The sequence below is a fragment of the Acomys russatus genome, chromosome 29 (genome assembly GCF_903995435.1).
Source record: "Acomys russatus chromosome 29, mAcoRus1.1, whole genome shotgun sequence".
Classification (NCBI taxonomy): Eukaryota; Metazoa; Chordata; class Mammalia; order Rodentia; family Muridae; genus Acomys; species Acomys russatus.
Genome location: NC_067165.1, coordinates 33413115 through 33537845, shown reverse-complemented (window position 1 = coordinate 33537845; position 124731 = coordinate 33413115). Strand labels below are relative to the sequence as shown.

Genomic DNA, 124731 nt, shown 5'->3' with positions numbered 1-124731 from the left:
GAGTGCAGTGAGTTCGAGGCCAGCCTGGTCTACAAAGTGAGTCTAGGACAGCCAAAGCTACACAGAGAGACCCTGTCTCAAAAACAAAACAAAAACAAAAAGCCCCAACAACAACAAACAAACAAAAACAATACCAAACCAAACCAAACCCCCCCCCCAAAACAGGTGGCTGGGCCTGGACAACCAGATCTGGACACTTGTTCCCTTGGGATTCTCTCTTGCTATCTCTTGACACTCAGTGACCCAAAATGGGTGCTGGTACATGTCAGCGGCCTGGTCTAAGCCCCAGAGGATTATGAAACAGATGAACCCCCAAACTGAGGGTTACAAATGAATATAAGGTTGGGCCCTGGGCTAGGCCATTTGCATATGCCGTCTTACCTAACCCTCAGTCTCATTTGGCTCTTGTCCTTATTTTTTTTTATGCACGAGGCATCTTAGGTGCAGAGAAGTTAGTCATCTTCCCAGGGCCCATCTCTTTAAATGCCACCAAGAACCAAACCCAGACAATCTGGGCCAGAATCCATGCCAAGTTTGGTGGCACGAGCAGCCGTCAGCCTGTTTGAGGGGGAGGGGACTCTTGTTTTCTTTTCAGAGTGGCCCACTTACACTACGAGTGTCTAGAGGACAGATCTGATGTCACTTCAACATGGCCGTCAACAAACTGACAGCAAGTGTGATTATAGAGGTCCCTGCCACTGTGCCTCTAGGCACTTTTTACAGAGTTCTTCGAGGCACCGGGTAGACATAGAGTGGGAAGGTGGCTGACAGGCTGCTGGCAGGCCCTCAGTGGCAGCCAGTGACAGAGGCATAAGATCTGCAGAGCTGGGTGTCAAAACGACCCAGGTGAGTGGGGAGAGGCTGGTGAAGCGTGTGTGTGTATGTGTGTGTGTGTGTGTGTGTGTGTGTGTGTGTGTGTGTGTGTGTGTAGGCAGGTGTATGCCACGAGTCCATGTGGAGGCTAGAAAAGTTTTGAGAGTTGATTCTCTCCATTATGTGGGTAAAAGATATTGAAAGATCATCAGGTGTGATGGGCAGGGCCCTTACCTGCCATCTTGCTTCTCTCTTCGCCATCATATCAGTAACTTTTTTTTTTTTTTAAAACATAGGTGCTGGGGGCTGGAGAGATGGCTCAGAGGTTAAGAGCACTGCCTAGTCTTCCAGAGCTTCTGAGCTCAAAATCCCAGCAACGACATGGTGGTTCATCTATAGTGAGATCTGGTGCCCTCTTCTGGTGTGCAGGTGTACATGCAGGCAGAACACTGAATACATAATAAATAAGTAAAATTAAAAAACATTAACAAAACAAAACATAGGTTCTGGGGATCCATTTCAGATCCTCATATTTGCATGGGACAAAAAAAAAATTTTTTTTTTCTTCGAGACAGAGTTTCTCTGTGTAGTTCTGGCTGTCCTGGACTCACGTCATAGACCAGGCTGGCCGCCTTGAACTCAGAGATCCACCTGCCTCTGCTGCTCAAGTGCTGGGATTAAAGGTGTGTGCCACCATGCCCAGTAGGACAAAATTTTTTTTTGTGACCAGGTCTTAGCCTAGGCAGGCTATGACCATGAACTTCTGGTTTTCCTGCCTTCGCCTCCTGAGTGCTGAGATTACAACTGTGTGTTACCATGCTCGATTTATATAGTGCTGGACATGAAATCTGAGGCTTCATGCATGCTACGCAAGCACCCTACCAACTGAGGAACATTCTAGTCCCAGTCTTTAGAAAATATTGTTCTGGAGTTGCTACGAATTTATGGTCCTCCTGCCTCAGGCTCAATAGTGCTGGGATTACAGGTATGTGCTATCACACTCTGCAGCAAATAGAATTTGAGAACTCTCATGAGCTTCATCTACTTGAAGTATGCATGTAAATGCATGTGTATGTATGTATGTATGTATGCATATATGTATGTATGAGGTAGAGATTTCAGAGTTTTGTCTCCATCAAACTCAAACAGAACCACCAAGAGAACCCAGGAGCATAATTGCAGCTCCTCACTCCTTTGCACAAGCAGTGAGGGATTTAGCATCTTTACAGATTAACAATTTAGGCAATGTGGCTGGCTTCCCAGTCTTGTGTGGGACCAGCTAGCAACTGCTGCTCCCCCCTGCTCTGGGCCTCTAGAGAGGTCTGTACTGCCTGGGTTCAAATCCTGGCAAGGTCAGGTCCTAACTATGATCTTGAGAGATCACAAGGACCCTGAGGTTCAGTTTTCCTTCGGGTAGTGTGGGAAGTATTGTTCACTTGTCAAGTCTACGCTCAGGGTGAGGATGGGGGCGCCTGCCATGCGTCAGCACACGTGGCAAGCTGGGAACAGTGTCTGGCATTAGGCCATACTCCAGGAAATATCAGCATCTGTGATCATGGCGAATGAGTGACTGGCCCACACTGCAGGTAGTGGATGGATGGTTTGTCTATTTCTTTCTTTCTTTCTTTTTCTTTCTCTTTTTTTTTTTTTGGGACAGGGTTTCTCTGTGTAGCCTTGGCTGTCCTGGAGTCACTTTGTAGACCAGGCTGGCCTCGAACTCACAGCAATCCACCTGCCTCTGCCTTGCAAGTGCTGGGATTAAAGGTGTACACCACCATGCCTGGCTGGTTTGTCCATTTCTTCATTCATTTTTGGACAGGTTTTTATTAAAAACCTAGACCAAGCTCATGGGTTAGCAGTGAACAAAACGCAAGACTTGCCTATGCAGAGGTGACCCTCACAGCATCTTCTGGGAGAGTGGCTTCTGGCAGGACTCAGAACCTCCCCAGACCTTGGCTTGTCCCTCTATGTAGTGGGCAGCTGTCTTGGTCCTCTGCTGTGTCTCTATGCATGGAGGTTGGAGTAGGCGTTTGACTTCCTAAGATCGTTGTTCCATTATCCCAAGAGAGGCAGCTCAACATGGCCAGGAGCAACCAAGAAATGGTTGAAAATTCTTAAAAGTCACTTTGCACCTGTGATGGAGAGGAAGGCTCTTCTCTTCATTCCAGGACACCAAGGAACTTCCTGAAATTCCAGGTATTAACAGGATAACCACAAGGAGGCACCCCCCCCCCCAGGAACAGTCTCAAACATAACCCTTTTTTTCCCCCCAAGACAAGATTTTTCTTGCACTGGCTGTGGACCAAGTTGATCTCAAAGTGAGAGATCTGCCTGTCTCTGGCTCCCCAGTGCTGGAATTAAAGGTGTGTGTTGGGACTGGAGAGACTGGCTCAGTGGTTAAGAGCACTACCTGCTCTTCTAAAAGTCCTGAGTTCAATTCCCAGCAACCACATGGTGGCTCATAACCATCTGTAATGCGATATGGCGCCCTCTTTTGGCTTTCAGAAGTACATGCAAGCAGAGCACTGTATACATAATTATAAATAAATAAATCTTAAAAAAAAAAAAATAAAGGTGTGTGTCACCACTGTCGGGCTTCTAAAAACAAGTTTTTAAAGATTATAGCACAGTGCAGATCATAATATAACAAACATGCAGGAAGAATTGGTCGCCTAGAGTGAGCAAGGGCTAAAATGATTGTCTTCGGGCTTGGAGAGGTGGCTGAGTAGTTAGTTAAGAGCACTGGCTGCTCTTGCAGAGGGCTCAGGTTCAGCTCCCAGCACCCATTTGGTGGCTCAAAACTATCTGTTCCAGGAGATCTGACACCCTCTTCTGGCCTTCCCAGGCACTACATTATGTGGTGCACATACATTCCTGTGGGCAAGACACCCATACAAATAAATAAATAAACAATAAATAAGTAAATAAAATGATGACGTTTTCTTTGTAAGATGTGAAGAACAGTCAGGCGTGGTGGTGCACACCTTTAATCCCAGCACTTGGGAGGCAGAGGCAGGCAGATCGATGTGAGTTCGGGGCCAGCCTGCTCTACAAAGTGAGTTCAGGACAGCCAAGGCTACACAGAAAATCTCTGTCTCAAAAAAAAAAAAACAAAACAAAAAAGCAAAAAACAAAACAAAACAAAACAAAAAAACAACAAAACAAAAAACAAACAAAACAAAAACCCCAAAACACCAAAAGCCCAAAACAAAACAAAAGATGTGAAGAACATAACTCCATTACAAAAAAAGAAAACTGCTGGGCAGTGGTGGCACACACCTTTAATCCCAGCACTTGGGAGGCAGAAGGAGGCTGATCTCTGTGAGTTCGAGGCCAGCCTGGTCTACAAAGGGAGTCCAGGACAGCCAAGGCTACACAGAGGGACCCTGTCTTGAAAAATCAAAACCAAACCAAACCAAAAACAACAACAACAACCAAAACCAAAAACAAACAAACAAAACAAAACAAAAAAGAAAACTAAAGCAAGGGATGTATTTCATCTCCCTCCTCATGCAGCTGAACTTTCCCAGGCCCCTCCTCTGTGCTCAGTCTGCCATCCCATTCATGTCATTGGTACCTGATATCACATCACGGAGAACTGGAGAAGCCTTTTGCAACCAGGCATGGCCGTGATACCTGTTAACCCAGCCCCAGAAAGCTGAACAGAAAGATGGAGGATTTGAGGCTAGCCGGGGCTACATAATGAGATGCTGCCTCAAAAAACAAGCAAGTGAACACACAAAACACATACACACAAACAGGGCCCATGCCGAGGAGATAGCTGAGCGCCGAAGGCACGTGCGGCCAAACCTGACGACTTGTGTTTGAGCTCCAGCCCTGGGTCTCATACTATAGGAAAGAACTTCTGGAAGTTGTTCTCTGTCCTCTTACACACACACACACACACACACACACACACACACCAAGCATAATACAATTCCAAAGCCAAACAAACCCTTTGCTAGGAGGTTGGAGAGATGGCTCAGTGGTTAAGAACACTGTCCACTCTTGCAGAGAACCTATGTTTGGTTCCCAGCCCATACATGGCAGCTCACAACCATTTGTAACTCTACTCCCAGGGGATCGGATGCCCTCTTCTGGCTGCCACAGACACCAGACATACATGCAGGCAAACAATCATAGGCAGGGAAAAAAGAAAAAGAAAACCAGAGAGTAGAAAAAGGAATCTCTGCCAGCTTTATATATCAAGTAGCAGATCCATGAATATAAACCCAGATGACTGAGCTCTGAATGTATCTATTGCTGCTCATGTTAGGCACCCCTGGGCTATGGGAGGCACGTCAGGTCAGAACCCCAGTCAGGGACACAGAAGCCAACAGCTACCATTGACACGGAATTCTGCTAACTGTGGCCAAGGAGAAAAAGGGGTTGAAGGATCAAGACTGGTCTCTGACGTTCTGTTCCACAGGCCATGCAGTGGGGCATGGGGACAGGCCTCGCCGATGCCACCCACCTGTGGGCTCTGGACTCCATAGCGACTAAGGGGTGAGTGGGTACTGTCGCTCTGAGGGATTGAGCGCTCTGAGGGAAGGAGGCATCTTGACTGCCCGAGGTGGCCTCCTTCTGCCTTGGGCACCTGGCAGATCTCAGGCCCACTTCCCGCTTGGTTGCTTGGTGCTGGTGACCTCTGCAGAGGCTCTTTAACCTCTCCGGAGCCTCAGCTTAACACCTTCTTTTTGACATTGTAGTTGGGGGAGGAGTCTGGGTAGAGATATTTCAGGACAAACAAAGGCCACGAACACAGTGGGCCCTTCTAAGTGGGAGGTGTTTCTATTTCAGAAAAGACACCCATCTGGTTCTTTTCACATTGCTGTACATCTTTCTTTTTTCCCCTATAGAAACGACTACTTTATGTTTCCTTTGCCCATTTTTTTTTTTTTTGGCCTGTTTCCTTTTGCCAGACTGGAAGTTCATCATGGGACATAGTGTCCAGACTGGCCAGAGTGGTACCTGATACTTATTAGGTGCCAAGAAAATGTGGTTATCATTAGGAGGAGCTATGCCTAGCCCCTCTACTTGCAGTGACTACCCTTCCAATGGCTTGGAGATTTCAAAATCCCTCGCACTAAGATTTGGAGCGCCAAAAGATTAGGGAGGGGCTTTCACGAATAGCACTCAGTGCTGTTGGAGAACCGGATGGGATGACTCGAAGGTGAATGGCAGAAATTATTTACCCATTGTATAGATCCAGCAACTGAGGCTCAGAGGGATATCTTGCCCCTTGCTCTCTATTTCCTAACTGACTCCTTGAAAGCGTGGTGAGTCTCACAGTGAGTGGCCTGACACCATTGGGGAGAAGTCTCTGGCTACAGACAGGTCACGTCCCCCTTCCTTGAGTTCTTCCTGCGCCATCACCACGTGTGGGCTGGGGAGCGGCAGGCGGAGGTGTGGAGGCTGCGGGAGCCGGGGAGCACTGAGAGAGCATCCTTTTCCAGGCCTAGGGTACGGCGACCCGGCTGGTCGACTAGAGGGGCTTGGCTCTGCCCGCCCACCGCGGGGCGGGGCGCACGCTCGGAGGTTAGGGGACCGCGCGTGGCTGAAGCGTTGCGGGCTCCTGCGCGCTGTCTCCCCGGTTTGGGAGCCTTTTGCCGGCCGCGCCGCCAGCCGCCGCTTGTAGTCTCCAGCCCCGCGGCGCTTGCCGCAGTCGCCGGCTGCGGATCACCCGCGAGAGCCCAGGTAAGGAGCGCGGGCGGGAGGTGGCCAGACAAGTCAGCGCGGCCGGGAGGGCGGAGCGCTGTGCTGCGCTCTTCTGCCAACCCGCTCTCCCTGGCTAGGTCTGGCCCGGTCCAGTCTGCAGCCTCTGGTACCCTGAATCCCGCGGTGCCTCAGGGCGAAAGGCGACCTGCTTCAGTCCCCAGGCTACGCTGCTGCTCTTGGGCCACCCCATTGCGACCCCTCCCCCGTGCGCGACAGCTTGTGATCTAGCGTACTCACACGCCCACCCTCCCCAGAAAGCTTGCTCCAGCTGGAGGGCGAGAGTTCGCCTCCAGCTCGCATCTCCCTAGCTGTGCCTCTGGCCAGGAACCCCACCCCCATCTTATGCCATCCCAGGTAGCTCTCTTCCACTCCAGGGCTCTCACCCAGCCCCAACCTAACTTTCACTGACTTGGCGCATCAGGTACCCCTCCCCAAACTTCTTACCGGAATGCTCCAGGTGCCCCCGCCGCAAGAGACACCCCTATAATCCCTCCCCGACCTCTTCTAATCACTGCTTGGTAATGTAAAGATCCGGTTTTGTTACCTACCCCTCTGAGGTGCTGTTTTTACCCAGCTGCCTTCCTCTTTGGTTTTACCCTGTCCCCGCGGTCACCCTACCCCGTCTTGGCCCTCAATCCTAGTCCCCATGGTTCCAGAGCCCGGCCCTATCAACAGTAGCACTCCAGCCTGGGGCCCTGGGCCACCGTCTGCCACAGGGGGCAGTGGCTGGGTGGCCGCTGCTGCTCTGTGCGTGGTCATAGTGCTGACCGCAGTCGCCAATTCTCTGCTGATCGTGCTCATCTGCACGCAGCCCGCGCTGCGTAACACGTCTAACTTCTTCCTGGTGTCGCTCTTCACGTCGGACCTGATGGTGGGGCTGGTGGTGATGCCCCCAGCTATGCTGAACGCGCTGTATGGGCGCTGGGTGCTAGCGCGTGGCCTCTGCCTGCTTTGGACCGCCTTCGACGTGATGTGCTGCAGCGCCTCCATTCTCAACCTCTGCCTCATTAGCCTGGACCGCTACCTGCTCATCCTCTCACCGCTCAGATACAAGCTGCGCATGACAGCCCCGCGTGCCCTGGCGCTCATCCTGGGTGCCTGGAGCCTCGCAGCGCTTGCCTCCTTTCTGCCCCTCTTGCTGGGCTGGCACAAACTGGGCAACGCTCGGACACCTGCCCCTGGCCAGTGCCGCCTATTGGCCAGCCTGCCTTATGTCCTCGTGGCGTCTGGCGTCACCTTTTTCCTGCCTTCGGGTGCCATCTGCTTCACCTACTGCAGGATCCTGCTAGCAGCCCGCAAGCAGGCGGTGCAAGTGGCCTCGCTCACCACGGGCATGGCTGGCCAGGCCTTGGAAACTTTGCAGGTACCTGGGGTCCATTTGGGAGACCTGGCTTTTGGGATGGTGGGAGTGGGTGGGTGGGGGGTAAACAGCTATTGAGAAACCACAGGGTGACTGCCTCATACACAGTAAGCGTTTACTGCTGATCCTACAAGGCCTTGTGGCTCTGCCTTCAAATGAATTTCAAACTCACTGTGGTGGGATAGTTGCTATATATGGAGACGGAGGAGGAAGCTGGCATGTTTCTCCATGACAGGCTCCATCCTGTATCACATGTGGAAAACTTAGAAAGCATCCTCTCTCCCTCATATTCACACTCTTTTCTCAGGGCCTATTGGCCCTGCCTGTCCAATAAGCACAATCGAGTCTAAGCCGCTGCCACCTCTCACCAGGGAGCCTTTGACAGACTTCCACCGCCTCCCACTGTAGTCCGCTTTCCCAACTCTCTCTCTCTCTCTCTCTCTCTTCCTTTCTGCCTTCACCAGCCTCAGAGCACCGCCCCCCTCCCCCCATGGTCCTCAAAGTTGTTAGTTCTGTGCCAATATTTCGGGCTTTTCTTGGAGGAAGGGTCAGCTGACTTCAGACTCACTATGTAGCTGAGGGTGATTTTGAACTTGTGATCTTCCAGCCTCTGCCTTCCAAGTGTGCTGGGACTATCTATAGGTGTATGTGCCACCATGCTTTTTGCTCTTCTCTCTGCCTTAATGCTTCTCTCTGGAGCTGCTCTTGCTAAACTCCTTTTCAGCTTACCTCTTCCCAGGCGGACTCTGACACAACCCTAAGTTTAGTTGTTGACTTACTGTGGTGGCACCCTGACTTGGGGCGGTGGGGGCACTGTGGGAGGCTAGGTCAGTTTTGACCACCCAGGACACATAGCTCAGTAATTACCTGTGAATGGAGCAGGACCTTTAGCTTGAGCAAGGACGGCTGCTCTTGCTATCCAGGCCACACCAGACTCCAGGCTAAAGTCTACCCTCAGGGGTGAGGTGCAGACCAACCAGGCTTTGCTCCTGAGACTTAGCTCTCTACGTTGAAGTTCTGGGGCTCTGCATGGGCATCTTGTTGTAGCCTCAGATGAAGAAGGTTCTTGGGGTCACAGGGAGCAAGGGACCAGGCTAGAAAAGTAGCAGCCTCCAGGCAGTGCCCCGGAACAGCTGGGCCACAGTGCCATGAGGGAGGCCGGGGCTTCCGAGGTCCTGTCACCCAGGGCAGTAGTATCTGGGGTGGGCAGGAGTTCTGGCTGCAGCCCTCTCTGTACCTGCAGCTAGCAGGTAGCAGCTGTCTGTGGGCCTTCCACACTCTTTCCTGAGAGCTTTGGTCTTTTTCTGTTCTGTTTCTGTTTTGTTTGTTTGTTTGTTTGTTTTGGGGGTGGTGGTGGTGGGTAAATGCATACTTCATTCATTTTTGTTTATTTGTTTGTTTTTTGAGACAGGGTCTCTCTGTGTATCTTTGACTGTCCTGGACTCACTTTGTAGACCAGGCTGGCCTCAAACTCACAGCAACCCGCCTGCCTCTGTCTCCCAAGTGCTGGGATTAAAGGGGTGCGCCACCATGCCTGGCACATACTTGATTCTTGCTTGGTGATTGCTTTCCTGATTCCACTGACTTTCCTATTTGTTGACTTGAGGCTAAGAGGTGACAGCCCCTGGTTCTTGCCTGTGTGAATTTCCTGGCTTCAAAGGCTTCAGGCTGCTCCTGAGGAATCCTGAGAGCAAATGAGCTACAGTCAGTGTTTGTGATGCAAACAGATGATCTATGATGTCTCCACACACAAGGGACTTGCTTCACACTCAGCAAAGTTGTCAGGTGGCTCAGTGGTTAAGAGAGCTTGCTGCAAAATCATTAAGACTGGGGTTTGGGTTCCAGTGCCCACATAACAAGCTTGGCATCCCACACACATGCAGAACTCCAAGGCATTTGGTGCTGTTTCTTGGATTCTGTGCATGTGAGAGTGAGCATGCAAGCACACATACGCACACACACACACACACACACACACACACACTATCTATCTATCTATCTATCTATCTATCTATCTATCTATCTAAATCTAAGAGACAGGCCAGAAGGCTCAGCAGAAAAAGGCATATGCTACCAAGCCTGAGGACCCAAGTTTTATTCCTGAGACCCACACCGTGTAAGGAAAGAATCCATGTCCATCATTGTCCTCTGACCTCTAATTGTGTGTTATGGCTTGCACATGGGGCTGCATGGCTGCTCTTGGGCCTCCCCACCCCACCCCTTCCATGTGAGATGGCTTGCATGCACACACACACACACACACACACACACACACACACACACACACACACGAAAGCAGTATTAAATACAAATGGAAGCTCCTGTGTCCTTGAAGCTACTGACTGACTGAGACAGTCTCTTCAGTGGTCTACCGCTGAGCTCCACCCGTGCTCTCTGAGAATTTGTAAAGAGAGTCACCTGGGGGTGGGGGTCTATCTGCCTTCCTGTCTCTCCCACCCGGTCTCCCATCTCGGGTCTCTCAGTTCGTCTCTACCTGGCATTTTCTTTGCATCCTCTCATTTATCTTTTTTACGTCCATGTTTATGTTCAGAAAGAAAACGTCCCATCTCTCCCAGAAATGAAAAAACCAGTATCCCTTGCCATGGGTAGTCACAGGACACACAAGTGCCAGGATGTCAGAGGGGTCCCAGCAGAGTCACTTAGGTGCTTTAGTCTGTCTGTTCTGCCCGGAACCTGAGGCTGTCTTGTTATGAGTTGGGGGAGGGGGCATTAAGAACAAAGAACTTGTTCTCTCTTGCTGGAAGGCAGTTGCGGTGGCTCATGCCCTGTGTTAGTATTTTTACATTTATTATTATTAGTATTATTATTTGGTGGATGGGTTTCAAGACAGGGTTTCTCTATGTCCTGGCTGTCCTAGAACTCCCTCTGTAGACCAGGTTAGTCTCAGACTCACAGAGGTCTGCCTGCCTCTGCCTCCCAAGTGCTGAAGTCAAAGGCATGTGCCACCACCGCCCAGCTTTAATTTATTATTATTGTTGTTGTTGTTTGTGTGTGAGAGAGATCGTGCATACGTGTGTGCCATGATAGATGTGAGGAGGACAAAAGATAACTTTCAGGAGTCCATCCTTTTCTACCACGTGGGAGTCAGGGTCAGGCTCTGTGCAGGTGCCTTTTGTTTGTTTGTTTGTTTGGTTTGGTTTTTGGCTTTTCAAGACAGGGTTTCTCTGTAGTTTTGGCTGTCCTGGACTCACTTTGTAGACCAGGCTGGCCTTGAACTCACAGCGATCTGCCTGCCTCTGCCTCCCAAGAGCTGGGATTAAAAGCATGTGCCACCACTGCCTGGCTCTGTGAGATTTTGCAATGTTCACCTGTAGCTGAAAAGTCCTGACTGCCCATCATCAAGGATGCTCTGTATGAGAGATCAAGGATGTTAGAAGTTGGTCCATGGAGCTCCCTGGTCCCAGCATGCCCCCCGCCCCCAGATGTGAGGTGAGCCAGCTGGTAACCATTTGGCACCTGGTGACTTCAGGACCTGTTTAGGAGCCTCCCACAGCCACACTATTGTCTTGAGCACACTCTGTCAGGCACCAAGCTTGGTCTCCAAAACTCTTGCTGAGCATTCGCTTGGTCCTGCTTGACAGTAGGGAAACTGAGCTCACTCAGTGAGAGCCAATGTGGCTAAGTGACACTTGCTCAAAATGCCATGATCAGTGACATTATACTGTGTCCCTCTATTGACTGCTTCCTGGGTCCTCCCTGAGCCTTGATCTGCCAGTGCAGTCTGCACTGTGGGGCTCTGACCTGGCTCCCCCTATTGTCCTTTCCTGTGTTCTCTCTGTAGTGGCTTTATTTTTGTCTCAGGCCTGGAAATACTACCTAGGTGCTGCCAGGCCACACCCTGCCCAAGTACAGACAGAACTCCACACTTCCCACACTCCAGACTTGGCCCCTAGGGTCTTCTCCGTGTCAGTGAATGGTGACCTCTTTTTTTCTGGTCTTGTGTGCCAGGAGCTCTGGAAGCAGCCTGGATGTCTCTTTGTCCCTCACATTGTATACCCAGTCCTCTCATCTCCACATGTGACACATGTCCAGGCTTGGGGCACCTCAAATTTCTCCACTGGTGCCCTAGAGTTGAGTCCCTTTAATTGATGCCTGGGTCACCATAGCAACCATCTAACAGACAGGTCCTGTCATGTTGCTATGCACTGAAGGCCTTACAGCTCTTGTCCCAAGACTCTGTGGTTCTTATCTAGTTTTTCTTCCTCTTTCAGCCACACTGCTCTCCTTCCTACTCCGTGGGCATCAAGCACTTTCCTGTCCCAGGACCTCTGGTCTGGCTGTTCTCACTTTCCTTCCCACATGGTCCTCCCTCAGCCTCTGTCACGTCTTCTGGTTTCTGTTCTCCTGCTTCTGCGTGAGAACTGCTACCCTCCCTAGGTCCTCTCCGGGCTTGCTGCTCTCTCTCAGCAGCATCTGCAAACATCTTGCCGGTCGATGGATGATGGATGGCTTCTCCTGAGCGGGAAGGGAGCTTTAGGAGGGCAGGAGCCTGGCACGTTAGCTGCTGTATTTTCAGCATCCAGAACCTTGCCAGCCTAGCACAACCACCCGGCCTGTGTCTGTGGTGGGAAGCAAATGGACAGAGAGGAGCCGAGGGCCTGGGGTTCCCATGGCTGCCTTGTCTCACATGCTGTGGGCTCACTCATGTATGGAATGAGTTCTTAAGCTTCTCATACCGTGAATTCGATTAGCCCAGTCAGTGGCACGTGTCATGGTACCTACTGTGTGCAGAAGTCTTTGATCTTAAGCACCAGCAGTTGGCGGGGGGGGGCGAGGAGGGGAAGAGGGCGGAGCTTAGATGAGGGGCCACCTCTCAAAGCCATGTTCTAAGTGTAGCTAAAGGCCTGGGTGGAGAAGTCACATTGGACCCTGCAGCTGAGGGCTGGAGGATGTCCCTTCTGTCCCCCAAGGCCGTTCATCCTATTCGGAGATAGGATAATCCACCTGATCCCAAGCCAGAGGCCCATCTCATTCATCACTGTCCTCCCACTAAACACCTCCTGGAAAGCCTGCTCGTTCTCTCTACACCCCCACCCCCATTTTTTGGGAAGGGGGAGGTTGAGGCAGAGTCTTTCTATGTAGTTCTGGCTAGCCTGGAACTCACAAAGATCTGCCTGACTCCACTTCTCAAGTGCTGCAATCATAAGCGTGTGTCAGGTGTCCAGTCTCATTCTCTTTTTAAAAACAGTATTACTTTATTTTTAAGTGTGTGTGTGTGTTGAAATGTGAGTGCAGGAGTCTTTAGGGGCCGGTGGGGTCCAATCCCCTGGATCTGAAGTTACAAGCAGTTGGGAGCCACCAGATATAGGTGCTGGGAACTGAACTGGAATCCTCTCTGCAAAAGCAGTGCACCAGCTTTTAACTGCCGCATCAGCCAGCCAGCCCCAAGCCTGTTCTCTTGGCTGCTGAAGCAGCAAGCCCTCCCGTACCCTGCTTTCAAAGCCGCTTGGCTCAGAGCGCGCCTTCTGAGTGTCTGGAGACTGCCTGCCTTTGGGGGCAGAGGTAGGTAGATCTCTGTGAGTTTAAGGCCAGCCTGATTAAGGTCGCGAGTTCCAGGTTGTTCAGAGCTATATAAAGTGAGATTCTGTCTCAGATGAACAGATAAACAGAGAAGGGAGTCTGCAGCCTGGAGACGAAGATGGTCTCAGAGCTCAGACCCACAGGACCGGTGTGCATGAATACCGGCTGCATGGGTCCTTCCCCTTAGGGTCAGCCTCTCCTCTCTCTTCTTCTCCCTCACCAGTGTAGCTTCCCTGCAGATGGAAGGGAGGCAGGGACAGGCCTCCACTCCTGGCATGGGCAACACGGGGGCTGGCCAGCGCATGCTCTCTCTGTGGATCCACATATGCCTCTGTGTGAAAAATGGGCTTTAAAAAAACACCCAAAACCCAAAACACTGTTGGTGCAGTGGTTCCCACTAGGCCTTCAGGCATTCCCAGGGGCTGGGAGAGAGGAGTTGTGCTTAGAACTGGGCTATCAGGAAGAGTGATGGGGGAAAAGGTATCCCAGTGAGATGAGCCAAGGCAGGAAGCTGGGGGGAGGGAAGAGAGATAGGAGAGAGAGAGAGAGAGAGAGAGAGAGAGAGAGAGAGAGAGAGAGAGAGAGAGAGAGAGAGAGAGATGTGGTAGTGTGTGCCTGTTATTTCAGCATGGGAGAAAGGCCAAGGCAGGAGGGTTGTTGTGAGTGTGAGATCGGCCTGATTGGTTTAGTGTGTTCCAGGACAGCCTGGGCTACTGAGTGAGGCCCTGTCTCAACACTCCCCCCTCCCCACCTTAAAACAGAGGGAGGGTGAATAGAGAGGAAGGGAGGGAGGGAGGGAGAGAGAGAGAGAGAGACAGACAGACAGACAGAGAGACAGAGACAGAGGGAGAGAGAGAGAGACACAGAGAGAGAACTGGACTGAGGGGTATTCATCCTTGGGAGATTGCTGAGAGAGAACACTGTTGGGCAGTATCAGGCTGCAGTGGGACTTCACAGCCTCACAGAGAGGGTCAGGAAGGTAAGCCAGGAGTTCCTCCTCCGCCTCATCTGCTTCTCTCATCCCCAGATCCTAACATTCTCCTCCCCCTCCCCTTCCCCCTTGCTGCTCCTCTATCCATCATCTCTCCTCTGCCTCCCCAGAGTTCCCCCTCCTCTGCCTCCTCCCTGCCTTGCTCCCACCTCTGCCCTTCCCTCCCGACTGCACATCCCTCTAAGTGACAAGTCTTCCCTTCACCCCCATCTCTCTTCCTCCTCCTCCTCAGAGGTGACAGTCACAGAAATACTTGCTGGGGGAGGTGGCTGCACAGTGGCTGTGCTGAGCCGGGGACTTGCAGTTGAAATTCAGTGTCTCCTCTTTCAAGTCCTGCCTGCTCCTGTCACAGATGAATGACCTTGGAGAAATCCGTTTGCCTCCCCATATCTCGAGGCTAAACACGACCATCCATGAGGCAGGGAGGTAATATACAGGCTTTGGCATATAGTAAGTGCTCAACAGCTTCCCTTCCTCTCCTGTTGGTGATAGACCAGATGGTTCTGGGGACCTCCGTCTTCCAGCTTTTCAAGGGACAAGATTGCCATGAGGGTCACCAACAGCATCACTATTATTAATTAGGTGGCACGCTTACAGTGCAAATGATAACAGCTAGCCTACAAGCATTTGTGTTTGAGAGCTGCTCCAACAGGTTGTATTACCTTATTTAACCCTTAGCACATGCCTATGAGATGGCTGCTATTAATAGTGTCCTTTTGTTTGGTTTTTCTGAGACAGAGTTTCTCTGTGTAGCCCAGGCTGTCCTGGAACTCATTCTGTAGACAAGGCTGGCCTCAGACTCAGAGATCCGCCTGCCTCTGCCTCCTGAGTGCTGGGATTACAGGTGTGCGCCACCACCACCTGGCTTCAAGAGTGTCTTTTTACAGAAGAAACAGGAGAGGCACAGTGTAAAAAGGAACTTTTATTCGCCTACTTCAGTTGTTGTCTGGGAGGCTTACTGCCTCTGTCTGCTAACCTTGGCCTGGTCCTGGAAGCCTTGAGCCTCCGTCCAACCTAACCTAGGCCTAGAATGTTTTCAGCTTCTGAGACTTACTGTTTAATAAGCTCACTCTTTCTTGTTGCTTCTGAGCTTTGTGCCGGCTGGTTCAACTCAGCTGTTCTGGCTCAAATCCCTCTCCCAGCTGACTTATTCAGTCTGGCTTCTTTCTCAGCCCCTGAATTGCTCTTCTTGACCTTGAACTAACGCCAGCAATCTGCTCTAATCTTCTGGCTCATTCAGTCTTCACCTGAGTTCTATCTCAGCAACCTGTGTCTCTATTACTGTCCCGGTAAAACTGCCTCCTCCTCTTCCTCCTCCTAGTCCTTGTCCTCCTCGTCCTCCTCCTCCTCCTTCTTCTTCTTCTTTTCTCTCTCTCTCTCTCTCTCTCTCTCTCTCTCTCTCTCTCTCTCTCTCTCTCTCTCTGTGCACAGCCCCTTAAATAGCTTCCCTTCCCTTCCCACCCCCACCCACCCCATTGGGTGTGTCCTATTCTGTCAAATCTTTCTCTCTTTTCTGGCTACTCTGTTAAATAAATATCACTTTCACTTCCTTCTACAAACTAGCTTTACCTTCATTGTTTGGGATTGAAGGCATGTACCCACACACCTGGACCCAAGCTTTTCTTTACCTGATATTTGCTCTACACCAGGCTGGCCCTGAGCTCAGATCTGCTTGCCTCTGTCTCCTGGATGGAAGGCGTGTTTGTATTCCAGCCAGATCACACAGACCTAGAAGGTCTTTGGATGTGATCTCTTGCCAGAGCAGCCATGTTCTGAATTTAAATTACTCTACAGAGCAGTAGTTTGGCTAATGTTGCTTAGCTGTGAGAAGAGAGTCAGGTGTGAAACCCTGTGGTCTGGCTCAAGTCCATCTTGTTAGCCTCATCTGTGACTAGTTGACTATTGAGTTGTTTTAATGTTTATTTATTTTAATTGAAAATTTAGATTTACTTATTTATTTTCTATATTTAAGTATTTTATGTGCTCTAGTGTCTTGCTCACCTTGCATCATGTGTGTTGAAACACCCACAGAGGTCAGAAGAGGGCATAGGACCTCCTGGGACAATCATGGATGATTGTGACCTGCCATGTGCGTGCTGGGAATTGAACCCAGGTTTTAAGCACTAAGCCATCTCTCTAGCCCCTTATTTTAATTTTAAATGTGCACCTACTGATGTGTTCAATGCCTATGGAGGCCAGAAAAAGCCATAGGATTCCCTGGAGTTGGAGTTACAGATGGCTGTGAGCTACCATGTGGGTGCTGGGAACCAAACCTGAGTCCTCTGCAAGGGCAGCCAGTGCTTTTAATATTTATTTATTTATTTATTTATACAATATTCCGCCCATATGTACACCTGCATGACCAAAGAGGGAACAAGATCTCATTATAGATGGTTGTGAGCCATCATGTGGTTGCTGAGATCTGAACTCAGGACCTTTGGAAGAATAGCCAGTGCTCTTAACCTCAGAACCATCCCTCTATCCCCCAGCCAGTGATTTTAACTGCTGAGTCATCTCTCTATACACCCTTCCCCCCATTTGTTAGTAATTTAAGTAACAAGGGAACATATAAGTTCACTTCCTTTTCATTTTTCATGGTGTTGGGTGGTGGAGCCCAGGACCTTGTGCTTGCTTTGAAAGCACTCTACACAGCCCAAGAACTATGAGCAGGACAAAGGAAAAGATCCCTTGAACCTGGAACCCAGGGCAGGCATTGCTCCAACTGAGGTACATCCCCAGCCCCTAGCCAGGTACATTGACATTTTAATTACACTTATTCATTCATTGTGTGTGTGTGTGTGTGTGTGTGTGTGTGTGTGTGTGTGTGTGTGTATACCATAGGATGTCTGTGGAGGCCAGAGGACAACTTGTGGGAGTCAATTCTGTCTTTTTGTTGTTGTTGTTGTCTTTTTAGTTTTTTTCAAGACAGGGTCTCACTCATACAGCTCTGGCTGTCCTAGAGTTCCATTAAGTAGAGCAGGCTGGCCTTGTACTCACACAGGTCTTCCAGTCTCTGCCTCCCAAGCACTGGGATTAAAGGTGTGTGCCACTATTCCCAGTTCAGTTGTCTTTTCCACTAGGAACCAAACTCATGTCGTGGGACTTTGTGGGTAGGTCCCTTTACTGTTGGAGCCATCTCTCTGGTACCATTTCATTAAAAAAAAAAAAAAATCTATGCTATATTCTGCAGTGGGAGTGTGCATGGTTTATTTGGCCACTCTTCCGTTGGCTGTGATGCTAATTTTTAAAAAAAGATTTATTTATGTATTATTTATACAATTCTCTCCCTGTAAGTGAGCCAGAAGGCCAGAAGAGGGCACCAGATCTTATTATAGATGGTTATGAGCTACCATGTGGTTGCTGGGAATTGAACTCAGGACCTTTGGAAGAGCACAATGCTCTTAACCTCTGAGCCATCTCTCCAGCCCATGACAATCATTCTTGTGGAGTTGTTTGGGAGGGCACTGCCAGGCCACTCTCTGTCTGTGGCATGTGCCATAGGTATATAAAAGGGACATAGGGACAACAGAATGAGGCTTTAGCATGGGTGGGCATGGCTACTGGGAAGAGAGAATCAGAGATGTTGGCATCAGCACTGTGCATGCACGTAGAGTCAGCACGCTCTCAGTGGCTCTGGGAGCTGAGGAGCTTTTCTCTTTCTCAAGTTCATAGAGCTAGAGGCTGGATGTGATGTGATTTGCAGCAGACTGCCCATCTTAAAGATCCAGCACTTTCTTCTGCCACTCTTTCAAGTCTGAGGGGGAGAAGATCGGGTCCTCTTCAAGGTTGCTTTTTTGTGGATTTGCCCCCAATAGTAATATCATCGTATCTCACCTGAAAAACCTGTTACAATGTGCTTTGCCCTTCAACTCCCATTCCAGAGCGAGCCCCTGGGTCCTGCTGGAGAGCAGCTCAGAGCTGAGGTTCCAGCACTGTAGACAGCACCCCTCTCCTCCCCCTGCCCCCCCCCCCCCAGCTTAGCCAGCCCAGCTGGCAGGGAGCGAGGCAGAGGAGGGCTCCTGTGTGTCCTGTATGTGAGAGCACATTAGTCTGGCTTTGAAGCTCCCCGGCTCTAAAAGACCAGGCCTTTGTCTCCTCCAGCCCCTCTCCATCTGTGGAAGACTGCCTGGGAGTCTGGTTCCCTTTCTGTCTCTCCCTGATCTTTGCAACTCCCCACACCCATCTCACCTCTGGCTGCCCCCAGAACCCAGCTGGGCATGTTGAAACTTACCTGTCATGCCAGCACTAGTGAAACTGAGGCAGAGATATATCTAGTTTGAGGCTAGCCTGCATTACATACCCCGGGCTACATGTCTCAAAATAAATTAAAAGAAAAAGAACAAAGCTGGGCAAATTCTTGGATCCAAACCATAAGTTATGTTAATAAAGGCAAGAAGATGGCTGGGAATGTGGTTTGGTTAGCCGAGTGCTTGCCGAGCATGTGTGAAGGTCAGGGTTCAATCCCCAGTACCATGTAAACCACATGTGTTGGGACATGCTTGTAATCCCAACATTCCAGAGGTAGATATTGGAAAGTAAGGAGTTCAAGTTCACCTCCATGGCTCGAACACAGGTTGTCAGGCTTGGTGGCAGTCACCTTTACTTTGAAGGCCACATGCTTTCTTCTTTTGTATGTGTTAAAATACACTTTTACAAGTATCCTTTTCTGGGGAGAGGTTTCTTATATTTTCAAAGGGATCACAGAGCTCGAGGCACTGAGGGCTCATTCCGTGCCTCATAATGATCTGGAACAGTTGGTTGTAGGTGGCAGTGCCCAGCTCAGACCTCTCCGTGTGCTTGTCCCTTTCTTGGTGGTTTCTGGGTGAGTGGCACCTTCCTCCTCCCCAGCTCCCCACCGCCGTCCATGAAGAGAACAGGAGTGAGGTGTGTGGATTTGAGAGGAATTGTGGAGTGCCAAGGGCACCTGCCAGCATTTCCACTCGTCTACCTGACATTTCGCCACAGCTGTTTGCTTCATGCACATTCTGAAAAGAAACACTTCTGCTTTGTGGAACTTGATGATAAAAACATGATTCCAGCATGGGCAGAGGACCTGTGGGATGTACACCTCAGCTGCCCTTCAGCTGTGGGTGTTCTTCCTCAAGTGCAACTGGGTCTTGAATTGTTGAGCCTTCGAAAGTGATGGGGCTTTTTGTGCTGGGTGCTTGTCCTGTGTGGAATGTAATCTACCTGTTGTCTGTCTATCTATCTATCTGTCTATCTATCTATCTATCTATCTATCTCCTTATCATTTTTCTCTTTTAATTTTTTTTTTGAGACAGGCTTTCTCTGTCTTTGGCTGTTCTGGAACTCACGCGGTAGACCAGGCTGGCCTTGAACTCACAGCGATCCATCTGCCTCTGCCTCCCAAGTGCTGGGATTAAAAGCGTGCGCCACCACCGCCTGGCTTCCGTCTATCTATTTTTGAGACTTAGTCTCCTATAGCCCAGACTGATCTCAAGTCATTTTGTAGCTGGGGGTAGCCTTGAACTTCTGAGCTTGCTTGGATTCTAGGCATGTACCCCTATACCTAGTTTGCAAGGTAGCGGAAATGGGACCCAGGGCTTGCTCCATGCACGCTAGGCAAGCTCTCTACCAATTAAACTACATTCTGATGCCTCTGTGCCTTGCAGGAAGGTCACTGGGAGCTGTCTACCTCTGTATCTGAACTGCTTCAAACTTGTGACATGCTGTATAGACAAGGTGCGGTGTGAGACCAGGATCAGGGCTCAGTAGGGGTCCACACTGGAGGATCAGCTTAAGACTGTGGTTACCCCAGGATCTGTGGGCAGTGCCAGAGTTCAGTCTGGGGGCTGTGCTTTCTCAGCACTCATGTCAGCCTTGGTCTGTGGAACTGGAGTTAGGTCTAGTGCTTCAGTTGGAGAGCAGTCAAGGATCAGGGTTCAGTTAACTGCTGGTATACTAGGACTCAGTCTAGTATTAGGGTTGAGCCTCAGCCTGTGACTAATATCAGCCAACTTGTGAGGCCTTCCTTTCTACAGGTGCCCAGGACCCCACGCCCAGGGATGGAGTCCGCTGACAGTAGGCGCTTGGCCACCAAACATAGCAGGAAGGCCTTGAAGGCCAGTCTGACCCTGGGCATCCTGCTAGGCATGTTCTTTGTGACCTGGCTGCCCTTCTTCGTGGCCAACATAGCTCAGGTAAAAAAAAAAAAAAAAAAAAAAAGACAGTGAGGGTGGAATGAGTCTAGGCCTGGCTGGAGAAGAAGACACCATGCCTCACTGTGCAAAGGGTAGGAGGGAGGAGGATGACTCATCTGTGGTACCTGTGCCTGCTGGGCGGGGTAGTCTGGGTCCCTGCCCAGGACAAGGTGTGATGAACCCTATCCCCGCAGGCCGTGTGTGACTGCATCTCCCCAGGCCTCTTCGATGTCCTCACGTGGCTGGGGTACTGTAATAGCACCATGAACCCTATTATCTACCCTCTCTTCATGCGGGACTTCAAAAGGGGCCCTGGGCAGGTTCCTGCCATGCATCCACTGCCCCCCGGAGCACCGGGCCAGCCCTGCCTCCGCCTCCATGTGGACCTCTCACAGTGGTGCAAGACCGGGCCTCAGCCTACAGCAGGTGCTGCCTCTGCCTATGCCGCCGAACTCAGATTCGGACTCTGCTTCAGGGGCCACGTCGGGCCTGCAGCTCACGGCCCAGCTTCTGCTGCCTGGAGAAGCAACCCGGGACCCCCCACCACCCACCAGGGCCACCGCTGTGGTCAACTTCTTCGTCACGGACTCCGTGGAGCCTGAGATACGGCAGCATCCACTCAGTTCACCCAGGAACTGACCAGGTCAAGAGCTGGCCAGAGGAGAGCTACACCCCATAGGCCTCAGCTCATTCTCCCTAAGACTGGGAGGTGGTAGGTCTTTCGGGAGCCTGCTGAGCCCCATGAGGTATCCTCCGCTAGCTCCCATCTGTTGCTGCAGGTCCCATGGTGATCAGAAACATCTCCAGTGCTCCAGTGCTGCAGTATCCCTCATGGTTTTGGGCAGCATGGCTAGGGGGCTGGAGCTGGGCCGTTTGGTTCAGGTCAGTAGGGAAGTAATCTGTCGTCAGCCCCTTTTCTCATGATGAGTAGGAAGAATGTATCCATCTAGATGCCCCAGTTCCTGTCTGGCCTAATGCCCTGCTATCCAATGTGCCATCTGTGGGCTACTGGGGTTCTCGTAGGCCCTGGGGTGCTTACTCGAAGTGCCCACGCCTCCGCAGATGTGCTCAGTCAGAATTGTATGTTTGTGAGCTTTCCTCCAAATGTTAGACCTTCAGCCCTGCGAGCCTCCTAGGGTGGAGTTTGCAACACTAAAGCACCTTAGGCTGGAAGCCAGGCAGCCAGAAAGATGGCCTTTTCTTCAGCTGTAGACTGCACTTCTGGGGCACAGGTCTCAAGGGGGAGTAGTGATGCCACCCTGTAAGACAGTGTGTGCCCAGCACCTGTGAGGGCCCAGTAGGTGGTAAGTTCTGTGGCCTTAACCCTTGGTCAGCCAGGTCCTGGCTCTGGTAGAAGGCTAGCAAGTGTCCCTCCCTTCTTACCCCCCTCCTTCCCTCCCTTCCTCTCCTCTCTCTCTTCTGTCCCTTTTGTTTCTTACTTGTTCTAGGGTCTTACGTAACCTGTGCTTCCCATGAGTTCACTGTGTGGCCAAGGATGACTCTGAACTTCTAATCCTCTCGCCTCTACCTCCCAAGTACTGGGATCACCAGGTGTGTGCCACACGCCAGGTTCATGTGATGCTGGGGTGGAACTCAGGGTTTCATGTATCCTAGGAAACCACTCTATCAACAATGTCACCATGCGCCCCCCCCCCCCCCCCCCAATTTTCTGTTAGGACAGCCTTGCACCTACTAGGCAGGTGCTCTCCACTGAGTCACACCTCAGCCCCATTGTTCCTTTCCAGCCTAGATTCCTATACCCTAACTTGGGCTCCCGGCATCCTCATTTTGCTGGGTGGGGACCCTAACACTCAGGGACTCTTTCCAGTCCCATCCTGTTGTTCTGCCTCTAGAGGCCCAGGGGCTGTTGGCAGATCTTGTGCAGCCCCAAGGGTGGGTTTCCTCCGTCTCGGATTCTCTGACAGGAAGCAGCTGATGGAGGCAGAACAGTCCCTACCTCCTTTGGTTCCTCCCTAGGGTCATTGAAAGAAAGGACAGCTGCTTGGGTGGGAAGAGCATAGCCGAATTGGGATGTCCTTGGCTTGGGGGTGAAGCCACAGACAAGCAGGAGGGCTCTGGCACAGGGCTTGCATCTGTGGGAAAGGGCAGGGGACTCTTGGCTCCATCCTTCTCTGGACTGAGTTTCTCTTCGCCATGAGGTCCCAGTGTTCCATCAACCCAGGCTCCCAGGCTCTTCCAGTGTGGCCAGGAGCTCTCCTAGGTGCTGATCATACTCAACTGAGCCCTGGCTGCAGGCAGGGCTTTGGTGCTTCCAGGGTTTTCTCCTTCACCTCTAGGCCTGCCCAAGGGACTCAATAAACACAAGCTGAAGGAAGTGGCCATGTGTGGTCTGTATCCTATTAATTCCTGGGTGCTTGGAAGACAGCTGTGTGTAGGTCTCCGCCCAAGTGGCCTGGACTCTGACCTGACTCTGTGCCTAGCATGCTCTGTGGTCCCTAACAAATCACTGTCATGTTTCCACGTGCACAGAGCAGTTTATACTAAAGGCATCATCATGAGTCGGGTAGGTGTTTATAAAGTGAATAAGTGACCCACACTTGAGGGGCATCCAGTTTCTGAACTACGACACCCACAGTCTTATACAGGTCTTATTTCCCCACATGCACAATGGGGGCTGGTCACCTATGTCCCTGCCACCTAGAGGAGGTGGGAGGCACAAAGCGGGGATTCTTAAGGATGCAGATGCTAGGCCTTAGAGATGCACTGGACAAAGGTGACTGGACCTTCCAAGAGTAGAGGGAGGAACCTGCCTCATTGCACATGGAAATGGCCCCACTGTGGAGCCTGGGGCCGGTGGGGAGCCCTGGAGAGTAGATGTGAGGTGCAAGTAGAACTTTGGTTCCACTGAGGTTGGAGAAAATGGAGCACAGGGCCCCTCCAGTCTCACAGTGACGTCTGGGCCTCTGGGTGGGACCTGAAGGGAGGGTCTGGTCTGGAGCTGGATTATGCTGCTGGCCTCACAAGTCATATTGCCAGTGCTTGCTCAGGGAGCCGGTATTTTTCTCCCTCAATTCTCCATTCTAGCCCCTTCGTGTTTAAGAAGGCACTTGTGGAAATACCCTCACCTCCAGAACTCTCTGGGAGCCCAAAGATGTTAGAGAAAGTTGCACAGGGAAGAAGTCTGGAGTGGTAGTCCAAGGCTCCTGCTGGGGTCAGTCCAGTTCTGCACAGGATTCCTGGGTCCCATGGGTGCAGTCAGGGCAGCCCAGTGGGTTGGGACCCACACCATGGCTGCAGATCAGGGGTCCCTCTGCCAGAGTGGCAGGGGTAGGGAGTGAGGCCTCTGTGGATTGGTCCAGCTCCGTTGGCACCTGGGCTTGGCTGGCAATGGAAGGTATGGCGGTACTGAGACTGTCTCCTGGGGCAGGTCCCTGAGTTTGCTCATCCTGGTGGATGGTTTCCTCTATGGAGACTGTGGCTATCTGGGGAGGTTCTTCTTGGGGCAGGCTGCCAGGAGCCAGTGGGAGTCCCTTCTCACCCCAGCCCTCCTTGGTATGGATGCCCACAGCCTTCAGGATGACGTCCATTTGCTTAGCATAGTCCAAGTGGCCGTTGACCTGCAAGGAGACTGTGAGTGAGGACCATGGTGGGTAGATGTGCAGGGCCCACCCTTTCCCTGGGATCCAAGCTAAGTTCTGCCCTCAGCCAGTCACTCAGCACCCCAGGACCCCAATTATCAATGGTTCTCAAGTCCAGAGTGTACTGGAGTGGGGTGGGCGGGTAGGCTATAGGATCTGAGCAAGAGAAAGTGGAAGAAAGCTTTTCCAAATGTGTGGGTCCTCTGGGGCATGAAGGCCCACCCTAATGGTTGGTAGGCAGGGGTGGGGTTCAGTGTTTGCTTTTCAGTAGCCATGGGACATTTGGTGGCCTTTCTGTCCCCAACATTAGGAGTAACTCCCCCAGAGTGTGGCTGGGAGGGTTTCCCCAGGAAAAATCCCAAGTTGGAAATAAAGATTTATTTATATAAGGTCTGATTCTTCACAGATCACTGACCCCCACCCCCCGTCCATCCCCCTCAGCCCCTTCCTAGGAACTCCCCACTTTCCCCCCTTCTCCCCTTCTGTGCTGAGAACTTAACTCCTAAAATGACAGTGTTGAGAGGAGGGGCCTTGGGTAGATGGTCAGAACCCAGGGCTCTGCCTCAAGCTTGGGCAGAGGTGTCTCCCCGAGGGCAGATTTCTTACAAGTCTAGCTTGCCATTTCACCCTGATACAATGCAGGCAGAAGCTGCCACCAGATGCCAGTGCTGGCCTTGGATGTCAGGGGTCACTGTGACAAGCCAAATAACTTCATAATCTAGTCCCAGGCATAGGCTTATGCCAGTCCAGATGGGCCAAGATGGGGAGGAAGCGGTGGCGTTTCCCGTTTCCTGGTGTGTCTTGGGTTCTTTGTAAGACAATGAGTGTGTGTGTATGTGTGTGTGTGTAGGTCGAAGGTCAGGTGTCTTCCCCAATCACTCTCCATCATATTTTTTGAGATAGGGTCTCTAACTGACCTTGGAGCATATCTATTTGCTAGACTGGCTGGCCAGCAAGTTCCAGGGATCCCCCCCAAGCACTGCCATACTTGACTGATTTTTACCTGGGTTCTGGGGCCCTGAACTCAGATCTGCATGGAAAGCACTTTGCTGGCTGAGTCATGGCACCTCGTTTCACCCCCATGAAATTCATAGATTTTTTTTTTCTTTTTTAGTTTTTCAAGACAGGGTTTCTCTGTGTCCTAGACTCGTTTTGTAGACCAGGTTGGCCTCGAACTCACAGTGATCTGCCTGCCGCTGCCTCCCAAGTGCTGGGATTAAAGGTGTGCACCACCACGGCCAGCTGAAATGCATAGACTTTCAACGGGACTTGAGAGGACACCGAAGTCACAACATACCGTGCCTGCCACTTAAGTAGGTGCTGCCTAAATATGTGTTCTCTTACTTTACTTTTCCTCGAAGGGGAGATGAAGATAGGGAGTTAGCTGAGTGGATCCATTTGGGAGCTGCCATCACATCTGAATTCCAGCTAATGGGACCTTCAGGACTCACAGGGACAAACACTAACCCATTATCCATGGACAAATAAAAGTTGCTTCCCTGAGCCTTCTGGATCCTGGGGAGGGACTGGTGCCAGGGCTGTGTGAGAACAGGTGGGTAGGAAAGGCACGCCAGTGTGTCATTGCTGCAGCTGACCCACAGCTCTAGCCTCCTCTGTCACAGGTTGGTCCAGGTCTCAGCCATGCATAGTCCCTCAGCTGCTGTTCTACTGAGACCCAGAGGGAGTCGTTGTTGCTAACACTCCATGTTTAGAGTCAGCAAAGGGGAGGCCTCACAGGGGCAAGGTGGGTGCGATGCAGATGATGTTGACTGAAGTTTTCAGCACGTGACCATCTCCCCAGCGGTCCCACTGAGCTTCACCCACTGTTCTATCAGGCATCACTAATGCAGAACAGACATTTTCCCGGAAGTGATGCTGGGTGGAGGCTGCAGCCTTGGGACGCACCGGGGCAGCTCCCAGTACATCTTGTCAATCAACAAATGCTACTAGACTTCTGGCTCAGAGAGTATGAACTCCAGTCACCAGGTCCATGTGGGTAGGAACGGGCCCCAGCATTTCCCCTTTCCTGCCTTGCAAGAGGCCTGGCCTGGCTGCCCTGCCATAGTTCTCTGTCCTGAGGACTCCTGCCATGCCGTTAGGGCCCCGGGTTTCCTGCGGTCACATGCTTCTATGAGATGAAATGGACCATAACCCCTGCATTATGTAGGCTGGCAAGAGCAGGAGACTATGTGGATACAGGCGTGCTGGCAGGACTGCAAATTGCTGACGAGGCTCCGGAGGTTTAGGACCGCAGGTGGCACAAATGTGTGGCTGTGGGCCCAGGCTCTGAGGTAGCTTTTCTGGGTTTCTGGCTTAGGTTTTTTGACCATTCACTGCCCAGCTGGAGGTGTTGGGAGACTGTGGACCCTTTAGGAGGGAGGGTCCAGTTGGTGGAAGTTGGTCTCTAAAAGGGGGCTTTGCATGTGACACCCAGCCCCTGGCTCCTCCCTCCCCCTTTGCTTCTAACCCACCCCCTCTGTGAAGAGCTTCCTGCTGGGCCTTCCCTGCCCTGGCAGACTAAAACCAGCCTAAACCGTGAGTGCAAAGAAATCATTGCTTAAATTATTTCTGCCAAGGAGCATGGTCACAGTGACCCAGAAAGCGACTAATAAGCTTGTGCTTGTCACTCCAGCCTCAGTTTCCACATCTGAACAATGGATCAGTAAGTCTTCCTGGGACCTTTTGTAAGGGTCAGCTGGCACATGGTGGCTCTTGTCACTGCTGGCGCTATTACTGACTGCGTACTCTGTGGCAGACCCTTTGTTAAGTCCTAGAAACCAGGTGTGTCCTCTGGAAGAGGGAGGGGCTTGTTCTGAACCAAAACATACTGGGCATCTTCACTGGACAGTGAGTTCCGGGGTGGTAAAATCCTCCACCTGCTGCAGCCTTGAGTGGGAGAGGCTGGAGGGCAAAGAGACATCCTAGCCAGGGTCCTTTTATCCACTCCAGAGACAGTCCCTGCCTGCCACAGGAGGAGGGGCCAGACAGGTCTGTAGTCACTTATGCAAGGTGGAGCTACCCAGCAAATCCTACTGAGGGAGATCTGCCAGCCCCTCCTCCAGCGAGCTGCCAAGGAAAGCCTGGGACACCAAGGCAATGCTAATTACCTCTAATTAGTCAGAGGAGGAAAGTGCTTCTTTACCGAGGCCCCTAATGTGATAAAGAGCTATTATTAGGCAGAAGCTAGAAGGCTGAGCCAAAGCCAAGGTGTTCTGGGAGCAGGTAGTCTCCCAGGTGGAGAAATGAGGGTAGTGGGGTAGCTGAAAAGAAGGGGCTAGTGTCAGGGAGCACTCATGAGCCCTGAGCCCTGGGCCCTGCATATTGAATAAACATCTCATATGATGGGCTCAGTCCTGGATTTTGCTCTTGCTTGGCTGGGCACCAGGGTCTACTGCTTTGAGTCTAGCCCATGGCCCACACCTGAGCCTTTGCTTGCTTTGGTTATATCTGGAGGCGGGGGAGGGGGGGCCGCGGGACAGCTCTGACTGGTCATCTGGAGTGATGGTGTTGGGGGTAAGGGGTAGGAGGATAATTTGAGGATCCTAGGGGTTTGGATCCAGCCCTGTGAAAAATTTCTAAGCTTTGATTTCCTTGTCTGTAAATGGGGCACAACAATTCCTGCCTGGCAGCAGCTTGAGGATTACAGAGGGAAAAGCTAGGACAGAGGCAGCAGGAGGCAGGTACTATCTCCAGGGGCTGGGCTGACCTGGTGTTGCTCCTACACACAGGCCAGTGGGGAGCCCTTCGAGCGACAGCCCAATACTCACCACTGAGGACAGGTCCACGTTCTCCATTCTCCGGTCCTGCAGCAGCACAGGCTGGAGGCCTGCGACTCGGAGCTGCACAGATGACGTCCGGTATATGAAGCTCAGCAACCAGTCTCCCCTGGTGGCAAAAAGAGGTGCCATCAGCCTGAGCCTCAGGGGGTTGGGCCTCTGAGCCCTGGCCAACTGACCAACTGGGCACAGTTACTACACAGCCTGGGCTGGCCTCAAACTCTCAGTCCCTTCCACTTGAGCCTCCAAATGCTGAGCTGGCATGTGGGCACCAGAGGGGGCTGCTAGATGCTCTGAGAGGCTACAACCTCCAGCTGGTGCCTCCTCTTTCTCCTCCCGAGAAGAATCTCTTTAAACGGGAATCCCACCATTTGCTCTTTTCCTGTAGGCTCATCCATCACAGGCCATCTACTAGCTTGTCCCTCTGCCGTCAGCATCACGCAGAGTCTCTGGTTCACCTGTCCCTCAGGTTCTGACCTCTGACCCCTGTAGGGTGTTTGCGCAGCATGCACAAACACTGCTTTTGATCCCTAGCGCTGCACAAACCATACTTGGCAGTGTATCTCTGTACATCACAACACTTGGGAGGTAGAGGCAGGAGGACCTTTGGCCATATGGAGAGTTCAAAGCCAGCTTGAGCTATATGAGTGCCTGCCCCGCAAAAAGATAAAAGTCACTATGTCATCCCTGTAGCTCCTTTTATTTTGAGTGTCATCTTCTTCAGGTCACTTGGTCACCATCCTATGTTTTTTTGCTGCAGGTCCCTTTTCAGAATTCATGAGGTTTGGAATTTTTTTTTTTGTTGTTTTTTGTTTTTTTGGAGACAGGGTTTCTCTGTTAGTCTTGGCTGTCCTGGACTTGCTTTGTAGACCAGGCTGGACTCGAACTCACAGTGATCTGCCTGTCTCTGCCTCCCGAGTGCTGGGATTAAAGGCGTGTGCCACCATGCCCGCCGAGGTTTGGGATTTTTACAGCTTGGGTTTTAATTCAGAACGGAGACTCCGAGGGCCTCTCCTTAGACTCTCAACAGGGCTGCTCCCTGACTCCCTCCCCCACCCTCAGGCCCCACTGCTTGCCAGAAGCCCTGTTGCCCAGGCGCTCTCTGCGTTGCCAGCTTCTTCTTCCTTCTTCTCGCCCCTGCTCAGAAATCATGCTCCAAAAATGGAGCCCAGATACCTCCACCGCCAGTGGCACACACACACACACACACACACACACACACACACACACACACAAGCCATACCCACAAAGGGCACCCATTTGAACCCTTTTTGTTTTTTGGTCTCAGGTGTCACCCGTATGCTTTTCCTCCATCTCTGATCTGCAGAATCCACCAGCAGGTGACCTTGGGCCTGACACAGGATGAGCCTTACAAGCCTGTCCCCTGCCAACAGCCATCCTGCAGGGTGGGGTACCTCCCAGATCTGAACCCCTGGCCCTGCCCATACTGCTGACATGCCCGTCACCAGCTTCTGGTACCTTCTAGCATAGAGACTTCTCGTTTCCAGAAAAGATGAGAAGGGCACACTAGGAGCTTAGGACACGTGGTTACCTCCCCCATGACATGAGGTTCAGACAGACCTGCAGTAGCCATTGACGATTCTCCCAGACACCACCTTCCTGAAAGGCTCCCAGTTCTTGGGGTCTCCGTCTACTGGGGCACCCAGAAGGACCACATCCTCGATGATCCCTTGGCAATCTGGTGAGAGAGCCCAGAAGAGTCTGTCAGTGTTCTGGGACACAGTGGGTCCTGTTGGGAGAGTTACAGTACTGTGGGTAAGGGTGTGGGATGAGTTGAGATGGGGAAAGGAAGGGAGTGGTGCACACACACACACACACACACACACACACACACACAGTCATACACACACAAGGCAATGGGGGCTGACATTTACAGGGGGTTCCATTCCCTGAGTCAGACCCTTACATGCCTCGTCTGTTCCTGCCAAGTGTTACTGTCACAGTTAAGGTAAACGTCACATAGTCACAATAGACTACAAGTGACACAACCTGAGTAGGAGACACCACCCAGAAGCTCACACCCACGGAGGACATGGAGGACCTGTCCCCCTTCAGAGAGACCACTGGGCTCTGCACCAACGCACATCAGTAGGGAGGCACTGGAGCCTTCCCTGAGCAGGTTCCCGGGAGCTGAGCGGCCTGCAGAGATGGAGGCGATGGGTTCTGGAGCATAGGGGCATCATCCTCTCTGACATAATGATTCAGAATATTTCAGGCCTGGTCCACCAGAAGTGCTTGGGTGTCCTGTAGGCAGCCTTGCTTGGAGCTCAGACACACTGGAAACTGGCAGTCTGCAGAGGGACACCCTGGTCCCTCTCTGAGAACTCTCTGGCAAAATGGAGGTGCATTCCCTCCTCACTCTGCTGCTTGGTCCCTTCCTGTTTTTTTTTTTTTTTTTTTCCTTTCTTTCTTTTTTCTTTTTTTTTTGTGCTTTTTGTTTTCCAAGACAGTGTTTCTCTTGTGTAGCCTTGGCTGGCCTGGAACTCACCCTGTAGACCAGGCTGGCCTTGAATTCAGAGATCCCCCTACTTCTGCCTCCAGAGGGATATAATTAAAGCATGTGCCACCACCACCATTGCCTGGCCATTCCTGTTTTCCTTCTGTCACACAAAGCTTACTAATCTGTCCCCTCCAAAACACCAGGGTTGGATGAGCCTATCACAGCTGCGTGGCTGGGCCTAGAACTACTGGACATACCCTCAAGAATGACGAGTGAATGAATAGGAGAGGCGGCATCTGGGCTTTGACACTGGGTTCAAAAACCCCAATGTACACGCTTCCGGGTTCTGTGACTTGAGTCAAGTCACTTAACTTCTCTGAGACTAAAGGAGGAAGATGATGGTGACATGCTGGGCTGTGGGGCTTTCTGAGGTCAAGACACAGTGTAGAGGAAATCCCTTGTGTAGTGTATAGATGCAATAACCTGTCGATTAAAAAACCTACGGCCTATGGCTGAGGCAGGAAATAGGTAGGACTTCCAGGAGGCAGAAGGGATTCTGGGAGAGAGACAGGTGTGAGAGATTCAGCGCCAAGATGAGGAAAATGGATGCCTGGTGGCTGGGCTCAGTAAATCAGTCATGTGGCAGCACGTAGATTAGTGTAATGGGTTACTGTAAGTTATGAGCTAGTCAGAGAAGAGCCTGGCTATTTGACCTATGTGTTTATATACACATATCATGGGTCATTTATTCTGGGCGCTAAGGGACGGGAGGAAAAAACCACCGACAACATAATGGCGACGGACTATGGCACAGGGATACGCACTCCGTGTGAGCACACAGTGGGAGTTCCTGATTGCCTACCCCGTCCCCACTCCCCACCTGTGATTCTGCGACCTCACTCCTGTGCACCTCATAAGCTGCACACTCATCTTGGTCCTGGAAAGTGTGTTAGGAGAGCAGCTTCCCCTAGCTCCGCCACCCTCTTGCCCAGTGACACAGGGCAGGTGGCGTCCTCTCTCTGGACCCTTCTAAGCAAGATGTTTCTGTTTGCCCTTCCCACTTTCTTTTTTTTTTTTTCTTCAAAGATTTATTTATTATTTATACAGCGTTCTGTCTGCATGGTCACCTGCAGGCCAGAAGTGGACACCAGATCTCATTGTAGGTGGTTGTGAGTCACCATGTGGTTGCTGGGAATTGAACTCAGGACCTCTGGAAGAACAGACAGTGCTCTTAACCACTGAGCCATCTCTCCAGCCCGCCCTTCCCACTTTCTTTCTTTCTTTTTTTTTAAATTTTATGTGCATTGGTGTTTTGCCTGCACGTATGCCTGGGTGAGGTTGTCAGCTCTTGGAGTTACAGACAGTTGTGAGCTGTTGTGTGGATGCTGAGAATTGAACCCGGGTCTTTTGGAAGGGCAGTCAGTGCTCTTAAGTGCTGAGCCATCTCTCCAGCCCCTGCCCTTCCCACTTTGATTCCAGAGCTTGAGTGAAGGGTTCCAGGCTTCTCAGAGTTTGGGAACCCCCGCAGGACTAAGTTCTCTGAGAATTTTCAAGCTCTGATGTAAGACTGAGAGGCTGGCAAGATGGCTCTGTGGTTAGAGCACTGGCTGCTCTTCCAGAGGACCCGGGTTTCATTCTCAACACCCACACCATGGCTCACAACTGTCTGTAACTCCAAGTCCAGGGGGTCCAATGCCCTCTTCTGGCATCTCTGGATACCAAGAACGCAGGTGGTACACAGACATACGTGTAGGCAAAACACTCATATACATTAAAAAACAAAACAAAACAAAACAAAAAAGGGCTCAGAGAGGAGATGTCACCAGACCCAGGTGTCACAGCCAGAGAATCCAGACCACAGTACCCCGATAACTGTGGGGTCCCCAGGACTATTCTCAATTCTGTTGCTGTAACCAAGAAGGCCAAAACTGTGTGGACCTCTGGTCACCATTGGGCCAAGACTTCTGGGCCACACCATTACTTTGCTCTAGGGAACTCCATCTCTATGACCTTTCTGCCATGGGACAGCGGGTGGAGTGCCACACCTCCTTGTGGCCAGCAGGGGCAATAGCAGGGTTTCTGTGCCACTGTAGACGCAGGGAGAGCGGGAAGAAAAGCCTAAAGAGGCAACTGCTTTCACCTTGGATGGAGACAAGCCATTGTTCTTCCTATGGTTGTGCAGAGTGAGCGGACACCGGGTTGGGTTGGACACTCATTTCGCCATTGCCGAAGCCCACCTGGAAGCTGCCTCACTAAACCCACCTTTCCCACTCTCAGACAAGCTGCATTCTAAAGATTTGCTCACTGCGTGGGATTTGCAAAAGGTTTGCCCTCTGCATCATGTGCAAGGCCCAGAGTTCCTGTTCCTATGTTGAAAAAAATAACCTCATGAGGTTGCAGCTTCAGTGTCCAGTCAGCCTCCCAGGATGTGGAGTTAGCACAGAATGCACCCGCTGTTCAAGACCCACGAGAGATGCCAGAGGGCTGATGAGATGGCTCAGTGGGTAAAGGTGCCTGAGCTGATCCCAGGAAGCCACATGGTAGAAGGAGAGACCAACTCAAGTTGTCTTCTCTCTTCCACATGGGAACTGGGGCATGCATGTATGCATGCACACACACACACACAAACGCATACACACCTACACACATATATATATACATATATGCATACACACATATATAATACATATATATACACAACACGAACATACACACGATATACACACAACAACAACAACAACAACACACACACACACACACACAAAATGTAAAGTTATAAAGATGCCAGAGAGCTGAACATTTAATAGCCTTGCTGTTCTTTTGCTATGGGGACAGTGTCTATCCAAAGTCCTTTTCTGGTTCTGGCTTTCCTTCCAGTGAAAGTTTGAGACATTAGGTGCAGACCCACAGGGCTGAGGACGCTGTTCAACAGTAGCGCACTTGTCTAGCATGTGCCTTTCATCCCCCTGCCCCGCACCCCCAGAAGCTTATAAATATTCAAATCTTATGTAAAAGGGGTGAGATTATCTTCAAGTTCAGAAGTCACAGACACAGGCAGCTTCTGTGCTTGGATTTCTCATTTTTTGAAACAGCTCCTTATATTTTATTTGTATTCTGCTTCTACCATGGGGGTGGGCAGTCCTCCATCACGCTATAACGTTGGCAGTAAGCAGGCACCGTGCCTATGGTTGAAAAGGAAAGCTTGTCAGCCAAGCCTCTGTCCTTTGCTCTCAGGACTTTGTCAGTCCATGCGCGGTCAGGCACCCTTCCTTCCTCGGTTCTCTTTGTATTTGCCAGTTCTGTTACTCCATAGGCCAGGAGTGATCCATTTGAAATGGAACTCAAGGCTGGGATGGGGCTCAATTTACACACACACACACACACACACACACACACACACACACACACACACACGAGCTGCGTGTGGTGGCAGATGGCTGTAAGCATCTGAGAGGCAGAGGCAAAAGGATCAAAAGTTCAAGGTTGTCATGGTTTGAATGAGAATGGCCCTCAGAGGCTCCTGTACTTGAATGTTTCGTTCCCCACCGGTGGAACTGTTTAGGAAGGATTAGGAGGCGTGGTCTTGTTGGAGGAGGTGTGTCACTGGGTGGACTTTCAGACTCCTTCTCTTTCTCCGCCTTCTGCTTAACATCAAGATGTTAAGATCCTTTTCCAGCACCATGCCTGCCTGTTGCCTGTTGCCATGTTCCCACAAACATTGTTCATGGACCAACCCTCTGAAACTACAGGGAAGACCCGGATTGAATGCTTTCTTTACTAAGTTGTCTTGAGGGCTGGAGAGATGGCTCACCGGTTGAGAGCACTGGCTGCTCTTCCAGAGGTCCTGAGTTCAATTCCCAGCACCCACATGGTGGCTTACAACTATTTATAAACTGGGATCTGATGCCCTCTTCTGGCCTGCAGGTGTACATGCAGATAGAGCACACATCTACATAAAATAAATAAATAAATCTTTAAAAAAGATAAGTTGTCTGGGTCATGGTGTCTCCTCACAGCAGTGAAACAGTAACTAAGACTAAGGCCATCTTTAGCTATTCTGCTAGTTCTAGGTCAGTTTGCAATATATAAACCCTTTCTCAAAAGTCAAACCAAAGCCCCAAGAAGCAATTGGAGAATGCTAGCTGCAGACGGAGCTTGTGAGAGTACTTAACTGTTGTTCTCAAATCTTCTCTTGAAAAGCCGGGCGTGGTGGCGCACGCCTTTAATCCCAGCGCTCGGGAGGCAGAGGCAGGTGGATCGCTGTGCGTTCGAGGCCAGCCTGGTCTACAAAAGTGAGTCCAGGATGGCCAAGGCGACACAAAGAAACTCTGTCTCAAAAAACCAAAAAAAGAAAATCTTCTCTTGAAAGATAGTTTATTTTTACTTATGTGTTTTGCATATGAATATGCACATGAGTGCACAGGTGCCCCTAGAGGCCAGAAGAAGGCTCCCTGGATCCTGTGGAGTTATAGGAAGTGGTGAGTTGCCTCATGTGGGTGCTCTGTGAGCACAGCAAGTGCTCTAAAACACAGAGCCAACTCGCCAGCACCAGTTAAAAAATTTTGAGTGCGAGTTAAGCAGACATTCTGCTACAGCCGCCCTCCATCCCTGGCTTTAAAATTTTAATTGTGGGAAAATACACATAGCACAATATAACATTGCCTATGTTGGATTTTTGTTTGTTTCGAGGCAGGATGGCACATATCCTAGGTTAGCTCACGACTAAGCTGAGGATGGTTTTGAACTTGCGATCTTCCTGCTTTTACTTTCCCACTGCTGGGATTACAGGTGTGGGCCACCACTCTGGACTTAGGAGGAATTGGGGATGGAACTCAGGGCTTCATGCCCACTAGGCAAGCACTCTATCGACTGAGCCACAGCTCTAATCCCTTATTACTTTCCAGTGTTCAAGTCAGAGGGCTGGAGAGATGGCTCAGCGGTTCTCAGTGCTTTTGTTGTTCTTGCAGAGGACCCTGGTTCAGTTCCCGGCACCCATGCTGGGCAGTTCATGACCACCTAAACCTCCCACACTAGTAGACCTGACAGCCTCTTCTGTCATGCACAGGTGACTGCACTCACACCCCTACATATAATGAAAAGTAAAATAAAAAGAAGTTTTAAAAAATGAAGCGTTCGGCTGGGTGTGGTGGCACATGTCTTTAATCCCAGCACTTGGGAGGCAGAGGCAGGCGGATTGTTGTGAGTTTGAGGCCAGCCTGGTCTACAAAGCAAGTCCAGGACAGCCAAGGCTACACAGAGATACCTTCTCTCGAAAAACAAACAAACAAACAAACCAAACAAATAAAAGTGTTTACTCAGTAGCTTCAAGAACATTCATGTCGCTGTGCAGAGTTCTTTCTTTCCTTTTGTCAGCATTTTGATACCAGTTTACACCTGTCAGCTGCCTTGCTGGCTCACCCTGGACTCCTGGGGTCGCATTTTCACTACTTGGCACTCCTAGAAATGGCTTCAGTTTTTAAAAAACTTATCCAGGATCCAGAAGGGACAGCCTCTTTTCAGTAACAGTTTTGAAAACTATGTATGTACACACTCTAAAACTAGGCATTTAAAGAGCATGTCACGGGGCCCAGCTTCACCCACAGAAGCCAGCATAGCCGGCCTGAGGAGTTCTGCTAGTCTCCCTTCCCCACCAGCAGCCCTTGTTAAAGGGAAGCCAGAGTGCATAGAGCATTTGATGTCTCCTCAAATGGCCAGAGAGGCGCAAGCACACACCCACACGCCCGTCACACTGTCAGTAATAAGACTCCCTCAGCTGAACCTGCAAAGCGGATGGATCTTCTGGCTCCCAGCAGGGGTCCATGTGTGCAGAGAGTGATAAGATGGGAATGGGGCAGGAGGAGGCAGCAACTGCAGGCTGCAGATCTGCAAGAAAAAGGCCTTGAAGGAAGTGATGTAATCTAAGACATACCAAGCCCGCTGAAAAGACATTCACACATACACTCCGTGGGGGGCGGGGGAACTGAAGAGAGATGAGTTGGGAGAAGGAGGTCTCTTCCCTCCCCCCGATGGGAAATTACCTAGGAACCTGTTTGGCCTTCTAATCAGGATTTAGGATGAATTCCTCAAGCGGATAAGTAAGCCTTCATTTCTGCTTTCTGATAACCACACAGAGGGAGATGGCTATTACTGTACCCCAGGAACCTCAGAATTAATCTGTTCCACCTGGCCTCTCCTGGCTGCCTCCCAGGCAGGCTAAAGCTAGGTTTAAGGTGGTTCAAGCCACTGGTGGGTACAGTTTCATGGCTGGGAAATAAATCACATCAAATGTGATTGTGTGTTATCCTGGAGATGAAAGGGCCATCTGGCTGGGCCACTGGCTGCTGTGTATCTCTGCTGGCGTCCGGTGACAGCCGAGCTAATTTTCAGCCAGCTAGTGACTCTAGAGTTGGGGTGTTTAAATAAATCTTTGAAAATACTTTATCACAGGGCTGGAGAGATGGCTCAGAGGTTAAGAGCACTTGCTGCTCTTCCAAAGGTCCTGAGTTCAATTCCCAGCAACCACATGGTGGCTCATAGCCATCTATAATGAGATCTGATGCCCTCTTCTGGTGTGCAGGCACACATGCAGGCAGAACATTGTACGTGTAATATGTAATAAATAAATAAAATACTTTATCACACACATATATATGTGTATGCACGTGCAATATATACATATGTATATGTACATACAAACACATACACACACATATATAAGTCAGGTGTATGTACACAGGAGTGCAGTGCAGTACCCAATGGATTGCCAGGAAAAGGTGTTCAGTCATTTGGAGCCAGAGTTACAGACAGTTACGAGGCTAGACGTGGACACTGGGAATCAAATTTAGGTCCTCTCTCCAGGCCTCTCCCCTGCTTCTGAGAAATGCTCTTACTATGTAGCCCCCTGTTGACTTGGAACTCATTATTGACAGACACGCCTAGAATTCATTGAGACCCACCTGCCTCTGCCTCCAGAATGCTGGGAATAAAGGTGTGCGCCACCACACCTGGTTCCCTTTTCTTCCTTTAAAAGAACCGTGTGTGTAGTATATGCACATAGCACAGGCACATGCGGTGGAGGCTGGAGGTTGACGCTGGGTGTCTTCCTCAATTACGGAGATAGGATCGATCACTGCAGCTGGTGCTTACTAACTGGCTAGCTGCGCTGGTCAGCAAGCTTTGAGGTGCCACCTGTCTTCCGCTTGTCCCCAAGTCACAGATGTACGCAGCCATGCATTTGCAGCTTCAGGTACTTTACTCACTGAACCATCTCATCACCTCTGCTATATCCCTTTTAAGGCTTTTCCCCCCCGCTGTGAGACAGAGTCTCAAAATACATAGTCCAGGCTGGTCTTGAAATTGTAATTCTCCTGCCTCAGCGTCCTGAGTACTGGGACGTCAAGTGTGTGCCACCATACCTAGCTCTTTTTTTTTTTAAACCATCATCACCTCTTATTTGGAAAAGTTGGCTTTGGCTTTGTTTGTTTGTTGTTTGTTTTTCAAGACAGGGTTTCTCTGTGTAGCCTTGGATGTTCTGGACTTGCTTTGTGGACCTGGCTGGCCTTGAACTCACAGAGATCTGCCTGTCTCTACCTCCCAAACGCTGGGATTAAAGGCCTGTGCCACTGAGCCTGGCTAGGATTTGGCTTTTTCTACATTTCATCTCCCTCTTGCCTTTCTCACTCCCCTGGTTGATCTAATGCAATTTTGAATTAAATGTGTTTTGGCAACTATGATGCCTTCCAAAATTGAGTTATTAAAAACAGATCACAGGTACCCATAAAGATGGCTACATCCAGTTTGGTGGTTGTGAGAGATATCCTGGCAGCCTAAAAACTCCAAGACTGACACCTGATGACCTGAGGATACATCTGAACCACATGCCAAACAGAAGTGGATGAACAGATAGGGCTAAGAAAGAGAGGCCCACGACCTACTACACAGTTCCTATTTGTTATTTCTCACCATTGGGGGTGGAACCCAGGCCCTTGCACTCCTCCACAGAGGCATTTCCCTAGTCTTTGGATTTTTAATACACTCGGTGGTGGTTTGAGGAAGAATGGCCCCAATTGGCTCATATATTTGAATATTTGATGCCCAGTTGGTGGAACTGTTTGGGAAGGGTTAGGGACTGTGGCCTTGCTGGACGAGGTGTATCACTGGAGGTAGGCTTTGATGTTTCAAAAGCCCACACCATTTCTAGCTAGCCCTCTCTGTCTCACGCTTGTGAATTGAGATGTGGGCTCTCAGCTACTGCTAGAGTGCCATGCCCGCTTGCCTGCAGCCATGCTACCCACCATGATGGTCTTAAACTCGCACCCTTTGGAACTGTCAGCCTCGAATTAAACTCTTTGTTTCATAAATTGCCTTGCTTGTGATGTCTCATCATCATAGCAATAAAAACTAAGACAGAAGTTGGTACCAGGGAGTGGGCTATTGCTGGGACAGGTCTAACCATGATGCTCATTGGAGGAAGACAAGATTTGGGGACTTTGGACAAGGAAGGTGGTTGTTTGCTATAAGCCAGGCTTAACCTGCCATCCTAGGAGGAGCTTGGAAGACAACAGTGCTGAGAGAAAATGTGGACTATGGAGGCCTAGCTCAAGAGAATTCAGAGGGGAACAATATTAGCAACTGGGCTGGAACCATCCTTGAGCTATTGTGGCGAAGAGCGTGACTTTTTGCCCTCGTCTTAAGAATCTGCCTGAGTCTAAACTGAAGAGGTTTTAGACTAATGTCGCTGGCTGGTGGTCATATTCTGACACACAGGACCTTGGATTTCCCATCAGAAAGGTTATTTATCTATCTATCGACAAGGTCTCACATAGCCAGGGTGGCCCGCCCCAGGCTTACTATGTAGCCCAGGCTGGCCTCCACCTCTCAGGTGCTGGGATTCCAGGCAGGCACCATGATGCCCCTTAACTGAGTGTGCATAGTCTGGAAATATGATTTCTTGTAAACTGAGCACTGCCATCTAGCTGGGAAGAGATGGGCTGTTTATGTGCACGTGCATATAAAGCAGGTGGAAGTCACTGCTCTGCGGCAAATCGTCCCTGCCCGGTGGCTCTCGGGAGCAGTGTTTCTTCTCAAAAGTTTACTAACCAGGCATAGGTGCTCCCTGAAGGCAAGGACTCACTTCTGGAAAATTCTCAGGCATTAAACTCCCTCTCTCCTTCCCACTCTTCTTTCAGATTTTGTATTAGGTGACCAAAGAACTTCCTCTTTCCTTTTTTTCCACTTCCTTACTGCCCCCCCATGATGCACTGTGGGTAATTTCTACAAATCGGTCTTGCAGAGATTTCTCTTTTTCTCTAACCTGCTATTGAAGCATCCAGCACAATTCTCATACTGCTTCCTTCTTTCCAGACATTTCATTTCATTTATTTTCAAACCTCTCATCAGTTTATTTATTTATTTATTTATTTTTGGTTTTTGTGAGGCAGAGTTTCTCTATGTAGCTCTGGCTGTCCTGAAACTCACTCTGTAGACCACGCTAGCTTTGAACTCAGAGATCCACCTGCCTCTGCCTCCCAAGTGCTGGGATTAAAAGTGTGTGCCACCACTGCCAGCCTCATTATTTTTTATTTTTCTAGTGTCTTGTTAATCTTTCTCTTTTCTTCTGCCTTTTTTCTTGTCAGACAGAATCTCTATATGAAACCCAGGCTGGCCTGGAACTCACGGCCCTGCTTCAGCCTCCTGGGTGCTGGGATGAAGGGGCTGCACTACCTCCCCTCTGGCCTTTTAAAAATTATTTTATATTTTTTATTATTTATTATTTTTTTTTTTAGGCAGAGTCTCACTATGTAGACCTGGAAGTCGATTTGTAGATCAGGCAGGCTGGCTTCAAACTCTGGCTCCCAAGCACTGGCATTAAAGGTGTGTGCCACACACCTCTGGTCCTTTTTTTTTTTTTTAACTTATCTTCAGTCTTTAAACCTACGCCTTTACTAACTGTAATGTGCTGTTTTTTAAAAAAATATGTTTTACTAATTTATTCATATTACACCTCAATTGTTATCCCATTCCTTATATCCTCCCATTCCTCCCTCCCTCCCATTTCCCCCTTACTCCCTTCCCCTATGACTGTGACTGAGGGGGACCTATTCCCCCTGAATATGCTCATAGGGTATCAAGTCTCTTCTTGGTAGCCTGCTATCCTTCCTCTGAGTATGTGCTGGTTTTTTAAGGATGAGGCCTGGGTCTGATGCTTGTTTTCCTTCTCCTCAGCCTCCTGAGTGCTGGGTTACAGGCCTGTGCCCTCACACCCTCTCAATAAGTTTTCTGCTCCTTTCTTGTTTCTTTACTTCTTGGGAGCTCAGCTCAGCACTTCAAGGAGTGTCTGCTGCAACTTAATTAGCATTTATGGGTTATTTGTAATGGGAGAATTTACACTGCTAATTAGTGGGGAAGCTAATTAGTCTACACAATTGCCACTCTAGAAAAATGCTAATATAGACCTATTTCTGGCTGCTCCTTCCGCTTTCTGGTTCACTCTCTCTCACTTTTGCTCTCTTGTTAAGTCAGGAGCTTATCTGTAGCCCAGGCTGGCCTGGAACTCCCTGTGTAGCTCAGGCTGACCTTGAATTTGTGGTAACTCTCCTCCCTGAGTGCAGGCGTGAGCTACTGCATCCAGTATTTATTTACATATGCATTTATTTATTTTGGTTTATTTCATTTTGGCATGGATGAGGCTTGAACCCAGGGCCTCACACATGCTGTGTGGGTTCGCTGCAACACATGCAGCTTCTTCCCCTTGTAGATATTTTCACTTATTTATTTTTACATTTTTTGAGACAGGATCTCACCATGCAGCCATGGCTGTCCTGGATTACACTATGTAGACTAGTGTACACTATGTAGACTGGCCTCAAATTCATAGAGATCTAGCTGCCTCTGACATTAAAGGCGTGCACCATCATGCCTACCTGTCTTCCCCCTTTTAAAGAAGATGGGGTCTCACTTTGTTGTCCAGGTTGGCCTTGAACTCCCAAATATTCCTCTTGCCTCAGCCTCCTGCCAGAATAGCTGGGACTGCACAGGCCAAAGCTTTGCCGCACTCTTTGCTCCATTTCCGGAATGGCTCCCGCGGATGCCGCAGAGAGCTATGCTGCTGCCTTGGCTGAACAGTGCTGTGTCTGTGGGGCTCTGGATGCTAGTGGAGATACTGAGACCCACCCAGCCGTGTGTGTGTGTGTGTGTGTGTGTGTGTGTGTGTGTGTGTGTGTGTGTATCCCTGAAACACACATGTGTCCGTGGACCTCCCAAGCCTTGGTCCGCATTGAGGAAGGGTCTCCAGTGACTGGTGGCATCCCTTAAGCCCAGAGAAAACACTCCTGTGCCCTCATCCCACAAGCCAAAAAATAAGCCCTTTCCTCCTGCTTTCCTTTGGGATTTGGTCACAATGACAAGAAAAGAGACGAACACCACATCCCATCATAGTCTCTTCTAGAACAGGTCAGGAGAGCCCTGAATTTGCAGGCTGTCAGGAAACAGCTGTCAAACAGGTAAATATCAACCCCCTCCCTGCTTTGAAGATTTGGTGTCTAATAAACGTCTATCAGAAAAATGACAGCGCGGATAACACTGGTGCCCATTTCTCAGGAACCCCGACCAGTGGCTGAGTTCAGGACAGGCTCTCAATGCAAGGCAGGCTCTCCAGATAGTGCTTTTCAATCTGTGGGTCTCAACCCCTGGAGTCACTAACCTTTTTTTTTTAAGGGCTCACATCTCAGATATCCTGCATATTAGATAGTGACACTACAATTCACAACGGTAGCAAAGTTACAGTTATGGCGTAGAAACAAAATAATTTTTATGGTTGGGAGGGAGTCACCACAACACGAGGAGCCGTGTGAAAGGGTTGCAGTGTTAGGAAGGTTGAGAACCACTGCTCTAGAAGCTGGCTTTAGAGACCGGGCCACAGGGAGTGGTTCCCTTCCGCCCCCCCCCCCCGAACACTGTGAAGTGTGCCCCCCCCAAAGCCGCACCAAGGTGGAGCTGTGCTGACCACAGCACCGAGGGAGTCTTAAAGTAGCAAAGTAGGGCAGGGCCTTAGAACCCTACAGGAAAGGTACACTCTACAAATCGGTGCACACTGGGGATGTGGCCCCTCCTAGGAGCCCTCATGGGACACTACGAAGAACCCTGATGTGGGTGTCAGCAAGGGCTGGACCTGCTGGGCCTGCTGGACCAATACCCTTGAGTTTTCTGAGATTATTCTCCAGAAAACAGGGATAATCGTCGGGGGGGGGGGCGGCGGGTGGTGTTGAGTGGGGAGGGAGAAAGAGAGGAAAAGGGAGGCAGAGTGGGAGGGAGCTGGTAAGGGGAGGGAGTGGGGAGAAGGGAGAAGTCACTGTTCGAGGTGCTGCCTGGTAGGGAGGAAGACTGCTGCATGGATGGCTGTCCCCTGTGGTTCTGTGCTCTGGGCACACCAGCCTCTTCCCCTCCTTGGCACACTGGAAAGGGGTTCCGCAGAGACCAAGGAGGACTGACTAATTCTACCCTGTGCTCTCTCTCTGAGTCTGTTGTTTGTACAGGACAGGCCCACGAAGGTGCATCAGCTAACAGCCACCGGGTTACAAAATGCAAAACTAAGCAGACGGAAGACTCCGGACTTGTGGCCTAATTAAGTCTTCAGGTCCCCAGGTGCTCACCAAAGTTGCAGCAGTAATTATCCGAAGAAGTCCCTGCTGTAGTTCCCCAGTGCAGCTCTCGGTTCAAGCTGATAAAGATCTTTCCGGCCTGACTCTGTGCCCACAGCTCCCGGTTTGAAGCCTCCAGCCTGACCTTTCTAATGAGCAAAAGGCAGAGATGCTAAAGCTATGCTGCCTAATTAAATCCAAACAGAGCACCTAGGCCCTTTAAGGAAACAGCAAGTGTTAGGTTGAATTGGAAAGCCTTGTCCTCAGTGGAGCTGGCATCTCCGCCGTCCCCACACATGGCCTCGTCAGTCCTTTTTTTTTTTTTTTGCTTTGACTAAGAGGAAGCTAATAGCTAAATTCATAGCTCAATTACTGCACAGGCTAATAACAGAGAAACACATGGTGTCTGCTCCTCCTCCCGCTTGCTCCCCCCCTTCCATCTTGACACAAGCTGGAGTCAACTGGAAAGAAGAACTTCAATTGAGAAAACAGGATCGGCCTGTGAGCAGGTCTCAGGGGCGTCTTGTTGACTGATGATGTGGTAGGGCTCATCCTACTGTGGGTGGTGAGAGGCAGGTGGATCTCTGTGAGTTCAAGGCCTGTCTGCTCTACAGCGCAAGTTCCAGGGCAGCCAGAGATACACAGAGAAACTCTGTCTTGAAAAACCAAACCAAACCAAACCAAACCAAACCAAACCAAACCAAACCAATAAAAACAAAACAAAACAAAACAAAAAACCCAAACCAATCAACGAAACACAAAGTAGGTCGAGGAAGGCACCGGGAGCAAGGCAGTGGGCAGTGTTCCTCCAGGCTGTATCAGTTCCTGACCCCAGGTTCCTGCCTTGAGTTCCTGTCTTGCCTTCCCTCAGTGAGGGACTGTAGGTGAAACAAACTTTTTTCTCCCCAAATTGGTTTTGGTCATGATGCTTATCACAGTGAGGGAAGCGCTAACTGAGACACAGAGTGATAGTGACAGTGACAAATGCTCCTGCTTGGCTACTTCTTCCTGACCAGCCACATTTAGAGATGCTCTTCCACTTAACTTTATGGCTAGTCACATGAAGAAAGCATTGCTGGGCCCATTGTCTCAGGAGACTAAGGCTTGTGTATCAAATGTGGAATTTGCTTATTCAGCTGGGAATAGCACAGCTGGGTTTGGATGCAGGCTTAGCATGGGTACGTCTGATAGATCTAGGCTCAGCTCTTGCATGAAAATTTCCTGATGGCTTCATATCTCCTATACCTCCCCACCCTTCTCTTTATGGTACTGGGTTTTGAACCCAGGGCCTTTTGCTTGCTAGGCAGACGCTTTGCCGTCACGTCACATGCCATTTCTGCTACCCACATCAATGTATTTTGTGGTCTTCACTGCATCAGAGGCACGATGGGGATAGTGATGCTCCCTGCTGTACTCAGTGAGAGAAAACAGGTAAAGCCCTTCGGATATGGCCTGTCACATAGTCCACAGCCAGTAAGTGGCCAAGTGGCAACTGTTAAAACACAGAATAACTTTGGCAGATATTCCTTTTACCAAGTTGGAGGTTGAGGTGACTTGCCCAAGGTCACCCAGACAGGAACCAGCAGAGTGTGGACTTGAACTCAGATCTCTAGGCTCTCCATCCAGTGCTCCTTTGCTCCTGTTACTCTCCCCTGTTGTCCTGCACCTTGAAGACACTTTGAAGAGTGACAAAAGGAGTCTGCAGATGGGGAAGGGACAGCTGGTCGGACAGAAGTGAGGGACCCCAGGGTCCAGCAGAAACAGGCTTTGTAATTGCTTAGCAAATATGCCCTGAGGCGCGCTGGCTCAGCCTTGACTTCATGGACAGGGGCCACCAGGCAGAGACAATATGTAGTGCCCTTAATTAATTTTCTTCAAGTCCCTCTGGAATGAGGAGAAGAATAAATGCATAAATAAGCTGAAGCAGGAATTGATTTCTTGGTTCACAGGGCTTTTTCCTGGCTAAGCCAGCGAGTATGAGTCAGTCTGAACTGAACTCCCTTTCCAACTGGCCAATTTAAAAATTTTTTTCAAAGCAAATACACAGGGGGAAAAAAAAAAAGGAACAGTCCATTATGATCAAGGGCCTAGGGTCTTAGTGAGTGCTCCAATGGAGGCTCTTCTTAGCAGCCAGGACCATCACCCTTACCCCTGTCACCAGCTGGCACCATTCCCAAAGTGAGTTGATGCCCTTGGCTGGGAGATAGAACTATTGTCTCGGGGGGGGGGGGGCGGTTATCTCCAGCAATTCCCACTCTGCTCATTTCCTGCTCGTTTGGCAGGTGTGCTTCCTGTCTGGGTTTTGGGAAGGTAGGTGGGGTGGGGCAGGTGGACTGCTGGGCAGTCTAGGGTGGAATGTCTTGGTGTAACAGGGTCGCTGGGAGGCTTGGACAATAGCCCAATTAGATGACCCAGGTGTCCTGTGTACTGGGATGTCTTTTGACCTTGGCCCTCTCCTCCGAAGGCCTTAGGTGTATCCTTCCGTAGGAAGGACTCACAGCGTGCTTCATGGCTGTTTTTCATATAGCTCATTCCTAAGCCAGTTGCTAACATGCCAAGCTCTGAGGCAGAAGCTGGAAATACAGAGGAGGCCAGACAAATAGGGCCTATTGTGGAGGCAGGAATTTGGTCCTGGAAGCTGGCTTTGGTGACTATGGCTATAATAAGGTGATGTGAAAGGCAGGAAGAGCACCCGTTTTCAAAGTGTCTGCTGTGTGCCAGCAGCCAGGTTGATGAGCACTCCCCCACTGCTAACCATGCCCCCCTCCCCACACTCAAGATCCCAACCTATGCCTCTGGGAGGGCTGTTTATTTCACCTGACTAAGCCCCTTGAGAGTGAGGCTGTCGCAGCCATCTCTCCACAGCTTGGTATAGAATTTGGCACACAATAGGCACTTCCTGGACGACAGCACTGTGATCTGACCTGGGATGTGGCTGGGGCTGAAGGCACACCGCCAGAAGAGGCTGCAATAAAACCCTACAGTGAACTAAATAGGAGCTCCAGAGTTGGAGAAAGACCCAGGGGGTCCGCCTTCTCCATCTTTGTGACTCTTAATGTGTATATGTATGCTTGTGTATGGAGGTCAGAGGTTAACTTCAGGGTTGCTCCTCAGACTGTCCACCTCACTTTTTTTTTATTTTTAACTAGACTGATTGGCCAGTGGAGCCTACAAATGTGCCTCCACTCGGCTTAGCCTCCACAGCCCTGGGATTACACATCTCCATGGCCATTTTTTTTTTTCAAGACAGGGTTTCTCTGGGTAGCCTTGACTGTCCTGGACTCACTTGTAGACCAGGCTGTCCTCGAACTCACAAAGATCCACCTGCCTCTGCCTCTGCCTCTGCCTCCCAAATGCTGGGAGTAAAGGTATGTGCCACCACGCCCGGCTCGCAAAATGCTTCTTATGTAGGTTCGGGGGAATCAAACTCAGGTCCCCCAGGCTTGCACAGCAGGCACGCCACTCACTGAGCCATGTCTCCAGCCCCTGCCTCACCATCTCTAAATCCCAGTTTGCATGTAGAAAACAGACAGAGTTACCTGTCTCATAGGCTGGGTGAGAACATGTATTAAAGTCTAATTGGAGGAAGGAGCAGAGGGTTGGACTGTCCCAGGGGGACTATAGCAGCCATTCCTGTTATAAACCCAGTGCCTCTTAGTCCCCTCTGTATCCAATCACTGTCACCATCCCCTTTGATTTCTTGCATATGGGCACAGTCTAGAGCCAAGGGTTATCAAAGCAACCCTCGTTTTGCCTGGGATCTGCTGGCCCCACTCCCAGTCTCTCGGCACCCAAGGCTGGGCACTGGCTCTCGCTCTGCTCCTTGGCTGGTGATACCCTGTGTGCTGCAGGAGAGCTGGTGGCTGGGCTTCTGAGACCCTGGGACCCACCCACTGAGGCTCCTCCCATACCCCTCCTGCAAGGACCTTAGGGATTGCTTCTCTTAGGCTTCCTATAGAGGTTTCCTACACTTTTCAAACTGGAAGGACTGTTCTATGAGGGAGAGCTTTTTTCAAATTTATTTTTCAAATTTATTTTTTATTTTTCCTTTTGTAGACAAGGAAACTGAGGCTCAGGCCTGTGTCCGAATGAGAATAGCCCTCAGGTTCATATATCTGAATGCTTGGTCACCAGGGGGTGGAACTGCTTGAGAAGGATTAGAAGCATTATGGGGCGAGGCCTTGTTGGGGGAAGTGTGTCACTAGAGGGTGGACTTTGAGGTTTCAAAAGCCCATGTCAGCCCTAGTGTCTGCCTTTCCCTCTGTCTCTCTGTCTGTCTCTCTCTCTGCCTGCTGCCTGCAGATCAGGTTGCGACGCTCTCAGCTACTGTTCCAGCGCCATGCCTGCCTGCCTGCTTCCCACCATGGTGGTCACAGACTCACCCTCTGGCACTGTAAGCAAGCCCCCCAAATTGCATGCTTCCTTTTAGAAGAGTTGTCTTGGCCATGGTCTCCTTAGAGGTACAGAAGAGTAACTAAGGCGGAACCCATCTTGTCTTGGCCAGCTTGTTATCTGAGAATTCATGACAGAGGCCAGGATCCCACCAAGGTCTCTTGGCTGCTGGTTTCCAGTGTGGGTTCAGGAAACAGAGCCTGCCTGTAGGGTTGTGTTGTGGAACCCTGAGGCCTCACAGTAGATGGAGGACTCAGGCAGTTCAGATGGCCCTGGCTTCCGGCCTTTCCAACACCCGGTAGGAGGCCACCCACCTGCCCCTCCTGGGTGTTAAGGATATCTGTGGTCCTTGCTTTTGCCAATGAAATGTGGCACGTGGTACTTTTAGACAAAAGCGCTTTACGGGCCGGAGCATAGCTCACATTCTGTGACCTTACAGAGGAGGCACGCACTCAGTGAGAGCCTGAGTGATTACAGCTAGTAGCATGCTGGTCAATCTACAGTGGACAGGCAGCAGAAAACTCTCAGTCGTGCTATAGCATTAAGAGTGGGAGAGGCTGGGCTGGAGAGATGGCTCAGTGGTTAAGAGCACTGGTTATTCTTCCAGAGGACCCAGGTTCAATTCTCAGCTCCCACATGGGGTTCACAACTGTTTCTGACTCCAGTTTGGGGGTGGGGGGGTCTTCTACTTTCTCCTTTGGCCTCCCTGGGCACCAGGCACACATGTGGCGCTCAGGCAAACATGCAGGCCAAATACTCATCATATAAAATAAATACAATAAAAAGAGTAGGGGGTGTTGGGGCTGGGAAGACAGCTCAGTGTGAATGTGCTTGCCCAGCAAGTGTAAGGATTGGGGGTTCAGATCAGAACCCATGAAAAGTCCAGGTGGGCCTGGCTGCCCCTTCATGATCCCAGCTTCAGAAGGCAGAGGCAAAGGATGCCCGGAGCAAGCTGGCTCGTGGTGCCTGGCATATCCAAAAGCTCTGGGATTGAGGTGTGGCTGTACCTCAGTGGATAAGGAAAAAGAGTGTTTTGAGTACAATCCTACACATCAACCTGGGGCTTTCACATGAACATGCACACATGCATGTGTACCCCACATACATGAAAACATGAATGCATGTACATACCACACATGAAAAATATAAAAAGTTTTAAAAAAGAGAGTTGGGAATGTTTGTTAGTACCCTGTAACCTGGTCTATGCTGACTGATACACTGTGATGGCTTGGTAGACCTCACGTTCAAATCAGTCCTAGAGTGTACAGTTATGGATTTATCCCAGGTACAGGGGACACAGAAGTCAGTGAGAGAGATCCCTATGCTCAAGTGACTTGCAAGTGACACATAGCTGAAAGGAAGATTACCACGCTGAGCTTGAGGGAAGGGCAAGTCAGGCTGTTGAGGGACCCCTGTGAACTGTGAGTAGCAACACCTGAGGTCTATGGCATTTTCCTCACAAAGAACATGAAACACAAGCACAGTCTGCCTCTCCCCTCCTGCCCCAGCACCTTGAGGAGAAGGACATAAGGATGAGCCTGTGTTGGGAGGGTGGAGGGGAGCCTGGCAGAGGCTTAACAGGCTCTGGGGGACTCTGGATGTACAACAACAGCATTTCCAGCTCTGGGGGGCTGGGGGGGGGATTCTCAACCAAGGTGAAGGTGAAAGAAGGTGTTTGTTCTTACCTTCCACTATTGAGTTGGAATGAGCTCAGGTCTTGGTGACAGACACCCCCCTCCCCGCCCCTGCTGAGCTATCCTGCTGGCCCTGTGACCAGGTGTCTCTGAGGTGCACTCCTAGGCTACAGTTTACTCACGGGCCTGTAGGACAGTGTGCAAATAAGTAAGTGGTGGGGAGGGCTTCTGGGGAGAGTAAAGAGTAGCCTGGAATTGCAGTCTAGCGTTGGGGTGGATGTCACAAGGCCTCTGCTGGGCTGCCTTCTCCACCTACCCGCCTGTGATCCAGGCTCCTCAGTCAGCTCTGCGCTTCATTGACTTCCATCTGTGGGAAGGGCAAAGCTAATCGGTGCTCTCTCACAGAGCCACTGTGTGGAGAGCTCTCTACCTCCAGTGCAGGAAAATACAGTTACTGTAAATGTGATTGCTGCTACTGATGGAGAAACTGTTGGAGAAGAACCGCTCAGACGGAGCAAGGCCTGCGCTGGGGGGAGTTGTTGGGAGCAGACATGGGAGGGCACCTCGAGGAAGCACAGGTTGGCTGGGAACAGCTGAGAGTGGCTGCAGCTCCACAGAGCGGGCAGCAGGTGGTAGAGAAGATGCTGGAAGGGAGGTCACCTGTGGGCCTCGGGTGTCTCTGAGAAGTGGGATGGGGAGCTGCTGTGTGTGCACAGGTGTGGGAGTGAGCATGCAACTCACTTGTGGGATGGATTCAACCGCTCATTTGTTCCGTGATTCAGAGACTTCAGGGTTCCCCAGCATCCAACCAGTCGGGGCGGTGCCAGACCCACCCACATTCCAGCATGTCAGCATCCCCCACCATCCCACATCAGGCTTCTTCTGTAGGCTGCAGAAACCCCAAGCACCACCCCTTTCAGGTACACTCTGGAACCCCACCGTTGCCTATGCTGAGATCTATCCCAGAAACCCTCTCCGAAAGCCCCCACAGCACGATGCCTGCCATCGGCTGGGGTGTGTGGCCTCTCTAGACAGCACTGCAGTTCCGAGGAAGGGCACTGGCTCTGCCTTAAGATCCTGTGGATGACCCTCTCACTGATTCTCATCTATGAAGGAGAGACAGAGAGAGAGAGAGAGACAGAGAGAGACAGAGAGAGAGAGACAGAGAGACAGAGAGAGAGAGACACACACACACACACACACACACACACACAGAGAGTAGAGGAGTAGAAGAGAGAGGAGATGAGAGATAGGAGGAGAGAGAGAGAGAGAGACAGAGAGAGAGAGAGAGAAAGAGTGAGAGAGAGAGAGTGCACACGCACAAGCCACCACTCCCCTGGGGTGGCTGCTGTGTGTGGGGCTGAAATGACAAAACACGAGCTCAGAGGCGCTGTTGCCAGTGCACACCCACTCACAGGCAGGCGATCTTGTTTGCTACCCTGGCCCCAAGTCAAGCTCCCACCTGTGCTGTACACCCCAACATGCCAGGAAGTGGGGTGACATGGCATGGACCAGACTTTGCTCATCTGGAGTTCACGTCCATTGTGAGGCTGGGAAGTGAACACTTCAAAGCTCAAGGTCTCCCTCCCTCCCTATACAGGGCACTTCCCCCAATCCTGTGCCCTGTACAATCTCATGTTAGAGCTTACGGATAGAAATAAGTCTTTGCTGCACACATGGGTTGGAGCCAGCTACTTCCATACTTGGGATCTCCTCATTTTAATCCCTTATTACCCTGAGGGTGAGTATACAAAGTCCTATAATTAGGTGATGACCCTGAGGCACGGAGAGATTTGGTAAGTGGCCACCAGTCCCATGCCCATCTGTAACAGGAGTGTGTTTAGCATTCTGACCAGCAGGCCAGGAAAGGTGAGGAAGACTCAAAGAGACAGTTGCTCTGGGTGCCACTACCACCAAAGGCTGTGTGCAGGCGAGGCAGCGGCTGGGCAGTCTTATTCCCAGCGAGCAAGTTAAACGGTGATTGGATTCCAGGTACCCAGCAAGAGAACTAAAGCCTGGCTTGCATTAGACCAGTGGTTCTCAACCTGTGGGTTGTGACCCCTTTGGAGGTTTGAAGTCAGACATCCTGCCTATCAGATATTTACATTACTGTTTATAACAGTAGCAAAATTACAGTTGTGAAGTAGCAACGAAATGATTTTTTTTTTTTTTTGGTTGGTTCGGGGGGGGGGCGGTCACCACGACACGAGGAACGGGGCTAAAGGGTCACAGCCTCAGGAAGATTGAGAACCGCTGCACTAGATGGACCTGAAGGTAAGGTGTAATTTGTACCATCTGGAGGCAGAGGCTGCCTTTCCTCTCGCCTCCGTGAAGAACCGCGTCTATTGGCAAGCACGTGTCACCGTATGTAAAGAGCAGGTGCATGGTTTGTGCACCGGATGGGGACGTGACAACGGTACAAAGGATGGCAGAGTTCCAAAGGCCTCTCAAGGAGCAGCCTCAGAGAGCAGCCCAGAGCCTGGGTGGCCGATGGCAAGCGGTCGGGCTTTGCAGTGGAGAGGTGGTTTTTATAGCACTCTCTAACAACAGACAGCATGCTGGGGTCTACAATATAAGAGGAGGTTGTCTTATGTGTGTCTGCCTGTTTCCTTGGTGTTGGGAGTTCCCAGAGCAGGGCACATCCCAGATGGCCACTGTCCCCACAACCTTCCAAGGACAAGCACACACAGAAAGAACCTAAATCTAGCCAGTTCCTGGCAAGCAAGGCCCACTGACTTGACATCCAGAACAGAGCCCACGACAAATCAATCGAGCCACAGCCAGCCTAAGAATATTGTGTTGCATCCCTTTGCATCTAGGAGAGTTTTGTTATGCAGCGTTCACTGCAGCCATAGCTAACTGATACATCCCTCTGCCCTCTTTAGAACGTGTATGTTTTCACCACTTGTTAGGTCTCCCCTGTCTTCTCCTGAGATAGGCAATGCATTGATCATTTGCATAAAGTAGCAATATAGGATGCAGCATCTCAGAGTTGTTGGGACTCAAAGCTGTCATGGAAGGAGGCAGGGTTGGCAAAGAGCTGAGGAAAGGATGACATAGTGTCTCTTTGGGGGTTTACCCAGCAGTCCAGAACATCCCAGGTGGGTTACCAGAGACAGGTAGATTGACTTGCTGTCTGTCTGTCTGTCTGTGGTAACCAAGAGGGGAAAGAGATGTCCAATGTCTTCCATCTTTAATTTTCATCCCTACTTCCTTGCTGGCTCTTGCCTGACCTCTGACCTCAGCCTTGATTTTTCCAGAGTTGGCTTCCAGGCCCTTTTGCATAGTGGCTGCAGATAAACAAGAGCTATGTGACCACAGCGCCTTCCCGTTGCTTGCACTGACTAGATACAAGCAGGGGAAGAAAGGTTGCTGCAAAGTAAAGGAGACCGGGGAGCGGGGTGGGAGGAGGGGCCCAAGTGTGGACCTTCTGTGGCCAATGCCATGGGTAGTGATGTCCATGTTGTCTGCAACCTGGAAAAGAGCCTCTACTGTCTGTCTGATGGGAGAGAGAGAGAGAGAGAGAGAGAGAGAGAGAGAGAGAGAGAGAGAGAGAGAGAGAGAGAGCGAGAGAGAGGCCATAGACAAAGGATAAGGCTGGACGGACCATACTCCTGAGCTCAGGGACTTTTCCAGGGCCCTCTAGTAATGCCAGAGCTGAAGTGAATCCTGGCCTTTTCAGGTCCAGCTGCTGTCAGGCATCCCATCTTTCCTTGCTGCTATGGCTGGTTGGGGGAACAATTGTGTCTTGTGCTTGGGCTGACTAGGGGAGGGGCGGCTTTGGGTGAGCAGAATCTGGTGAGTAGGGGCTTCCTATGACATTTCACTGATTGGTGTGAAAGTTGGCCAAACACTGGATGGATACCTCAGCTGCTCCTCAGAACATGGGCAGGGCCCTCAGTTCTGTAATTGGGGAGAATGAGGCTCAGGGTGGTGCTTAGTGAGGCCCCAAGAACTGTGGTTGCTACTGCAGCTACTCCTCGCCTATCTGCTGCCCTGCTGTGTGTGCAGGAATTCTTGTTCAGATCTTTCTCTTGTCCTCAGTGTCTTACATCTCTATGTGTCACCAGGAGGTGGGGGATCAGGGAAGCCTGTGTGCCAGCAAGAATGCTCTGCAGCTCACTCCCCAGATAAGCTTCCTCCCTCAGAGCTTCTGCTGATGGAGTTGAACAGAGCTAGCATCATGTCCTGCAGCTCCCTCCCCCACCCCCACCCCCTTGCCAGTGGCAGGGCCTCTCAGCCTTTCTACTGCTTTAATACAGAGGGAATGATACAGGGCCTTACACGCCCCAAGGGTATCTATGGTAGGTTGAATATGGCCTCTTAGAAGATCTGCTCAGCTAGAATTTGTGAGTAAGGACTTTCTGGGAAAAGGGTCTATACAGCTGTAATTAAAGATCTTGCAATTGTCCTGGGTCAGAATGGGCCCTAAAGCCAATGACTCCATCCTTGGACGAAAAGGAACAATGGATGTACTATGGAAGCTGGACAGAGAGATGAAGTGTTTATGGTCCACGGATCATCAAGGGATGCCAAGAATCACCAAAAGATGGCCAAGTGCAGCTAAGGGCCACAGAAGACCTCCAAGGACTGCCAAGGATCATTAAGAGGCAGGCAGGATCCAACCAAGGACCAACAAGGGATGCCAATGACTTCAGTGAACTGCTTATCAATAGCCAAGGGTCACTAAGGACAGTCAAGGACTGCCAAGGGATGTTAAGCCTCTAGAGAGGAGATAAGGGAGGCTCCTTCTCCCAGGGCTTCATGGTGAGTGTGGTCCTGCAGACATGGTCTCACAGTCTGTGACTTTGCACTTCTCACTCTGTCACTCCTACCCCCACTGTGATTCACAGCATCAGAGCACAAGGACCACTGTCATCACGGTGGGACAGTCTGCCATTCATATCCTCTAATATATGTACAGAACTAGTCCTCTTTCCATTTAGAACGGTTCATTTGAACTGTTATTTAAGGACTGGGAATGTACTTTGCAAAAACTTGTGGACCTAGGCCCAGAACCAGTGTGCTGGGGACCAACTTGAGAAGGGCTTTGTGTGTGTGTGTGTGTGTGTGTGTGTGTGTGTGTGTGTGTGTGTGTGTGTGTGTGTGTATGACTTACCTTGTTCCTGAGCCATCTCCTGCAGACAGAAGTAGATGACTCTGGCTCCAAGGCTGAAGCCAACCAAGGTGACAGGTCTCCGGCCCTGTGGAGAGACAGGACATAGGTGTCTGGGGGAGGTAACTGTAGTGGGCAGCCTGGAGAAAAGGTGAGGCATTATGAGACAATGCTCAAGAAAAAGGAAATTAGCTGGGTGGTGGTGGTGCACCCTTTTAATACCAGCACTTGAGAGGCAGAGGCAGGCGGATCTCTGTGAGTTTGAGGCCAGCCTGGTCTACAAAGTGAGTCCAGGACAGAGCCAGGGCTACACAGAGAAACCCTGTCTTGAAAAGCAAAAAAAAAAAAAAAAAAAAAAGAAAGAAAAAAAAGAAAAAGGAAATTGTGTGGGGAATAGCTCCACACAGGAAGTGAAGGAGCAGGCAGTCAAAGTTGCTGATTATCCTTGTGTTCTTTCCCTCTTTGTCCTGAGCCTTCGGGCACACACAGAGAGGAAGCTTCTGGAAGTCCTTTGTAGCTAAGGGTGTTCCTGGGGTGGGAGTCCTGGGCAGGTGACTGGAGACCAGGGACAGCCACGACTTCCAGGAATATGCCTTTCATTTCTCTGCTGCAACCTCTGTGAGCACAGACCGCGCACCCAATATTGGGAGAGTCCTCCAGACACAGAGAGAAGCCAGGGTAGCACACCTGAAGGCTACACACCTGAAGGAGGCCAGGCTCCCAGAAGACAGTGTGGTGGTTTGAATGAGAATGGCCCCCATAGGCTCGTATATTCAAATGCTTGGTCCCCAGTTGGTGCAGCTGTTTTGGAAGGATCAGGAGGCGTGGCCTTGTTGGAGGAGGTGTGTCCCTGGGGGATGGGCTTTGGTTTCAGAAGCCCATACATGGCATTCCCAGTTAGCTCTCTCTGCTTCATGCTTTTGTGGATTGAGATGTTGAGCCCTTAGTTACGGCTCCAGTGCCATGCCTGCCTGCCTAGCCCACTGAATCTGTGAGCTTCAAATTAAGCACTTTCTCTTATGTTTTCCTGGTCATGGTATCTTGTCACAGCAGTAGAAAAGAAACTAAGACAGAGTAATGGCTTATGCCTGTGACCCCGGCACACAGGGAGCTGAGCCTGGATAACTGTTAGGAGTTTGGGGCCAGTGTGCTCCTGGTGCAGCCTGGGCTACAGAGTGAGACAGTGTCTCAACCAATACAAAACAAATAACTAAACAGGATGCAGGAGTGAGAAGGACTCAGCAATCAGAGGGGTGCAGGAGTCCTGAGGGTGGAAGGGAGGCGAAGCAGGGAGGAAGAAGTCTGAGGATGCTCCAGACACCGCTGCCTTTGAAGATGGAGGAAAGGCGACTAGCAGAGGAGGACAGAGGCCTCTGGGAACCGGAGAAGGCTAGGAAATGGATGCTTCCTTGCAGTCTCCACAAGGAAGGCAGCCTATGCGGGCATGTCTGTCTTCTGCTTTCCATACTGGGAGGACAGTGCATGTGTGCATGCGTGCATGTGTGCGTGTATGTGTGTGTGCACGAGTGCATGTGCGTGTGTGTGCGTGTGTGTGTGTGTGTGTGTGTGTGTGTGTGTGTGTGTGTGTGTGATGACGACGCTAATCACCATATCTTCTTTGGTCGATGACACCTAGACTGACAATGCCACTTCCATCTTTGCCTTCCCACCAGACGTGCCAAAGGGCTACTCTGGTTTTCCTTTGCATTTTGGGAGGGAAAGATAGAGGGGTTGGCTGGAGTTAGTAGTTTCCCAGGCAACATGGCCACGGTGGCAGGAGCTGCTGGGTCTCTTGGCATCTACACTCCCCTTTGTCCACAGTAATTGAATTTCAGTGGGCTGCATGTCTTTGCAGAATAAAGGTTGACTTTCCTGGGCAGTGAGGTGTGATTGTGCAACTAGTTTCTGGCCAAGGAGAAGGCAACCAAGCTGTGTGGCATCAGCTTGTGCTCCTCAGGTCTTCCTTTCTTGGCCTCCTGGAGCTCAAAGACTGTCATCTTGGAGCAAGAAGTCAAGGCTACACTCAGGAAATAATGGTGTAGCCTTGACTTCCTGCTCAAGGCAAGAAGCCTCTCTCCCATAGCACACACTATCAGAGTGCCTGACAGCGGCACTAGGCTTCTCCACCGAAAATAAACTTCCACCTTGAGAGTGTATATATGTGTGTGTGTGCATTTTTGTGTGTATGTTTGTGTATGTGTGTACATGTGTGTGTAGGTGTTTGTGCAAGTGTGTATGTGTTCATATATATGTGCAAATGTATGTTTGTATATGTGTGCCTGTATATGTGTGTATACATGTACACACATGTACATCTGTGTACACGGTGTATGCATCAGTATACAAACATCCCCAGTATCCCCTCCCCCCACCTCCCTCACTCTTGGGTACCTGCTGCCGTGAGAGGAGGATGTGTGCCAGGTGCTTGCCGACCTCTGCGGACCGATGGAGACACACTCCCCAGGGATTGTCAATGACATTAGCGACACTGAGGAGGGAGGCCGGCCAGGTTAGGGCAGCCACGATACCTGAGGAGACAGGAGCCCAGAGGTGAATTAGGGGAGCCTTGCCAGGGTAGGGTGGCTGATGGATGCTGTAGTAAATACAGGCGGAGCCTGTATAGCCAGGGATCTGGAAAATTTCCTAGTGACTGACTCTAGTTGGCAAAGGGGGAGACTTGAAACAAACATTTCTGATACATAAACTGTATCTCTTGCCCAAGAACACGTCATTGTGAGAGTCCAAAGACGGCCCCATCCATTCACTCATCCAGCAGACTCACTACCCTGCCTAACTCGGGTGACCTGTTTAGGCCAAAGAGACAGTAGCTGTGGGGCTTGAGCTGGCCTTGGGCGTGAGACCACCTCTGCTGTATTTCTCCCACTGGTTCGAGCCAGCTTGGTGTCTTCAAGAGGAGAGACACACAGGACAGAGACAAACTCTTCAAGTTGCCTCAGGTAGGCTGGTCTGAGTCAGGGGACAGTTGACTGATCCACAGAGCCATGGACAGGCCCAGTTAAGACAAACCAGCTCCAGCCTTGCCTTTTCTGGGCTAGTGGACTAATGTGTTATTACGCCACGAGTCTGGGGGTGACTTGACATGCAGCAGTCGCCAGTGGATTCATTATATGGTTCGCTTTTGCCTTATGTCTTTGCACAAAAGTCACAAACTTTTCACAGAGGAAACTGAGGCAGGAGAATGGCAAGTTTAAGGTTGGCCCTAGGCTACTGAGTGAGTTCAAGGTCAGCCCGGGCAACTTAGTAAAACCCTGCCTTGAGATAAAAAGTAAACACAAACTTGGGGGAGGGGAAGATTATGATCAAAATATATTTACATTTAAAAATTGTTTTAAATAATAGTAATAAAAACATTCTACTTTAAGATTGAGATTACTACAGCCATATGTCTTGTCTCTAAATACACAATAAAAGTGATTTTTTTTCTTTTTTCCATCCAAAATAAAAACGGAAAAAAAAAAAAAAAAAAAAAAAAAAAAAAAAAAAAAAGCAAATGCAGTGCTGGAGATGAGCTAACCTGTGGAATTCTTGCTTGGCAGGCACAAGGCCCTATATTTGATCTGCATCCTTTGTCTCTAGCATAGAGCGGGGCTCCCTTGGGCCACAGACATGCAAGGATTTGGTGCCACTGTGTCATAGCATGGCTGGTCAGGGACGGGGTGCTTACCAGAGAGCACAGTGTACTTGAGAGCCTCCTGAGCCACCATATTAGCCAGGCCACTGAGGATGGTCTCCAGTGCGTTGCCCAGCTCCATCAGGTACTTGGCTTCCCAGGCCAGGCAGTACTGCTCCTGGCTGCGGGCTAAGGCCGTCCACGGGGCGCTGAACGTGCCTGAAGAGAGCACAGACAGGTGTTGGTGTAGGCAGTATCCTCTATTGGCTGTGGCAGAGGATGCCCCGGATACTGAGTCCGACAGACAGTGCCGGGGTGCTTGCTCTTGAGGGTTCACCGGGCCATCAGTCAGCTGCAGTCAGCATGGCAGATTGAGCACCCTGCTGCCCTGTAAATCTGTTCAGAGATCGCTTCCGGTTCCCACCTTCTGCCCTCTTTAAGAGCTAGGTGACTTTGGGAACATCACCAGCTGACCTTGAACCTCTCACTTTGCTCATCTAGGAAGCTATCAGGTAAGTGTTTGGATTACTCCAAGGTGAAAAATTCCTTTCCCTCGCCAGGAGGCATTTCAGCATCAATCTGCCAACACACAGGGGGACTGGCAGGGAGGCGCAGTGTTGGCATCACCTAGATTCCAGAAACACCAACTGGGAAATAATCTGGAAGTTGGAGGTCTGGGATAGCAAGAGGCAGAACCATCCCATTGTTCTCAGCCTCCATATCCTCCTCACCTAGGACATAGAAATGGGAAACGGCCCTGAATGAGGATGAGGAGGCAGCATTGCCACAGAGACCAAGGCACACCTGTTCCATCCTCCCTTCCCTATGGTCCTCTGTCTGCAGAGCCCAGTATGGTACCTGATCTGGTCCTACCTGTTTCTGCCTGTGGCAGGACATATACCCGGTACAGGAGCTTAAATAGCCCCTCTCTTGAACCAGCTCCTTACTTTTTACCCCTGGCCCTGGGGGTTCCAGCCCCATGTATCTTCCATGGCCCTTCCAACAGATCAAATACACCTGTCTTCCCATGGCCTCCAAGTCTTGTCCCTCAGTGTCTCTGTTATTTTGTGCATTCTACAAGGACACAGAAAATGCCTGTGTTGCCTACCACTGACTGTGGAGGGCTTGGCTTGCTGTGGGGCATGGTAAGGCTGATACTTAAAATACAGTTGGGTGACTGAATGATGGTGGGTTATGGATGATAGGTGGATGAGGATAGGAAGTCGATAAAGATTACTGGTTGGCTGGCTGGCTGGCTACATGGATGGTTAATAGATGGATGGATGGATGGATGGGTGGATGTTGGATGGATGGTTGGATGGATGGGTGGATGGATGGGTGGATGGATAGTTGGATGGTTGGTTGGATGGATGATGGAAAGGTGAAAGGATTGGTGGGTATATGAGAGAATCAATGATGATTGGATGGATGGAAGGAAGGAAAGATGGATGGATGGATGATTGATATATGGATGGATAGTTGATGGATGGTTGGATGGATAGATGGATGGATGGATGGATGGGTGGATTATTGTCTGGATAATGAATAGCTGGATACCCAGGTAGATGGATAGAAGATGGTCTTCTCTCCTCTCTTGGTCTATTCCTCCTCTGTGAAATGAGCCTCCCATACCCACACCCTAGAAACACATAGGAACAACTAGATCAGGCTCTAACTAACAGTGGCAGAACTGGTTCTCATCTGAGTCCCTCTCCACCCTGGTCCTCACGGTATCTGCCGGATCCGAGCCAGCCAGTGATGGCAATGGTGATGTGTAGCTGTCTGCCTTCTGTCAGAGGCAGGAACATGAACTCCTCAATGGCCCCGACTCGCTTCTTCATCTTGTATCCTAAGGACATAGAAACAAGCAACTACGTTTCCTTTTTTTATTTTTTATTTTATTTTGTTTTTGTTTTTGTTTTGTTTTTGGTTTTTCGAGACAGGGTCTCTCCGTGTAGCCTTGGCCATCCTGGACTCACTTTGTAGACCAGGCTGGCCTCGAACTCACAGCGATCCGCCTGCCTCTGCCTCCCAAGTGCTGGGATTAAAGGCGTGCGCCACCACGCCCGGCTACGTTTCCTTTTTTTAAAAAAAAATATATTTTATTAATTTATTCATATTACACCTCAATTGTTATCCCATCCCTTGTATCCTCCCACTCCTTCCTCCCTCCCGCTTTCCCCCTACTCCCCTCTCCTATGTCTGTGACTGAGGGGGACTTCCTTCCTCTGTATATGTTCATAGGGTATCAAGTCTCTTCTTGGTACCCTGCTATCCTTCCTCTGAGTGCCACCAGGTCTCCCTATGCAGGGAATGTGGTCAAATATGGAGCACCAGACAGGGTTTCTCTGTGTAGCCTTGGCTGTCCCTAGACCCACTTTGTAGACCAGGCTGGCTTCAAACTCACAGTGATCCGCCTGCCTCTGCCTCCCGAGTGCTGGGATTAAAGGCGTGCATCACCACGCCCGGCTGCAACTGTGTTTACTTATTCCTTCATTGAGCACTGTCAATGTGCTCTGCTCCTGGACAAATGCATGTCATCTGTGAACTCCTTAAGACAGATAACACTCTTGTCCCTGATTAGAGGACAGGAAGACACTGCCCAAGGCCACCAGAGCCACAGACAAGGGTCAGAACTCAGGCTCCAAATCATTCCCTTGTCCTGTATCCATTGGTGTCTCTCTTCTTGTATTTCCTTAATACAGGTGATGCTGACTGTGATTATTGGCAGCATTCCACATGCTTGTGTGTGACTGGGAGCCACCAGCACAGATGAGGCTGGAGAGCGAGGCAAGGACTCAAGGAAATTTCATGCCTCCAAGGGATGTTGCCTGGGGACTTCCTGGGTAATGGTGGCAGACTTGCCTGGGCTCTTTCTCAGCAAGTAGGCATCCAGGGATTGCACATGGAAAAGCTAGTTTGCCAAAGTCTGTCCTGACCCTGGCTGTGCTGACTAAAAGTCCAGAAAGTTCTGAGGTCTGCTCCAAGTCTGGCTTTGCTGGCACTCAGAAGCGACCAAGCCACATTTCCTCATCCCTCCCCACACCCACCCCCAGAAGCCATCTGGGGTATCCTTTCGGCTGAGTCATGATGGATAAAGATCCTTTCCTACTCCCCGTTCTTTTTTAACCTTACCTGTCAGGCCAGCTCCAGCTGCACCGAACAGTGAGGTCATAACAGCTATGCCAGCCACCGAGCCCAGTGCAGCTGCCCCAGCACTGCCGATGATTGTTGCAGCTCCCGCAGCCACAAGGGGGGCAGCTAGCCCCCCAGTCACGCCTGCAGGGTAAGAGCTCAGTCAGGACATGGCTTAATGGGTCCCCTTTTCCAGGAGCTATCCACTGTCTTCTATTTTTTTTTGGAGACAGGGTCTCTCTTTGCTTTGTAGACCAGGCTGGCCTCGAACTCACAGTGATCTGCCTGCCTCTGCCTCCCGAGTGCTGGGATTAAAGGCATGTGCCACCACTGCCCACCTCCACTGCCTTCTATGTAGCTCCCAGCAATGCCCTTAAGTTAGTTTTTATATTTTACTTTTAGAGACTGTCTCAAGTAGCTGAGGGTGGCCTCAGACTCCAGTAGGCAGCAACGGATGACCTTGAACTTCTGACCCTTCTGCCTCAGTCTCCTGAGGGCAGGGATTATAGGCGTGCAGCACCGTGCAGGGGCAGCTTCTATCAATGCTAATGAATGTCTTTACTACTGGCCTGGGTGCCTGTCACATGCTGGGGCCATCTCCCCACTGATACACAGACCGTAGGGGCCTCACCAATCACTGTCCCGCCTCCAACTGTGGCCAGGCCTATCAGGAGATAGCGCTTCCACTTCCTCCGTTTTTCTTTTTTCTTCCGGGATGCCTCTGCCGTCCTGGAGAGAAGAGGCTGGTCTATAGCTAGCTATGGACCAGAATCCCTTGAGACCTCCCACCTCACCAGCCCCTAAACCAGAGATTAATGGGCCCATCAGTGGCGAGGGGGAAATTTCAGTAAACGGAGTACACTACTTACCCAGCAGATCCATCCTAATGGGTGCAATTTAAATAATGAAAAGATAATAATAATAATAATAATAGTAATAGTAATGATAACAATAACAGCATCAACAGCAGAGAAGTGAAGAATATTTTTCACAGAACAGATGGACCCAGAAGGAATACAGAATGCACACCCATCTTGCCAGCAGATTCCACCTCCCCTGAGGGTTTTGGGAAACCCATCTTTTCCAGAGCAATTAATTAAAACATAGAGAAACATCTGTACGGCTAGAGAAACATCTGTATGGGAGATGTTGGCCTTGTGGCAACAGCTGAATTGGTCCAGGCTCAAAACACAGATGCTATAGACCCAGTCAAAGGTAAGAGGAGCATTTGCAGTGAGAACGGTTGGGGTTTGTTTTTGTTTTGTTTTTTGAGACAGGGTTTCTCTGTGTAGCCCTGGCTGTCCTGGACTAGTTTTGTAGACCAGGCTGGCCTCGAACACATAGAGGCGCACCTGCTTCTGCCTCCTGAGGGTTGGGATTAAAGGCGTGCGCCACCACGACCAGCTATGGTTGGGGGTTTTTCATAATTTATTTTTTAGTTCTCTGAGAAAGGGTCTCAAGGCCCAGGCAGGCCATTAATTTTCTACGTAGCTGAGGATGACCTGGAACTTTGGATCCTCCTGCCTCCATTTTTCCAGTGCTGGAATTACAGGCATGCACCGCCATGCCCAGCTTCCGTGGTACAGGCATGGAGCCCTGGGCTTTGAGAATGCGAGGTGAGTGCACTATCGACAGAACAGCCATCACCAGCCCTTCTGAGAATGGCTGGGCTAGTGCTCAGAGTCAAGATGCTCAGGTTTTCTGACAGACCTTTAGCCCTTGGCTGTTTTCAGGTGATCAGAAACAAGAAGAGAGGTGGAGCGTGGGTGGAGAGGCTACTGCTGGAGAACTCTGGACTGAAACTGGAATTTGGACAACTGAACGGGGAATGACCATAAACAACGAGAGACAGTTAATATTTAGTGAACGCTTTCTCTACACCAACCTCCACACTGTACACTTCCCATACTTTTGCCAAGAAGCAGTTTATTGCTGCCTCACCGTCCGGATGCTTTAAGAGATAATAGCGGTACAGCCAGACTCGGTGGCGTGCATGCCTTTAATCCCAGCACTTGGGAGGCAGAGGTAGGTGGATCTCTGAGTTTGAGGTCAGCTTGGTTTACAGAGCAGGTTCCAAGACAGCCAGGCTGGTTACACAGAAAACTCTATCCCGCCCCCCAAAAGAGGTGATGGTGGTTATTCCTGTGTGTGTGTGTGTGTGTGTGTGTGTGTGTGTGTGTAAGAGAGAGAGACAGAGAGACAGAGAGAGAGAGACAGAGAGACACAGAGAGAGAGAGAGGGAGAGAGAGAGAGAGGGAGGGAGAGAGAGAGAGGGAGGGAGAGAGAGAGAGGGAGGGAGAGAGAGAGAGAGAGAAAGAGGAAGAAAGAGGGGGCAGACAGAGAGGGAGAGAGAGAGAGGAGAAAGCTTAAAATCTTCATATCAGTGCACATCCTTGGAAGTAACAGTGGCCATTGCTGCCATACGATATAGGTCTGAGCCTCAGACTTCTACATAATGAAGACAATAATACATATTTTTTAAAAGAGACATTTTTTTTTTTTACTACATTAATTTGTCGTGTGTGTGTGCGCGTGCGCGTGTGTAGGTTTGAGAGCAGCATCTGGGAGTTGGCTCTCTCCCGCCACCACGTAGGTCTCAGTGTTAGAACTTGGGTCATCGGCCTTGCAAGCCCCTTTATTCGCTGCACCATCTCATTAGCATAATGACAAACTGCTTTGTGAAGACGAAGCTTATCTGTGCTTTGGCTATTTAGCTAACAAGCATACTGCAACTGGACAAGCACTGGCCCCCCTGGAGTCTACATAACTGTGGGCTGAAATTCCCCACCCTGACCCCATGCTCAGCCAATGTACCCATATCCTTCCTCATGGGCGAAACCAAGAAATGGATTTGCCTCAGGCACCAGGGAGCTGGTGAGCGTTTGCCTTCTCGCCAGCGCCAGCTCACATCAACACACGTTTCTCCTGTAAGGCCCTTGTGTGGAAAGCAGCTCTTCTCAGCTGCTTCCCTGCAGAGAACCAGAAACCAATGATGCCATGGGTGCAGGTTTCTATGCCGAGATGGAACACGAACCCAGCAGGTGGAAATCAAGTGGTGACTGAGTGAGGAGGTCTGGTGTCAGACTCTAAACTATGAGCTTCTACAGTTGCCCCTCAGTATTGGTGGGGGTTGATTCTAGGTGTCCCAAAGGGCACCAGAATCCACAGGGCCTCAGGTCCCATAGATCTACATACATTTGCATGTAACTTCTGTGTATCTTCTCAAATGCTTTAAAGATCTTTAGACTTCATATATGTCATACAATATAGCATGCATGTGTCATTGTATTCATTCTGTTTGGGTACAATGACAAGGAAAATAAAACACATTCAGTTCAGAACTTTTTTCTTTTTTAAAAATATAATTATTTTAGGCTAGGCATGACAGAGTAGGCCTGAATCCCCAGTACTGAGGATGCGGAGCAGGCAGGAGGCTCAGAAGGTCACCCTTGAACAGCCTTGGCTATTATATCCAAGTCCAGGACAGCCTGAGCTACATTGCACTTTGTATTTTTATATAAATATTTCATGATCCATGCTTGGTTGACTTGGAGGGCATAGTAATGTATGCATCTCTGTGCTGCCAGCTGCTGACCAGACTTCTTCAGGGAAGCATGCGGTGGGGTTGGCGGTGGAGGGTGGGGTGGGGGGGTGGGGTTGGCGGTGGAGGGTGGGGTGGAGGGGTGGGATTGGGGGTGGAGGGTGGGGTGGAGGGGTGGGATTGGGGGTGGAGGGGTGGGATTGGGGTGGAGGGTGGGGTGGGGGGTGGGGTTGGGGGTAGAGGGGGGGGGGGGGGGTTGGGGGGGCCAGGTGAGGGTGGGGTGGGGGGTTGGGGGGGCCGGGTGAGGGTGGGGTGGGGTAGGGTGATGCTGCCATTTTTGGCAGAAACTTTAAAAGCCAGTGCAAGAGACTGACAGGTCCTTTGCTCTAATTTGAGACCAATAGCATGCCAGACAAACCCTCATCTATCCGCCCAGAGCCAGGGACAATGTGGACAAGACCTACAGCCATCTTCAGTGGGTGCAGAGAATAAGAAACAAGCCCTGGGTGCCACAAGCCATGGGGATTCGGGGACTCTCTGTCACAGCAGCAAAAATCTCCCTCCCTCAGGGACAGAGGCACTCACAGAGCCTGTGACCCTCTACAACTTACCTCTGACCAGTTTTTAGCCAGCAAAGACCCCGGGCTTGGGCTGGGGAGCGCAGGGAGGGGGGTGTGTTTGGAAGCTTGCAAGAGATGACTGGGCCAAGGGGACTGGCTTACTGTCACCAGGATGTTTGTTGCTGTTATCATAACCATTTTTTTCCTACACAGAGGCAGTGCTGGACTTTGACCCTTCATTAGTGACCTTTCCATCAGTTCAAGCAGGAGACTGGCTTCTCAACAGAAGGCCCGAGTGAAGCATTCTAGTGGGGACCAGCCATGTGGCTTGGAGAGGTGGTATACTTCCTCACCACAGACATGGACTGGGAAGCAGCTGGAAGCTGAGGGAAGAGGTGCAGGGCCTACCCCTGCCGAGCCATCCTTTCCCAACTCTCTGCCTTGGGCAGTTTTCCCTGGGCTCAGAGTGGTGTTCAGGGTAGGTTTCTTTTTTGGGGCACGAGTACATATGTGTTCAAGAGCCTGTGCCCATGAGTGCATGTGTGGAGGCCAGCGGCGAACACCAGGTGTCTCCCTCAACTGCTCTTCACCTTGTTTTTTGAGTCAGGGTCTCTCCGGGAACCTGCAGCTCACTGATTCAGTTACACTAGCTGGCTGGTGAGTTTTAAGGACCTGCCCGTCTCCTCCCAATACCCACCCCAAGCACCAGGGCTGTGGGCTCATGCTGCCACGTCTCTTATCACACTGGGAATCCAACTCTGAGCCTCATGCCTGTATAATACACTTTGCCCACAGAGACATCGCCCAGGCCCCAGGACATATTTCTCCAACAGCACCAATTGTTCCAGGAACTACTAACTACTTTGCTTCACGTATGAAAACCAGAGTGACACAGCATGGACACAGGCTAAATGACAACATGCAAGGCGGAGTACAGGCCAGTCACCATCCAGGTAGGGACTTGTGGAGTAAGAGAACAAACCGCAAGTGCCAGAAAATGTCTATGCGTTCGAGGCCAGCCAGGGCTGCATAGTGAGGCGTTGTCTCGAGTAAATAAGTGAAATGAAACGTTCATAATTATTAATGTATTTTACTAAAGACTCTACTAATAAGGTTCCCAAGTTAGTGCCACGGATGAGACTTGGCACTGCCAGCTTCTGGTATGGGTCAGCAGGCTCGGCTGAGTATGACAGAACAGAATGGCAACAAATCTATAGGGTCCCTGAGTCCTGTGGGACTCAAACGCATGAAGCGTGTACATCAGAGAAGATGTGCACACACACCACACACATTAGGGGCTCTGGCCCCTAGCACTTTCCACCACAACTTAAGTGCTTGCAAAAAATGTTTTGACTGGAAAAGGTGGGAGTTTCATTCCTTTCTTTTGAAAAGGCTTTGTTATTTATTTATTTATTTATTTGTGGTGTGTGTGTGTGTGTGTGTGTGTGTGTGTGTGTGTGTTGCCTGCATGTGGGCTGTGTATTACATGTGTGCAGTGGCAGTGGAAGTCAGAAGATGGTGACAGACCTCCTAGAACTAGAGTTACAGCAGGTTGTGAGCCGCCGTGTGGGTGCTAGGAATTGAACCTGGGTCCTCTGGAAGAGCAGCCAGTGCTCTTAACCACCGAGCCACCTCTCCAGGACCTCTTTGTTTCTTTTAAAAATTAAATAAATGTTATTTTACCTTTTCTTTTCTTTTTCTCTTTCTTTCTTTCCTTTTTTGAGACAGGGTTTCTGTGTGTAGCCTTGGCTGTCCTGGGCTCACTTTGTAGACCAGGCTTGACTCGAACTTATAGGGATCTGCCTGCCTCTGCTCTTGAAAGCTGAGATTAAAGGCGTGCACCATCATGCCCAGCCGTCTTTACTTTTTAAAGTTTTCATTATATCTTTACTGTATGTATGCATATATGTTTATGTATATGCATATAAGTGGAGGGAATCAGTGGGAATCAGTTCTCTGCTTTCACCTCATGGGGCTCAGGGATCGAACTCAGGCTGTTAGGCTTGGCCACAAGTACCTCTGCATGCTCAGCCATCTTGCCAGCTCCCAAAGAGGTATTTTTCTTATGTACTTAGCGGAGAGCCCCTTTCTGACATTCAAGTGCATGGCCTACTGATTTCTGAATGTGCACCGATTCTTAATAACTGCTTTCCTTGTCAAGTGAGTAGGCTCCTTATCTTCACTGATTATTGCAGCATTTGACTCTTGAAATCTTTTTAGTTGTCTGCTTGAATTCAACCCCGAGAGCTCAAGAGGAGACATCCACTCTGAGTCACAGCTCGGTGCTTTCTTCCTTTTCCTAGGATGTAGAAATTCTGAGCAGTCTAAATGACGGCTTTGTCCCTGCCACGGACTTTGTCATCTGATTAGACACAACGGCATCCCGCACCATGACATAGTCACTGGGCCAACGCTCACTTTCTAGAGTGGGAGGCGTGAAGTCGAGATGGCGTTTCCATGTCAGTCAAGGTCAGACCCCATGCTGGCTGCAAAAATAGCTCAAGAAGAGCAAGATACCAGCATTGTTCTCAGTGTGGAGCTACCAACTGAGCAGCCCAAAGGCATCTATCTGATCTCCCATGGGAGAGTGTTCTCTCTACCGCCCCCCTACACCAGTGGAACTCAGGGCCCCACGCATGCTGGGCAAGCACTGTACCACTACGCTTGCTGGCTATCAACTTAGTTCCTGGTTCAGTGAGAGGCCCTGTTTCAAGGGAATAAGGTAGGCAGTGATAGAGCAGGACCAGTGTCCTTGTCTGTCCTCATGTGCACATGTATGAGCAATTTACCTGCCAACAGGTGTGTACTCTACCCTCAGCCCACCCTGAGAGCTTTTCCTAGTCAAAGCTGGAAAGGGCGGGGAATCTGGGATTTTGAATTGGGCCTCAAGAAAATAATACACAAGCTGGGTGGTGGTGGCACGCACCTTTAATTCAAGCACCAGAGAGACAGAACCAGGCAGATCTCTGTGAGGTTGAGTCCAGCCTGATCTATATGGTGAGGACAGCCAGAGCTACAAAGTGAGACCCTATCTCCAAATAACTAAAACAACAACAACAACAACAACAACAGCAGCAGCAGCAGCAATAAAAATAAAATCCAACAACAACAAAAGCCACACAGGCCAGACACAATGGTTAAACCGGGATGCACTGAACAGCTATGTGACTTGGTGAACAAGCCCTGCTGACTCCCCACAAGGACAAAATGAGAGTCAGATGGGGTAGCCCCTGGGTTTGCATCAGGAAGCACTTGGCAAGAGTTAGACATTGGCCACAGCTCTGGCCACAGAGCTATGAAATCCAGCCTTGTATCAGCTAAGGGTCACTGAGGCCTGCCGCGTAGCAGGCACGGTCCCAAGCTCTTGATGTGAGGTAATGAATTGACTCTTCCTACAACCCTCTGACGCATAACAACCGCTAACCCATGCCGGAGCTGACGAAGCCAAGGCACGGAGAGGTGAGGTCACGTAACAGACAGTGAGGCTGGGGTGGCATTCAGTTGAGGACCAAGTACAGTGGGGTGGCATGTCACATTCTAAGTCCCACCTACAGGTAAGCACCACAGAGAAGCCCACTAAAAAGCCTTAGCATTAAACGAAATTTCTATAGAGCCCAGTCTCTTAACCCAGAAGTGACAAACTGGTCCTGCTGCTCAGAGAAGGCCAGGAACCTGCCCAGGGCCACAGCAGAATCAGTGTAGACCTGGTCAGAAGAGTTCCTTTCCTTTGGTCTCAGGTGCTTTTTGGAAAGTCTCAGGAGTTCTCCACAGTCCCCAAACCTCCACATTCAGATACGATAACACAACGTAACCCTGCTGCTGACGAACAGACAATGAGGTATTTGGTTTCTCATGGTCACAAAGCTGGGGAAGACAGGAGCTGGGCTCTGTTGGAACATCTGGTGTCCATCTTCTCTGGCTCAATGATGCTGACAGAGTAAGACAGACCCCTCTGGATACCACACTTCTGTCTGAAAACAGGATCGTCAGGCACCAACCGGGAAGTCCCTCCATCTCCAGGCCTGGGAGGCCCGACACATTTGGAACCCAGCTGACAAACCTGGCAGGCCTTGTGATTAAGGTCATTGGTGTGGGTCCAGATGTTTGCTCCCTGGCATGGTTCTGAGCATCAAAACATAATAAATATTTTCAGATTATCTCGTGTGTGTGTGTGTACATGTGAAGACCAAAACATAATAAATATTTTCAGATTATTTCGTGTGTGTGTGTGTGTGTGTGTGTGTGTGTGTGTGTGCGCGCGCGCGCGCACGTACATGTGAAGACCAGGGGTTAACATCAAGTGTCTTTCTCAATCGCTCCCCATTTGTTTTTTTGAGACATCATCTTGAACTGAACCTGGAGATTCCTGACTAGCACCAGGGACTCTCTTGTCTCCGCCTGCCCATTGCTAGACTTCCAGGCGCTCACTGCTGTGCCAGCATACACGGGTGCTAGAGGCCTACGTTCAGGTCCTCATGTTGCTATGGAAAACTCTCTACTGACTGAGCCATCTTCCCACCTTCCCTTTAGGTTATTTCAACGAATTACCTGAGCCTGTGGTGGCGCACGCCTTCTATTCCAGCACTCAGGAGGCAGAGGCAGGTGGATCTCTGCAAGTTCAAGGCCAGCCTGGTCTACAGAGCCAGTTCCAGAATAGATCAGAAGTACATGGAGAGACCCTGTCTCAAAACAAAAGTGGCAACCCTAAAAGCCAAAACCAAAACCAACTACCCCAAACCCAAACCCAAAACCCAAAACCTAAAACCCAAAAAATACCCTTGCCACAGTCTCCTGTCCTTTTGCCAGCAAGTTCTGGAGGGAGAATGACTTAACCTCTGAACTGGTCTTCACATTCCTATCTCCCACTGGGTAGAGCTCCTGTAACGGGGCTTCTCAAGACAACTATGGGGGATAAAGAGAGGCCTGTGCTGGGTAGACGTGCCCGGTGCCTGGTGCCTGTGCTGGGCAGGTGTGTCCAGTGCCTGGTGCCTAGTGCCCAGTGCCTGTGCTGGGCAAGCATGCTCGGTGCCCGGTGACTGTGCTGGGCAGGTGTGTCCAGTGCCTGGTGCCTAGTGCCTAGTGCCCAGTGCCTGTGCTGGGCAGGCATGCTCGGTGCCTGGTGACTGTGCTGGGCAGGTGTGTCTGGTGCCTGGTGCCTAGTTCCCAGTGCCTGTGCTGGGCAGGCATGCCCAGTGCCTGGTGACTGTGCTGGGTAGGTGTGTCCAGTGCCTGGTGCCTAGTGCCCAGTGCCTGTGCTGGGCAAGTATGTCTGGTGACTGGTGGCTGGTGCCCAATGCCTGTGCTGGGTAGATGTGCCCGATGCCTGTGCTGGGCAGGCGTGTCCAGTGCCTGGTGCCTAGTGCCTAGTGCCTAGTTCTCAGTGCCTATGTGGGCAGGCATGTCTGGTGCCTGGTGACTGTGCTGGGCAGGTGTGTCTAGTGCCTGGTGCCTAGTGCCTAGTGCCCAGTGCCTGTGCTGGGCAGGCATGCCCGGTGCCTGGTGACTGTGCTGGGCAGGTGTGTCCAGTGCCTGGTGCCCAGTGCCTAGTGCCCAGTGCCTGTGCTGGGCAGGCATGCCCGGTGCCTGGTGACTGTGCTGGGCAGGTGTGTCCAGTGCCTGGTGCCCAGTGCCTAGTGCCCAGTGCCTGTGCTGGGCAGACATGTCTGGTGACTGGTGGCTGGTGCCCAATGCCTGTGCTGGGTAGATGTGCCCGATGCCTGTGCTGGGCAGGTGTGTCCAGTGCCTGGTGCCCAGTGCCTAGTGCCCAGTGCCTGTGCTGGGCAGGCATGCCCGGTGCCTGGTGACTGTGCTGGGCAGGTGTGTCCAGTGCCTGGTGCCCAGTGCCTAGTGCCCAGTGCCTGTGCTGGGCAGACATGTCTGGTGACTGGTGGCTGGTGCCCAATGCCTGTGCTGGGTAGATGTGCCCGATGCCTGTGCTGGGCAGGCGTGTCCAGTGCCTGGTGCCTAGTGCCTAGTGCCTAGTTCTCAGTGCCTATGTGGGCAGGCATGTCTGGTGCCTGGTGACTGTGCTGGGCAGGTGTGTCCAGTGCCTGGTGCCTAGTGCCTAGTGCCCAGTGCCTGTGCTGGGCAGGTATGCCCGGTGCCTGGTGACTGTGCTGGGCAGGTGTGTCCAGTGCCTGGTGCCTAGTGCCTAGTGCCCAGTGCCTGTGCTGGGCAGACATGTCTGGTGACTGGTGGCTGGTGCCCAATGCCTGTGCTGGGTAGATGTGCCCGATGCCTGTGCTGGGCAGGCGTGTCCAGTGACTGGTGGCTGGTGCCCAGTGCCTGTGCTGGGTAGACGTGCTCGGTGCCTGGTACCTGTGCAGGGGAGGTGTGCCTGGTGCCTGGTGCCTGGTGCCCGGTGCCTGGTGCAGCAGGTCAGGATCAGGATTGGGCTGGAGTTGATTTATGATACTGGGATTAGATGACGCCCAGAACTGGCCAGAACTGGGCTCTGGCTAAGTCACAAGAATGGGTTTCCATTTCACATTTTTAGTTCATATTTAGGTGGCAGCGGCAAGGGGTGTGTGTGTGTGTGTGTGTGTGTGTGTACATGCCCGAGTGCACGCATGTGGGTCAGAGGACAAGGTCTCTTTGGCATTTCTCAGACACCATCCACTATTTCTTATTTTTAATTTTGAGCAAAGGTCTCTCAGTGGCCTAAGACTCATTGATTTGCCCAGGCTGGCTGACCAGGAAGTCCCAGGGATCCATCTCTGCCCGCGGAGTGCTGGGATTACAATGTATACCATCGTAACCAGACTCTTCTGGTTCTGGGATCAACCGCAGGGCCTGTGCTTCCAAAGTGAGCACTTTGCTGACTGAGCTATGTCCTCATGCCCTTCACACCCCTGACCACACACATAGCATGGGGGTTTATGAGGAAAGGGAGGATTCACATCCGTCAAGCCCTTGCCACACGCCAGCCTAGGCTGAGCATTTTCTGACATGAACACATTCTGTTCTCCAATGACCCCGGGAGGGCACTATCCTTATAGCCATTTTATAGCCAGGGATACTGTGCTTAGAGAAAGGAGGCCACCTGTCCAAGGACAAATAGGAGATGGTTCACTCAGGCCCACACTGACATAAAAACTGGAGGTGGAGCAGGGCACCAGGGCCATCGGCTGGTGGTCACACATCTAGGGCCTTTAACAAATATCTCTTCTTGCAAATACAGCCAAGCCCAGAGAGGGTGGAAAGTGACTTGCTAAGGTCACAGTGAGTCAGGGCTACTGGGACTCTTTGTCTGGGTTTTTGTTTTTGAGTCAGAGTTTCTCTGTGTAGCCTTGGCTGTCTTGAATTTGCTTTGTAGACCAGGCTGGCCTTGAACTCACAGAGATCCATCCTCCTCTGCCTCCCGAGTGCTGGGATTAAAGGCGTGCGCCGCCACCACCCCCTGCCTCTTTGTTTAATGCTCCTTTTACCTCATTGCATGGTCTCTACATGGGAAGGGGGCCTGAGATGGTCAAGTGGGATTCAGGTTTTTGCCAGTGGCCGCAGGGCTGTCTTACTCAGACTCCTCCTCCTTGGTGTCCTTCAGGCTCTCCAGGAATGCCTCTTCTAGTATAGCAAGCTCCTCCACAGGCACCTGGAGCAGGGAAGTCACATGACAAACAAGGACTCTGGCCCGGGCATCGTAGTGTCCTTCAAAGGAAACAGAATGCCCGAAGAATCAGTTGGGGCTTTAAGCCAGAGATGCTAGCAGTGGTGCAAACAGCAAAATCCAAACCTGGAAGTAAAAATAGCAGCCCTAGGAAAGCCACTCTCAGGGGTGACTCTCAGCAGCAGCCCCAGGAAAGCCACCCTCGGGGTGACTCTCAGCAGCAGCCCCAGGAAAGCCACCCTCAGGGGTGACTCTCAGCAGCTCCCGAGGTCCTCAGCATCGTCCCGACCCAAGTACACGAGGCCCCACATCTCTGTGTGCCTGTAGCTCCACGCAACCCCACAGAGTTTCTGTGTAGCCTTGGCTGTCCTAGAACTTGCTTTGTAGACCAAGCTGGCTTCAAACTCAGAGATCTGCCTGCCTCTGCCTCCTGAGCATTGGAATTAAAAAGTATATGCCACCACCACCCAGCTCCATATTCTGATTTTTAAAAAAGATTTATTTACTTATGTATACAGTGTTCTGCCTGTAAGCCAGAAGAGGGCACCAAATCTCATTATAGTTGTGAGCCACCATGTGGTTGCTGGGAATTGAACTCATGACCTTTGGAAGAGCAGTCAGTGCTCTTAATCTGTGAGCCATCTCTCCAGTCCCCATCCTTCGATTTTTATATTAGTCTCCCACAGCAGAGCGTCAGAATGCTGAGCTATTAATGTGTTTTTGTTGCTGCAATAAACTTCCCAGGCATAATCTTTTTAAAGAATTAATTGTGTGTGTGTGTGTGTGTGTGTGTGTGTGTGTGTATGTGTGTGTGTGTGTGTGTATAACAGAGGGAGAGAGAGGAATGTGTGTATATTCTTTTGTATTTGTGCCCTTGTGTGTGTGTGTGCAGGCCAGAGGCCAACAGGTCTTTGCTCCATCTGTTTCTACCTTATCTTTGCAGACAAGGTCTCTCACTGAACAAAGCTTGCCAGTTTGGCTGTTTAACCAAGTTCTAGGGATGCTCCTGTTTTTGCTTCCTCAGTGCTGAGATTACAAGTATGTGCCACTGGGCACGGCTTTTATGTGAATGCTGAGGACTGAACTCAAGCCCTCACTCTTATATTCATATTCTTATGGAAAGCACTTTAGAGGAGGAATCATCTCTCAGTCATCAGGCGCTCTCCCTCTCTCTTCTCTCTCTCTCTCTCTGTATGTCTCTGTCTCTCTCTTTGTCTCTCTGTCTCTGTCTCTCTTTCTCTCTCTCTCTCACACACACACAGAGGATTCTGTCTTCATATAAGGTTTTCCTATGTATCCCAGGCTGGCCTTGAACTCACTAAGTACACCAAGCTAGCTTTGAACTTCCAATCCTATTTCATTCGGCCACCACACCCAGCTCCTTCTCCAATTTCTAGAGGCCTCCCACCGTCCTTGGGTCTTGGTCACATGACTCCAACCTCTGCTTCTTATTGGGTCTCCTCTCTCCTTCTAACAGGTTCCCTGGGGCGCCATCTTGCCACCTGGTTGATCCAGAACCTTCGCCCCCATCTCAAGATGCTTCACCTGGACCCAGCTCCAATGACTTCTCGTCACACAGGGAAGCAAAGCCGAGGGTTCTACAGAGCTGAGGGTGGAAACCTCGGAGGGTCCAGATTCTAGCGAGCTTTGAACTTTTATTCTTCCCTAAGATAAAGCTTGGCCACCATCTGTGTGCAAGACCCTGACGCTGGGGCCTTTGGTCTTGTATATGGCCTTGCTCCTGGCATTCCTCTGTGTGGCTGGCTTGCCTGTGTCAGACTAGATGACAAGCTGACTCCTCTGAGTGCCCTATCCCAGCACCTGCCTTCAGTGGGTGCAGCGGAAGAGCTTAAAATCAGAGTTTTTTTGTTTTTTTGGCAGAGAGAAAGTCACAGGACTTAGCATTCAGCTGCTGCACAGTCTCACGGGCCCTGTGGAGACACGAATTGTCAGAAGTGCAGTTCTCGGTTCCCACTGCCCATCTGTGTTGACTGAGGAACACTGCACGTGGCAGGGATGAGGATCCCTGGCTGGGGATGTAGTGTAGTGGCAGAGCTGGCCTAACATACACTGGGCTCCATCCTCAGCAACACACGCACACACACACACAAACCAGTCCCTGCCTTGCCTGGTGGGGTTGGAGGAGGGGGTCTGCAGAGCCCGGCAGACATACATGTTGTGACGGGAGCTGCCTACGTGCCCAGGGACAGACAAGCCTGTGTGTTGAGTCTTGGGGTCACTGGGTTAACGCAGACAAAGGCACTCCCTTTTCTTTGAAGAGAAGCTTGTGACGCCCAAGTGATAATGAGGCTGCGGAGAAGGCTTGGCCCAAGTGATTAATTGGGTGGTGATTGTAATTAGATGGTAATAATACTCCATCGGTCAAGGCTACAGTGATTCAGGCAGCCACGTGCATGGGTGATTAATATTCAGGGGTCAGATCAGGCACAAGGCTCCTTCCTGCGGCCTTTGGGAAGGGTAATTTCAAAGACTGTGAGGGGTGGGGCTGGGCTACTGGACTGGGTGTGAGCTTCTGATTGAGGCAGATAGGTGGGTCCTGAGTCCAGGGCTATCTCAGACATTTTGGAGGGGGTCTCCTGGAAGCTTCCCAGGTGACCAATTCACTTGTAAGAAGTGGCCCAGTCATCCATCCATTTTGAGACTAAGGCCAAGACTCTGGGCCTTGGTCTAGAGCAGTGGTTCTCAACCTGAGGATTGTGATCCCTTTGCGTGTTGAAGGACCTTTCACGGGGGTCACCTAAGGCCATCAGAAACCACAGATATTTATATTGCAATTCATGGCAGTAGCAAAATTACAGTTATGAAGTAGCAACAAAAGTAATTTTATGGTAGGGGATCACCATAACATGAGGAACCGTGTTAAAGGGTTGCAGCATTAGGAAGGTTGAGAAGCACTGTTCTAGAGCTTTTGGTTCTCCCAGCCCAACATGTAAGAACAGACTGGGTTTGAACACTTTGCTCCCCCTCCATTGCTACCACATGGCATGCTGGCCCATGCACTCCGCTGGCCCCGTGGTAGCCAGAGAGATCCGTTCGAACCTTCTGTCAGATCTTTTCCCATCTCAGCTTAAAACCCCAATCAGCTACCAATGTCTTTAGAATAAAACCAATGCATCCATGGCCTGCAAGACTGTCCACTCCCAGGCCCCCGCCTGACATCCTCTCTTGCATCCTCTACTGCCTCTGCTAGAGGCTAAATGCACCCTGACCTCAGAGCCTTTGCACTTGCATGCTTGCTGTCTGGAAAGCCCCTCCCCTAGTACGCTGCCAGGCTGGCCCATGTCCACCAGTCAGGATTCAACTCAATTATCAATTCCTTGGAAAGGCCACTGACTCCTCCCCAAGAGCAGTCCAGCCTCAGTTTCCTACAAGGCAGAGCTCTTGGCCTACTCCTGGCTGTCTCTTCATACCTGCGCTTAGTAGGTGCACTCACTGACAGACCACAGTCCTCCTGGCCCACCAGGTGCTCTGCTGTGTCCACAGTCCCACAGGACTGCGCAAAGGACCCTTGCCATTCCTGCCTGAGCTATCTGTTTTCAAGAAGGCAGAGTCTTTCCTTCCCAGGGGGCATGGGGGGCGGGCAGAGAGGATAACTGACTAAGCCCTATCTGCAAACCTTTATTATGGGCTGAGCTTTGATGCTGCTCAGAGCGTTCTTTCAGTTCCTTCTCAGAGGTCACCTCCTTGGGAAAGCTCTTGTGGAGGCCATGCCACAGCCTCTTTTCCCTCATCAGCAGTGATCTCTACTGACCACCATTTAGATGGGCAGTTTTGGAGCTGGGGTGTGTGTGCACACAGTTGGAGGAGTCCAGCCCCAGCAGTGCATAAACCAGGCATAGTGGTTCATGCCTGTCATCCCAGCACTTGGGAGGTTGAGGCAGGAGGATCATCTTAGGACCTTGTCTCAAGCAAAGAAATCACAAATAAATATGTTGGTAGTTTCCCTACTTTTTAAATTATCTGTCTCCCCCACCCTCACCCCCAGAATACAAGTTCCAAACCCACTGTGCATCCCTAACTGCTTGAAACAAAGAGAGGTTTGTAATCTGCAGAGGTGGGAGAAGGATTCTCTGGAGGACTGGATAGATAGAGACATGGGCCAGTGTTGGGAGAGACTCAAACTGTGGAGGGTTATTAGACTGGATGAATTCATTGTTTTCTGGTAGAAAAATCCTATGATTCATGGGCCACCGAGATGATTCAGTGGATAAGGGAGCTTGCTGCCAGCCTGACAGTCCATTGAACACGTATGACAGAGGAAAGAACCGATTTTCACAAGTTGTTCTCTGACCTCCACACAGGTTCTGTGCTCCCTCCCCAGTAAACAAATGGAAAAAAAAAAAAAAACCAAACAACAACCTATGGCTTGTAATCACACTAATTTAGAAGTCTCAGTTCTCCAATGCTGAGTCACATCCTGAGCTCCGCTTCTCTTCTACACTGCTTTCTCGAACCCTCTCTGAGGAGGCACGCACAGCTACTCATGTCATCATGTCCAAGGAAATAGCACTGGGCTGGGCCACTTGCTGAGGGCCACTATTAGCTCCTTGCCAGAGAAGTGCCATGCTCAGAGAAGCCACGCTCTTGAACCCAACTGTGATGTGTGTGTGTGTCTGTGTGTACATGTGTGCCAGGATGGAACCCAGGGTCTTGGGCATGCTAGGCGAGTGCTCTACCCCAGCCCCAAGAATATGTTTTAAATCTGGCTTTGTTGAAATGTAACAAGAGGGTACTGTGAGTCTGGCCAGCACTAGAGACAGAAGTGTACAACCAAAGACACTTAGCATTGCTGTTTTGTACAAAGGTGAAGTTTTGTTTTTTTGTTTTTTTTTTCCGAGACAGGGTTTCTCTGTGTAGCCTTGGCTGTCCTGGACTCGCTTTGTAGACCAGGCTGGCCTCGAACTCACAGTGATCTGCTGCCTCTGCCTCCCGAGTGCTGGGATTAAAGGCATGTGCCACCACGCTCAGCTCAAAGGTGAAGTCTTATTGTAGCCCAGGCTGGTCTCAATTCTCAAGTCCTCCCGACTGCATCCTACGTGTTGGTGCTGAATTACACACGGTGCACCACCTGACTGTCCCTAGAATGACTCATGACATGTTCATCCTGCCACTTGTAAGATGGCTCTCTGTGGCGAAGAAGAAGCAAGTGTCCATCCTCTCAGTAAGTCATGGTGAGCACCTGACGCCTGAGCCATGTGGGGCTGGGAACACAGCTGGAAGCTGCCTGCTACCCTGCACCCTTTAACTCTCTTCTTCATAGGGTCTAGGGACACCCCTCACAAGCCACATTAATGTCCCTGCTGACCTGTCCACTGCTCTGTCAGCTCTCGGATCACCAACATTCCTGGCTATGCATTTTCGGAATATTTATTATTTATGCCTGTTCTTATTCGAAGTGACATTCTCTTATGAAAGGGAAGCTGCGGCATCTTTCAGTCTCATTCGTGGATCGCCTGTGGTTAGGGCAGAGGGCACACAGATCTACTTCAGAGGCCTCCCCCAGCTCTGCCTCCTCAGAGGCAGTGCCAGCTACGTGGCTGCACATGTGCCTGCACACGTGCCTCTGTCATTCAGGCCTGGAGGTGGCGCAGTGGTTAGGAGTGGATTGTGGGTGATGCTTTAGATTAGAACCCCACCACTTGGCTTCCCGCTATGTGGCCGCAGACAGGTTATTGTATCTGCTGTGCCATACTGCCCCTCTTTTGTAAGATGGGGACAGTCATTGCTTTCACCAAGGAGTGCTTGGAGAGGAAGCTGGGGCCAGAACTCAGCCCAGGGCCTAGGGCAGGTCCGGTGCACAAAGCAGCAGTTCAGATCTTATTTACCGAATGGAGGAAGCATGATGCTGCAAAATTAATCATTAATTGCACAAATCTCAAGGACACGTCCAGGGAACTCGACAACTGGGTCACAGGAGGACATTTCAGCCAGATTAGCCTTATTTCACAAAGCCCTGACTATTAGGAGGGCAGGGGTACAGTCCTTTCAGAAAGACTTGTCGCAGAAAGTAGAGTCGAGTGTGAGGCACACACTGCTGTGGCTCACGTGCACGCATGTGCCTGAGACCCTGGCTTTATATTGACCCACAGGGGACCCGTGATAGGTACAAAGAGTGCATAGGGCAAAACTCAGGGTTCAGTTGCCCTGGCTTTGACTCAGAGTTCACACACTGAGGTTCGTGTCGCCTTAGATGGAACTTTGAAATGTAACCTCTGGGGCCTCGATTTCCTCCCTGTAAGTGGGGACAAACGTGCATTTCAGTATTGAGGCTACATACTATGCAATAGCTCACGATCTATATAAAGGGCCCAAAGAGCAACTTGAATGACTTATAAGGATCATACTGAGTGCAAGTAAACAGGCCTCACCTGCGATAGCAACACTTTGATTTTTGCACTGATCTCCGAGTGTGGTCAGAAACAGGAGCACACAGATGAGGTCACGGGTAGGCATTGGCTGTCTTCCTCAGTTGTCTTCTCACTGAGCCTAAAGATCACTAATTCAGCTAGGCTGGCCAGCCAACGAGCTCCAAGGATCTGCCTGCCTCGATAGAGGGTGCTGCTGTGTGTAGCTTTTAGGTGGGCGCCGGGGATCCGAACTCAGATCTTCATGCTTGTGCAGTGAGCACTTGACTGAGTTATCTCGCCAGCCCTGGAAACACTGTTGATTGTCACAATGTGAGTGTGCTATTGACATAAAATGGGTAGAGGCCAGGGAGGCTGTTGGACATCCCACAGCAGGCAGGATGCCCTTCCACAGAGGATCCTCTGCCCCAGCTGTGTGAGAGCTGCTGGCTCAGGCTGATTTACGTGTACTGCATGGCTGGTTTTGTTTTGTTTTTAAAATACCGTTGTGTGGTCAGAAGGCTTTATGGGTTGCTCCAGGGAGAAGGGAAATGATTGCCCCCTCCCCTCCCAACCCAGTGGCCAATATGGCATTGCTCTGTAACTCTCATCCCCAGACTGTCAATAAAGGTCAGTCTTCCAGGAAGTTCTAAGGGGTTGCTGCCTTTCATGGTGATTTCCTGGGCTGATTCCACAGGTACTTGTCCGGCCCCACACAGGAAGCAGTGCAGCCTCCCTGTCGGCCTCTGGAGGAGAAGGATGCTCAGAGGAATTGCCCAGCTGTGATCTAGAATTGTTCTCTGAAGAAAGACCATCTGCTTATCATTCTGCTCCTTCTCCCTCTTTTATGCATCCATCCATCCACCCATCCATCCATCCATCCATCCACCCACCCATCCTTCCATCCATCCATCCATTTACCCACCCACCCACCCACCCATGCACCAACCTATCCATCCATCCATCCATCCATCCATCAGCCCATCCATTCATCCATCCATCCACCCACCCGACCACCCACCCACCCATCCATCCATCGATCCATCCACCCACCTGCACACCCACCCATCAATCCATCCATTCATCCATTCATATATACATAAATAATATCCTGCCTGCCAACCTGCTTTCATCCATCCATTTATCTACTTAGGCACCCACCTATCCACTCTCCCACACACCCACCCACCCATCCATCCACATCCCCACCCATTCAGCCATCCAGCCATCCACCCACCCATCTATGCATCCGTCCACCTTCCATTTTTAGTAAGGGTGCTTGCTAAACGGTAGGCTTTTTTAAAACAAACACAGAAGACAGTGCTGGTTGAGACACTGAATTCAAAGATGTCCCTAAGAGGGAAGGAAGCCATTTTAAACCCAGGCAATGATCCTGTAAGAGTCAGCTCCAAGGCTGCTCACTCACAGCACGGTAGTGCATGTTGGTGCCCACATGTGCTCATGGTGGTTTGTGGTTTGCTGGTGAAGTGTGTGTGTGTGTGTGTGTGTGTGTGTGTGTGTGTGTGTGTGTGCGCATCAGGGAAATCACATGGTTTTCTGCTGAGAAAGAAAAGTGGGGGCAGATGAAGGTACAAAGCCAAGCAGATTTCTACCCAGTGGAGAAGCGATGGGAGAAAGTGCTGGTCCAAGAGGCCAGAGACCTGGTTTTGACTCCTAGTCTACGTCTCCCTGTGTTTCTCCAAGAAGCCCCCTTTCCGTTCTTCACTTTGGGATCTCCTGCTGAAATGAGATCATCTGAATTGACCTCGATCTACAGGTCTGTAGATCCCAGGTCTGTGTGATCTCAGGTCTGCAAACTGAGGCAAGTGTCTGAAGCGCTTCACCAGGGGAGGAGAGTCAGGTAGTCGCATGAGCCTCCATATCCACACTTGGTCCAGAGCAGGGACTCAACACATGGTGGCTTTCTTGTCATTCAGATTATATGGTCAGGTCTGGGTTAAATATGTCCACTAAAAGCAAGTGCTGGAAACTTAGTCCCAGTGCAAGTGTTCAGTTGGGGGACCTCTAGCAGAAGATTAATCCAGGAGATACTAAAGCTGGCATTGACAGAGTGGGCCCCAGCCCCATCTTGCTTTCTCTCATTCTCTTTCCTTCCCTCCCACGCTCTTCTATTTTCTGCCATGGAACACTTCAACATGAAAGTTCTTGCCAGATGCAGGTCCCTTGATATGGACCTGACCTTCAAAACTATAAGAAATTGATCTTTGTTCTCTGCAAGTTACCCAGTCTCAGGCTTTCTGTCATAGCACAGTACACTTTAAGCACAAGACCCAGAGCTGGGAAGTTCACTCTGTGGGTAAATGCCGGCTGTGTAAGTGTAACATCCTAAATTAGGATCCCCTGAACCCACGTAAAGCTGGACACTACAGTGAAATGGGACGGGGATACAAATCTGAGGAAGCTTGTGGGGAGACGGAGAATCTCAGGAAGCTTGTGGGCCACAAGGTTGGTGTATGCTGCAGGAAATGACAAAAAGTCCCTTTCCCCAAGTAAGGTGAAAGCTGAAGACTGACACCTGAAGTTGTCCTCTGACTTTCACATATGCATCAAAATGTGTGCATACCCTGTAGCATGCCCCTCCCCTCAACTGGAAAAAAAAAAAAAAGGACCAAAAATTCCCCCTGGGCCAGAGCCTGGGGTAGTCTTCTGGGATGGATGAGGGTCCTGGTGGAACCAACAGAGTTACTGATGTCATTGTGATTCGGCTGGGGCCAAGACTCTGCATTTCTAGCAAAGCTCTGGGGGATGGATGCCTGTGCCAGCTGTGGTGCTGATGCTGATAGCGATGCTGGTGCTGGTGCTGCTGGTGTTGGTGTTGGTGTTGGTTGTGTGTGAGGCACACCGGGAGAAGTAGGCTCAGAGACCTTTTCCAACAACACGAAATACATTGTCCTTATAAACATTAATCCTCAGTGACCTCCAAACTCTGCCATCCTGTTGGATAGTGACCACACCACAAACCCTTCCTAGTGACATTCTACACAGCCTGCAGAATTGCTGAGAGATGTGACAATGGAAGAAATGGGGTCTCAGAAGTGCCGCCTCAGCTCTGGGACTCTGGTTGCCCAGCACCTGTGCCCAGGGTGTCTTGGGAATGCTGATGTTTGGCTCTGGTCATGCTTTTATGCAAGGTGGTGTTTGGAGACCTTTGAAGAGTGGGGGCCTATGAGTGGGCTGAAGACGACGGACCGCAGCCATGGGAACAGCAAGTGCATCTGAGGCAGTTAGGGCTGCTTAGCAAGTTGAAGGTTGTCTCCCCAACTTCCCCTCCCTCATTAAGAATTTATGTCAGAAAAAAATGCTTTTTCAGATACCAAAGTAAAGCTCTCAAGATGAGGTTGTCCTGATGAGGTGTTTTTTCCAAGAGATTCACAGAGGGGAAGAGAAGGAGAAGGCAACCTTGGGAAGGCCAAGAAAAGTCCAGGACAAACAGAAACTGAAGGAGACCTGCAGGATCCAGTTAGAGCCTCCAGAGGGAGCCCCAGCCTGCTGTCTGCGTTTCAGACTCTCGGCTTCACAGGGGATACACAGAAGTCGGGTACTAACAGAGACCTGTCACAGGAACCCTAGGAACACAGGCAGGGTCTGGCCCTTTATCGAGTAACTCTGGCAGCATCCCTGGGCTGCCTTCCTCCATACAGAGGTAGCAGACCTAGCTCCCGAACTTATTTAACACGAGTTTGCTAAGTGCCTGGTGCTAAGCTTGACCAGAAGCGAGGAAGTGCTTACCAAAGAGCCACAGGAGAAAGTACAAAGCCACTTTCATGGTCCACACTGGAAGGCCCAATGGCTTCCCTGTGTGTCACAGCTCAACTTCTTTGTCAGTTTGACCAGATTTGGAATCACTGTGAGGCTGTTTCGTGCAAGCTTTAACCGAGGTGGGACCCCAGCTGGAATGTGAGAGCTCCGCATCTCAAGGCCTGGGGGACCAAGGCTGAGTCAAAAGGGGGAAAGGAGAGGGCCAGGTAGACCTGAGCGAGCATCCCCCTTTCTCTGCTTCTGGCTGCAGATGCCACGTCCCTTTGCCTCGTAACCCTCCCACTACTGCCAGAAAGACTTCTATCACCACACTGTCCCCTCCTGCCCTGATAGATTGTACTCTGAAACTATGAACCAAAATTGTTAGTTCCCAAACCCAGGACAAATGGCTGTGGTCCCTGCCTGTGGTGGGTTTGGCTGGCAGACACTGCTGCCTTCTTCCCTAAACTTCTCCAGCCCACTCAGCTGGTGCTGAAACCTGGGATTGGCATCTATGGGTCCCCTTCCGAGGAACTTGGTGGTTCCGAGCCAAGCTGCTGATCTGATTCTCCTAAGGTGTGGGCAGATCTTTTGCTTCTGCTGGGTCCTGCCATCCATTAAATTTGATGCTGAATTCAGCTACTTCTCCCCTCCCCGGGCTCTAGCCATTCCTTTTCTTGCCTTGGCCGTAAGTGTCACCCTCACCCCCCTCCCCCACCACCCGAGCTGCCTGCTTTGTCTGCTGTAACTACAAAAGCCACAACAGAGTGCCAGGAAGCCCCTCTTGCTCCCTCTGGGCTCTAATCATAAGGACAAGGCATACCTTTCCTCTAGGATTTGGAACATTTTTCTCTCTGTCAAGTTTCCCATTCCACTCGGGGATGCCCCACGCAAATTCTTGTTACATTGACTCTTTCTAGCTACATTCTCCCCCTGGGAACTGCAGTCCCAGGGGACTTCTGCTCTCAGCTTCCTCCTGGAAGTCCTCATAGCTTCTCTATGGCCTCCTGGGCCTCTTGTCCTTGTCCTTGGAGCTACCTGCTCTATCTTTCCTAGTGTGCTCCTGGGCCTGCACATTGTGAGATTTTTTTTTTTTTTTTTTTTTTTTGCCTCCCCCTAGAAGCTGCCTGCCAAGCCCTGCAGCCTCCGTAAGCCCTTCTGGACCCCTGTGACCTTGTCCCTCCTGTCTCTTGGCTCTCTCCCAGAAGCCCTGCAGCTTCTCCTCGCCCTCATGGCCTCTATGGTATTGGAACCCTCCTTTGACTGGAGTCCCTGCTTATCCCTCCTTGTCCTTCATGGTCATGACCAACCACCCCAGTCTCCTCCTCCCATGCCTTTCCCACCATGATGGGCCATGCCCTCAAACTGTGAGACGAAATATAAGCCCCCCGTCCTTAAGTTTCTGTTGCCATTTTGTCACCGCAGTGAGAAGCGCAACCAATACCTGGCAGAGTGAGGGGGGCTGAGCGGAAGACGTTAGGAATGGAGCTAGTGGGTGATCCAAGGACGAGTGCCCAGCCTGGAGAGAGTCTGCAAAACGGTAAGGGGAGGATGTGCAAGAAAATACCGGACATCTAGAGAGCTACAAGGAGCCACAGCTGGCAGAAGCCACACTTGGGGCTGGGACTTGACTGTACTGAGTGAGGAGGCAGGAGAGAGGCTGGGCAGCCCACCAGGCCTCAGGGCCACACTGGAATCCCTTGATGGATATGAGGCAGGGAAACAAGGGTGGCCAGACAGGCCTCTAGAAACGAGAGAGCAGCGTATCGGCTGGAGTGCCTGTGTGGAGACCCTGGCTGTCACCTACGAGGCTATGATGGTGCTAAGCCCCAGGATGCTGGGTGGTGGGGAGGGGACAGAGTTGAGGCTTAAGAGTCAGGAATTAAATAAGCCCCGTCAGCATCACACGATGCACATCAAAGACATCGGGCTGGATATAAGCGCTGCATGGACCGGGTGTGGTGGCGCACGCCTTTAATCCCAGCACTCAGGAGGCAGAGGCAGGCGAATCACTGTGAGTTCCAGGCCAGCCTGATCTACAAAACGAGTCTAGGACATCCAAGACTACACAGAGAAACCCTGTTTCGAAAAACCAAAACCAAACCAAACCAAACCAAACCAAACCAAAAAACCCACAAACCCCCCCCCCCCACAAAAACCCCCCTCCAAACCCCCCAAAGAAACCCAAAAAGTGCTGCATGGTCCCTGGTCTCCCTGCATGTGTATCACATCACACAGACAGCAGGTCCACTTACCATCCTTGAGTGAGAAGCTCAGAAGGTCCTGTGGGAAAAGGAGACAGAAGTCAGTGAAGAGCTGACAGGCCACCACCCAGCCCATGTGACAGATAAGCACTGAATCCTACCAAGTGGGCACAGAAGAAGCCCTCCACCCCACAGTCCAGTGGCGAGTTGGGTAGTAACTGTGCGTGAGTGAATAAACAGGCCAGTGTGAGGAGGGGGAAGACCTGCTCTCTGCCGGTGCTACCAGCAGCCCATGCCGCAAACTTCTGCCTACTTAAACTGCACTCGGGAAGGGTGAGTGACATGCTCGTGGCCACACAGCAAACTGCCACTTCAGAAAAAGCCACCAGAGCTTGGTAGGAGGCACACTCTGGGGCCAGACCACCAAGGTTCAAATCCTGGCTTTGGCAAGGAATTAATCTCTCTGTGCTGCAGTCACCTCAACTATAAAGTAGGGATGGTTAATACAGGTTAAAGATCCCTATTAAAAATCCCAATTCCAAAGCTGTCTGTCTGTCTGTCTGTCTATAAGGATTTATTTATTTATGTGCATGCATGAGCATGTGCGAGTTTGTGTGCACCATATGCTTGCAGGAACCTGAGAAGGCCAGAAGAGGGCACTTCATTCCCCAGAACTGGAGTTACAAGAGCAGCAAGGGCTCTTAAGGGCTGAGCTGTCCCTCCAGAACCCCACTCCCAGTCCCAAACATATTTAAAGTGAAAAAATTCCATACTGTGAACTGTGGTTCCATGCACAAAAGTATTAAAAACTTATAGAATTGCCCTCAGACTATGTATATGAGATGCACTGCATGTAGAACTCATGTCCCATCTAAAAACATCTTATGACGGGCATGCACATATTACAGCCTTGGGGTTTTTGGGGACAGAAAACAAGCCATTTCCCTTCTGAGTCAGCCATGTGGGCTGGCATGGCTGCATAGGCCAACGCTTCATTGTCATATATTATGGTGATGATCATCGCTGATGACGAATTATCATGGTAGAAACCTCTACTGTCCACTTAATGCGCAGAGAGCGCTTATACTGAGGTCTTGCCTCTACAGAAGTTAACACATTTAGTTCTCAAACAACCTCCTGGGGTAGATGACCCAGGCTGAGAGGCCCATGTCCAAAGCTCTTGCAGCCAAAAGTGCCTTCAACACTTTCAATTGGAAGGGGGAGGCTGGAATTAAAAAAAAAAAAAAAAAAAAAGATTCATTTTTATTTTATGTGTATGGGTGCTTCGGACGCATGTGTCTGCGCACCGCATGTGTGCAGTGTTGCAGAACCCAGTAGAGGGCGTCAGAGCCTCTGGAACTGGAGTTGTGAACTGCCACCCAGGGGCTGGCGTACCTGAGTGATTGCTGATGGGTCGCCTTTCAGGATGGGGTCCTTCAATAATGTCTGAGCAAAGATGTCAGGTTCTTCACCTCCCAGGCCACTGGCAAAGGCCTTCATGGTTGGGAGGACGGTTTCGGACAAATGCAGCCATTTTACCAGGCCCGTCACAAATTCTGTGTTGAAGGGGCTAAAAAGATGTATAGTTACATCTTAACCTTCTGGAGAACACAGCCTGGAGGTGGTGGGTGGTGCACGGACAGGGTCACACAGGTCACTTAGAGTCCAGGAACTAGAGATGGTCCAAACAGAATCTTAGGTGGCACAGCTCCGACCTTCAGTTCCCACCAAGACTTTTTACCAAGAGGCACAGATATGAAGGCTGCCAGCAGCTGCTGCCTATGTGACCTGCGCCTGAGCCATGCTGGGAACCAGGAATCAGGGGACAGAGGCACCTTTAAAGCGATATGAAGTGTGAGGACAGAGGGAGGGACTGAGTCCTAAGCAGCCCCAGATCCACGTGCGTAATTGCACAGCTGGGAACCAGGAGATGCTCTGGATGTCATCAAGGACTCATTCCTGGGAAAATGTCTATTGTAATGGCAGAGCCCTCACTCCAGCCGGCGTGCTGCCACGGTGCCTGCTAGGGGGATGATGTGGCCACTTCAGAGAGTTGGGAGCCCCATGATCTGAGATGGAAGCTCACTGTATCTTGGGGACCATAGCAGAGTCCACACCGACTTCTGGTGCAGGCTGTTGTCTGTAGGCAGGGCTGGAGTTTTTGTCGAGGGGCGGGGCTGGGGGTGGGGGAAAACAGGGAGATTCATCAGGCAGTAAAGAAAAGGGAAAAGGTTGAAGCCTAGATGCCCCATTTAAACTCTCAAAGCTGAGTCGCATCCTCACACTGTCCTGGGAAAGTAGCTCATCCGCTGTGTCTGTGCCTCTGAGTCTTTATCTGAAAAAACGGCTTTAAGCGACCAGCAGAACACAGCACGCAAGGCAAGACATGCTTGGGGCGATGCTAGCTGGCATCCTAACTGATTGATTGACAGGTGACCGAGGGAGACAACGGACAAAGGGGTGAGAGTTTGACCGTGGCATCCAGCTACTCTGGGGAATCCTCGGTGTCCCTACTTCACCTCTCTCATTTTCTAAGGCTGTAAAACGTAGGTGACATTGGGACCCACCCCAGGGGTTATATAAGAAGATAAAATGGACAGGAGCAGCTCATGACATCTGTAGACATGCAGTAAACGTTATCTCCTGGGATGGCCTTGTGATAGATAACACTTCCCAGTGGATCATCTGGGGGTGAGGGAGCAGGTGTGAGGACAGGAGGAGGCGGGGGGGGGGGGCAGAGGGGACTGACCTAGGGAGGCAGACAGGTGTGGACCTGGGTGCCTTCGGGGATGATTAAGTGGGTGAACAGAGTAGTCAATGCATGTACAGGAATGGCTCAGGGCCAAGGGAGTAGTCTAGCCTGCCGCCTGTTAGGAAAGGCTTACACCTAGAGAGCTATCTTGTCTTAAGAGCACCCACGCTGCTGCCAGCTGCATGGCCCTGCGGTCAGCTACCCCACCTCTCTATGCCTCAGAGTTTAACTATGTAAAATAGTGACAAAGGATGAAACCTAGCTCATCGAGTCGTTGGAAAGAGGAACAGATTAACAAAGCTATATCTGTCCTGGCCAAAGATTGACACCCAGGTGAGGCACTACCTACTGATGTATTACTTCTGTTGCTGTGATAAAATGCCCTGACAAAAAACAGCTTAGGGAAGAAAAGGTTTATTTGGCTTTACAGTTCCAGATCCATCACTGCAGGGAAGTCAAGACAGAAACTGAAAACATAATGTCAAAGTCATAAGCAGAGATGGAAGAGTCCAGGGATCCCTGCTTGTTTCCTTGCTCTCAGCAATATAGAACAGATCGCTTGTGCTATTCAGGACCCTCTGCCGAGGGAATGGTGCTGCTCAGAGTGGGCTGGGTTGTCCTCCATCAATTAATCATGGAAACCATCCTCCACAGACATCATGAGTGTGTGCGTGCCTGCACGTGTGTTGTCAGCATAGCAACTGAATAAGCTAAGTAATGTGTCAGATGAGCAGAGCCTTGGTAATTGCTGTAATTATGGTTGGTAGCTGGGTTAAAATACATGAAAATAAGGCAAAAAGGGGCTGGGGTTTGGACTTAGTGGTAGAGTTCATGCATAGTGTGTACAAGGCCTCAGCTTCCATCCCCACCACCGTCAAAAATGAAATAAATCAACAACAGCAAAGGCAGCGGTGCTCATTGTACAGCTAAGTCTGCCTGTGCCAAGTCTTTTAACACACAGACTTGCTAAATTCTTACTAAAGCCCTATGAGGTCAGCCCCTGAGATATGACAACCTACAGCCAGCCATGTTAAGTTGTAGTTCTAGGCTCACACATCTGTCTTGCACCTCCAGGGGCCATGCTTACCCACCATTGACTAAGCCAAACCCCTCTCAAGCAACCGCATAACCCAAAGTCATCAATGTGCTTGCGACTCACTAAGATTGTCTTTATAGGTAGGACACCCTGGCTTGAACCCCTTCTGAACAGTTCAAGCTCTCCAGGGCCCCAAAGGGGATAAGGCTCTCTTGGCATCTTGGCTTCCTCATTCTTCCTCCAAAGTCCCTCCTCCCCATGGACCACAAACTATAGCCTTCAGGAATCTGGCCCCTAGCCTGCTTTTATGAATAAAGTTTTATTGACACACAGTCATGCTCTTGTTGTAGCCACTGTGGGGCTACAACAGAGAGGCTAAGTAACTGATACAGACCACAGCCTGAGAACCAAAAATACCTAAGCTTTGGCATAAAAGTTTGTGTCGAACTTTGCCCAACCAATTTGGACTTTTTTTTAGATGTGGTCTTAGCATACAGCCTAGGTTGGTCTTAAACTTGTGAGCTTCCTGTTTCAGCCTGCTGAATGCTGATGTTAAAAATCGTGAGTGTGCTGCAGGATATAGGTCTGGGCCTGGAGCTGCTGCACCTGCCTCTATATTGCTTCTTTGGTTTTACTTTTGTCTTTCTTTCATTTATTTCTCTCTTGTTTTGTGGTGCTGAGACTGAGCCTCATGCATGCTAGGCAGGCACTCTACTGCTGCATTTTTAATCCCTGCCCCCAGGTCCTCATTTTGCATAAATCAAATCAGTTGTGGGGAGCAGCATCTGGGATGCTCACAGGACAGATAAGAAATAAATATTCAAGCCATTTGCTTTGATGTCCCGTGAGGGACAAAAAAAACGGCCACCGACTGTTTTCTAAAGATAATGGAAACCAACAGCAGCTACGCTGGGCTTTAAAAAGACAGAGTTAAAAAAAAAAAGTGTTCTGCTTTAAAATGCAGATGGACAATGACGGGAACACAGCATGGGAAACCATGAGGACCTGGGGAGTCCAAGGAGAATCCTGGGGGACACAGGTACAGAACTCATATTTCTAGTGCCCTTTTAGCTGTGTCCGGGATGGGTCTGCAGGTTCATCAGGACCTGCTTACGGAGGGTCCTTCTTAGCCTGTACTCAGTTTATTAGGTGGTGGTGGTGTACCCAGCTTATCTGTTTAGGGGAGCTTTGGGGAAGATGGCGGCTTCCCAGGCTTGAAACAAGTAAGGGACAGAGCAGGTGTTGAGCTGAACTCTTGTAGGAGATAGAGGCTTGTTGTGGAGGTTTGAGTGAGGTGTCCCTCGTAAGTTTAAGTATCTGAATACTTGGTTCCCTGTTGGTGGATCTATTTGGGAAGGATTAGGAGGTGTGGCCTTGTTGGAGGAGGTGTGCCACTCGGGGGTGGCATATGAGGTCTGAAAAGCCTCCTGTCATCCCAGTGTGTCCTGTGCCTCCTGCATGCGGGTTTGAGCTGTGAGCCCTCAGCTGTTTCTGTCACTGTGCCTTTACTTTGCAATCATGAACTCTAACCCTCTGAAACCAAAAGAGGCAATTAAACACTTTCTTTTATCAACTGCCTTGGTCATGGTATTCTGTCACGGCAATAGAAAGGTAACTAAGATACCTGGGAATATTAAGATGTTTCTCACTACTAGATAGAGACCATGAGGATGACACCACCACCACCATCACCACCACCACCACCATCACCACCACCATCATCACCACCACCACCACCATCATCACCATCACCACCACCATCACCACCACCATCATCACCATCACCACCACCACCACCATCACTATTATCACCTCCACCACCACCACCACCATCACCACCACCACCACCATCACCACCACCATCATCACCACCACCACCATCACCACCACCATCATCACCACCACCACCATCACCACCACCACCATCACCACCACCATCATCACCACCACCACCATCACCACCACCATCATCACCACCACCACCACCATCATCACCATCACCACCACCATCACCACCACCATCATCACCATCACCACCACCACCACCATCACTATTACCACCTCCACCACCACCACCATCATCACCACCATCATCACCACCACCACCACCATCACCACCATCATCACCACCACCACCACCACCACCATCACCACCATCACCACCACCATCATCACCATCACCACCTCCACCACCATCACTATTACCACCTCCACCACCACCCTCATCAACATCATCATCAACAGTATATAGCCCAGGCTGGCTTCAAATTTACTACATGGGGGAGGATGACCTGAATTCCCTGCCTTCACATCACAAGTGCCAGGATGTCAATCCTGTGCCGCCCACCATGCCCAGTTTGATGCAGGGCTTGGGCTGTAGCTCTGAGCCAGCTTCTGCGGAGCCCATCTATACACATCCCTTGCCCTGCTGCCCCCTGTGACATCAATGCAGTGCCAGCTGGTTCTCTGTCCATGGCAAAAAACTCTCAAACACCTCCCCCGACCCCCTAGGCTCCTTTACAGCTGAGGCTTGGTCATGTGACTGGATCTAATCGATGACACAAAAGGAAGCCTTCTGGAGTGTGGTACTAGGAAAGGTTTTTTTTTTTTTTTTTCTTTAGTTCCTCCTGTTTTGGGCCTAGTCCTCTGAAGATGTGATATATGGAACTGAAGCAGCTATTTTATGATCAGGAAATTTATAAATAAGCCAGCCCAAAGGTGTCTCTGGAGGTGGCCCATCAACTTGGGATTTATTATTATTATTGTTTTATTATTATTATTATTATTATTATTATTATTATTATTATTACATATAAGGAAAAGAAATCTACCACTTACTCTCCTTTAGTCCTATATTTTATGACTCATACCCACCCTGACTGCAGGAACAGGTTCCAATGCTACCCTCACTCTCTGAAGTGGGCAAAGGAAGTAGATATAGCATTAGTAACACCACCATGTGTTGAGCACCTACTGTGTGCTAGGCACTGTGCTGTTTATCCTACTGATGCACAGCCAGACTGCTGCTCCCCATCAGGAGCATCTCCCTCCCGAAGTCACAGGAGACTGGACAATATGAGAGTCAGGATGTAACGAGAGCTGAGCATGAGCCCGTGGAAGGTTCCCTTGTTTCCAAAACCAGCCATTGCTCTCATTTTATCAAGGACGTCACTGAGGGCCAGGGCTCCCTTGCACCGTGAGAAGGTTCTGGGATTTAAAGGTGACGGAGGTGACTTCTGCCTCCCAAGGAACTCAGGGTGCAGGGGTGGCACCTCTGGGAAGCACTCCATTGGGGATCGGTGGAAGCAGCCACGTGTCCTGTGCAGATCGGTGGAGAAGAACCCTAACGGCCCCGATGGGGCAAGAGCAGGTTGGGGAAGGCCACTCAGAGGCAACCCCAGGGTGCAGGCAGAACACTCGAGAGAGTCGCTGAGTGTTTGGAGGAATGTCAGAATGACCTTCCTTTTCTCAGTAACATCTCTCACCTCTAGGCTCTCTTTCCTTCCTCAGACATTGGCGCCCATTCGCTCCTACTTCTGCCTCACCCTAACATTAAGCAGGCTCCCATATCAGTTCCATCCTGCTGACGAAGATGGACCCTGCTGTGCCCTCCATCCATGACACTCTGAGCCTCCAAACTCCGCCCCACTTCCATCTTTGCAGACTGAAGCTCAGGTTCCTAACCACCCTACTACAGTGCCACCAATGCATGATGTAAGCCCACACCTGGTACATGGCATCAGAGACAGACATTAAATACATACAGGCATCTAGCATTTTTTCTTTGTTCCCATGATGCCCCTGTTCTCATTTCTGCTTGCCATTGTCACATCTGTGTGTGGGGCGTGTCCCTGGGACTAAGCACCTAGGGACTCAGGAACCAGGTCTCATGCTTTTCAGTTTTACCTACGTGGCTGGCACTGTGTCTAGCACATGGTAAGTGCTCAGTTAACATGCATTTTATGAACGAATAATCTTCCTGTCTTCTATAGACAGGGACCTATTTGAGGGTCTGTCTCATTTATCACATATGCAGTGTCATCCATGAACTGAAAATTATGCCTGGCATCCAGCTGGAGCTCAAAAGATGCTTGGGGACAGCATACACAAGAGATAACTGAACAAGGACTACCTTGTTCCCCTCTGAGACTGTGATTCTCAGAAGCAAGATGCGCCTCGAGGCTTGTGGTTGCCTGAGGGACTTGGCAGTGGACTGGCTGTTGGAAGTCATCTCCCTGAAGAGGCCTGGCCTTCCCTCTGAGAGACAAAAAAAGCTCACCTTTGCTCAGGTTCTGAAAACAGCTGTGACAAAGAGATGCCACAGAGGGCGGCATAGGCGAAGCGGTTGGCCTCTGTCAGCTCTCGGCCCAGGGGTTGCTGGGACTCCCCTTCTGCAGCTGGCTCTGCTGCCAGAGGCTGCTTAGGATGTGGCCTATTCCATGTGGCCATTCCCAGCCCTGCAAGAGAGAGTCCCAGTGAGATGCTTCCAAGAGAAGGCGGGGGTTACCAGAAGGGATACAAAAATCATCTTTCATATACTAACTGGTGGCGCTCATCTGCAGTCTCAGAACTAGGAAACCTGAGGCAGGGAGACTGTAAGCTCCCAGTCAGCATAGGCCACACAGTGAAACCACAAAACAACAACCATAAAAGAAAAGACTAACATATTAGTGTCACTAAAATGACAAATTTCTACTTAGTACCGTGCTTTGTTTGGAGGCGACCCTGGCTGAGCTCAGACTTGCTACATAGCTGAAGATGACCTTGAATTCATGCTTTCTACCTCTACTTCCCATGCCGAGATTACAAGCAAGGCCACTATGACCAGCTCTATTCATGTACAGGCTGGGTGGTGGTGGTGCATACCTTTAATGTCAGCATTTGGAAGACAGAGGCAGTTAGGTCTCCGTGAGTTCGAGGCCAGCCTGGGCAGTGCAGAGGCAGGCACAGAGATGGGCAGGTATCTGGAGTTCTCTGGCCAACCATCCTAACTCTAAGCTGTTGAGGTTGGGGTTCAGTGAGAGAGATTGTCTCAAAAGACTAAAGTGGAGAGGGAGTGAGGAAAACACCTGAGGTCAACCTCTGTCCTCCATATGCAAGCATTCACATGTGCACACACAGGAATACATACATACATACACACATATGTATATGTATATATGTAGCAGAATAGTAAATATACTATATACCTACTACACGTGCACACACAGAATAGTTGGTTCTGTACTGGGATATGTACATGTCTCCTTGTCATTAGCCCCCCCCCCCCCAACAGTGTGCACAGTAACAACCACATAATGGCTATTTAGAGATGACTCAAAGTCCTCCTGGATGTGTTGTGCGTCTTACGTGTGAACACCATACTGCTTTCGACAAGGGCACTTGAGCATTGTCACATTTGAGCATCTGTGAGTAGTTCTAGAATCAACCCCCACACGGACACCAAGGGGTGACCATACCACCAAAATAAAAACGTCCCAAATGACCACCCACAGCAGAGGGCGTAGGTGGAGTCACACGAGCATCAAACACTAGACAGCAATGAAAGAGGATGAATCCTGGAGGGACCTCATCATAACAGAGACACGCCCCACAAACAACCATTAGCAGAAAGCCGTACACAGGAGACTATGTGGCTGGGTCCCTCGGATAGGACATAGACACAATGGTAAAAACAGTAAACAGCGACAGAAGGTGAAACAGTGTCACCTGAAGACACTGGAGGCTTCTGGGTGACCTGGGTGGCGGTTACATGTGTGCGAATATAGTGGACAGTCGCGAGGTGTGCACTTTAGATCTGTGCGCAAGCTGTATGCTACACCTGGATAAGTGAAGGTAGGAAGGGAGAGAGCTAAGTTCTCCCTCCTTCCTTGGGGAGAGGGGGGGGGGGCAAGCCATGGTCAGCCAGGATCCAAGCAAGGAGCAGGAGGAAGGATTCAGGGAAAGATGTACCCAGGACAACTAAGCATCTAGGATAAGAACATAGGTTCAGACCCTGATGGCCCTCCAGCCCCCTCCACCTGATAAAAAGAAGACCCTGGTGGCTGGGAGTGGTGGCACATGCCTTTAATTCTAGCACCTAGGAGGCAGAGGCAGGTGGATCTCCTCTGTGAGTTTGAGACCAGCCTGGTCTACAAAGTGAGATCCAGGACAGCCAACAGAAAAACCTTGTATTGAGAACCACCTCCACTCTGAAAAAAAAGGAGACCCTGGTACTCAGCCTTTCTCTGAGCATCAAACACACTTGATGAAGAATGATCAGGCTTTCATTCTGCAGGGGAACAGATGGTAACACACTGACACACAGTGACACAATCGTCAAGTAATTTGGTCAAAGTCTGAGAAATGAGAAGAGGAGGGGGTTGGCAGGATGGCTCAGCTGGTTAAGAGCACTTGCTGTTCTTGCTGAGGACCCAGATTTCCATTCTCAGCACTGACATGGCAGCTCACCACCACCTGCTATCCAGCCCCAAGATATCTGGTGCCCTCTTCTGGTCTCTGTGGGCACTGCACACACATGGTACATATACATACATTCAGGTACACACATAAAATAAAAAATTTTAGATCTTAAAAAAAAAAAAAAGAAATGAATAGCCAGGTATGGCACATGCCTTTAATATCAGCACTCGAGAGGCAGAGGCAGGCGGGTCTCTGTGAGTTCAAGGCCAGCCTCATCTACAAAATGAGTCCAGGACAGCCAGGGCTTGTTACACAGAGAAACCTTGTTTCAAAACACCATAAAAGAAGAAGGAGGAGGAGGAAGAGGAAGAGGAGGAAGAGGAGGGAAGAAGGAAAGAAAAGAAGAAGAAGAAGAAGAAGAAGAAGAAGAAGAAGAAGAAGAAGAAGAAGAAACAAATGGGTAAGACTCAAGATTCACACTCAGATCCAGATGTGGAATCTACACCCTTAACACCCTTACCCTAAAGAAGTCAGGGAAACACTCAGAAGTGATGGTTGGTGGTGATGGAACAGCATAACAAAGCATGGTGTGGGTAGGTGGGAGGGAAAGGGAAATAGGGGACTTGTGTGGATGGATGGGAGGGAGGCCTTCTCCCACAGAGGAGAGGATAAGCGAGAGGGTGAAATGACAAGAAGACAGATGACAGCAGAAGAGCTGGAGAGACACTGATGGTGGAGGGTTCCCAAAACAAAGCTGGAGTTAGAAAAGAGAAGGGCCAGGATGAGTCCTGAAGAACAGACAGGAACAAGCCACACAGGGGTGGGTGGGCTAGAAGGGCATGTGCAGGCCAGAGGGGACAGCATGTGGCAGACCATAAAGCAGAAGAGAGACTAGGATTTTGAAAAAAAAATCAAAGAGATATCCAGGGTAGCCAAGGCTCTGTTAATGGCTGGGCATGGAGGATGATCCAAATGATGAGGCTCTGAGGATAGTTGTCATGGTGACCAGGCCCAATGGACCAGGGAAGGCCTTTCTCATGTGCAAAGTTAGTGGTTACTCAGGATGGGGGAAGCAGGGGGAGGGCACGAGAGGCTATGAGACCTCCCGGTAGTAGTGCTGTAACTTGCTCTATATCTGACATAATTTTGAAATAGAATTGCATTAGGAGGATGTAGAGAGACATAAAGGCCTTTTCTTAGGTCCCAAGTCAACCACTGCTAGCCAGCCCCACTGTAAACTAAGCAGCTATTGATTTACGAAGCATATACGGGCACTTGCTGGGTACCAGACACCAGGCTGTCTGGTGGGGACACAGGAGTGCCTACGCCATGACAGAGAGACAATGACTTGCTCTTGGGGGCTGTAGGCTAGAGAGAGACAGACTCTTTAAAGCAATGGAGAGGTAGAGGATCTGCAGCAAAGGAAACCCCAACAGTCTTTACCCAATTCTGGAGAACCGACGTAGGCGTCCCTTCCTCTGAGTCCAAGGACAGGCTGTTCAGCTTCGGAGGGTTCTTCAAGGAAATATGCAAATCAGTCTAGAGGCCAAACTAGAAAAACCAGCCATGGGCCCATGGGGTGTGGAGCCTGGAGCAGCGAGGAGAAGGGGCAGTTAGCCTGAGCTATGGCCCTTGACTCACCGAGGTACCTGTCCTGGCAGAGCAGCGGGCAGTCCCCACTTAGTGATCACTGAGTGCCAGGCACAGCTTGGACTATCTCACAGATATCCTTATGCCTTGGGCTGTGACTACACCCAGGCCTTGGGTTAGCCTTGGCTCCATAGGCAGGAGTTATGTCTCTGTATTGCCCCCAGCTCCCTGGGGCCATGAGGCATCCGGCGGAGCCGCTGCTCAGAGAATACCTATTTGTGACCAAGTTAAAGAGCTAGGTTTAGATGGAAAATTTCTCACACCCCAACTGGGCACCAGGTGGAAAAGGGAGACAGGGCTAAGTGTGTGAAGTCACTCGGGGCTGGTCCCAGCATAGGGCATCCCACCTTTCAGACAATTTGAACTTTAGTCTCTGTCCATGTGTTAGCAGCATTGGTGCACATGTGCTAGATGAGAACTTCACCACTGAGCCTCACTTTTTACACACACACACACACACACACACACACACACACACACACACAATGAGACAAGAGTCTGTCCTGGCCTGGAACTCATTATGTAGACCAGGCTAGACCCAAATTTACAGAGCTCCACCTGCCTCTGCCTCCCAAGTTTCCTGACTGCTAAGATTACAGACATGAGGTACAGGCCAGTGAGTGGCCTTTAATCTTTGTGGGAATCAGCTGTATGGGTGTCCTGTGGCACTGCCACTTCTCTCTCTGCTTCTTGGCCTTGATGCTCTGAGCTGTCACAGGCTTCATGCAGCAGAGCTGAATGGTCCTGACTAAAATTTGAATCTTCGAGCAAAACAACCCCTTTCCCTCATTCATTTAATTGTCTGACTAGCAGACATGGGGGCGGGGCTGGCTTGTGCTGGCCCAGGTGTGCTGGCCCAGGTGTGCTGGCCTGTGAGCATCTGGCAGTTCTCTTCTCAACTGTTTTCAGTGTTGCTGTTAGCCTGGAACTGACAGTGGGGACGTTTACACCACATGAATCGGCAAATGCTACAAACCACAATCTACTCCCCCCCCCCACCCCCGCCCCGCCTGCCACAAAAAGGTGACTAACTAGCATCTTACCAAATACATGATTTAAGTTATCCTTTAAAATATTTTAATTGTTTATGTGAAGGGGCTATGTCCGCATATCGGTATGTAACAGAAGTGCAGGTGCCTGGAAAGTCCAGAGGCATCAGACGCCCTAGAGCTGGATTTACAGATGGTTGTGAGCAATCCAACGTGAGTGCCGGGAACAAAGCTTTGGGTCCTCCGAAAGAGCAGCAGGCGCTCTCTTCTCCAGCCTGCTAGTTACAGTTCACAAAATGTTTACAGAGGAAAAAGGTCTGAAGGGACCTCACTGAATGTTCACGACCCTTGTCTCTTGGCCAAGGGACTAGAGATTAGTGTGGGCTTTATTTTTTTGAGCATATTCTGACATGAGTTTATTGATATTATTATAATGGAAAGTGATCAATTTACTTAAAATTACACCCTCTGTGTGTGTATGTATAGGTGTGCATGTGTGCGTATGTGTGTGCACCTGTGCATATGTTTGAATGTATGTGTGTGCCACAGTGCACATGTGGAAGTCACAGGACAATTGGTGGATGATGGCTCTCTCCTTCTAATATATAGGATGCCCAGAATCAAACTCAGGTCCTCAGGCTTGGCAGTGGGTACTTTTACCTGCTGATCCATCGCCCTGGGCCAGAAAAAAAAAAAAAAATTAAAAATAGCAGTTCTGTTACTTTCTCTTAGGAAGGAGAGGGTTTTCAGTCAGAATGCCGGCTCCATGTAGCCTGACTAACTAAGTGGAGTCTAGGTCACTGAAATGTTCCATTGCTTGACCAATAGGTCCTGTGAGTAGCAAAACAGATGGGCCAGTAAAACAGAAAGAGGCACTCCTTAGCCACCTGCAGTATAGGGATGATGGAGCCTGTGGTTACAGCCCTGGGTTATGTGACTGGTTAGGCTGTCCCCCTCCCCTCCATCTAAGAAGTGTGGCAGCAGCTGTGGAGTAGGAGGGGTGGTACTGCCACTTGAGCTGTGTGCACTGGTTCAGGGAGCCTCAGCCCTTGCTGTGGGTCAAAATCAGCACCCAGCCCAAAGTTACCCTGAGATGCTCAAGTGCCTGTGAGGAGACACTGAGGTCCTGGTGCCTGTGGCAAGAAAACTATACTGTTGCTCCCAGTGCTTCTATGTCCTGGGTTTCCCAGCAGCACCAGGGACAGGAAGTCATGATGAGGGGAGCAGCCACTATTTCCTAGAGCCTCCTGGAGATCATGTCTCTTTCCAGGTACTGTAAAGACATCCAGGGACTCCAAGCAAGGTCCATGTTTGATCTAGAAGAACACCATCTGTCAGGGAGACAACCTTTACAGCCCAAGAGCCACCACACCCAGAGTGAGACTGTGTCCAGACTCATGACAGAGGGGGGTGGTCCTGTAAAGACTTCATTCTGATCCCCGATGGTTGTGACTTTTAGCCAAGCCAAGCACATTCTCTATTATTAAGGAAAGTGCTGGTCAGGTGACTTTTGTCACTCATGGGACTGAGAGCCAGTCATTTTACAATAGCAGCCCTGGGCCCTGCGAGCTCCAGAGATGGGCACTCAGTGGGCATTTGTTGATTGTACTTGGTGTAAACCAAATACAAGACAGTGTGATGGCTCCTTAAGAGGAAAAGAGACAATCTCAAAGCCAGCAAGGAAAGGGACATTAAAGCATGGTCAATATCATGTTTTAAATCATCTGAACATTGCATGATCCAGGCCTTGATAAGACCCCATACAAGAATGGACTTTTGTTTTTCCAGTTGCTTTTTCTCTTCCCTGGAGCAGTCTGTGAAAGCTAAGGTCAGATATGATAGGAGTGTGTGTGTGTCTCTCTCTGTATATGTCTGCATGTGTGTCTTTGAGTGTATACATGTGTGTCTCTGTGTGTCTGTGCATGCACATGTGTCTATGTATGCGTGCCTCTCTCTCTCTCTGTGTGTGTGTGTGTATGTGTACATAGGACGAGGTATTTTTCTCTCCTTGTTCTGATCATGAGTGAATTTTTAGATGATTCTACAGTGTCACCAGATAATTAATAGAGAGATGGTTACAGTGTCTGGGACGAGGAGGGCGGATGAGGGGTGGTGCTGAGAACTCTGAGCACAGGGGCCAAGAAAAAACATTTATCACAAAAGTCCATGCCAACACAGAGCCACAGTGGCCTCTTTAAGCTATAAACATTTAAGAGTATAATTGAGGGGCCGGAGAGATGGCTCAGTGGTTAAGAGCACTGACTGCTCTTCCAGAGGTCCCAGGTTCAAGTCCCAGCTCCCACATGGTGGCTCACAACTGTCTATAACTCCAAGATCTGACACCGTCCCGCAGACATACATGCAGGCAAAACACCAATGTACATATAATAAGACACAAGTACATTTGAAAAAAGTTTCAATTATTAAAGAATATAATTGAAAACTTTCTGTTTCTGTCTGTCTGTCGTCTGTCTGTCTGTCTGTCTGTCTTTCTCTCTCTCACACACACACACATACAGACACAGACAGACAAGTAATCATAAGATGCTTCTAGAAGCAAGGACTCTAGCTCCCCCTGTTTGTCCTCCACCCCATCATAATATTCACTCTCTATACCTCTACCTCAAAGTCTAGACTTTAAGCTAGATTTAAGTGAAGTGTGCTAGGAAATCTCCATGGCAACACTTCCAACATGGAAGAACCCAGAGAGTCTGGGAGAGACCACCTTATGTGCCAGAAGAAGATGTTGAGCCTCAGAGGAAAGGTACCACCCTCTTCTCTCCAGCAGCATGGAGGGGGGAGAAGGAAGGGCCTGCTCCCTTCCTTCTGGCTGGGCCCTGGCACAGGCCACTCATATTTCTCACAAGGTCACAGAGGAGCCTCCTTGCCAGTCCCCTGTGTCTTTCTGCCCTCACTTATCGCCACACATCATGAAGACAGCACAATCCCAAAGATGTCACTGCGTGCCTCTGCTCCAAACCCTTGGAAGGGCCCTTTCTCAACCAGTTAAGGCCTCTACAAAGGTGATAGGCCATAGGCAGTCTGGTCCCACAGCCCTCACACCCTCCTCTCCTCTGCTTCTTTCCTCTGTGCTGCTTCGCTGTGCTGCTGCCACACTACCCCGCTGTTCCTAAGATCCCCAGATTCTGTGGGACCATAGCCTTTGCACTGTCTGTCTCTAAGATGAAGTGATCTTTTTCCCAAGATGACCATGGGTGTGTGTGTGTGTGTGTGTGTGTGTGTGTGTGTGTGTGTGTGGAGATGGGGGTGGTGGTGCCAACTAACTCCCTCACTGAAGCCACTCTGACTCCAGCCCTAACTTATGAGGTTCCCTTGGTCTGGGTCCCTAGTTCCAAGTGGGGTCCTTTTTACATAACCAACCATGCTAGCAGCATTTGCTGAGATTCCCTGGGGTAGGCTGTCGGGACCCATTCTGCTCCACAGCCGTCTTGTGAGGAAGACACCATCCCCATCTCCATCTGACCTGAGGAAGTCAACGCTTACCAAGAGTAGAGGTCACATCCCTGGCATGTGGCAGTCCCACCATGCACCCTAGGCCGGTGTGACTTCACATCCCAAGCTCAGTGACAGCGTGTTTGTCTAGCACACACTAGGGCTCCCAGCACTAAAAAATTACAGCAAGATGAAAACTAAATCTGTTGTTTTACTAAGTGGACTCAGCTGCCACAAGCCTTCCTGGGCTTGTAGAGTAAATGCGGGGCCTCTGCCTCTGAAGCCACAGTCTGAATTCTACCTCACCCAATGTAAAATCCTGGTGTGCCTGCCTCCTTGACCAGGAGCATCAGGAAGGGCATGGCTGAGGTCCAGGGCATCGGTGTGCCCTGTCACTCCACCCCAGTACACCATGTCCCCATGAAAGCTCTAGGTTCACATCAACTCTGTCACCCCAGTCCTGGCTAACTCTTGATTTGCTTGCTCAAGATGATGTCCGACAAGAAAGTGGCCCTCTGCTTATGTTGCTTGAGGTACCCTGTGATAGCATTTGGCAGAGATGGAGCTAACTGAATGAATGAATGAATGAATGAATGAATGTCTTTCTCTACAGCTGAGAAATGACTTCAGTGTATCTGCCAAAGACTATGAGTTTTGCTTTTTTGAGACAGGGTTTCTCTGTGTAACCCTGGGTATCCTGGAACTCGCTCTATAGACCAGGCTGGCCTTGAACTCAGAGATCTGCCTTCTTCTGCCTCCCGAGTGCTGGGATTAAAGATGTGTAGGACCACTGTCCAGAAGCAATGAGTTTTATATATGACAGAGGTTCCCAGTTTTCTCAAGAGTTTTTTTCCCCCTGCAGGTAGCTTTCATTACTGAACATCTAGCAAGCAGCCTCCGACGGGATCCTAGAAGCTGTGGGCTGGCACACAGGGCCTGGACTGAGAGTTCATTTCCACCAGGGCTTAACCTCTTACACAGATCCCATGACTTTGTGTGTCCTGGGCCTTTGGAATGCAGAGCTGGGCTGGGCTAAAATCTGATGAGATGTTTATCAGGAAAAGAGCTGGGGAGAAGGCAAAGTAGAGAACTGTTGAAGCTCTCTCTCAGGTGCGCTGGAGGCTAGATCAGGCACAGGTGGAGGAACTTAGAGGCCGACACACCGAATATTGCTCTTTACCCTAAGGAAACAGGAAGCCATGCAGGGTTTAGGAGTGGGGGGGGGGGGAGAGGAGGGAGGTCAAATGGAAAAGAGACGAACTTCTGCCTGCTGTGATACGGGCTGCTGCTGGCCACTCCTCTGCTCCCCAAGTCTATGTTGAACAGCAGTATTTTAGAGCCCTGGGGATGTCAGTTGGGAGAGCACTTGCCTAGCATGCACGAAGCACTGTGTTCCATTTTTAGCATCCCAAAGCTAGGTGTGATGGTCCACTTGTCTTACCCCAGCACTCAGGAGGTGGAGGCAGGAGGATCAGAAGATCTAAATGGGCATCCTTGGCTACATAGTGTGTACAAGGCCAGCCTGGGCTTCATGAGACTTTGTCTAAACAAAACAAAACAAAACAAAACAAAACAAAACAAAACACAAAAACCCAAACTACTGAAAGCACGTAAGAGAACTATCAACTGCCTAATGTCATGACCATCTTCAGTCCCACATCTGCCAGCACAGGCTCTGCTCTAGCCTTCCCAGTCCCATGGTGTCTAGGTTCAGGCTGAGCTGCAGCAACCTAAACCTGTCATTTGTGCCATCCCTGGCCACACTGGAGCCTGGGCCTACAAAGGCTCCAAGGGTACCAGACATCACCTGGGCTTTTTGCTCCTTCAGTCCTCTGCTTAGCTTGCAGATATTTTGCAAATGAAGCCAGGAGGTCTCATAGCTTGCTGCTGGCCGCTCAGCCAGCTGAGGAACACAACCCGACTGACTGACTCTGCGTGAGTATATTAGGTATGCATAAACCGGAAGTAGAGAGTGTGAGGCAGGCATTACATTTCCAGCCCTGGAGGGAGTCTCAGCCTCCTCACCTGGAACTCAGCCCTGCTTCTAAGGTTTCTCTCCTGAAAGCAAGAACCAGTTATCAAGTCACTAGGCCTCTGAAGAAATGCATCTTTGTTTGTTTGAGGCATAGTTCAGTGGTAGAATGCTAAGTACACATGAGGGCCCAGTTTTGGTCCCCCAAACAGCTAGTATTTATTTATGTTTTTCAAGACAGGGTTTCTCTGTGTAGCCCTGGCTGTCTTGGAGTCGCTTTGTAGCCCAGGCTGGCCTCCAACTGCCTGCCTCTGCCTCTCCAGTGCTGGGATTAAAGGTGTGTGCCACTGAGCCCTGCTTTGTTTCGGTTTTTCAAGACAAAGTTTCTATGTGTAGCCCTAGCTGTCCTGGAACTCACTATGTAGACTGGGCCAGTCTCAAACTCACAGTTTGGAGATTTAAAGGCATTTGCCACCAAGTCTGGCTTTAACTTACTTCTGATTTGGCAAAGACCCTTTGTACCCGAACTTTCACATTCAGGAAGCACCCTCACAGTATCTTCAGCACCAAGAGGAACTATAATCCCTTGGTGTAATAAGGAAATGGAGGTCCAGGGAGACACCTGAGGTGACACAGAGAGGAAATGGCTGTACCAGGCTTCGTCAGGCTCCTAGGTTCACTGAGGGCATCTCTTATGTCCAGGGGGACTTTCTGCTCATGGATGTGTACCCCAGATTTTTGCGGGATAGGAAACTCAGGCTGGAAGAAGCATCCTCAATGAGGTCCAGAGGCTCAGAAGGTTTGCTACTGTTCAAACTATGAGGAAGGGGTCCCGGGTCCCTGCCTTTTCCACATGGGAAGATTTTGGTGGTCTTATCTCTCCCTCAGCCTCCAGCTGATTCGCCCACTAGAGTGCACTCCCGGGGGAATGACTGACGATTATTCCCTGCTGTGTCTTCAGAGCCTAAGCAGTGTACATACTGTAGGCGCTCAATAGATACACAGTAAGTGACTGGAGACCTGGGGACCCTCATAGGTGTCCCCTCCTACTTCAAGGCAGCGGCGGCAGCCTCTGGATCAAATCTGCAGATGTAGCAAGCCGCTGCTTCTACTCTGGGTCACCTCTGGGAAGGGCAAGGCCGTCATAGAGGCCAACCTTGAGCCTAACACTGGGTCAAACTCTGAAGTCAGTTCACACTTGCTATACTCTTGGCTCGGATTGCCTGGTCCTGGCCAAAATCACCCCATTGTTGCCAGCCTCAGATTTCCCAGTCTGTAAGATCAGTAGCTGGGGACCGGGAGAGGAGGGGTGCCGGAGGGGGGGGGGAGGGGGGGCGGAGGGGCAAAGGGAGGGGACGTCTCCCGGTCTGTAAATACCCGCAGCTAGGCGAGAAGCCACGCCCCTGTCACAGCAGGAAGGGGCCGGGCCTTTACCGGACTTAGGGGTTTCCCAGGCCTCTGGAAATTGAGTCTGGAGATTCCGAAGTTGGGAGCCGGTGCCTGGAGCTCCCAGTATGCAGAAGGCGTCCAGTGACCCTGAGTGACCTTGGGCAAGACCTTTCTTCTCTTCCAGCCCAGCCCCTCATCTTTCAGAGGAGTGGCTTGGAGCCCTGGCCTGTGCTGGCAGGTCGATGTTCCCGCTGTATGCCACAGGCATCAGTTTCCCCTCCAGCTGCCCAGCTCTAGTCCTAAGAGCACTTCCGGGTCCTGGAGCACAGCAGCCCCTGTCTGGGAAGCTCCTGGCTCCCCACAGGCTTACCTGGAGGCCGCAGCGACAGATGAGACCCGGATCTTGGTGGCCCGGCTGCTCCTGTCCGGGCGCTCCCCGCCCGTCTTTGCCCTAGCTAAGCCGTCCCACACCGGCCTGGGCCGGTCCCGCCTGCGCAGACCCGGAGCCCGGGCCTTCCGGGCTGGGTTGGGCAGACTGCAACTTAAGCCACTAAAGCCTCCACCTGGGTGCTGGCCTCAGGAAGGGAGCCGCAGATCTGCGCCTCTGCGCCCCAGGAAGAGAGAGCGCGGGGCGGGGGGGGGGGGTGGCGCTCAGGAAGACTCTGAAGAAAGTGCTCGCCTGGGGCTCGGCTGGTGGGGGGTGGGGGTACGCGCAGACTCTTGGAGGGAGAAGTTTCAAAATTATTCTTGCACACTGTCTTAAGAGCCTGTCCCAGAAGCAGCCTCCCCCTCCAATATACACTGCTCTGTGGAGTTTGTCACATCCACGCCTTCTAACTCTTCTTTCACTTTCTGTAGTGCTAGGCAATCTTTGCACCCGAGGCTCTTACATCCCGCAGACCTCCGTTTTGGGGTTCCATTCCTGTGAGTCTTCCCTTACCATCCACTCAGCTTTAGCCATTGAGCAAATATTTGCTGAGCCCCTACTATGTGCCAGGTTCTGTTCCAAGGCCATGTATTGGCACAGCAGGCTTTCAGGTTTTCAGGACTTAACACTATGAAGTTGTTTTCCCATTTGTCTATCACACTGGAACTTAAAAGCCTCAAGAGTGGGGGTCTCCCACGCCTCATCCACCGCTGCAGCTTGTGTGCCCAGCCTTAGGGACAGTGCCACAAAGACTTGGGAGATGGCTCTTGTTGCCATGGCAACCTGTGAATTTTCATCACATTTAGTTACAGGCGAGGAAGTAGGCGGCCATCCTGGTCAGGGCTGGAATATGAGTCACCATGACCTCTAATGTCATTGCTCTTTCTCCTGGAGAAGATAGGTTGGAGTTGGAAGTGGGGAAAGTACACAAGCAGACAGGTCAGAGGTGCGGCATTCCAGCTGGGGGCCTGTGACTCAGGACCCTTCCTACTGGAAAGCTCTGGGCCTCCATCACCTGATCTCTCTAGCAGGATGAAGAACAGCAAGAGGGCTGTTGTAGGTCAGAAGGATCGGTTTGTGGAGGGCTGAGGGGTTCTAGCTGAGATTATGGGCATCACTAAGGTGGGGCAATAACCACAACCATACCAAGGTGGCACCCCCCCCAAAAGAAACCAAACAAACCAACAACCCTGGGATTTGGAAAGATTCTATTGTTGGCCATGAGGAGTACAGGGCAGGAGTGGCCAGAGGCCACCAACTCAGAAACTGTTCTAGGCCAGGCGTGGTGGCACAGCCCTTTCATCCCAGCACCTGGGGTCGCAGAGGCAGGAGGATCCATGTGAGTTTGAGGCCAGCCTAGTCTAAAAAGTGAGTCCAGGCCAGGCAAGGCTACACAGAGAAATTCTGTCTCAAAAAGATGAAGAAGAAGAAGAAGAAGAAGAAGAAGAAGAAGAGGAGGAGGAGAAAAGGAAAGACAAGGAAAAAAAAAAAAAAAAAAAAAAAGAAAGGAAAAAGAAAAAAGAAGCAGTTCCAGGCTGACGTAGCAGGCTTCAGCCTGAACTGGTTCTCAGCCTTTCAGGTGTGAGACAACTGATGCTTCTATTTCAGCATAAGCTGATTTAGTAACTTCTCGATATTAAGAGAGAGAGAGAGAGAGAGAGAGAGAGAGAGAGAGAGAGAACCCTGAAAGTAAAAAAAAAAAAAAAAAAAAAAGGATTATTTGCAAATGGAGAAAGGAATGACAATAGAGAAATGAAATCAATATAGGAAATAATTTTAGAGAAAGAAGTTATACTCAATACAAATTAGTCCCCTAGTTTGGGTTTGGGGACAGTAAAGACATTATGAGGAAACTGATCATTGGATCCACTGACCTATGCTTTTAGTCAGTAGCCACATATCAATATTGATTTTTAAAAATCCTAACAAATGTATCCGTGTTAGGATTGGAAATTAGAGCGAAGGACACATGAATTCTGGCTAAGAACTCTGCAGTGTCTCTTCAGCGTTCCTGTCAATCTAAAACCCTCCCAACACACAGCGTTTGCGAAATAAGTAACAGGCAGATTGAGTCCGTACTGTAGTTACTGGCCGCCTCTAGTTAAACCCTGCTTCACCTTTGTTTAAAAAGATTATCAGGTCCTGATGGTGAAGGGCTGAAATCACAGTTACTTGTTTTGGGGTGGTGCTGAGGCTCAGGCAGGGGGATGACAGGCCTAGGGCCTTCTTGAGCTTTACTGTGAGTCAAAGGTCATCCTAGATAATTTGGTGAGCACTGGCTGGGCAGGTTCCAACCCCCAATACCCATAAAAAGGGATGGTCACTGCTGCTGGGCCCCCTTTTAGAGTTTGACGGCAGCAAATCACTTCTCCACAGAAAGAACTGTGGTGTTCTCCGTGTGCGACTTGGGGCCATTTTTACACGGTGTTCGTGTACTAGGGTTTGAGTCTCCGACATTAAAAGATGTATCAGATTAACGGACAGATGTCAAGGATTCTCTTCTCTTTATTGGAGGTTGGGCCCAGGGCCTCAAACATGCTGTAGCACTGAAGAACACAGCCTCATCCCTCTCTTTAGGTCAAAGGAGGATGTCAGGTGTCTTGCTCTGTCATTCTTCATCTTTTTCTTTAAAGATGGGGTGTCTCAGTGATCCTAGAGCCACCCTGTCCAAGGGGACAAACCAAGGCTCAGATACATTCTGTGACTTCTTTCAATGGGAGCCAAGCCCAGGGCCTCTTGGCTGGTTCCTTCCACTTACATCCCCCTGTAGCACTGCCTGACTCCCTTGCCAGTTTCAGGGCAGCACTGACCTCAGCCATGCTCTTGTCCCCAAGCTTTGAAGTTTCAGAAGATGGTTGGGTCCAAATCAGCTTCAAAGGGCCTGAGGACAGTGGTGTTAGAACATCTTTGCCCGTGGACCCCAGGGCAAGATGTCTTGGCTGGGGCTCACCATCAGGCAGGAGTGGTCTAGGAACCAAGCCATGTCTCAGGACAGTAGTCCTTTGATCAGACAGGACATTCCTGATGCCTGGGACCCCAGTGCTCCCACAGCAGGGCTCCCAGCAGAGAAGTCCGGAGTAGGTAGTCAGAGGCCCCTCCTGTTTTCTCATTCTTCTTTCTGAACCCACTGATCTCTGAATCTCATGGTTCCTGTAGTTTGTCTCGTATTTTCTATGACATTCTCCCAAGCCAATAGGTGGTGAACCCACACACAGTTTCTAGGTTCGTTCTAGATACAAAGGAGGCATCACATTGAGACAAAACTCTGGCCTAATCCCTAAGCTCTCTGGCAAAAACGGACTGTGTGGTCAATCGTAAGCAGATAAAAATCACCTTTCTGGTCTCAGTGTCTTCCTCTGTGAGAGAGAGAATGGTGGCTAAGCCTCTCAAGGCTGTTAGAGGGCTATAACATGTCTGTTAAGGGAGTGCCTGCCTATCTTATGAGCACTGGACAAACACGCTCCCACCAAATGGTAACAAATGCCATTTCCTGGACCAACTGAAGACTTGGGGGTGGATTTTGCCTCCAGGAAATAAAATGGGCCTGGAGGAGTAGGTGGGGAGACTACGTTCTTTTGCTGTTGGGCTGGCAGCCATCCGAACCTCACACGCCCAAGGCCAAGGCGGGAGATGTTTGAAGGCCTTCTCCACCTGCTCACCCTATGGGAAAGGGTGTTCTTCCGGCCCTCGCTACCTGGCTGTAAGGGCCTGAGTCCATGTGCACCCCCAACACTCTCCTGCTGCACTGAGGATTGACTGACCTTCTAAGAAAAATAAGAAGGCCACTGTGATTTTCAGGCAGTGTACTGCACGCATGCTTTTGTTTGCTTGGGTTATTTTTTATTTTATTTATTTTTATTTTTGCTGTCCGGGATGGATGGAACCTAGGGATTCACACATTCCAGGCAAACACTTTACCACTGAGCTCCACTTTCAGCCTGTCCCACAGTGAAACGGAATGAGCCCGCCTTGCAATCTCCTAGCAAGCACTCAGAAGCATGTGGCTCTTCCATTGGCCTGTGGCTTGAGCCATGCCCTGAGCAGCTGGGACAGCCAGGGTGTTTTAGGACTAATTGAGTCAGAGTTACTCAGTCTGGGGAAAGAGAAGCTGAGAGCCAAAGACCTTGCTCAATAGCATGTGACCACTGACCAGGGCCAAGCACCCAGGTTCCGGTGGCAGAGTCCTCTCATTAGTCCCGACAAAGGTCCTGTCACCATGAACTGTGCCCCTCCCTACCTGTTAGTCTCTTACCTCAGGAAATGGGGTGAATGGAAAAGGACCATGCAAGGGGCCTGGGGAGTCCCTCCAGAGTTTGAAGTCTGATCACTGGGACTTTCCAAGACGTGCTTCCAGCTCCCAAGCCGGGCTCCTTGCCCTCCCACCTCCACCTTGGCTGAGTCTTGAACCTGGAACCCACCGGAGCTCATGTCTGAGGGCAGATGCCTCCCTGTGTGGGGAAGCCCAAATGGCCTTGAAGAGACAACCCAGGGACCTTTCTAGTTACCATCACTCTGAGGCTGAGGTGGGGGTGCCATTGCTGAGGACCGTTGCATTTATGAGATGTTTTATCTTTATGGCAAAGGAGCAAATAGGACTGCAGATGTGATAAGAAGGGCGGCACCATCTGCAAAGCTTTCGTTCTGTCATGTGGGCCTGATGGAGAGCTGGATCCACTCTGTGTGTGTGTGTGTGTGTGTGTGTGTGTGTGTGTGTGTGTGTGTGTGTTTATGTGTGTGTGTGTGTGTGTCCCTGTTTGTCCTTAAAATGTTAAGATTCTTTGAGCCATGGCCTCATGATACAAAATTAGTACCTTCAGTGTGGAGTTTGGGGACCTGCCCTCTCCACACCTACTCATCTCTGTCTGCTGAACCCAGGCCACACCCTCCCCACTTTTACAAGTACAACTCCATGTGTACTCCCACCCTAGGGCAGACTCTGTGGGAAACCCTGACGATACTTTTGGCAGGAAGGGTTTGGAATAACTGTTGCAAGCAGCTCTAGAGAAAGTCCAGCAGTGCTCCCATGGGCTCTGGTATCTCAGGAGGGAAATGTACAGTGGCTAGAAATGGCCACACACTTCCTGGCACACAAAACACCAAAACCCAGACAAGAAAACGAAGCCGGCTACATGGATTACAAAAGAACCCTGGTTCTATTTGCTTTGTAGTAAGGTCAGTGTCCTATTATGTTCACGGAGTGATATATACAAAAGCCAGGAGTTCTGGAAGAGGGGTAGGGACGCCACCACCCTTAAAGCCACTCATTCAGGGGGTAAGTCTTCCTTTCCCCCCAAAAGTTTAGCTATGCCACACAAGGGCAGGCAGGCAGGCAGGCACAAACCCATTGTTCCAGCACTGAGTCCTTGATCCAACATGGCCAGTCTGGCTTTGGCATGCAAATCCAGTCCACATGTGGTCTTTGAAAGGGGGCTCCTAGCCCCTTATTCTTGTGGGTTGTGAGATGAGGGGAAGAAGGGAGCAGTGGCAGTGCAGAGACCTGAAGAGATCCAGGGCTCTCAGGCGATAGAAGTGATTTGGGTTTGCTTTGGCTTTCTGCAGAACAGAGTCCTGGGGCAAGGCCAGTTGCTGCCCTGGCTCTGGGGGTAACAGCAGAATAGAGTGGACATCAGCAGCGCCAGGGCGATGACAAAAGCCAGCACCCACCGGATGACGCCTGGGTAGATGAAAGGCAGGATGAGGACAATAAGAAGAGCCAACAAGAGCAGGTGAACAGCCAGGCGCCGGGCAGCCACACGGTTGACACTCACAATGTCCTGCTCTTCCTCTATACAGCTGGCTGGCCGAGCTGCTGAAGTGGCAGAACCAACCAGCCCCTGGGGACATAGGCGCACCTCTGGGCATGGCAAGGCCAGCCGCCCCACCATCGCCTCCTGGTCTCGCAGGCTGCAGATGAGGCCTCCAGGGACCGCAGTAACCTTTCGGCACAGTGGGCAGGGGATGGACCAGGTGTCCTCCTGCACATAGAGCAGAAGCTTTAGGCATACGGCACAGAAGGTGTGCTGACAGCTCAGCAGCTTGGGGGACCGGGCACAGTTGTAGGGCTCTCGGCACACCAAGCACTCCAGGTCACCCTCCGTAGAGATACTGAGACGTCCAATGGGCCTCAAGGCAACGATGCTGGTTGTGGTGGTGGCGGCACCCGCTGAGATAGGCTGTGGGGGCTCAGTGCAGGACATTCTGGGTACGGAGTTGGTGGGCTGAGGCTGTCCTGTGCAAGAGCATCCACAAGGAGCATCCGCTGGTGCTGCCAGGACTTGCATGGGTTCTGGTCCTGTGACAACACTTTCAGCCTCCTTCCTGCCCTCGCCGGGTACCTGCTCACAGCGGACGTCTGGCATCTTCCTCTCCTGCTTGCCCGTCTTGTTTCTCAGCTTGCGTAGTCCCTTCAGTTATTATTATTTCTCGACTCGAAACTCAGGGTTAATCAGTAACTTAGAGACCTGGAGACTTTGAATTACCTGATAGAAGGGCCAAGGTGGGTGGAGTCTCATGAATCAGGACTTTCCTGTTGGGGCCATGTCTGGTGAGTGTCTACACGACAACCAAGTAAGACACTGTTATGACAGAGATCCCTCCTAAGCACCAGCGACACTCCCCCATCAAGTCCTTTGGTCTGGGTAGATGAAGGGACTCCCTACAATCTTTTAGAAATTACATTTATTCTCTCTGTGTGTGTCAGTGTACTCAAGTGATACATATGTACATGCCACGGTACACATGTGGAGGTTGAAGGACTTGTGAGAGGCAGTTCTTTCCTTCCACTATGTGGGTCCTAGGGGATAGGACTCAGGCCATCAGGGTTGCTGACCGCTTTCTTTACTTGTTGCGGCCATCTCACCAGCCTTTAAAAATGCAAAATCTCAGGTTCCAGGGCACACAGAGGTATATGTGTTGAGCCTGGATGGGGTCTAAATAGCTGTAAAGTTCACAAACAATCGAGCAGCCCTGATGAGGAAGACTGGGGAACATTGTTTTGAGAAAGGCCTTCAGGGGTGGGTTTCTGACCAGACCTTCTGGATTTCAGAATACATCGGGAAAAAGAATGTTTGCGCCTTGAAACCCTGGTCAAATGGCTGGCATTAAAAAAGGGCCATGTGGTAGGGAAAGTGTTCAGAGCAGAAGCAAACAGGAAAGTCTGAACAGAAAAACAAAACTATCAAAGTGCCCATTGGCCCATTCAGTATCCAGTCATCCTGACAGCCAGATTAGCCTGGGGATTTGGTCCTCAGGCATCTCATCAGTGGACCACATGAACAGATACCTTAAGAATGGTTACCACTGGCTGTTTATTTGGGCCTTCTCATAGCAGACTCTTTGGCCTGGGTCCTCATCTGTGGTCTTCTGGAATCCTAACTCTATAAGGAAAGTCTGGGTACAGAGGCAGGGTGTTGGCTTGCTGGCTGCCTGCCAAGGGGCCTAGCACAGGGGCAGGACCCAGCCATGTCCAAGGTCTGGTTCTCAGTCTCGAGGAACTCAGCCATGTCAATCAGTGCAGATTTGACTGGCCTCCAGGCAGCTGGCTTGAACTGGTAGGACTCACGTGGGATGGCAGATAGGACGCAGTGTGGCAGCTATGAAATTCTGTCCCCCTTACCATGCCTGGAATGCTGGGAGCTGGGATGGATGGCCTTGTCCTCAAAAAAGGCTACCACAAGCCAGGCATGGTGGTGCATGCCTTTAATCCTAGCACTCCAGAGGCAGAGGCAGGCAAGTCGTTGTGAGTTCAAGACCAGCCTGCTCTACAGAGCAAATCCAGGACAGTCAAGGCTACACAGAGAAACCTTGTCTCTAAAAACAAACAAACAAACAAGCAAACAAACAAACAGACTTGTCATCCAAGCCTGATGAATTAAGTTTGATCCTTGGAACCCATGTAAAATGCGGGCTCACTGGTTTGTGTATCTGTCATCCCAGCACCCCATCTTGAGATGGGGGCAGGGACAGGAGAATCATCCAGAAGCCCAGGGTCCAGCTAGACTCCAGCCCCATGCTTCAGCAATGAAAGCGACAAGAAGGGTCCTGCCTCAACTGTGTGGAAGGAGAGAACCAACTCCCAAAAGTTGTCCTCTGACCTTCAGGTGAGCACAGGAGAGCATGGAACACACAAGAGGGTGTGGGCACAAAAGATGAGACATTCTTAAACATGACCAGGGTAAGATGCTTGGGGTTCCTGTCTGAAGAGCAGCCTTTCCATGTCATTGAGTAACTGTCAGTGGACTGAAAATGTGGGTTAGAGGCAGAGTGCTTCACCAGCGTGACCCAGTTGGGTCTCATCAATGCAAAAGATAAAATCAATTGGTTATAGTAGCTGAAAGATGAGAGAAAGATACAGTAAAGAATTTGAGCTGGGACTGGTGGATCATGCCTTCAATCCCAGCACTCAGAATACTGAGGCAGGAGGATAACATACTAAGGGTATCCTGGGTTAGATAGTGAGTTCCAGGTCAGTGTGGGCTATTGAGCGAGACCCTGTGTCTAATAAAGAAACAAAATAAAACAAAGCAAAAGGCAACCATTCCTTTTACTACTGCTCCAGAGACATGACCTCTGTTATCAGTGGGTTTCTTCACGTTATCTTCATCATACTGTCCTGGCTTACAAAAAACTTTGTGTGCCTGCCTCTCCTCTCCTCCCCTCCCCCTCCCTTCTCCCCTCCCCTCTCCTCTCCTCCCCTCTCCCCTCCCTTCTCCCCTCCCCTCTCCTCTCCTCCCCTCCCCTCTCCCCTCCTCTCCCCTCCCCTCTCCTCTCCTCCCCTCTCCCCTCCCTTCTCCCCTCCCCTCTCCTCTCCTCCCCTCCCCTCTCCCCTCCTCTCCCCTCCCCTCTCCCCTCCCCTCTCCTCTCCTCTCTTCTTTACTCCTCCCCTCTCCCCTCCCTTCTCCCCTCCCCTCTCCTCTCCTCCCCTCCTCTCTCCCCTCCCTTCTCCCCTCCCCTCTCCTCTCCCCTCCTCTCCCTCCCCTCTCTCTGTCCCTGTCTCTCTCTGTCTCTCTCTCTCTCTCCCTCTTTTTTTTTTTTTTTTTTTGTTCTTGATACAGGTCCTCCTCACGTAGCCCAGGCTAGCTTTGAATGCAATCTTCTTGCCGCACCCTTCCAGTGTTGTGATGGGATTCCACACTTAGCCCCACAATTTTGTTTCACGGAGGTTGCTTGACTTCCCTAGTTGGATATCTGGCTCCTGTGGATTTGCCGTGTGAGGTTTGGCAAGACTTTCCACCTCATCAAAGCTTCATTTGACACAAAGGGGCAATAACACTTCAGAAAATTATGGAAGGCCCTCATCCTCATTAGCACCTGGCCTGAGGAGGCTCAGGAACTGGTTCGCTCTGGTGACTTATCTGGGTGTAATTCAAGTCTCTCCCAGGGAGTTGGGAAGACCTGAGCTATCAGCTAGGACTGCTGGAAGAGAAGTGACTTCAGCAGAGTTTGGGCATGGCCTCAAGCCATCCATCCCAGAGGAAGCACAGATGGGTCTGAAGACCGAACACTCCCCACGAATTTGGATTTCTCATTCTACCCTGTGGTGGGTGCTTGCCACGGTGTTGGGATCCTTCCAGCTCTCCAAGTCAAACTTAAAAAATATTCTGTACAGGTGCAAACATTAACTTTCAGTAAAGCTTTCTTTTGTTCGTTTGTTTTTTGTTTTTTGTTTTGGTTTGGCTTGGCTTGGAGCTGTAGACTCTTCCGTCTTGAGGTTTCCCACAGCCTGGGTATGATACAGGCTTCAGTGAGGGTAAAATGTTCTGCCTCAAAGCCAGTGTAAACCAAGAGCCAGCAGTTAAAGGGGACCTCCCTGGAAGTCACACTGCTGATGTCACGTGGCCAAGACACTTCCACCTAAGCTTCAGGTCCCACGGGAAAGGATTTGATGTAGCAGTGTCTAAATTAGACCTGCCAGCCTATGCCTGTCCCTCTTGGGGTCAGCTTACCCTGGAGGATGCAGAGAGCCATGCCCTAGACACACACACACACACACACACACACACACACACACACACACACACACACCTTTCTTATCTTCAGGAACTGGCCATGCGCCCTGTGCTTTTAGAACTTATCGACAGTAAAAGCTAAACACTAAACAAACAAACTTGATCCTCTTAATCCTGACTTCTACCACTAATAGTAAAATCAGGATTAACAGTTTTTCTTTCTTTCTTTCTTTCTTTTCTTTTCTTTTGCAGTTCTGCAACTTTGTTTGACATCTAGTAGGTTAGTTCTCTTTCACATCGACCGTCTGTAGGTTCTTGAATGTGGTGACAGGCATATAAGTCACCAACATGTAGAGCTTGTTTGATGAATTCTCATCTTCGTTTACATTTTCTGCACAAACATTTTTGGGTGCGACATGGAATACTCCTTATTCCTTTGGCCCACACAGCTTTATTGAGCCTGGTATCCATGCGCACACCTGGAAGCCCCAGCTCCTTCATGGCAAATTTCCAAATTTCTTTGAGTACTCGAGGAGCATGCTTCTTGAAGCCCACTCCATCGATGCACTTGTCAGCATTGAGGCTGTACTCTTGGGTCACTACCTTGATGGCAGAATGGCCCTTCTTTTCGTCACCTTTCTTTGAGGGAGCCATTCTGCTCGGCCCACATTGGAAAGCAGGATTAACAGAATTAAGGAATTACTTGTGGCATTCACATCTCCCCGCTGCCAACCCTGTTTTGGGCAGTGCCGGGAATTGAACCCAGGGACTTGCTCATCATTGAGCTACCTTCCCAGTCTCATAAACCTTATCTTTTAAAGACTTATTTCCTTTATGCTTTGTATATGAGTGGTTTGCCTGCATGCACCTCTGTGCCTACGGACGGAATTCAGAAGACATGGGGTCCCCCGGAAGTGGAGTTACAGATGATTGTGAGCTGCCATGTGGGTGCTGGGAATCAAGCTTTTAAGAGCAGCCAGTGCTCTTAACCACTAAACCATCTCTCCAGCCCCCCAGAAACCCATTTTTACACAACATTCTCTCTCCTTTTCTCCTCCTCTGGGCCCTTGTTTTCTTGTCCCTCTTCCTCCCTTTCTTCTCTCTACCACTTTCCCTTCCTCCTCTTCCTCCTCCCCTCCTCTCCTCCCTCCTCTCCCCTCCCTTCCCCTTCCTTCCCTCCCTTTTCCTCCCCTCTCTTCTCCTCCCCTCCCCTTCCCACCCCTCCCCTCTTCTTCCTTCCCTCCTCTCCTCTTCCCTCTCCTACCCTCCCCTGCTCCTCTCCTCTCCCCTCCCTTCCCCTTCCTTCCCTCTTCTCCTCCCCTCCCCTCCCCACCCCTCCCCTCTTCTTCCCTCCCTTCCCTCCTCTTCCCTCTCCTCTCCCCTCCCTTCTCCTTCTCTTTCTCCCTCCCCTTGCCTCCTCCTACTGCTTTCCCTCTTTTCTTTTTATAGACAGTCTGGCCCAGGCTGGCCTCACACCTGGATCTTTCTGCCCTCCTGTGCTGAGACCACAGGTAGTTCCCATGAGGCCAAGCTTACAAAGCATGTGCACATTGAGTGTGTCTGACTCTGGGTCTGAAACATGGTTTGGGAAACACCACTGGATCAGGCTTGCCCATTAGAAAGCTTCATGTTGACTGTGCTCTCTGAGGGCTCTGGTGGAGCTGTTTTCTGGGGCCACTCTTCAGTGGTTATGAAATCTGTTACTATATCCTGAGTCCAGGCCAGGGTCGCTGGATGGGACAGTCCACAGTGGCCCCTGCACACAACATGGGAAACTGCTCTAGGGGGGTTGAACAGACACTTGGCTTCCTCAGTGGCAGGTTCTTTCTGTCTGCACTACTCAGATAGTCTGAACTCAACAGTTGCCCGCTTCCCAGTTTTGCTTTGGCCACAAGGAAGCTCAGCCACGACAGCAGCAAAATACCACCTTTGTTAGACACCATCCCACTCCCTCAGCTGGTACTTCCTATTCCAGTTTCTGATCTACCCAGTCTTGGTGACTGACGTTTGACTTTTGTATTTATAGTTTGTCTGTAGCCATTTCTTGTGAACAATTCCAGTGTTTTCTGATTACAGAAAGAAGAAAGAAGAAGGAGGAGGAGGAGGAGGAAGAGGAGGAAGAGGAAGAAGAGGAAGAGAAAGAGGAAGAAGAGGAAGAGAAAGAGGAAGAGGAGGAATAGTAGAGGAAAAGTTGGCAATATAGGCCAGAAGACAGAGGTGGCATGGAGGATGCCACTACTTGGCATCCTCAAGACTAATCCCCTGGGAGGGTGTCTACCTCCTTCCACTCACGCAGTCTTGGTCACGGAAGGTTGCAGTGTGCCTGTGCCTATCTCAATGGGAACATTTCACTGCCTGATCCTACACACATTCCAGGGAGCAGAGATGGGGACGTGGTTCACTGGACCATGTGAAAGCAAGCCGCCCAAGCATGGCTTGTCATCCATTGAACCATTTATCCTCCAGGGTGCTCGGCCTGAGCTCAGGAGGCTGCCTGACCACTCCGTCCTTTTCTCTCCAAATGTCAGGCCTCACCTTCGTGGGACATTTGCCTGGAAAATAACGAGGGTCTTGAGCACATGGGCTTTGAGTGGAAGGGTGAAACAGCTGCTTTTCTGAGTAGATTGGCAGGTCAAATAGACCCCATGTTCAACCTCAAGCTGTGCGTCCTTGGGTGACCAGCTTTGTTGGAAGGACCCTACTGTTTGAGGTTGCAGTCCTTCGGGTCTGGATAGCCATTCTGAGCTCAGTGTTGGGTGCGGACTCTCTCTCCCCAGCAGGACCTCCGGCTCTCTGCCAGGCTCTGCCTGGATGCCCCTAACCACATTTGATATATGGCCTTTGACAGCCATACAGCTCCCTGCTAGCTCTCCCCTCCCCTGCGCCTATAGGATAATTAGGTGCTTTGTTTCTGCTCATATGATAGGAACGTGCAGCCAAATGCCAAACAAGCATCCTAAAAGTGGCTGATTTCAACCATCTATGTACACCTATCCTGGAAACCCACACCCACCCACCCACTCCCCAAGGGGTATATAGCCTTTGGTCTCCTTGAGTCAAGTTGAACTAGTTCCTGGAATGTTTGATCTCCTTTGTGCTTATGGCCTTCCGAGCCCTGTGCTCCATCTTCTGCTCCTTTTGCCTCAGTGAGCTGGTAGCCAGCAGCCTCCCACCCCTCCAGGGAAGAGGAGAACCACACAGTTTAACCTCTCTGAGTTTTAATTTACTTACTTTTTTTTCTTTGAGGCAGGGTTTCTCTGTGTAACAACCCTTGCTGTCCTGAAACTCACTTCATAGACTAGGCTGGCCTCAAACTCACAGTGATCCGCCTGCCTCTGCCTCTGCCTCCTGAGTTGCTGGGATTAAAGGCAGGTGCCACCACCACCTGGTTTTCATCTTCTTAGTGAAGATGGAAATGGTGTTTTTGTTCCAAATCTTCTGGTTCTAAGAGTTGGAAAAAATTCAACTCAAGCTGTGGTAACTCACAAAGCCTGGGGGACGCTTTTTGGTTCATGTGACAGAATTCCCGAGGGAGTGTGGTATATTTTGAGCACATGGCTCCTGAGAGCTAACATTAGTTGAGTGCCAATTTTGGTGTAGTCATCCATAACACACCTAAAGAGTAAATATTATTTCTGTTCAGCACGTGAGAAAACTGGGTCACAGACAGATTAAGTCAGATTACACAGCTCACAGATGGAATTGGCACCTGGGACACGGTCCAGAGTCCTATGACTGAGCCAAAACGCCAAAGGCTGTGCAACTGCCTCCTTGCTGGGGCTCTTTCAGGTGGCTGTGGCTAGTCCTCCTCCCTGTCCCCAGGTTCTTCATCTATGGACAAGTATACCTGCATGCTTGCGTGACTACATATCCCTGAGTGTGCGTGCATATGGGGGTCAAAGGAGAGCCTCAGGGGTCATCCTTCAGTCAGCATTTTACACGGGAACTGAAGCAACTGACTTTTGCCAACCTGACACAAGTGGGGTCACATGGGAAGAGGGAACCTCAACTGACAATTGCCTCCTTCAGGCTGTCCACCGTGGGTGTTGGCGTTCCTAGGCAGGTGGGCCTGGTTATGTAAGAAAAGTAGCTGAGTAAGCCAGAAGGAGTAATCCAGTAAATAGCATTCCACCATGGGTCTTTGCTTCAGTTCCTGGCTTCCTCTAATTATGGAGTGCAGCCTCTAAGCTGAAATAAAAACCTTTCCTCCCTAAGTTGCTTTTGGTCAGTGTTTTATTACAGCAACAGAAAGCAAACTAGGACATATGCCTACTTTCTATGCCTGCCTCTTCCCCCCGAACTCCTCCTGTGTCCCCCCCCCCACCCCCGCAACTCCTATAATTATTAATGTTTTCCACACAAACACATATAACCTACCAGGTCTATTTAGTGCTGCTCTTGTGTACATGTGTTTAGGGCTGGCTACTTGGAACTGGATAACTTACTGGGGCCGACTCCCCAGATAAAAATGATTTTCCTTCTCTCCAAAACTATTAATTGCTATAGTGTTTTTTTTTTTTTTTAAAGAGACTAGGCCCTGAGATATTTTTTTCTATCTTCTGTAACTTGTTGATTAGTGAGGCCTCGTGCAGGTGACCACACTTCTGAGATTTCATGGGTGAACATCCCTGTCATGTCAAGAAGACAGTATCTTGTAAAAGCCCCGTGGCTTTTACAATATCTGTTACCTCTTCCGTTATGTTCTCTAAACCTGACGTATAGGAGTTGTGTTACTAATTGGAGTTGGTACCCACGGTTGCTTATCCTCTACATTTTGGCCAGGCATGCATCTTTGCAGTAGACTCCAAAAAGAAACTTCTTTCATGAGAGGTTAGAGCCGCACACATCTGTGGGCAGAGTGATAACTAATTATATTTGTTTAAGAAAATGGCTATAATAGATTCTCTCCTAGGGTCTATGACTTTTCCAGCCACAGGCTCCTGGCTAGGGTTATTGTACCAGGGTTTGAGTTGGGTTTGTTTAGCTCTCATGATGCTAGAAGGGGATGTTAGGGAGGAAAGTCATTAACAGTCTTACTCCAATATGGATTTTGGGAGCTACAGCACCAATTTGCTGGGCAAGATGTGACCACCGTGCAATAGTGGCATGATTATTGAGGCGGCAAGCAACTGCTTTCTGATCGGACCTGAGACCTGCCTGGGGTGAGGGTGGGTCATTCTTGTCAAAGGCCTGGGGAGATCATCGGCTCTAGAGTCTCTAGCGAGGAAGGTACTACTGCTGTTTTACTAAATGGGCGTGTTACCCTTAGCAAATTGCCTCCTAGATACTTGTGTTATGTCCACGGATTAGTGCCGCTGTCAACTCTTATTAGCAATGTTTCTTGTTACATCAGGCAGCAGATACTGCAGAGACTCATAGGTGGTCATACTGCTGAGAATAAGTGACTGAAGACACACACACACACACACACACACACACACACACACACACACACACCTCCAAGGCTCATGGAACATTGCAGAAGAGGGCTTAGAAAGAATGTCACAGCCAGAGAAAGGGGGTGGAGTGATGTAGTACACTGTGTTCCAGGAATGACATGGCCGTTGTGCTCTTGAACTCTTAGTAGCTGTGATGATCTGCATAGGACTGAGGCTGTGACATCTGTCCCAGAGAGGAGAGGGACTTATGAGGCTCCACCCCTCCTCCCCCCCTCAAGAATCTCTTCATGGTTGCTGGGGAAGGAAGAGACATTTTCATCAGTGGTGTAGCCACTGGTAGGGTGTGCGTGCTCCTGTAGGCAACCCTAATGAAACTTGTTCTCTCTCTCTCTTCCTCTCTCTCCCTCATTCTCTCTCTCATTCCATTTTTCTTATTCTCTCTTTGCCTCTCTCATTCCTTCTCTTATCTTTCATTCTTTCTGTGTCTGTCTGTCTGTCTGTCTCTGACACACACACACACACACACACAAGCACTACACACACACACACACACACACACACACACACACACACACAAAACAGAAGGAGGAATAGATTGGAAGAGGACCAGCTGTGGGAGGCTGAGGAAGCCTTGAGTGAAGGATTAAAAAGTGGATGAAGTCTTGAGTGACTGTGTACTTATTCAGTCACAGACGAAGCTTGTGTGAGAGGGAGAGTTCGTGAGATGACACAGGAATCCGGAGAGCTGGGGACAGGCCACCCTTGTTATTTTATAACAACCCTTTTCCTAGAACAAGCCAAGGTCCCATGAGAAGTACATCAGTTTCTTCCAAGAACAATATCTTCAATCATCTAATCACCTCTCGCTTAAGGGTTCCACCCTATTCCACAATGCCACCCTGGGGACCAAGCTCCCAGCACTTGAGACACTGAAGGACATATTTAAACCATACCCAGTGCAGTGACCCAGCAATTACACACTGGGTGGACATGAAGCAGAATGGAAAACGAGACCTTGGCTATCTGTCCACTTACATTCCCAGGGTCTCCACCAGTAACAACTAAAATGAGAAATTCACCCAGGTGCCCATCAGTGAGAGACAGAAGAGCAGACTGTGGCAGATCCACCCAGAGGAGTATGACTCAGTCTCCAAGATGATGGTGATTAAGACACGGGCTGCACTGATGTGCTTTGAGGATACTATGCTAAGTGAAATAAGCTGGTCATAAAAAAAAAAAAAAAGAGTCTATAATCCCATTTATGTGAGGCACTTAGAGCAATCAAAACATAAAGGCAGAAAGTCAAGTGCCTGTTGCCAGGGGCTGGGGAAAGGGGGAATGGAGAATTATTGTGTAATGTTTAGAGAGTTTCAATTTTACAAGACAAAATGGTGATTACGACTGCACATGTTTTGAAAGTACCCCATGCTTAAAATGGGGTAGTAAATTTTACGTGATATGTATTTTACAACAACGAAAGTGGACAATACAATAAAGCTGAACAAAGCTCGGTGGACACCATGGGGACTCTACCACCAGGGTTTGGTGACACCTGGTTTATCATCTCTCTGTCTGTCATCCTAACCACCCGCAAATCCATCTTATCTTACACAAGTCAAGTAAACCTTAGATATCAGCTTTTTGGTTTCTCTTAAATTCTATCCCTTAAATAACACAAACAATGTTATCTTTTTCTTGCATAGGTATTTTTTGGAGGGGGGGGTGGAGTAAAAATTTGTTTATTTTTATTTCATGTTATGAGTGTTTTGCCTGCATGTATGGATGCATATCATGTGTGTGCTTAGGGCCCCAGAAGGCCAGAAGAGGATATCAGGTGCCCTGGAACGGGAGTTATGTATAGCTATGAGCCACCTGGGCCCTCTGCAAGAGCAGCCAGTCCTCTAACCACTGGGAAATCTCTCCAGTCCCAGTTTTCTGAGATATAGCCTTACTAAATATCCCAGGCTGGCCTTGAACTCACAATGTAGTCCAAACTGGCCTGAAACTTGTGGTCCTCCTGCCTCAGCCTCCTAGGTGCCAGGAGGGCTTCCTTGAAGCATGAGATGCTTTTATTCACTGACACCCATGCTTCCAGATTCACCATGCCGTCTTTACTCTTTCGTTACAGACGTGAGAGAGCCCTGCTCGCTGCCTTCCCGTTACTTGACTTTCCCACGCCATCTGCTATCTATCTTATCTTACTTCCCTAGTCACTCCCTGAGCTCCCTTGCTGATCTTCTCGCGTCTCAGACATGCTCCTCTTGGAGCATGGCCTCTATTCTCTTTGCTCCCTTGCCCACATACACTTGTTTGCGAGTGTCATCCATCTTTTGTTTTAGGTATCACCTATTTTTTTTTTAGGGGTTCTATTGCTGTGATGAAACACTCTGACCAAAGCAAATGGGGGGAGGGGGAAGGGGGGAGGACAGGGTTTATTCAGCTTGCACATCATAGCACTGTTCATCATCAAAGGAAGTCAGGACAGGAACGTAAAACTGGGCAGAAGCCATGGAGGAGTGCTGCTTACTGGCTTGCTCCTCACGCTGCTCAGTCTGATTTCTTATAGAACCCAGGACCACCAGCCCAGGGATGGCCCCACCCACAGTGGGCTGGACCACAGACCCCTCTACCCCCATCAATCACTAATTAAGAAAATGCTCTACAGGGTTGCCTACAGCCAGAACTTCTGCATGGATTTTCTCAATTGAGACTCCCTCCTCTCTGACTACTAGCTTGTGTCAAATTGACCTAAAACTAGCCTGCACACCTGTACACCAGCAACTACTAGGCCGGTGGCTGAAGCTTGCCCCTGAACTCTGGATAGGCATATGTATCAGCCCACATCTCTTTTTCCACGAGTGTCATCTCAGCCACCACATGTCCTTAACTGAACTCCTGTCTCTCTTCCCCCACTTCATCCCAGAAGCTCCAAAGCTATTTGCATCTTCCTCCTGCCTTAAAACAGAAAGAGAAAGAGGAATTTTAAACTCACAGAAAAAAATGAAGAGTAGTACATGGCTGGGGAGATGGCTTAGTACTCAGAACATTTGCTGTGCAAACACGAGGGAGGAGTTCAGGTCACCAGGTGGGCAGGATAGCCAGCCTGGAGTTCCGGCACCATTCCCTGTGCGAAGGATCCTGGAGGTATATACATACATACATATGGTGAGAAGGGGAGCACAGCAGCAAGTGAATCCATGGCTCTCTTCTTCCTGATTGTGCGAGCTCCTGCTTCCTCAACTTCTCCACCATAATGGACTACACCTTGGAGCTGTGAGCCACAATAAGCCCTTTCTCCCCCTACGTTGCATTTGTCAGAGTATTATTATTATTATTATTATTTTTTTTTTAAATCACAGCACCAGGGAAAATAAACCAAGACAGGAACTCGCCTATGTGATCTCACTTAACTTAATTACCCTCATAAAGACTCCATCTCTAAACAAGGTCACACCAGGGATGGGACTTCAACATATAGGTTTGAGGGGATGCAACTCAGTCCACAGGGGGATGTTCTAGTTTGAATTTTCTTTCTGAGATAAAGCAATCAGACCTAAAGCAACTTGTGGGGTGGAGGAAAAAGGTTTCTTTCAGCCTACACATTCAGAAAAGCATTCCAGTGTAGAGGGAAGTTAGATCAGGAACTCAAGGCAGGGACCTGTGGCAGAAACCCTCGGGGTAGGCTGTTGACTGGCTCACTCTCTGTACAGCTTGGGCCCACCTGCCTAGGAATGGTGCTGCCTACAGTAGGCTGTGCCCTCCTACATCAGTTATCAATCAGGACAGTCTCTCACACGCCGATCCGGTCTAGGCAATCCTTCAGCTGAGGTTCCCTCTTTCCAGGCGACTGTCGGTTGTGTCAAGTTGACAATAAAAACTAACAAGAACAGGAGGTGTTTATTATTCTATCTCCGAAAGACTCAGTTGGTTACCCAGGGTTGGTATGGTGTTTTACTGTGTTAGGGATCTAGGCTTCTAACCTTGAGGAACTATTACTTTGTCTTATACAGGCTAGCTGGTCAAATCTGCATTCTAACCCATGGGAAGGAGAAAGAAGCAACCAGAAACTCCAGCCCACCTTCAAGGACACATCTCGGAAGCTGCATAGATCAACTGCATTTTTATCTTATCGGACAAAACTTAATCACATGACTCTACTTCTCTGTAAAGGCTGGGGCTGGGGTTGGGGTATCTGTGTGTGTGATCTTTCTCTAGGAAGTCCAGTGCCCAGTTAGGATCTGAGACTCTACCATTAACACTTGCAGAAACCAGATTTAACAGAGTCATGGCCAGCCAGGGAACCTTGAGGAGTCA

At 50.3% G+C, this 124731-nt stretch overlaps 3 protein-coding genes and 1 pseudogene across 3 annotated transcripts; 1 reads left to right on the top strand and 3 right to left on the bottom strand.

The window, feature by feature from the left end:
* The first annotated feature begins 6808 nt into the window (after positions 1 to 6808).
* Positions 6809 to 21244, top strand: Htr6 (5-hydroxytryptamine receptor 6). The gene is given in 4 exon segments (XM_051171595.1): positions 6809 to 7894; positions 20426 to 20584; positions 20779 to 20892; positions 20894 to 21244. Coding segments are annotated over 4 exon segments (1320 nt in total). The 5' UTR covers positions 6809 to 7177; the 3' UTR covers positions 21224 to 21244.
* Positions 21245 to 23636: 2392 nt separating this feature from the next.
* Positions 23637 to 105088, bottom strand: Tmco4 (transmembrane and coiled-coil domains 4). Its single transcript, XM_051171579.1, has 14 exons — positions 105015 to 105088; positions 93069 to 93246; positions 86397 to 86571; positions 85053 to 85080; positions 72582 to 72714; positions 61598 to 61695; positions 60967 to 61110; positions 59561 to 59680; positions 57886 to 58050; positions 56592 to 56728; positions 54204 to 54288; positions 29541 to 29658; positions 27951 to 28068; positions 23637 to 24162 (listed from the first exon to the last, which is right to left on the bottom strand). The coding sequence occupies exons 2-14, from the start codon at positions 93236 to 93238 to the stop codon at positions 23758 to 23760; spliced, it is 1896 nt and encodes a 631-aa protein (XP_051027536.1). The 5' UTR covers positions 93239 to 93246; positions 105015 to 105088; the 3' UTR covers positions 23637 to 23757.
* Positions 105089 to 110587: 5499 nt separating this feature from the next.
* Positions 110588 to 111492, bottom strand: Rnf186 (ring finger protein 186). Its single transcript, XM_051171540.1, has one exon. The coding sequence runs from the start codon at positions 111428 to 111430 to the stop codon at positions 110588 to 110590; it is 843 nt and encodes a 280-aa protein (XP_051027497.1). The 5' UTR covers positions 111431 to 111492.
* A 3807-nt stretch (positions 111493 to 115299) lies between these two features.
* LOC127212059 (60S ribosomal protein L31-like) lies at positions 115300 to 115672 on the bottom strand (annotated as a pseudogene).
* Positions 115673 to 124731: the final 9059 nt, after the last annotated feature.

Bases quoted from the DNA above. Each gene is read 5' to 3' on its own strand.
- Tmco4 (XM_051171579.1), bottom strand. From the start codon at position 93,238: ATGGCCACATGGAATAGGCCACATCCTAAGCAGCCTCTGGCAGCAGAG. The intron at 61,696-72,581 runs GTAAGACAGCCC...TCTTCTCTCCAG, and splicing joins ACCAAGGAGGAGGAGTCTGA to GACGGCAGAGGCATCCCGGA. The intron at 56,729-57,885 runs GTAAGCACCCCG...CTGTCTCCTCAG, and splicing joins CAAGTACACTGTGCTCTCTG to GTATCGTGGCTGCCCTAACC.
- Rnf186 (XM_051171540.1), bottom strand. From the start codon at position 111,430: ATGCCAGACGTCCGCTGTGAGCAGGTACCCGGCGAGGGCAGGAAGGAG.